General features: G+C 38.7%; 12 protein-coding genes and 2 long non-coding RNA genes across 16 annotated transcripts in view; 6 read left to right on the top strand and 8 right to left on the bottom strand.

Annotated features, from left to right (window-relative positions):
- On the bottom strand, positions 3,897 to 9,552 carry LOC18769368 (5'-adenylylsulfate reductase-like 5). Its single transcript, XM_007202330.2, has 4 exons — positions 9,033 to 9,552; positions 5,410 to 5,591; positions 4,797 to 4,921; positions 3,897 to 4,644 (listed from the first exon to the last, which is right to left on the bottom strand). Exons 1-4 carry the CDS (start codon positions 9,180 to 9,182, stop codon positions 4,217 to 4,219), a joined length of 885 nt encoding a protein of 294 aa, XP_007202392.1. The 5' UTR covers positions 9,183 to 9,552; the 3' UTR covers positions 3,897 to 4,216.
- LOC109950145 lies at positions 13,794 to 15,247 on the top strand. The gene is made up of 3 exons (XR_002272445.1): positions 13,794 to 14,473; positions 14,572 to 14,742; positions 14,846 to 15,247. It is a non-coding gene; the product is annotated as an uncharacterized LOC109950145 (long non-coding RNA).
- LOC18769459 (eukaryotic translation initiation factor NCBP) lies at positions 26,281 to 30,366 on the top strand. Its single transcript, XM_007202454.2, has 6 exons — positions 26,281 to 26,601; positions 27,034 to 27,129; positions 27,216 to 27,320; positions 27,490 to 27,567; positions 29,700 to 29,819; positions 29,980 to 30,366. Exons 1-6 carry the CDS (start codon positions 26,437 to 26,439, stop codon positions 30,109 to 30,111), a joined length of 696 nt encoding a protein of 231 aa, XP_007202516.1. The 5' UTR covers positions 26,281 to 26,436; the 3' UTR covers positions 30,112 to 30,366.
- On the bottom strand, positions 42,084 to 43,720 carry LOC109950152. The gene is made up of 2 exons (XR_002272453.1): positions 42,528 to 43,720; positions 42,084 to 42,451 (listed from the first exon to the last, which is right to left on the bottom strand). It is a non-coding gene; the product is annotated as an uncharacterized LOC109950152 (long non-coding RNA).
- LOC18770634 (40S ribosomal protein S25) lies at positions 59,796 to 60,494 on the top strand. The gene is made up of 2 exons (XM_007202720.2): positions 59,796 to 59,910; positions 59,992 to 60,494. The coding sequence occupies exons 1-2, from the start codon at positions 59,908 to 59,910 to the stop codon at positions 60,313 to 60,315; spliced, it is 327 nt and encodes a 108-aa protein (XP_007202782.1). The 5' UTR covers positions 59,796 to 59,907; the 3' UTR covers positions 60,316 to 60,494.
- On the bottom strand, positions 63,930 to 64,631 carry LOC109950203 (cysteine proteinase inhibitor 1-like). The gene is made up of 2 exons (XM_020568237.1): positions 64,266 to 64,631; positions 63,930 to 63,983 (listed from the first exon to the last, which is right to left on the bottom strand). The coding sequence occupies exons 1-2, from the start codon at positions 64,629 to 64,631 to the stop codon at positions 63,930 to 63,932; spliced, it is 420 nt and encodes a 139-aa protein (XP_020423826.1).
- Positions 65,922 to 67,999, top strand: LOC18769074 (polygalacturonase-like). The gene is made up of 4 exons (XM_007203211.2): positions 65,922 to 66,725; positions 66,899 to 67,188; positions 67,450 to 67,678; positions 67,781 to 67,999. Exons 1-4 carry the CDS (start codon positions 66,117 to 66,119, stop codon positions 67,997 to 67,999), a joined length of 1,347 nt encoding a protein of 448 aa, XP_007203273.2. The 5' UTR covers positions 65,922 to 66,116.
- LOC18770306 (superoxide dismutase [Cu-Zn] 2) lies at positions 68,233 to 72,494 on the bottom strand. The gene is made up of 7 exons (XM_007202643.2): positions 72,342 to 72,494; positions 72,131 to 72,232; positions 71,880 to 71,975; positions 71,743 to 71,774; positions 71,409 to 71,484; positions 68,685 to 68,738; positions 68,233 to 68,542 (listed from the first exon to the last, which is right to left on the bottom strand). The coding sequence occupies exons 1-7, from the start codon at positions 72,421 to 72,423 to the stop codon at positions 68,514 to 68,516; spliced, it is 471 nt and encodes a 156-aa protein (XP_007202705.1). The 5' UTR covers positions 72,424 to 72,494; the 3' UTR covers positions 68,233 to 68,513.
- On the top strand, positions 79,405 to 80,718 carry LOC18769746 (probable protein phosphatase 2C 24). Its single transcript, XM_020568236.1, has 2 exons — positions 79,405 to 79,419; positions 79,469 to 80,718. Exons 1-2 carry the CDS (start codon positions 79,405 to 79,407, stop codon positions 80,039 to 80,041), a joined length of 588 nt encoding a protein of 195 aa, XP_020423825.1. The 3' UTR covers positions 80,042 to 80,718.
- LOC18770552 (tubulin alpha-3 chain) lies at positions 83,047 to 86,892 on the top strand. Of its 2 annotated transcripts, XM_020568486.1 has the most exons (6): positions 83,047 to 83,420; positions 84,644 to 84,858; positions 84,944 to 85,143; positions 85,711 to 86,219; positions 86,421 to 86,543; positions 86,626 to 86,892. In XM_020568486.1, the coding sequence occupies exons 1-6, from the start codon at positions 83,308 to 83,310 to the stop codon at positions 86,738 to 86,740; spliced, it is 1,275 nt and encodes a 424-aa protein (XP_020424075.1). In that variant the 5' UTR covers positions 83,047 to 83,307; the 3' UTR covers positions 86,741 to 86,892. The 2 variants fall into 2 exon arrangements, with proteins under 2 accessions (XP_020424075.1, XP_007204346.1); XM_007204284.2 differs by having other exon boundaries at positions 86,421 to 86,892.
- Positions 90,594 to 92,564, bottom strand: LOC109950201 (zinc finger MYM-type protein 1-like). The gene is made up of 3 exons (XM_020568235.1): positions 92,328 to 92,564; positions 91,033 to 91,656; positions 90,594 to 90,923 (listed from the first exon to the last, which is right to left on the bottom strand). The coding sequence occupies exons 1-3, from the start codon at positions 92,562 to 92,564 to the stop codon at positions 90,594 to 90,596; spliced, it is 1,191 nt and encodes a 396-aa protein (XP_020423824.1).
- Positions 100,929 to 103,952, bottom strand: LOC109950200. Its single transcript, XM_020568234.1, has 2 exons — positions 103,212 to 103,952; positions 100,929 to 102,788 (listed from the first exon to the last, which is right to left on the bottom strand). Exons 1-2 carry the CDS (start codon positions 103,950 to 103,952, stop codon positions 100,929 to 100,931), a joined length of 2,601 nt encoding a protein of 866 aa, XP_020423823.1.
- Positions 120,362 to 133,347, bottom strand: LOC18770234 (transcriptional activator DEMETER). 2 transcript variants are annotated; one of them, XM_020567848.1, is made up of 20 exons: positions 132,900 to 133,347; positions 131,305 to 132,133; positions 128,963 to 130,822; positions 128,512 to 128,868; positions 127,242 to 127,332; positions 125,721 to 127,143; positions 125,512 to 125,591; positions 125,280 to 125,364; positions 125,096 to 125,187; positions 124,953 to 125,021; positions 124,787 to 124,823; positions 124,622 to 124,704; positions 123,810 to 124,307; positions 123,429 to 123,465; positions 123,281 to 123,338; positions 122,851 to 122,990; positions 122,708 to 122,773; positions 122,332 to 122,446; positions 122,205 to 122,243; positions 120,362 to 120,828 (listed from the first exon to the last, which is right to left on the bottom strand). In XM_020567848.1, exons 2-20 carry the CDS (start codon positions 132,038 to 132,040, stop codon positions 120,713 to 120,715), a joined length of 5,982 nt encoding a protein of 1,993 aa, XP_020423437.1. In that variant the 5' UTR covers positions 132,041 to 132,133; positions 132,900 to 133,347; the 3' UTR covers positions 120,362 to 120,712. The 2 variants fall into 2 exon arrangements, with proteins under 2 accessions (XP_020423437.1, XP_007203210.2); XM_007203148.2 differs by having other exon boundaries at positions 120,368 to 120,828; positions 131,305 to 132,244.
- The window catches only part of LOC18769581 (ethylene-responsive transcription factor RAP2-11), a 1,413-nt gene continuing 786 nt past the window's right edge, over positions 142,369 to 142,995 (bottom strand). Inside the window, exon 1 of the mRNA XM_007202846.2 lies at positions 142,369 to 142,995. This exon is cut by the window's right edge and continues 786 nt beyond it. Coding sequence (XP_007202908.1) covers positions 142,626 to 142,995 — 370 coding nt within the window. The 3' untranslated portion in view covers positions 142,369 to 142,625.

Below are 142,995 nucleotides of genomic sequence, written 5' to 3'. Positions count from 1 at the left end.
GTTTATATTCCAGTTTTTACTGAAGGGATGAGGTTAAAATGTGTTTGTGGTTGTGACGAGGCCGAAAACCGTTTTAGATTGATGAATGATTGTGGATTGAATCTTTACAACTACTTATGACTGTGCATGTGGAAGAGGAAAGGTCTTCTCTAATTACTTTTACAATAAGTGCTAAGGGTGTATGGATTTACAATGAGTTCTAAAACAAGAACGTTTTAGGGTAAACCCTATCTATCTATCTATCTATCTATCTATATCTATGTATCTATATCTATCTATCTATCTATCTATCTATCTATCTATCTATCTATTTGTCTATCTGTCTATATCTATCTATGTCTATCTATCTACATATGTCTATCTCTCTATATCTATCTATCTATCTATATGTCTATCTATCTATAAAAGTAGAACAAGGTAATTACCTATAAATATACATATATTATAACCACTATATATATTTACTACTTACCAAGGTAATTACCTATAAATATACATATATAAACTAAGTAAATTGTAAAATGTTTAATTTTCTTTTAAGAATACATACAGGTTCTCACATGACTAGTTAAAGTTTGTTTATCAAAAACACTAGTGTTGGAGAAGAACGTCAAGGTCAAAGTTGAATTTAATCAACTAATGTGGGAAAAGAGTGTACAATAGCACACAAATTGTGTTATGTGCGTATGTTTCTAGTGTGTTCTATATTGGATTGATGTGTGATCATTAATTATTCATTATGTTACTATGAAAATTGTATTGGCATTTTCTAGACTTTGGTATAGGTCGAATATTAGTGTGTGAATATTTTTTACTAGAAGTTTTAGCGCAACACATTCAATCCCGGATTTTCGAAGTATGACTTGATCGATATGAGAAAACTGATTTCAGGTAAACCATGACATAATAATACATTCATGATAGGATTCTTAGTTGGAGTTATTTTCACTCAAGTACTTATGTGTTAATCTTATTTTTAAAAGGATTAGATTTTATCTCTTGAGATTACTTTTCTAGTTGGACCTTATATTTATTCTCATTAAATCATTACTTTTCCTCTTTTGACTTGGAGGGCACATTGCTCTATTAAAGTCCTCTCCTACCTAATTGATCTTATTGATTTTCCTTGGTAGATATTATTTTCTTCTATAACATTTGATTGTAATGAAAGACCTACAAAGAACGACATGATACAATGGTCTCATTAAAACCTTCCTAGGACAACCTCATGGGACAAACCCCAGGGGGGGAAAGAGTACCACACATGTCATGAACTAACAAGAGAGTCCGATTCAGGTCACTTTAGACCATTACAATAAAAGAACAAATAAAAAATGAAACTAACACATAGACCTCCGACTAGAATCGTAACTATAGACCAACACAGTAGACCCACATGAGAGGACAACAGAACATCCCAACTGTCAAAATAAGCCTTCTATGAGCAAAATCATAGTCCTTTGACACCCACACAAATTGCAAGACAAACCATAACAGAAATCATGAGAGAACACGTATGAGGAACATATAAACAACAATAAAAGGACCTATGAGAAGCACTTCACTTCAACTCAAAACCGGACAAAGAAAATCTCCTATGACTAAGCATAGTTCTTTAGTCGGAGTAGAGTAGAGTAGAGAAGAGCACCACATCCCAACAACTACCACCAGCGTCACTGCTGCAATTGCTGTTGAAACAGAGACAAAACATCAGCCACCAGGTATCACAACTCTCCCGAGCAGAGATACAATCCAGCATCACCACATAAACAACAAAAAAAAAGACCCCTGAGAAGCACTCCACTTCAACTCAAAACTGAGCAAAGAAAACCTCCTATGACCAAGCATAATTCTTTGGTCAGCACAGAGTAGAGAATATCACTATATCCCAACAACTACCACTAGCGTTGCTGTTGTCGCCGCCGTTGAAACAGAGACAAAACATTAGCCATCAGTTATCATAACTCTCCCCAAGAGAGACACAATCTAGTGTCACTACTGTCGCTGCTGTCGAGACAAAGAGAACACCAATCACCTAGAACACTGCAAAAACAATCAAACAAAACAAATAGACAAACAAATCTAGATTATCTAGGGAGGGGAAGGGGAGAAGAAGAGGGGATAAGAGGAAGGGAAAAGATGGGAGAAAAAGATGGCGAGATGAGGAGAGGAAGGGGAAGATGGGCGGAGGAGCAGTGGCCACCTCCCCCTTAGCTTCCTTGCGGTTGGTTGTCGGCAAGGAGAAAAGGGCCCAGAGTGCGGCTAGGGTTTTTATTTTTTTATTTTTTATACATTGAACCATTAAACAACCATCGTAGATGCTCTAAGATAGTATGCTATAAAATGAATTTACAAGTAAATATAGATAGAGTTGGAGTAATTTTCAAAAAAAATGAACCGTTTCTTCACCAATGCATGTTTTTCTCTTCACAAAATATGTAAAAAGTTACTCTTTTTTCTACAATCATAAAAAATTACTTGAATATGAACACGTGGGTCACATTTGGTGTATATGATTGGATAATTCCTCATTGGGATGAAATGTGAGATTTGTACCAAATATAAATATTTATTCACATCCATATTATACTTAATTTTATTTTAATCACGTTTATTCTTTTAATGATTTCCTTTTCAACAATATGCATGCATACATACAAATGTGACATATTTAAGATCCGTTTGGTAACGTTTTTGTACAACGCCACCTCATGCCACAAGAAGTCAAACCCCACCATGTCACATTATTCCCTGAACCCACCCACTACCTTTCCATTCCATCGTACTAACTCCATTTACCCAACCCACCCCAAAATCCACGACAATCCCATTAAACTGACTGCGCCATCACCTAATCGGCACTTAACTGAAATGGTTTGAAATTCTCATACATTTAAAACCGATGGATTGATTTGAAGGGTTGTTGATCTCATACCCTCATTCCCTGTCTCCCACAAAGACGAATAACATGTATCCTATGGACCATCCAATTTTCACTCAATGCATCTCAACCATCAGATTTAATTTAACGACTGAAAACGAATCCTCATTCACGGACTTGAGTTGAGTACATAAATGAATATGAAATATCCAGTGACTGGGATTGAATTGCGTTGGACTACATTAAACTGAAAATGATAACATTAATCCAAATGATGTGTTTCATACTACACATGAGTCATTTTATAGTGACGACTCTTAGGTGAGATCATATCTCTTAACTGTTAAATCATAGTAACCAATTTGATCCAATGGCTAATCAACTTGATCCAACAGTTAAGAGATAGGACATCACCTAAAGGTCATAAATAAAGCCCTCACTATAGAATTCTTTTACTACTGCTACACATAATTAAGGTGTTGGATTAATATGCTATTACATGGCTTAATAGGGTTAGATATAATCCAATCCAACTTAATCACAACCCTTTGGTAGAATTCATAATTCCACTACATTTGGCATTAATGAGATTAAACATAATCCAATTCAGGTTTTTTTAAGCCATCAAACATTAGAATTATGAATCATATCCAATTACATAATCCAACTCATCAACAGCACAAGTTTATTAGGATCAAACTTGAAAAGTTATATCAATCAATAGATTAGATATGAATGGTTGAGATGTACAACGCATGTTGGGAGGTAAGATGCATGTCAGCTGTTCATATACAAACTTTAATAACTTGAGATCTTGTTGTATCTTCTTAAGTGTTAATATCAAATACGAAAGAATAAGATGCGCAATGTCCAGTGGGCGAGTGTAGGCATCAGATCCGTTTCAAAAGCATGTGATCAGTGGTTTTGAATAATATTTTTTCTTACAAACCTGTTAGAGAATCATGCACATATCGTTAATGGTGAGAGAGAGAGAGAGAGAGAGAGAGAGAGAGAGTTGTGTTAATAATCTTACATTCCTCTTGTATAAACTAAGAATCTTTACGTCAGATGACAAGTAATTTACAAAAACAAAGCCATTCTCAAATTTACATTGCTGGTTTCCTTTCCCCAAAGAAAAAAATACTCTACTCAAACAAGGACAACAGCTTCAGCTATCATCACTACCAGTAAAGAGATATATATATATATATATGAGAGAGAGAGAGAGAGAGATAATAACTACCTGCCTCAAGAACATCACAGCAGCTGATTATACACTATCAGTTGGAGATTTCTACCCTCAATTTTTCTTGTACAGGATTTTAAGTTCTGCGTTTAAGATGACGATGACGATCTAGCTGATGATTCACCCAGAGAGACAGAAGTCAGTGAAGAAGCCCAAACCCTGGCATTCTTTGCACCCTTGTGGAAGTTTTGGGTCTTGCATAGTCTCAGCTTGTTCCAAATCCTCCTAACATCAACCATGTGGAGGATACGCCCCATAATTTGACTTGTCTCCCCAAATATTCCCAAGTTAAAATGGGGAACATATAGAACCCAGAAAGCTTGGAGGCAGGCCAATACCCTATGAAATATATACAGGAGTGCCCTCAAACAGAGGAACAAAATAGCAAAAACTAAATAGGGTTCGCTCCTTGATATCTCTCTTAGTGACATATTACTCATTGACTGGATTATGGACTTTTCACTACTTTTTAAAATGACGGATTGGTTGCCATCAAAATATTGAACTGGTTCAAGTCCTGAAAGACAAAATTAAATGGCAAGGATGTATATGGTCAAGTCCACAAGATAACTGCTTCATAATTTGTGCAAAACAGATGAAAAGCAAAAGGCAACCTATTGGGCATTCCCCCACATGCATATAATATTCTTCAGTTTAGGAGACTTTTACCTGTGATTGTTTGGTAAAATCGTACAAGCGAGTATAAATCTTTCAGGCCATGATATCGCACCCTTGATGTCTGATTGACTATTAAAATCGAAGGCAAGCTATGGATTCCATATCTTGAGAAAACACTACAGTACAAACACATCAAAGGAAGGTGAGCATGCGTGATGATAGTGGTACTTCAAAGAATAGATAATTATATAACTTTGCGTATCCCATAAATATCTAAGTAAATGCGTCCCCCTTTGATGAAAGCATCCAAGGGTGGAATGCAATTTTATTTAGTAATACTAATAATAGATAATAAAAACTGAACAAATTGCCCCATGGCCATATAAAACTATGCAATTTTACTTGAATTAACAAATCTATAGCATCCTCATTGGCAACTTTAGATCATGCAATGGAAAATATTAAAAACGCACAGAAATATATATATTTTTTAACAACAAACATAATACAGAGCAAATATACTTTTTTTTTTGTCAAATCAATCTTTGGCCTACTATATGTATCTAGCCAGGCTCCAGTATTTGTACCACAGATCCAAAACCAAAAGGAATCTTACATAGAAAAAAGATAAAGGACAGAAGCAGGTCAATTTAAAGCTTCGCACCTTGGCAATGCTGAAGATTGCTCAATTGCCAAATGTTCTACTTGAGGGAACATGAAGCTGAGCATTCCAAATGTAGGATACATACTGCATGAAAATGGGCACCATGAAGCATAAAAGAGCACCGCAGTATAACCAGTCCTCTGTTTCGTTGCCAAAGCTCTCTCAAGGAAGTTTCCATCCACCTGAAGAAGATAAGAAAATAAATAACATTCACAATACTCCATTTTTAACTGACAGAAAGTAGGTCATGCAATTGTTGTATTCTTTAAAAAAAGTTTCATACTACCATCAACTGATTATTGAGTTAAAAGAACAATTATAATGGAAGCTAAGGAAAAGATGAGAAAAAAGATACTAAAAATAAAGGGAAAATTGCGTTAATGGTCGATATTTGGGAAATCACTAGATTCTAACTATATATTTGAATTTTAATAACCATATTTTTCTGGCAAGAAAGTTTAAACTGTGAGATGACACAAAAGCAATCAAACAGACATTCCAGTTGACTTTATTATACACTCCACTCTATACACTTGGACTCAAACCACAAACGCCATGACTTCCAAAGGATCAAACTCCATTTGTGCACCAGGTAAATGAACATTGATTTGAAACATTATAAGAGTCAAAACTTTCACATATAATTATTAGAAAAATATGGCAAAGAAAAAGGTCGCTGTCCTTTTTCTTTTCTTTACAGAATAAAAAAAAATTAAGGCAAAAAAATAAACAAAAAAATGCATAAAATAATCAACTAGCTATTGGTCTAGCGGGAAAAAAAATTGAGGCTCTAAATACAAGGAAAAACAAGAACATTTTTAAATTAATATAAATTGGAAGCCCATTTTGATAAAATAAATGTGAGCAACAAACAAACTATAAACAAAGGCAGAATATCACTTCAATAAACATTATAGGCTGAGGTTAATCATCACCATTTGCCAGCAATTCTTGTGTGCCACGTCAACCCACCTTCACAATCGTCAACACCTCATATCCTCATTTTAAAAATCATTTATAATCACTGCATTTATCTTCATTATAATTATTGCACCCATCACTACAATGTGCCACAAAGGCAATTTTCATCAGCATTAGTGTTTGCCTCCTATTCTGCAGTGGGTATTTAGGATCTAACAATACTCAACAAATGAGTAGTGTTTAAAAGCCATTTCCACTTCATTCTTTCTCCCTTACACTTAAAACTCTAAAACCTCACCTGTAACCAACCCCTAAATTTAACCCTTCACAAGAAGCAAATCCCATTGCATCTGGAAACAATAATAAAAAACTAAAACTAAAAGCTAAAAGGTAGAATCCCATAGCCATCTTGACTACCCTGCTTTTATTGTCTTCCACAATAAAATTTCGTCTATTCTAAAGAAAAAGTAGAATCCCATAAAGCTGGATCCTGTCAAAGAAGCTCGTGTGTGGGAGTGTGTCAATTTCTCTCTCTCTCCGTATGCAGACAAAAAGACACACTATGAACTAACTCCAAATTCTGCAGCGTACTCCTTTCATTCCAATAAAGAACATATTGAAAAGAATATCTGCAATAGCTGAGATGCTTCCTAGGAGAATAGTCGTTCTGACCATAGTTCTGGTAACTATGGAGATCTAGCTTTTGTGCCTATAATTTAATCTCTTTCTTCCATTGATATTCATGCACTGCAGTGACCAGGTGTCCATAACCAACCCTATTTCTACATATCACCACTGCATTACTCTACTTTGACTCCTGAAAAGCCTTTCTATAACAAACCTCTAACCTTAACACTCTAAATCCTTAAGACACCTTATTCTGGACAATCATGCAGCAGTTTTCTGGCTCCTGCTACATCATTCAAGATTTAATCACTTGTAAGCCCTCTTCAACTACCAACTCCTAATCAAGTTTTAGATCTTCTATATCCTAATCTCTTTCATTGTTCCTAAACGTTTCAGCAATAATAAAAACTGTAATGAGGATATTAGTAGATACCGTTAAATAGCATCTTTATTTAATTCAGGACAGTCAATGATTGACAGCCTACTACTTCACAACCTCTCAATGGACTATATAAATGGCTCAATTTAGTGCCAAAATCAAAGAGAAGTGTGCTACAAAGGCATGGAAAATGTACTAAACCCACTGTAAGAGAATGGACTACTCAAGTAACTTATGATCACAAAGTTATTGAGAGATTGTAGAGAAAAAAAAAAGTATTTAATTTCCATAAACAACTTAACAATGACTAAAGAGTTTATTCCATCATTTAAATCAAATGAAATAAGCTATCCAATTTACTTCTTTCTTTTTTTTAACAAAGTAGAAGAAAAAAAAAAAACTGTTCTTTCCATAAAAATATTAACACTAAGAATTGGACCCAAAAAAAAGAATTCATGTTAACTACGAAAATGAGTACAAAACATATTCCAAATCTTCATCTCACATCTCAACCCAGCTGATTTTTTGGTCATCAAGCTTGAGGAGGCTAGAAAGGACATGTCTATAGTATACTATGTTTTCAAATCAATTTGTACCATGATGATTACAAAGATGGACAATGAAGCAGTGTGCATTTGGTAGAAAAATTGAATTGACAAGCTAGTCAACCCATACTATAGACATGTCCTTTCTAGCCTCTTCAAGCTTGATGACCAGAAAAAAAGCTTGGTTGAGATGGGAGATGAAGATTTGGATGATGTTTTGTACTCATTTCCTTAGTTAACAGGAATGCTTCTTTTGTCCAATTCTTTAGTGTTATTAATAGTAATGCTCGTATTATGAAGTAAAATTATTCAAGGCAGCTAAACATCGATGTAAGCACAAAAACGAATACCTTAAATCATACAAATTTTTACTTCATACAATGTTCTTCAGTGGATAACATAGTAACTAACACTAGACACCCCATTGAGTGATTAACCAGAAGTCCTATGTAATGCTTGACCTAGGACTTTGGCAGAGTTATACAACAAGGGTTCAAGACATATTCGTAGGTTCACATGAATAAAATCAAACTCGAAGAGTAAAAGAAAAATGAACAAATCAAGGCCCTTGTCCTTGACCATGCCTCAAACGAACTAATTAAAATGAATAAAATCATACTGAAAGAGTAAAGGGAAGGTTTACCTAAAACAACCACATTCCAGAACACAGCTATCTCAAATTCCAATCTTTCTTCTATTCTGTAATTAGCCAATTGATAACAAATAGGGAAACTTATAGAATTGCAACTGTTATTCTTTCAAAACTTTTATCTTTTCTGTTTTGTTAATCATCTGCCATCATCATTCTAACAGAGACAAAAATGTTATCCAAAAGGCAACCAATACCTCACATTCTAATATTTCAATTTTTGCACCATACAAACTCTACCACCCCGCATGACATACCAGCTACCCTTTTGCAATTAAAACCTCAGAAACTGATATACCCAGAATCCAGAATCACCCATTTTGATTAATTTAAACACAATCCAACAAAACAAAAATCAAGCATCACCAATACACAAATTCGCACCCAATAAAGACAAAATATTTTCAATAAGCAACACAGTCAACAAAAGAATCAGTCAATTCAGATAACAAATAAACGAATAGGTAAGCAGGTATGTGATAAATCGAAGGGTAACACGTACCTTGAGGGGTGGGTAGGGGGAGATCGAGATATGGGATTGAGATTGAAGACTATAACGGAAAAATTCCGATTCGTGGGGGCAGAGAGCGGAGGACGAAGCCAATAGCGAAGCCAAGGTAGTGATATACAAGAATATTAAAGATTTATCCATAGATGAACAATACCCAATCGAATCGAAGAAGGGGAAGATGAACCAGAAAAAAGGTCGGAGAAGAGAATACACAGGTGCAAGAAGGGTAAAATAGGAACAAAAGAAAACAGAAAAACCGAAAGGCTAAATATTTTTTTTCTTCTCAGAATCAAAATGTTGAATATAGAATGGCAAAAGGCTTTGTTTTTGTGTTTTTTTTGTTCAAAACGCTAGGGCAAAAGGCTATTGTTGGATATTTTTGTTTGTGCGCGTGGGAGTGTGATCTAGATGTTCTTTAACAAGGAGTTGGTAGGGAGGTGAGAAGTAGCTCTCTCGGCCGCCGCCTCGTGTGTGAATGAAAATGGATGTTTTATGACCAAAAATAATGGGAAGTGATTTTCGCATTTTTCATTTACATTCTCTTTTTTTAAAAAATAATTTTTACTATAACAAAAAAAGAAATATAAGTAGACAAAAGAAGAGCGAAAAAATCAGTCTCGAAAATAATAATAATATTTGGATGTTCAAAAATTGAGAATACACAATCAAAATAAACTAATTATAGTAATTACATTCACATGAAAATTACAATGTGTTTGGATGAGGAAAATTAAAAGTAGAATTAAAAGTTGGGATTTATGACCTCCAAATTCCATATTTTTTCCCACACAGAATTTCTAAATTTCTATGTTTTTTTTTATCGAAACACGGGAATTGGTTCATGTTAATTTAAAAATTCTGACTTTTATCAAAATCCCAAATTTATTTCCCTCATCCAAACGCACTATTACTAAACCAAATACATGAATTGTTATATCCATGCCCTCTTTTAGCTACCTAATCAGCAATCATGTTAGATTTTCTATAAACAGGGTTGATAGTCACAGAACTGAAATTCCCATGAAGTCGTCAGATATCTTTTGCAAGTGATCGTAAGCTCCATGGTATATTGACTTGCCTAGTGATTATATGTATCAGTGTCTTAGAATCCCCCTCAATTTCTACCTATGAAATCCTTAATCTTGTTGCCAAAATTAGTGCTTGTTTAAAAGCAAAGGCTTCATCTTGTAAAGCTGATGTATAACCCAATGGACATGATCTGGATGAGCTTGTGCATTTCTGATGACAAAGCCTGCAGCTAAGTTTCCAATTGATAAAACAGAGCAATCAAAATTAATTTTATAGCTACCATTGTTAGGAGGGCTCCATCCATAAGATTAAATATGAGTAGCATGCCAGTTGTTAAGGTCCAAAAAATCTCAAGGAATGTCTATGCATATTTTAGGGTCAATGCATTATCGTGTTATAAAAGAAGCCTAATCAAGGTATGCGGAGGCCCATCAAATTCGGCTACAAAGTTCCTAAACAAGCTTTGATATTCCTGCCATGCCAAGCGAGAGTACAATTTGGCATGTGGGGAGGTCAAAATACGGGTTTACCAATTTCACATGCAAACCTATAAAGTTTAACAATATCACATACCCGAGCTCACCTAACCCACTGCTTTGTGAAGCATTATCTAACACAACCCCAAGCCACTGCAATACAATGTAGCCCAAGCATAAGCATGCAAATAACATGTCATGCCTAGTGCCTTCCTTTAGTGCCAACCCACCCGACAAGTTTAAGTGGGCCCAAGCCATGTAAATGCATAGAGCTTGCTGAGCGGATTGTTGATATGGATGGGTACGAAGGTCCAAAGGCCCACGGAAATTAATGGATAATGGAGACTTTGTGCTGCTTGGGAGCACCGAAGTCCAAGCCCATTCCTTTAGTTCTCCTACATGGGTAAGCAAATGGGATGTTCTTCAAGCACTCCCTATTACTCACTGGAAACAAGTTGTCTCTAACACTCTTTTTTACCCATAAGAAATCATCAGTTTCTAGTACCTAGCTTCACATGCTGGAAAATAGCATGCCCTAATGCTCCCTTTTAACCATTAGAAATAGGTTGGTTCTAGCACTTCCCTTTACCTATTGAAAATAAGGGAAAACCTTCACCCTCTATAAATTGGTATTCATGTGGCTTAGGCAAACGAGGACCATTCTTCAACCATCAAGCCTCATCCTTTGGCTGTTGTAAGCATCCCAACAAGCATCAACCCCATTCTTCAATCGTCACACCTCCTTTCTTTGTTACAAGCACCCCATCCATAACCTCCTCTCCTTGAAGCCAGTATTCCATGTAAGGTACAAACACAAACATAACCCCAAGCCTTTACTTCATCCTCTTACCTCTAGAACTCATAAACATCTCTAAGAATCATACTCATAAACATCATAGCCTTCACATTCTCAAGCTATGCATTCCATCACCATAGTTGTTTGTGCAAATTTCTCACTTGAGAATATTCACCTGTAGATTCTTCACCTTTTGAGCTCCATTCTCTCCCTTCTTCTATTCCTGTAAAACAAATAGGATTAAAAGACCACAATCGAGGTGTTGGCCTAAGACCCTCTAATGCCTAAAGATAGTTCAATGGATCTTTAAGAAAAGATGCAACAATAGCTAAAAAAGGCACGAAGCTTTCTCTCACGAGGAGAGCTAGGTGGCTGGAGTTGTGTGTTAAGGCACTTAGCTATGTGGGAGAGACGAGAGTGGAGAAGGCCGGCAGCTAGGGTGGTCATCGACTAAGGGAGAGAAAGAGAGAGAGAGAGCTTTTAGGGGGTTTTAGGGCTAGGTTTTTTATTTACTTTATGTGTTGAATGTAGCCATGTATTTATAGGGTTCTAGCCATCTAGGGTTTTTCAAAGAATATCTTCCTATTTAGAAAGAAGGTACTCTTTCCCCAAAATATAGAGATTGAGTCAAATAGGGATTTTGATTAGGATCAAATCCCTAATTGATGATAATATCTCTAAAATAAAGATAATATCCCTATTTTTTGTATCAATAAATTGGCCAAATAAATGGGCTCAATTATTGACTTAGGAGATATTCTTCTTGTCCACGTGGCACCTTGTGATTGGAAGCCGGAATATTTGCTCCCACACTAGGCAAAGCAAAATTAACCACCAAAATCTCATAAAACCCTTCTTCCCAAGCTCAAGTATAGTCAACACCAAGGGAAATACATGAATTCTCATTTGCCAAACTTGTGGATATTTAACTCCCACACCTCATGTCTCTCATGCCAAGCCCTTTTTTAATTTTGTCTCAAGAATTGAATCTCATTCCAACTCAAGGAGCTAATGAGGAGTCCAAACAAAGAACTCCCTAAAATCCACCATCTTTCGAAATGTTTTTAGGCCACGTAAATGTATGGGACTTGTTGAGCGGGTTGTGCTTTGGATGGGTACAAAGGTCCAAAAGGCCCATGGAAATTATTGGATCATGGAGACTTTGGGCTGCTTGGTAGCATCAAAGTCCAAGCCCATTCTTTTAGTTCTCCCATATGGGTAAGCAAATGAGATGTTCTTCAAGCACACCCATCTGTGTTTACTTAACTTACTTTATTGGTGTAACTATTTACTAAGCACACTTGCTCATGCCTCATTTGTTTTACATTTGTAAATCTAGTGCTTTATCTTGTCCTTATTTTGAGATGTTAGTATGAAATTACATGTAGGATGACTAAGAATGCCTAGAGGGAGGGAGGGAGGGGGGGGGGGGGGGGGGGGGGGATGAATAGGCTAATTTAAAATTATAATTAATAAACAAAAATAAATTTTTGTAGCAGGATTGATATGGCTTATCAATCCTAAAACATGCAGAGAATTATTTTACGTTGTAAAACCCCACCTCTGGGGAAAATTCACAGGACTTTTTAGTCTAACACAAATCCACTATAGAACTATGATTACAGGAAGTATTCACATACTTATCCTAGACACATTTTAAATAATGTTTACCGACTTCTCCATAACTCAACTTCTGTCAAGGAATGATCTTTCGACACTCATTATGTTGAACTCAATACTGGTCACGATTGCTTCAAGCTTGTCGAAGGAAAACCGCCACCACAGTTTTGGTGCCTTCAACCGTATGAGTCACCGAACAATGCAAATGCATGCAATATGAATGATTAAAGTGCTTGATAAATCACCAAGTAAACATGGAACACTTGATGATTTATCTCATATGTATGCACAACAGCTTTCTTAAGAATATGCTTAACAAAATATGGGAAAGTTGTGTGTGCAAAAGAGATACACACAATATTTTATACAGAACCCATTCTCCTCTTTGCAACAAAAGTGCACACAGCCATGTATCAATATCTTGCCATTGATTAGATTTGATACACCTAGACTCCTAATTGATTTCGTCAGTTTATGACTCACTCCAACTAATTATTTATAGAGGGAAACAATCTTAATTAATGAGACAAATTGGCTACTAATTAAAACATGTTCTCCAAGTCAAAGATGATGAAAACATAATATTTTAATTTAAAATCAAAATAAGGTCCAACTAGGAAAGAATCTCAAGAAGAAAAATTAGTGTATGGTGACAAAAAAACTTTAGTAATTAGTATATGATACATTACCTATTTTTGTTTTGGATATGGTGGATGAGTTTTAAATTTTATTTTGTTAAAAGCCAATGGCCCTATCCATGTTCTCTTTAAGCTTGTTTAATTTATATTTGAAATAACATTTTTACCATTTGTATTTTATATGTGAGGCAGATCACGCCTCAATTTTGGATTCATCCCAATGGAGAGCACGAGGTCGCAACCACCACCAACAACGACCATGGCTAAGAAGGTCACTGCAAAGCGCCAGAGAAAGACCTTTTCCTAGGGAGAAGCAATCGATGACGGAGAAGGCATTTTCTGGCGGAGAAGTAATTGATGACGACCATGGCTCGTCTTGGCATCACGAATGGCCGCGGAGAAGGCGTTCTCCGGTCCATGGAGAAGCAATTGGAGAATCGATGCCGGCGGATTCGCAAAGCTTAAAGGCTCTTCCTGTCATTTCGGTGACTCGGCCTAATAGATCTTCGTCTCCTGCAGTAATTCAGAACCTATGTTAATTATTGTGCTGTTTTTTAGGTTATGCGATTGAATTACTTGGAAACGGGTTTTTCTTGAGATTTGTTTGTTTAATTTCATAACCATGCCAGTTTCTTGTCCGTGGAGCTACCCAGAGAGAATAGCAGTTGTGGGGGACCTTAGCTTGACTTACAACACAACTACCACAATTGGTCACTTGACTAGTAACGATCCTGATCTTGTTCTATTGATTGGTGATGTTACTTATGCAAACCTATACCTCACAAATGGAATTGGTTTTGACTGCTATTCTTGCTTATTTCCACACTCTCCGATACACGAGACCTATCAGCCTCGATGGGATTACAGGGGAAGGTAAAATATAAGTATCTTTGTCTCCACCACATGCAATGACTTCCATAAAGTATGACTAATGGAACTTGTTTTCTTATGTTGCCAACTTGCCATTGCAGGGTAATTTGTGTAGGTTTATGGATAATTTAATTTCTAAAGTTCCAATAATGGTGATAGAAGGGAACCGTGAAATAGAAGAACAGGTTGAAAATAAGACATTTGTGGCTTATAGTTCTCGGGGGGGATTTACTTTATTATGCTTGGAGCCTACATTGACTTTACAAGATCGGGTAATAAGAGTCTGCATAACTGTTTAGCTCATGCTTTGCCTAAATATTTATTTCCTCTCCCACCCAAACAGTGATTACTTAACATGTTTTTGGCTAATTATAGGGAAACAATACAAGTGGCTGGAGCAAGATTTGGCTAATGTGGACAGATCCACAACTTCATGGCTGGTAGCTACTTGGCATCCACCCTAGTATAGTACTTTTGAGGCCCATTACAGAGAGGCAGAATGTATGAGGTTGGAAATGGAAGAGTTTCTCTACTCTTATGGAGTTGATATAGTGTTCAATGGACATGTAAGTAATGATAACCGATGATTAGGATAGTCTCTGATATTAGGTAATATGTTTCTTTCTAATAGTCAGAAACTATATGAAGAAGTGGAAATGAGCCCTTTGATTAGGGTTTTCTTGTATGCCAGAGAGTGATAGAGACAACTGCATTTTAATTTTTTTAATTTTGAGGAAACAAAGTATAACGTGAAGTCAATTGATATTGGATTCCAGTGCAGCTAAAACATGCAAGAATTATTTTACATGCTATCAGAAGCAAATAATTGCTGATGGCTTACATGATGAAGTGGAACTCTGCCATTTCTTTTTGGTATCTTGAGCTAATGATATTATCTTGAACCTAGTTTCACCACAGTAGCAATTGGATTTTTGCTCTTTCCTTGGCCTTCAACCTCACCAATTTGAAGAGTAGATGCTACTCATATGAGGAATTGGGTGGGCAAGTGAAAAGTAGAACTACCCTAGTAGGGAACTCAAAATTGGACTTTTAGAAATTGCATTGCAGTTTTCATTTAATTACAATTGGATTTTTGCTCTTTCTTTGGTCTTCAACCTCACAAATTTGAAGAGTAGAGGCTACCCAGATGAGGAATTTAGTGGGCAAGAGAAGGGTAGAACTACCCAAGAGCAAGGGAACTCAAAATTGGACTTTTGAAAACTGCATTGCAATTTTCATTTAATTACAATTAGATTTTTGCTCTTTCCTTGGCCTTCAACCTCACCAATTTGAAGAGTAGAGGCCACCATATGAGGGATTTGGTGGGCAAGAGAAGAGTAGAACTACCCAAGAGCAAGGGAACTCAAAATTGAACTTTGGAAAATTGCATTGCAGTTTTCATTTAATTACAATTGAATTTTTGGTCTTTTCTTGACCTTCAACCTCACCAATTTGAAGAGTAGAGGCTACCCAGATGAGGAATTGGGTGGGCAAAAGAAGAGTATAATTACCCAAGAGCAAGGGAACTCAAAATTGGACTTTTGAAAACTGCAATTTTGTATTGCAGTTTCCTTTTATGCATTGCAGTTTCTGCTTCTACATTGTAGTTTCCGTTTCTGCATCTCAGTTTCCATTTTAGTACTTTCATCTTGGTTCCTCTATTTGCTTCAATAAAATTAATTTTTGTAGCTGTTCTCGTTTTCGTTTTTGTTTTTCTTTTAACTTAATTGATATTTACATTGTATTTTTGTTGCAGTTTCTGTTTTTATTTGCAATTTGTGTGTGAACATGTGTTGAAATGATTGTTTTTTATTAAAAAAAAAACTGTTGATTGTTTATATAAATATTGTATAATTGAATAAATATTCCAAAATCAAGTTTAGTGTAGTGGTTTGTAAGTGAGCCTTCCTCCTTTGAGGGTTAAGGTTCAAGTCCCTTCAAGTGCCCGAGTTCAAAGATCAAGCCCCAAAAATGCTTCGAAAGGACAGAGAAGCCTTAGGAAACACCTTGGTTACCTTCACCAATAAAAATAACAATAGCTTACAGATAAATTCTTAGTGCTTACAGGTAGAATCTTAGCTTGGCATGAGAGGCTTGTGGCATGGGAGCAAAGTTGTCATGAGTTTAGTATTAAAGAGAAAATTAAGTGTTCTTAGGGGAAAGATGGGGTATTAAGGTAGGAGAGAAAGGATTTTGCAGAGAAGTTTGGTTGAGCATGAGGAAAAAGAGAGAAATGGTGGCTTGAGAGTTTTTCCGACAGCTTGACAGAGACTCTATCAAGTGTTAGAACAGCTTGCCAAGAGGGAAAACTAAGGAAAAAGGATGGGGCTGAGCACAAAATTGCTGGGTTTTAGGAGTGAGAGAGGAAGCTTGCTCTCTGATGTGGGTAGTCCTTGGTTGGGTAGAAGAGGCCCCTTGCCATCTTTTTCCAAGAAACCTTAATGGTTTCTATCTATCTAATTTGGCCAAGCTTTTTCCTTCATTCCTCCTCCCTTTCTTTGACTTATCTTATTCTAGCAAAATCTTCTCTGTCAAATCTCACAAAATCAGGGATTTTTGGGAGCTCAATGCTCTTTCCCGCAGCTGCCTCTATTTCCAGCCATCTCTTTCTTTTCTTTTCTTCCTTCTTCCATGGCCAGGTCTGATGAGGAAAGAGAATGGATATGCATGCTGGTTCAAAAGGCGATTCCTCTCCTAGCAGGCTACGCGCCAATATCCTTTGGTCCCTTGGGTGTCTTTTGCTTGAAACTTGCTCCTTTCCCATGTGCTGGAACCTCCCAGCAGCTTTGTATAATAGACCTTCAGACTTCCCCTTCATGGTTTTTATTTTTCCAGCCAAGTGTTGGGGCTTTGCAGCTCTTTATTGTGATTGTATAAGCCAAGTTGATTTACCAAGTAAGTGGGCTATCCTTATCAAGCATTGGGGTTTTTGGTTGGGCTATTTTTCTCTTTGTGCTCACCCACATGTTTGGGCCTATGAAATGGGCTTGAGTCCTGAGGCTTCCAAGCAACTCGGGACTTCCATTTCTCAGCCCATCAATGGGCCTCATGACAATTTATTACTATCCATACCATAACCCACTTAAGCAAGCCTCGGGTATTTGAGTGGCTTGGGGCCCACTTAAGCTTGTGGAGTGATTTTGTGCGGAATAATAATTCCTTGCTTGGCGTGCTTCAATTTTATCGTCCTTGAAGAGGGACACAGTACTTCATTTAGCATGTGCTTGTATTTTATAATATTATCTCAGTCCTTGACATAACAAATTATTTATTTAGCATGACATGTGGACTATGACTTGTATATGACGAGCCTTCGTGTACTTCCGTTATGTGACTTTTCTTAATACAATATCATATTGGCCCAGAAACTTATTTGGGCCTAACTATGGACTTTTTTGGGCCTCAACAATCCTTATTTATATTGTTATACTATATTATGATGTTCCAACGTTTGTGTGCCTTATTTTTTGTGGATCTTGAGATCTAAGTTTGACAACTTGAATTTTTTAGTTTAAGAAAGTTTTGTGTAATTGTTTCATGTATTGATTAGGATTAAACACCCTCTATTTTGACCGAATTTAACTTCCCTTATTATGCCATTATATTAACTCTTACACAAGTAGTATAATATATCAAACTTTTATATAAATACGTAAATTTCTACAAAACATTGCATTGCTAACTCTCAATTAGATTTGTCATGGTATTTAGGGCCAGTTTGGGATTGCTGCTACTTTAAAAAAAAAAAAAAAGGTTGCTTCTATTATGCTTTGAAAATAATTAGCTGTAAAATAATTGGAATATTTTATTTTTACTAAACACTTTAAACTACTTAACTTTAAATTGAATTAGGTTTTTGGCGAAAAAAGCAATTCCAAATAGGGCCTTAGATTGTAATCGTGACTTAAATTTTTAAAAGTACTTTTTAGTGTTTTGTGGAGAAGTATCTTTTCACGAAGCATTTTCAAGTACTTTTTCACAAAATAATTGAACTTTCGTTTGAATTCTTAACATGTTTGTGAGTAGAAGTATTATCTTTTGATTATCAAGTGAGTTGAATAATTGATAATTTTTTTTTTAATACAAGCGCTATTTGGGGAGTGGGAAATTAAATTCAAGACCTCGGGTCAGGTGCAAGGGTAATTCTTTGCAATCACTTGAGCTACAAGTAGGCCTCATCATTTGGCCCGCGGTCTCATGGGCCGATGGGGGCCCGCCCGGCCCATTGAAACAAAAGTCCGGCCCGGCCCATTATGGGCTTTGAGATGGCCTGGCCCACCTTGGGTCGGGTTAAGCTTGGGTGTTTGAAGCCCGGCTGGCTCATAGGCCCGGCCCGATTAAGCCCAAGAAAGCCCGGCCCGTTAGGCCGCATATATATATATATATATATAATTATGCACTAGCCTCTTTGCACGCGCTTCCACGCCTGCGAGATGCTTTTTAAATTTAGATTTAAAAAAGATAATGGGTAGTTGTGTTCTATAAAAATAGGATTCATTATCTGATTTTTCTTTTATTTTTAATTTTTTTAATATGAAAAGGTGTAAATTTACCATATTATCCTCATTTAATTAATAATTTTAATTCTTAATGTTTGGATTAACCAAGGGCATTTTATGGTATTATGAATGTTTCACCATTCTCTGCTTTTGCTTTATATATATAGATAAATAAGAGTTTAGGTTTAGGATTATATAACTTAAATCACATATATAATTTGTTTCATTTCATTTACTTTTCTTTACTCATTCCTAGTTTATAATTGGATGATTAGCACATTAATTTGTATCAATTATTAATTCAACAATTATATATATATATATAAGATGAACTACATATCACATCACCAAATATAATCATATCACGAAACATAATCGTACCACTAAATATAATCATGCTTTTCTTGAACACATCACCAAATATTTGCATATTTATTCATACCATCCTTTAATTTTTTTTTTTTGGATACTTAGTATTTTTTAAAATGATTTCTTAAAACGTATTATGATCTAATTATGTAATAACCTCAAAAATAATACTTGATTTTATTATTTTTGTGGAAAATCTTATAAGTTGTGTGACTTTATTGAGTGTTTTATGAATTTAGTTTGAAGTGAAAATATTGGAATTAAGTGAGTTTAATCTAAAATTTGGACTAAAATGCCTTTATGATTAAGTTTATTATTTATTTTTTTAACGAAATAGGGCCCGTTTAGGCTTTGCCCAATGAGCTTTCTCAAGTCCGGCTCATGAGTCGGCCTTGGGCTTTGAATTTTCTAAAAAAATTCGGCCCAACCCAGCCCAAACCCATTAAATTTAGGCCGGACTAACTCGACTCGGCCCATTGACGAGCCCTAGCTACAAGCTATAAGCCCCTTTACAATAATTGATAAAATTATTAAAAAACTGGAAATATTGATTATGTTGTAAAGAATAAACATGTGGAGCCCACATGTATGGGGCCCACAAAGAAATTAAGCAAAATATTTTGGAAGCTTATCACCTGCACACTCACGGGTACACTCACGGGTATCCTTTCTCAGCCTATAAATAAGACCACATCAGAGAAAGAAGATAGAGATAGAAGAGAAGAGAAAAGAGGAAAGAAAGAAGAGAAAAGAGAAAAGAAGAGAAAGGGAAACGGAAAGAAACAAAGAGAGGAAAGAGAAGAGAGGAAAGAGAGAAGAGAAAAAGAGAAAAGAAGAAAGAGAGAAAAGGAAAGAGACAAGAGGAAGATAAGGAAGAAAGAGGAAAGAGAGAGCAGAGAGAAATTCTCCTAGAGAGAAAATTCAGTGAGCCACACATGTTGTAAACACTAAAGTTGTAGCCATATTATTTTATATAGTAAAAAGTTACTGCTGCTGCTCTCCGAGGACGTAGGCATAGCCGAACCTCGTTAAATACTGTGTCTCATCTACTTTATGTGCATCTCAATATTCGTACATATTCCAGGTTATTTTTATAACACGTTATCAGCACGATAGTCTCTCCTTTTATTTCTGAAATTTTTCCAACTCAACACTATGTGGTTACTTCTCTGTCTCCTCTCTGTCATATGTCTACTCTCACTTTACTACTACAACGACATGCAAACTTTTTTTTTTGTGTTCTCACAATTTCTATGTTGTTTAATCCATGCTTGTTTAATTTACTTCTTTGTAACGTAATTTGTAATTTCTATGTTATTTAATCAGTCCTGTTATTTTATGGTGGTGTAATTTTTACCCATCGCGTTGTAATACAAATTATTGTAATAAAATGATGGTGTGATCTTAAAACCCATCTATTATATCTTGAATAGTGGCGCAGTTATATTGCCCACACTATATAATATATTATACACTTCATATATATTAGGTGGAGGTTTTTATCCCCACATTTATTTTATTTATAGTATGGTGTAGGTTTATTACCCATACGGCAATATTTAAATGGTGGTGCAGGTTTATCTTCCACGCCTTTGCTTTTATGTATGGAGCAGAATTAGTGCCCATACAAGCACGTTCGCAAATTATTACTTTACTGTACATTATTTACTGTATGGTGTAGATTTATTACCCATACAACAGTATCTATTTAAAAAGGGTGGTGCGGGTTTATCGTCCACGCCTTTACTTTTATTTAAATGTATGGAGCAGAATTAGTGCCCATACAAGCACGTTTACTTTACCGCACATTTAATTTTATTTAAGGTATGGTGCGGGATTAACGTCCATACAGCAAGCAATTTAATTTATGAATTTATTTTACCGCACATTTACATTTATTTAAAGTATGGTGCGGGTTTATCGTCCATACCAGTAATTTATTTATCAGCAATTTATTTTATGGATTAATTGTGCTGTATGATGAGTTTTTCCAGTATTCCAGATCAGGACCAGAAGTTCCTTGATCCTCATCATACAATTACATCAGGACTTGAAGATCCTTGATGATGATATTAAAATGAGAGCTGGCAGTCTCTCCGGTACTGTATTTGTAAACATGTGATTGGACTTAAGAGTCCTTGATCCCTGACATGTAAATAAGGACCTAGAGTTCCTTAATGATGTAACAGTACCGTATTGGTTCATAGTGCCGTACACATGGATGATAACTGTACTGGCAGATGTACTATTCACATGAATAGTGACGTATGCATAAATATTAACCATTTTGGGTAAACCGTCACTATATACAAAAGGGAACCTGCAGTTCCTTAAACTCATGGATGAGCAATTAAATGAGATGCCAGAAGTTCCTCAAAATATGGACAATTATGTAAGGGCTTGAAGTCCCGAAATATGTACAGAAAATTGTAAAAATGTCCATACCATGAGAATATGTGGCTTTGGCCTGAAGTTCAAACTTTAACAGTGTTGAGAACCTGAAGTTCCAACAATTAAATGGACAACCCTTGAGGTATTATTGCAAATTGTGGTATGCCACATATTTCTTTGGCATAAGAAGATGATGAATTTAATAAAGTTCGATTTTGTTATAATCGACACCTCAAGGAAGAAATATATTTTGTGAATTCCGGTTGTTAAGAATACACCGCGAAATGGATAATATTAATATAAACCTCAAATAATGAATTGAGGCTCCCCACATATTTTGTTATATCTGGGCCGGAAGCCCATGGATCCAAATATATGAGAGATCCTGAACTTGAAGTTGTGGGTATATAGTAGTTAATGCTCTTCACTACTATATTGTGATATTATCGTGGCTTTTACTCAATTCATATTTCATGTCCATTTGAAAAGGGCAAATAAATTCTGAGTTTGTGTTTAGCTCAGGCCAAAAGTTCCGGGCTACCATGCGATAAAATATGAAATTTGGGAGAGACAATGTGGTTATTTGAACCTATAAGGCACAAGGTTCCAAACCGTCATTTTGAAAAGACGTAAAAACCACAGGTGTAAGTTTAAGAATGTGCGCAATTATTATAATAGGAAAGGAGCATATAACAGATAGATTTTTTCCACCTGCAATGAAGGTGCAGGCCCTGTAAAATCTAAAAAATTACATTATGTTCTGGAAGCCTCTGAAGGAAGAGGACGGCGCCTCTTAAGCTTAGCCATGAGCTTCTCGTGGTCTCCCAAAATTCTTTCATTGGAGACCTGCAGCATGTCTAGCCTTCTCAGTGTATCAACAGAGTACGAACTCACCAGTTTCAACAATGAATTATTCTCTCCTTTAAGTTTCTCAACCTCCTGTTGAGACTCATGAAGCATTCTTTGAAGAGACGAATTTTCAGTTGTTAGCCTCTGAACCTCGTTTGCTCTAGCACGCAAACGATCAGCCATGTTAGAAACAGAAGCAGCACTCTGAATGCTAAAAGCCATTGAGTCATCAATAGCCTCTTCCTCAGACCTCACTGTTAACAGCATTTCATCCATTGGAGTAATGAAATTCCTAACTACTATGACAGCAGTAGCATCATTCATCATCACAGAATCATTAACTGTGAGATGACGATTTTGGGATACAAAGGATGGACGCCAAACTTTGGCGTCACTGGTTGTTGTGGGAGCATCATTTAAATTGAAATAATTTGGGCAGGAAGAAGAGGAAGCCATTTTTAAGAAGGTTTCGAAGAAAGCCTTAGGGAAAACTAAAGTTTCAGAAAATGAAGGAAGTTAAGTTGAAACGCAATTGCTCCAATCAAGTTTTGCAAAGGCAATATCTATGGACGAAAATATGGCAATATCTTCAGGATTCCAATATCTTCTCGAATCCCCATATTATCTTTTTCTTTCCCAGAGTCCAAAACTTCACGTGGCCTCTAATAATGCCTGTCGGCACTTTCGGCGTTTTCAAGTATTATTTTCGTCAAAGCCGATCTTGCTTTACGGATTTCACGGAGCTACTTTTTCAAAAGTATCCCGAGAATCTCGCAATTTTCCTATGGTTAATTTGAAATTCACCGGTTCTACCTATTCATTGTATTTGTGTATAAATGTGTTACTAACGAAATTTTCTTTGCAGAAGACATCCAGTTTACTCCGTACCTAGTGATGCGATATCTACTTACTTTTCTTATCAGTGAGTACTCAATATGCCTGAGAAGCAAGACTATCCCTGATCACGTTTCCGCTACATCAGGAAACTGTGAAGGCGATCTTATGCTCTAATCTCCGGAAGTCCTTCTAGACTAGGAGATATGAGAGCTTATTGTCTGCTCCCACCAGCTTCCTTCCCTGATTGCTTACCTTACCTTGCAATCAATATCACATTTTTTTTTGCATTTTTTCTCTTTTTGTAACTCTCTGTCCATAAGAGATTTTATTTCTTTAGAATGAACATCTGAAGAAAGAATCCATGAAGTGATCCTAACTCTGAGGGTTATTTGTTTTTGACAGAGAAAAGAATTGTGATTTTTGCTCTTGCAGGATATAACTAGATCATCAAGCGCTACATTATATTTACTGGGCCGATATGAGCTTGAATGATACTTGAGAAAAGTTTCTCCCACCTAAGGATGTAAGCAATACTTGTGTTATTTTATGCTTATATACCTATTTGATATTTTATCTTGAAAGGTAACCAAATGGGGAGATAAGTCCGTTCCAAAAGAATAGCTTGTATGTATCCATGAATTATTAACGCAAATTTTACAGATTGCAAGTTGGATACATTGATAATACACTGCACAGATTAAAGTCCCATAAGAACAGAATATGGGTATAGCAGTGATCAATATGATGCACGCCTGTTGCGTAGCAAATGATGTGGATTAAAGTCCCGAAAGGACAATCCTTTGACATGTCAATATTGATATTGTGCACGCCTAATGCGTAGCAAATTGTATGGGTTAAAGCCCCATAAATTAATTGACATGTATGTATTAATCTGTGGCATGCCTGCAGCATGACAGATATATGGGTTCTAAATGTTTCAACTCCCTAAATGGAGATTATCCACGCCCTACTATAAAATAACGCTCCATTGGAGATTATAATCCACATTCTCACATAATAAAAGCCCCCTGCAGTGGCTTGGGTACCCAAAAGCAAAGAAATGCTTATAATTGATGTATGCGCATGCAAATGAGAATGGTGGGATCATAAATTGATGAATGACAAATTTTGATTTTGGAGTAGTCATTGGCCAAAAATGGAATGAGGTAATTCCATTATAGATAAGAATGAACGTGAAGGAACAACCCACAGTACGAACCCCAAAATTTGTTAATACTGAATGTTATACTTGGGTGTTCGAAATAAAAGGGAATATACCTACTTTGTATGACACAATATTTCTGGCAGAAACAAGGAATGTTGGGTTTTCTCCATATTTATAGATTCAATTGTGCCCCTTTATTGCACATTTACGGAGACCAACATGTTATCTTTAAAGGTTATTAAATGCACAGAGCATATCACCTGAAGTGATTCCCTAAAGATGTATAAATAGCTGGGTTAAAGCTATATAATGTGTCATAAAGTTTAATCCCTTTAAACAAAATCCTTGAAAGGATTGAAATTACATGAAGCAAGTCCCTGAATGACATGTGCCTGAAGCATAAAATTTGTACTCAATATTAATGTACATAAATTACATCAGTGAGTATATTGATTATAATGTGTTTGCAACACATTAAAGCTTCTCAAGAGTTCAAGAAATATTTGTCTCGACTTAAGGATCGAGCATTATGCCAACGAGATTCTTGCTTATACTAAGAAAGTATTGAAGCATTTTTATGAGGATTATCCGTTGGACACTTTAATGATTTTCCGGAAGTATATTCGACCGGACATCATATTTTCCAGATAGGGCTCAACTCCATCACCATCATTTTGGAATGATGTGAGGTATATTTGATGCTATCTCCGCATAACACCTTGTACGGGCATATTCTTTCAAGTGAACTTACAAATAGCCCAAGTTTTGTTAGAAACGCGGACTCTGAAAATTTCTATGATTTACATAGAGATAGCTCACTGGAAATATATTTACTTACTCAACTACGAGAATTGTTAATGGCTACATCCTCCACTCACTCCGAAAGATTCTCACTCCAAAAGATAGTCATGAAGACATCAGGGGGAGATATTAATCAGGGGGAGCATCCAGAAGTATGCTATACAGATTGTTGTACTCTTCTTTCTTCCTTCCATCAGTTCTCTACCTTACTAGGTTTTCTCCAAGCAAGATTTTAATGAGGCAACCAATCTAGGGACATGTGGTCTCCAAGGGGGAGTGTTGTAAAGAATAAACATGTGGAGCCCACAAAGAAATTAAGCAAAATATTTTGGAAGCTTATCACCTGCACACTCACGGGTACACTCACGGGTATCCTTTCTCAGCCTATAAATAAGACCACATCAGAGAAAGAAGATAGAGATAGAAGAGAAGAGAAAAGAGGAAAGAAAGAAGAGAAAAGAGAAAAGAAGAGAAAGGGAAACGGAAAGAAACAAAGAGAGGAAAGAGAAGAGAGGAAAGAGAGAAGAGAAAAAGAGAAAAGAGGAAAGAGAGAAAAGGAAAGAGACAAGAGGAAGAGAAGGAAGAAAGAGGAAAGAGAGAGCAGAGAGAAATTCTCCTAGAGAGAAAATTCAGTGAGCCACACATGTTGTAAACACTAAAGTTGTAGCCATATTATTTTATATAGTAAAAAGTTACTGCTGCTGCTCTCCGAGGACATAGGCATAGGCAAACCTCGTTAAATACTGTGTCTCATCTACTTTACATGCAGCTCAATATTCGTACATATTCCAGGTTATTTTTATAACAGATTATTATTTTTTTAACCACTTGGGTCAAAACCGGTTATCTTAGATTTGGGTGGTATAAAGTCCAACCCGAAATCGAATTCCAGGCTAACTGAAATTGAGCCCACGATCATCTCGTAAAGCCGCGTTTCTCTTCCTTCGTTATTCGTTTAATTTGCTTTCCTTTTTTGGGTGGTTGGTTGTGTTGCGTTGCAGAGAGCGAGAGAGATAAAAGAGGGAGGAGAGTAAATTAGGGCTTTTTGTGGGAGGATGGAGTTGGTAGCAGAAAAGGAGTCTGACCAGCAGAACAACAACAACAACAGTGAGAAGAACAACAATACTAGTTATGCACAAGCACTTGTAGATTCTCATGAATCCGATGAATTTCGTGAACGTCAAGCTCGCGACCTCAAAGCTGGCCTCCATCCCCTCAAGGTTTTCTCTCTTCTCTCTGTTTATATTATATATATTTATTGACCTAGATTTGTTCATCTACCCAAAATTGTGGTATTTCATAGGAGAATTCATGCTTGTAGAGCTGATTTTATTTTGATAAATTTTTAATATGTTAGTTTGCGCTCAAATGATTACTGCTTGAATCAGTTGGTTTGCTGTTGAATTACGTATGTAGGTCTAGAACTAGGAGTCCATTAATTTTGATGTCGCCGTTTTATTCTCATTCATTGTATAATGCGGTGAACACCGGTTTCTTTCATTCTACTTTCAGTATCTCGCTTATCAATTTTGTATTCTTCCATTCTCTGTTGGAAATGCTCTCTTTCTTTGTTTAAGTGCATAGGCTGTCTTTTATCCAATTGATAATTTTTATGGTCCTGCAGCACTCATCTTTTATGTTTCTATGATTAGCACAAATTCGTGTTTTGGTACACTCGTCGAACACTAGGAATGCGAAGTCAGACACCGTATGAGGACAATATAAAGAAAATTGTTGACTTCACTACGGTAAAATCTATTTCATTGTCAGAAAGAGAAAATGTGATTGAGTTTAGTACTTTCATTTTTATTAAGTTTTTGCTTCTTGGATTTAGGTTGAAGCCTTTTGGGTGTGCTATTGCCACCTAGCCCGTCCTGCTACTTTGCCTAGCCCAACAGACTTGCATCTTTTCAAGGATGGAATTCGCCCTCTCTGGGAGGTACATATCTGGAGCCTAACTTTCAATTTGCTCTTTCTTATCACTGGCTGCTTCTCTTGTTTTCCATTAACTCCTCCCTACCGAATGTAGTTTTATTAGAATTGTTTCAAAGATATTAATATTTTTGGACAACAGAATGCCAACTTCTGTGGAATTTTTGGTTTTTCAGGACTCTGCTAATTGCCATGGTGGTAAATGGATAATACGATTCAAAAAGGCTGTGTCGGGCCGTTTTTGGGAGGACCTGGTAAGGAGAAAAACTGAAATTTCTTTGTTGTTATTGTGCAGTTTCCAGGCTACTTTCATACTATCAGTTGATAGTACTATTTCATTTTACCAATGCTTTGCTTTGAAGCAATTATCCTACTGAAGCTTAGCGGCTTTCAATAGGAAATTTGCACATTTTCTAAACATTAGTATTTTCTTAAACTGTTGTCTCTTTCGATTAAGTTATGCCTGCAATAAACAGTGATGATGATTATTGACAAATTGTAGTATTCAGCCCTTAGTTCCGGGTGCTACTGGGATTTGTTTGTATTGATACTTTGATGTGTACGAAATTTCTAAAGATGTGAGGGATTTAGTCACAATAGCCTGCATGTATATATATTTGACATGAAGTAATTTTTATAAAAGGGGAGATTTTGGAAAACTCTGATATATAAAGATTTTTGGTGGCAATATAGTTTAATTTTCTACATTGGATTTATGCCTCATGTAGTGCTTTGTTTGGAGAGAGGTTTAATTTTGTCAGAGGAATTCTTGAAATATTGGTGAAAATATAACAATTTTCTTAAAAATATAGATATTTTGAATGAAAATTTGGAGGTGGTAAATGAATAATGAATGCATCAATTCAACATGTAGGCTTTGTATATCCATATACAGATGATATGCAGGGTGATATTAGAGTTCACTGCTGACACATATAACCATGAAAATTGAACATTAGTGTACGAAAATATTATATTTTCTTCTTTTTAAAAACCTTGACGGTATGAGGAAAGTTTAAATGATAAGAAAATCTACACTTAGACAAAGGATGCTGGCTACCATTAGGTTGGAGAGAGAATTAAAGAATTATTCTTCCTCTGAGGACAAGAATCATGATCCATAAAGCAGCTTGATTTGTGCAATCTGCATAAAGGAGATTTCCAATTTTTAAGAACAGGAGACCCATCAATTTTTAAGAACAGAAAATCTACGCTCAGCTTAGTGAGTTGTTTTACTATCCACCTGTGGTCTTAACTTATGCTGAGCCCAACAGAATCAAGAAGCTCACTTGGGTCCAAACCAAGGAGCTCTTGGTTTGTAAATCACACAGGTGCAACGTTTTGGTGGATATTCATCAAAACTACGATCCTCTTTTGATAAGATGCTGGGAAATTGTCTATACATCACTTGCCTATTTCTTGGTGGCATATTGCCAAGATGTCAGTGATACAGGGAAGATTATACAATCCTCCCCTGTATAGTTGTTAGCACCCTAAAAAATCTGAAATTTTGAGCATTGCCTTCACCTAGGTATGGTTAGTCAACTTCTGATCTACAGAGATTATTTTTTGCTGCTCTCTCTCTCTCTCTCTCTCTCTCTCTCTCTCTCTCTCTCTCTCTCCACCGTAGTTCAATTATCACAAATCTGAAATTGGACAGCTTTTCTGTTTTCTGTAATGAAGTTGGGTTTGGTTTTAATTTTGCTTATAATCTATGGTTAGGTAACTCAAAATATTCCATAGTTTTCTCTTTACATTGGTACTGTGTCTACTTGATTTTGTTGAGTGATGAAAATCATTCTCTAATCTGCATGATGCTTTCAATTGTTGGATCAGTTCTGGCAGCTTTATGTGGAGACCCTGTTCTGCAGGATCCCAGGCCTTGTGAACGCGTTTTGCACTTGTCTGATGACGGCCCGATGCCTTTAGGGTGTAAAAACCATTTGAGGTTTTGGTTTTAGCTCTTGGGCCAAAACCTTAGACTTAAACCCTAAACGAGTGCATTTTGGCATCTTCTTAAAGCAACCATTCTTTGGCCTTGGATGCCATTCAAATATATTGATACGCATACATGGGTTTATACATAGGCCTGGACATGCATTACACAATACATATTGATACACATGCATTTATATTGGTGTGCATCTATTATGGGGTTTCACTACTAATTTAATGTGGCTTTCTCAAATGTATTTTGATAAGTTAGTTGAGATATTTGCGGTGGGTACCAGGAGTATTTGAGCATACGATCTCCGCTTTAGAGAGGAGAGCTGTGGCTACCAACTAGTCTATATGTCTACCATGACTGTCTACCAAAGTTAGAGCTTGAGGCTGATTAGAGCTTGAATCTGAATTTAGTATTTCTTACTCTTGCTTATGTTTGCAGGTTCTTGCCTTGGTGGGTGACCAACTTGATTATGGAGAGAACATATGTGGTGCGGTACTAAGCATTAGATTCAATGAGGACATTTTGAGTGTCTGGAATCGCAATGCTTCTGATCATCAGGTTGGTAATTTATGACTAATTGCTACTTCTGTTGATACTCTCTCTCTCTCTCTCTCTCTCTCTCTCTCTCTCTCTCTCTCTCTCTCTCTCTCTCTCTCTCTCTCTCTCTCTCTCATGTGCGTGTGTAGTGTAATATCTTGACCTTGCTTTTCTTCACCAGGCTGTAATGGCTTTAAGAGATGCAATCAAGAGGAACCTGAAGCTTCCACACAGCTATCTCATGGAATACAAGCCACATGATGCTTCACTGCGTGACAATTCATCATACAGAAACACATGGTTGAGGGGTTAGATATTTGCTGTTTATTTCGATGCCACCTGATAAGTAGTAGTTTCAGAAGAATTTCGTGAAGGTGACTGATACACAATTCATGATCAAAATCAGTAAATCTTGCATGATGAAAAAGAGATGTGCAAAGTCTTAGAGACTTCTTAATTGGTGGCAATCTGTTAGGTTGAACTGTAACCGAGTAATGCCTGTACTAAAGTTACTTATGGATTATCAAACAGATTACGGATTCTATATGCTTTTTCTTCATCCTTCCAATTTGCTGTTGTGCATCTGTCACCTTCACAAAAGGATTTAACTTATGACGTTTAATTACAAATCAAACTGAAGACATGGCGTTTGCTAAAGAAACCCCAGACCAAAACAAAACAACTGCTCACCAAGTTGCAGTTTTTGTTTTTTTTTTGAAGTAAAAGTTTATGGAAATAAATTAAAATGAAGAGTGGAAGGGCTTTTTTTGGGTCAAAAGTTTGGACGTATTTTCTTGTTATTTAGTGGAAATGGTGCATAACTGATTCAAATGCGAGTTTTTTCTGATTCAAACGTATGGGTTTTCTAATTTGTAATATGTTGTAATTTTGCTCAAAACCTTTTGATTTAAATGGCTTTTTTTGTTTTAAATTTATGTTCTACTAGCCTCTCCGCACGCTTAGCCCACGCGAGAGGCTTTTTTAAAAAAATTTAAAATTTATTTTAGAATTAAAAAGTTAATGGGTGGTTGTGTTTTATAAACATAAGATCCATTATTTGATTTTTCTTTTCTTTTTAATTTTTTTGAATATAAAAAAGTATGAATTTATCATATTATCCTTATTTAATTAATAATTCCAATTCTTAATGTTTGCATTAACTAATGACATTTTCTGGTATTTTGAATGTTTCACCATTCTCTGCCTTTTGCTTTATATATATAGATTTGTGGGTGAGTATAATAGAGCATTTAAAATACAAGAAGCATGGTACCTCTAGTTTGTTGATGATCATCCACCACAAAACTCATTAGTTTGATAAATGCACAATTTGGGCACATAATATGTCGTTTCGAGGTACAAAATTTTTCTAATTTTATTAAAAACCTTCGGGAAGTTTTCTCATTTCGAGTGGATACCAGATTGTGCTTTAGGTGATCTTAAGCAGGAGAAATACAACTTTCTAGTTGAATAAAATCTTCAAGTACAATGCCTAGAGGCACAACAACAATGGAAATTGCGAATAATCTGATGTTGATCTTTTCGAGAGTTACTCCATCCTGACTAGCCAAGAAGGAAATTAATATGATGATACACAATAATAATAATAGTAATATTTTACAAATACAGTTATAATAAAAACCATTTCTTGGACCATGTTTATAAGTTTACATGTGAAAAGCCCTATTTTATAACAAAGATCCGTCATTTTTCTCATCTTCAAACTTCATCTTAGGGTTGTACTTCATTCACTCAACATTTCTGACTGTTCTTTCTATGTTACTTGGTGGCAACATCGATGAATTGCCCTCATCCTCCATAATTTATAGCTATGTGTGTTTGATTACACCTACTGTTCCCTCACACACAAAAATTTAAGAGTCTGTACCAAAGAAGCTAAAGCAATAGAGATTGGTACTCTTTGCAATTGTCATATATAAATTTGCATACAGTCTTTTTTTTGAGAAATTCTAAGATTGCATTCATAATTCAGCCAAAAAAGTCATTAGCCACAAAGGACCATTACAATAACAGAGCGGTCTAACATCAAAATTAAGACAATCTGGTGCGCATCCACTAACGATCACGCAAGATCGAAAAAACTCTGACATAGGCATTCCAACTGGATTGCAAACTCAGAATAATCAAAAAGAGATAAAGCTTGAAAAAATCAAGCTATAACAATACAAATAAAACTCTTACAAAAGAGAGATGAAAAGCTCTCACAAAGGAGAGGTGAAAACTACACAAAGAACCCAAAGGGTCTTTGTGACTTATTCCGAACATGAAGAAACTGCAAAAAGGATGGTGGTAAAGATCTGACGTCAAAATGCGGATGGAGATCTGACTCCGAGACGCAGCCTCCTATGATGGTTGGAGGAAAATCATAACAAAACAAAGACAAATAAATAAAATTTGCATCCAGTCTAAGTGTAGATGGCACTTAAGTCTCACCTATGTGTATTCGGTCAATTGTGACCCTGTAGTTTCATAATTGTAGCAATTTAGGGACAACGCACGAATTTCATCAATTTCTTTCATGGCGTTAGGGGTATTTTTGTCCATTTCTAGTTTAAAAAAATTAGAAACTTAAAATTAAATTTTTAAAAAAAAAATCCCAAACAAGAAACATACAATTGATTTTTTGTTATTGAAATGAAATTCCCAAGTTACCAAAATAGCAAATAACAATAAAAGCATTCCCAATCTAGCTCGAAATTCATTAGTTAACAAAACCTAATGTCAAAATATCGCTCAAGCATATCATCTTAAAGCTTTCCTTCAATTAACTGAAATACCCCTGACACCGTGAAAGAAATTGACGGAATTTCGTGAGTTGTCCTTGAATTGCTACAATTATGAAACTATAAAGGCATAATTGACCAAATTGAAACTAAAGGGACGAAAAGTGAAAAAGAGGTAAACCACCTGAGTGAGGATCGGTTCAGAACGGTAGAGGGCTCTTCTGTTAACCAAACCAAAGAGTTCGGTAGACCAATTTCTCTTCCATTAACCAACCATTAGGACCTTTAACCGTTCGGATCGGTTAACCTAACATTATATTTGGATTGATTCGGTAGGCCGGTAGTACTATAATAAAAAAAATACTAATAAAAATACAATTTATAATCATTTCTCATAACATAAGTTCTTGAACAAATACAACAAATTATCCGTCTAAAATATAAAAATTCAATAGTCTAATTCATCCAAGAACGAAAATGAAAGAACTTAGTTTTAAAGTTACAAACAAACATGAAAATTACATAATAAAATAGCAAATAACATTACAAACCAAAAAGAAATTAGTTTAAAGGTTTCAAAGAACCAAAAACTGTAGCTATGATAAAATAATAAGTTGATAACTTTCAAAGAACAAAAAAGAAATTAGTTTAGGTTATGTTGTTCCGTGTTCTAGTGTTTCGCAACATATGATTACTTTCAACTCCATCACTAGTAAATTGACATGTGTATATTAGTAGTTAAAGAATAAAATAATTATAAATACCGGATTGGTACGGGTTTCCTTCATGTTAGGGATATTGTTACCCGTTAATCAAACTAAATGTTTTAGTAAAGATCGGATCGAAATTAAATTAAAAAATAAATATTTAACCAAACCAAACTAAATGTCGGTACGGTACGGTCGGTCCATGGATAATTTGGATGAGATGCCCACCCCTGATATGGACCAAAAGTGACTTTTAGCCAAAAATTTATACTACAAAAAAAGAAAAAAGAAAACAAGAGCATTGGATATCTCTGCGAGAAGCAAGAGAGATTGGTACTCTTTGTAGTCTCAACTCTTGTACATATATCTCAAAACTGAACTTCAAGTTCTCAATCCCTTTACTTGTGCTATTACATGTTTCAAACACCTTGAATATCACTTCATATCAATACAAAATCTCTACTGAAATTCCTATCATCTGAACTTCCAATTGCCAAATTCTACACACAATTATAACCCAAATTTGAAGCCCACACTATGTTCCTTTCCAATTGCTGGTAATGTCTTCCTCGAAACTCCCACTTCTCTCATTCCTTTACAATGCAAGGGATTAATATGAGTTAGGGTACTTTGTTGATTGTTATGTGAATATGTAATTGCACCATGCTAAGTACCCTGTTCTGGTTATTGTACCCACATGTGGCGTTGGATTATCCGGTGTGTGATAAAGCAGTCTGCGCGTGTAGGACTTTGTGGTTGGGTTTGGCCACGCGTGGCGTTGGATTTTTCAGCGTGTGTGCTGTATAGTGGTAGTCCCCCGGTTGGACAGCTCATCCCTAGACGCAGGGTAGAAAGTTGAAACCATGCGTGCTAGTCAAACAATCCCCGTGTTGGATTGTTTCCCCCGGTACTCGTGTTGGTGTGATACTATATATATATATATATATTATATTATAATAATCGTATACTTACGGAATTTGGGGTGTATATCTATATAGTTACGAGATTTTTGGTGGTTTCTACGTATATAACTATAAATATGTTTACATATATACACATACGTTTAACTATTTTTAAGCTATCTTTACATATATCGTTCTATGAGCTTATGTTTCGAGAATGGGTTTGGTTGGAGTCAAATGGTTTGACTTGGATGTTATTGTATTATATTGGGGATGTGAGTGTACTTGGATTTCCTATTGATTACGTATGAATAGTTCCAATTGCATATTTTTAGCATTGTTTTCCAAATGGTGGGGTTAGTATGTTATTTTCAAATATAACCAAACTTTGTTTTTGTCCACTCACACATTTTATGTTTTGTAGTCCTCAAGCAGTAGCTAGACTTGAACTGAGCTGTCGAGCCGAGACTTGCTCTACCGAGCCTCGAACTTTTGTAGGGCCACGTTTAATTGTTTTTATTTTTGTTCAACTTTACTTACGTTTATAAACTGAATTTCCTTAGATATGCTCTGTAAATTGTGTGTTACTACATTGTGCACGCTGCTGTATGAGATTTATCGATGTGTTTTGACAGGTTTATAATTTTTGGGAAATCTCCGTTTTTCAAGGGAGACTGCCGAAATTTTGACAGAAAGTCTCAACCCCCTTTTCCTTTGATTTGGAGAAGAGGTTTTGGTTAGTAAGTGGGCCCGGCATTAGTTTGATGTCAGAAATATCACGGGATCTGTCACAGATTCCGAGGAATTCGGGGCGGGTCCTGCCAATATATTCTATTATTGGCGTTGTTTGTTGGTACAAAAGTATGACTTTTAGCAACTCCATGATGAACGCATTGGATTCAAAGAATTGTTCATGTATGGATTTTCTAAACAAATAAATGTATCGAACTATAATGGAAAATAAATTGGCATAATAAGATTGCGATTTTATTCCTTATATAATTAGTGGCTTAAAATTATTGAAGCAATATAACTTAATTTCTAAGTTACCAGTGCTTTCCAAACTGACGATTACATGTAACTTATTTTTCACAAATATATGTGTACATAAGTATAAATCAAATAAATTGTGTACTGATGAAATGATTTTTTTTAAGAGATTAATTTGTTGAACAAAACAGTTATTAAATTGGCATGCTATGTTTCATGCCATAAATTGTAACATCCCTGACCTATTTAATCGATTTAATGTAATTTAATTATTTTGTGAAATTACAATTTTGCCATTGGAAGTAGGGGTACTTTGGTCACTTTTAAATCCAGAAGGATTTTGGGGAAATGAATGGCACCATTACGTAGAGCTCGCTCTCCCGAGTTCGTAGACACGTAGAGGGCCCAAATTAGAGTTTTAACAAAGATGTTGTGGTCAACGAAAGTGCAGTGGTACAATCGTAAATTTTAAAGTTGGATTTTAAAAACTAACCAGCTCTCTCTCTCTCCCCCATGTATTTTCTCTCTCCACGTGCGCGTCTGTCTCCTTCGTGCGACAATCGATTCTTCAAACGGCGTTTTCTCCTTCTTCCAGCGACCAAATCTGAGCCATCTTTGAAACCCCAAGATTTTGGACTGAAACCGAGCCAAAACCCACGTTTGGTCGTATGCAGTGTTTGTGCGATTTTCGTCTTATGTGTTGGGTTTGGGTTAATTTTGAGGTTTTGGAGATTGATTTCTAATCCATAATTATGCCGACGGTTTCGGCTTCATTCCGACTAGTTTCAGTTAGTTTTTGGCCATAGTCTAATAATAAAAATCACTCCCCTTGTTAGTCTGAACATATTGGTACAAGTATTGTAGGGTGTTTCGAGAATTTTCCGTCGTTGGAATTTTCTCAAGACACCCAATATGCGGTAGCCCATTATGTTCTAAAATGTTCCCCTTATCGTCCTAAGCACGATAGTATGCTCGTATTCTAATTTGGTTATCGTATGACAGTCGAACAGATTTACGCCTATTTGGCGATATGTGAGTTCAATATGTTCGGACCGTTGGATCGGCTCCAATTCCAAGTATGTTGTTTTATGTACCTCTAGGATCATGTAGGAACTCATAGATCTAGAATCGGATTCTTGGATACTCCGAATAATTGATTCTAGGGTTGGGCAAAGCGTTCGTCGTCCGATTGTGCGATTGGCTTACATCCGATAGCTCGATCGAGACCAAACTTACAAGACTTGTATAGTGGACATCGTTGATTGCGTAAGAACTTTTGGATCAGAAATCAGAGGTCGTGGGCTCCCTGGGCCCGGCTGATCAAAATGGGAAGTTTGACCCCTCAGTTGACCGTGAGCCTTCTGAGGTAGTTTCACCTTTCGAAAAGTACTAGAATGACCTCATACACCTTCTTAAAGGTTGCGCACACCATGAGACCCGAGAACTTGAGTGTTGAGTTAGAATTCGTTGTTGGGTAAGCTTATTAATTAGATCCGCATATGCTCTCGAGTGACGTACCCATACTTCGCGTACTCCAGAGGGAGATCCCTCTCAGGGTGAGCTTTGTGTTTGTTTTATTGATCGTTTTTATTGTGGATGAAATGTCATGCGTATGTATGTTTGATTATCTTGACTATTGGGATTATGAACTCTTATTGTAGTTTTAATTGTGGTTATTGGATGTTATATTAATATTTGAAGTTGATGAAATATTTGGAGTCATGGGATAATTGATTGGTTGTGAAAGCAAGTCTTAGGACTTGGCTATGATTATTAGGAAGTGAGTGGACTTTGCTTTTAAATGATCATTACTTTTAAAGATGGATTGTCTTGCATTTGTATAAATTTGATTATTTTGACTATTGAGATTATGAAATTATATTGTCTTTTAATATTGGAATATTAAGAATTTGGATTTTGGTTTCGGTTGTGAGTTTTTGGGAAATTGAAGGAAGGGTATATTATATTATATATATATATATATATGGGTTATGAATGTGGAATTCAGATTTTGGCTATGGATTACACGCCATTATATGTACCTCCCCTTGGATACTAGTTACTTCACCCACATGTGGCGTTGGATTTTCTGGCGTGTAAGCACACTTGATTATTGATTTCTGTTACTTTACCTACACGTGGTGTTGGAGGATCGGCTAAGGATTGGTTCAAGTCCTTGAACCCGAACTCCATCAGCTTAAACAGAGTTTCGTCAATCAATTTCTATATGCTTCAAAGAAGAGGTATCCACCCAACTACCTGCTTCACATCAAGCAAGGCTATAACAAAAAGTTACGAGACTACATCAACCGTTTCAATAGAGAAATAATTAGCATCCCAACTTGTTCCAAGGATACGATCTATACTACCATTCTAGCTTGGTTTCGAAGGGGACCTTTCCTTTTTCATGTCAAAAAATTCCCACCTAAGAGTTATGAAGACTTAGTGTATGAGGCATATTGTCATGCCATTGCTGAGGTGATGACGTATGACACACCAGAAGGGAAAGATCCATCATGGTCTAATGTAGGGGATAAACGAAGCGAATGGCGAAATGATGTGTGTGATAGGTTAGATGACAAGAAAAGGAGATTTGAGACTCCTAGGCGAGGTGAGAGAGACAACTATACCACACTGAACACTAATCATGAGGAGGTTTTCCTACATATCCAAGTTGAGCTGCCAAAACCTCGACCTTCGAGGTTTTATACAACGAACTAATGTTTTGAACTCCAAGATGAGATTGAACCACTAATTAAGCAAGGTCATCTGAACCGGTTTGTGGCAGAAAAGAAACAAAGTAGACCAACATGATAACACATCAGACGAGCAACCTCGAGTTAAAAAAGATATCAATGTTATTTCAAGCGAGGCAACCCTAGCTGGGGACTCCAACAAGGCACAGGAGGAGTATGTACGACGTACTCAAGTGGCGCAGGCTATCGTACACCGAAGTCACCCAAGGCCGTACATGTCGACACCTTTAGCCATGAGGAGGAAAGATGTGTAATTCATCCACATGATGACCTATTCATAATCCAAGCTGAAATTGCCAATTGTTCTGTGAAAAATGTCTTCATTGACACAGGCTGCTTGGTCAATATCATCTTTACGCTAGCTTTCAAGTAGATGGAGATATCGCGAAAAGGACTTAAGCCTGCGGCCACTCCATTGCTCGGATTCACTGGAGACATCATTCACTCCATTGGAAGCATCACACTGCCTCTGTCACTTGGAACGACACTTCAACAAACAGCGGTATACATTACATTCCTAATAGTCGAATGTTCATTGGCTTATAATGTTATTTTAGCTCGACTAGCCCTATGTTCTATCCAAGCCTTTATTGCTAGCCACATGCTCTTGTTGAAGTTCCCAATCAAAGCTGGTGTGGGATATGTGAGAGGTGGGCAACAAAAAGCTAGGAAGTACTATGTCATGGTGGCTAAGCAGAAAGGCAAAGAAAGGCTAAGGATGTATGTCATCGAACGAGATAGAACAGACTTTAGTATTAAGCTCAACCAGATGAAGCTTAATCTGGACTTGTTAGATGAATGGCATGATCAAGCTTAGTTGTGTAGCACTTCACATCAACATCATGTTGCTCGCTATTACAAGTCCCAAGTCAAACATCGAGTTTTTCAAGTTGGCGACCATGTACTTCATAAGGTCATGCTTCCTACTTGCAATCCCTCATATGTAAGCATGGGACCAACTTGGGAAGAGCCTTATCGTGTCATCGACATCATGCTTCCAGACACTTATCTTCAAAAGGATCTGAAGGGAAAAAATTTATCTCACGCTTGGAATGATGGGCATTTTAAAAAGTATTACTAGTGACTTCGTCATCCTCTACATGCTATTTGAGTTAGGTTTACAATTTGAGACTTAGGCATTTGTTTTGATTTTCTAGTTGGTGTAGGACTATCTTTTTATGATAGTTCATGAGGTAGTTTTTTCGACTTAGTCAGCGAGCATTCGAGCTATGCTCTTTGTTTCAACTTTTTGATAGTGAATTAAATTTGGATTTTTCCAATGTATTGCCTCTTCAAGCCCTAACGAGGGGACTTAAAGCGCCAAGTACAAGTTAGGGACCAATCCAGCTTCATAGATATGCCAAGCTCATATGGGCAAAAGGTCCACGCTCAATTTATATTGAGCTCTGGTGGAAGCAAGGTCCAAACTCAATTTTTGGCGAGCTTTGATAGACGAAAGGTCCAAGCTCTATTTATATCAAGCTCTAATGGACAACAGGTCCCAACTCAATTTTCGCTGAGCTCTGATGGACGAAATGTTCAAGCTTCATTTTTATTGAGCCTAATTGGAAGAAAGGGCTCGGCTTAATTTTAATATAGCTCTGATAGGTGAAAGGTCGAAGCTTAACCTTTTCCAACTTCATGCTCAGGTTGGTGAAGAACACACCTCAGCATGCCAAGCTTATGCTCAAGTCGGCGAGGGAACCACATGAGCAACCTCAAATTGCCAAGCTTAGACTCTGGTTGGCAGAAGTCCTTGTCGAGCATAGGCCTAGGTTGGCAAGAGAACCAACCCCAAATTGCCAAGCTCAGCCTCATGTTGGTGGAGATAAGACCTCACGATGTGCTGAGCTTAGCCTCATGTTGACAAAGGTCAGACTTTGAGGGTTGATCAATGCATAATTGTATATCAATTTGTAGCACTCTAGCTTATTGTTTGGTTATGTTTTTTTAATTAAAACTTGTGCTTTTAATCTATTTTATGTCTGTCATTTAGTTCATTGAGCTCTAGATACCATTGGAGGCATTTGATACAAAATGATGCAGAAAAATGTGCAAAACTGATCATCGAGCTATCAACCTTATTTTTGACGTGCCATCTTCATGAGATGTTAGATCGAGGCTCACGATATATGGTTGGAAAGCCAACATTCTAGGCTTCAATTTATAGTGCTCGAAAGGCTCATTTGAAGATGTTATGCTCAAGTTGAAAGCCCACAAATTTTCTTGGTCATGCTGGGATAAGCATGAGCTCTTGTTACTGGTGACAAAGTTAGGTCTGCTAATTTATTGTTTACAACTCAAATGGAGCATTAATGAGCAGACATAATGAGAAGGACAGCAAGAGATCACATTCAATTCAATCCATGCATGTTAAGGGCTGAATAGAATGAGAGAAATATGAGCTTAAAGAGAAACCCAATTTGGGCTACACTCCCTTGTCAGCCCGGTTTCGTAGGTCACATTTTAGGCCTTATTTCATCAACTTAGAAAACTCATATGAGGAGACATTCTTGATAGAAGTTGTTCCAATGGGTATCTATTATAGCATATCCAAATTTCAGCCCCACATGGGATAAATCTGGTGTCCTCAGCAATTCAAATACCCAACCAAGTTCACAAAAAGTCCTAGTTGGCTACTATCACATTTAATGTGGCCACATCCCTGTAGCCATATGCTACACATAAGAGCAGCCACATATGGGAGAAAAATTAGCTTGGGAACTCAGAAAGGGGAATAAAAGTCAAGCTTACTATGAGGAGACCAAGAAGAATAGTCCACCAAAAGCATTTATTGGGCAGCTGGAGTAGTTGGCACTTAATGAGGTAGTTGGGCAGCAGCTAAGAAGGCTATTCCACACCAACCAAGGGGTGAACGAATTTGGCACTCTATAAATAGAAAGCTACACACATTCATTCATTTATCTTCCATTCACACCCTCCACACATTCATATGCCATATTATAAAGTGAAATTCGTTGATACCAAGTAGGAGAAGAGGAGAAACCACCAGAAACACAGAAATACCATCTACACTACTCTTGATCTCTGGCTGCAAGCACACATGTTAGAAGCTGTGAGGAGCTCTTCAACATCATAATTCGTTTTCAAGGGTTTTTCTTATACCGTTCATGTTTATTATGATTCAAATGTTGTTGCTTCCATTAATGGGGTGTTACTAATTACCATAGCTAGAGTTTCAATGTAGCATGAGAAGAGAGTTTCATGTTTTCAAGTTAATTTTACTTTTTGTTGATTAGTTCTAGTTTTTGGTCTCACTCATTTGTTCTTAGTTGAATCTTTATGCATGTTTAAATAGTTGGCCATTATTGACACTTGCATGTTGGTTATATAGTTCAAGTTTTCATAGACACCATATTTAGGACAAACACCATGTTTAAATGTTTACTTGGTTCCTTATTGTTCTTCTCTAAGCTTAATGGATTCATATTCATAGTTTAGGCTAAACACCATAGCTAAATTATGTATTATGAATACTTGATTAAAACCAAACACCATATCGATAATCATATTTAAGAAAGAACGAACTCCAGAAACTGAATTGATCAACTTTGATGTTTTTTAACTTGTAACATGGAATTGGATTGTTATGGTGAAGTTGAACCCCTAGTGCTTGTTATCATTGTCTCTAAACTCTTCTAAACATTCACTTGCTAGTCAATTTATTATTTTGCATTCTTTTTAGTAGTTTTCACTCCAAACAAACAAAACTCAACCTCATTGTGAGTTTAAGTAGTAGTAAGTGTCTGTAATTCATTCAGTAGTAGTAAGTGTCTTTCATTCAAATCTCTGTGGAACGACCTTGTTCTTGCATTCCTATACTATAATTGGTTCGTGCACTTGAGAAAAAAAAAATAGAGTAAAATAAATCTAACAAGAAACTTGTGCTTTTAATCTATTTTGTGTTTGTCATTCGGTTCATTGAGTTCTAGTTACCATTGGAGGCATTTGATACAAAATGATGTAGAAAAACGTGCAAAACTGATCACTGGACCAGAAACCTTGTTTTGGACGTACCATCTTCATGAGATGCTAGATTGAGGCTCACGACATATGGTTGGAAAGCTAAAATTATGGGCTTCAATTTATAGTGCTCGAAAGGCTCATTTGGAGATTTTATGCCCAAAGCCCACGAAGTTGCTTGGTCATGCTGGAGACAAAGTTAGGTCTACTAATTTATTATTTACAACTCAAGTGGAGCATTAATGAGTAGACATAATGAAGAGGACAGTAAGAGATCACATTCAATGCAATCCATATGAGCTTAAAGACAAACCCAATTTGGGCTACACTCTCTTGTTAGCCCATTTTCGTAGGTCACATTACAACCTTCTTTCAGCAACCTAGACAGCTCGGATGAGAAGATATTCTTAATAGAAGTTGTTCCAATGGGTATCTATTATAGCATATCCAAATTTCCACCCTATTGGAGATATCTGGAGTCCTTAGCACGTCAAATATTCAACCAAGTTCACAGAAAGTCTTGGTTGGCTGCTATCACATTTAATGTGGCCACATCCCTGTAGCCATGTGCTGCACATAAGAGCAGCCATATATGGGAGACAAATAAGCTTGGGAACTTAGAAAGGAGAACAAAAGTCATGCTTACCATTTGGAGAACAAGAAGACGAGTCTACCAAAGCATTTATGGGGCAGTTGGAGCCGTTGGCAATTAATGAGGCAGTTGGGCAGTTGCTGAGATGGCTGTTTTACACCAACCAAGAGGAAAACGAATTTCACTCTATAGGAGATAAATGAATGAATGTGTATAGCTCTCTATTTATAAAGTGCCAAATTCGTTCTCCCTTTGGTTGTTGTAGAACATCTCTCTCAACAGCTGCCCAACTGCCTTATTAAGTGCCAACTACTCCAGCTGCCCAATAAATGCTTTTGATGGACTATTCTTCCTGGTATTCTCATGGTAAGCTTGACTTTTGTTCCCCTTTCGAAGTTCCCAAGCTAATTTGTCTCCCATATGTGGCTGCTTTTATGTGTAGCACATGGCTACAGGGATGTGGGAACATTAAATGTGATAGCAGCCAACTAGGACTTTCTGTGAACTTGGTTGAGTGTTTGACGTGATGACGACTCTAGATGTATCTGATGGGGATGAAATTTGAATATGCTATAATAGACACTCATTGGAACAACTTCTATCAAGAATGTCTTCTCATCCGAGCTGTCTAGGTTGCTGAAATAAGGCATGCAATGTGACCTGCGAAACTGGGCTGACAAGGGAGTGTAGCCCAAATTGGGTTTGTCTTTAAGCTCATATTCCTCTCATCCCAATCAGCCCTTAACATGCATGGATTGTATTATATGTGATCTCTTGCTATCTTCTTCATTATGAATGCTCATTAATGCTCCACTTGAGCTGTAAACAATAAATTAGCAGACCTAACTTTGTTCCCAGCAACAAGAGCTCATGCTTATCCCAACATGACCAAGAAATTTCGTGGGCTTTCAACTTGGGCATTAAATCTCCAAATGCGACTTTTGAGCACTATCACTTGAAGCCCAAAATTTCAGCTTTCCAACCATATGTTGTGAGCCTCGATCTAACATCTCATGAAGATGGTATGTACAAAACAAGGCTGCTAGCCTAGTGATCAGTTTTGCACATTTTCTGCATCATTTTGTATCAAATGCCTCCAATGATATCTAGAGCTCAATGAACTAAATGACGAACACAAAATAGATTAAATGCACCAGTTTCTTGTTAGATTGATTTTACTCTATCTGTTTCTCGCTAGAGCACGGACCAATTATAGTATAGGAATGCAAGAACGAGGTTGTTCCACAGAGATTTGAAAGAAAGACACTTACTACTACTTAGACTCACTGAAATGTCCAACACACTGGTGTCACCCACTGAAGCTCTTTTTCTTTGCAGGTTCTGGAGGACGACTTTGTTGGTCAAGCTGACCTAGTTCGGAAGAAGTGCCCGACCTCAATCTCGAAAAGGTCATCTTATGTTGAATCAATTTTAGACGTCAACACCATTAATATTATTTAAAAGAATCAGTATATCCCTCAATATAAGGGTCTTTATATAACTAGGGAGGAATTTAAATATATTAAATACATAATTAATTTTGTTTAATTGTCGAGTTGACGAAAAGAGACTAATTTCCAAAGACCTCCCAAAGCTTCTCATAGACATGAAGCTCATAATGGGTATGATTTGTGGTGGAGTTAGGCAACGGTATTCCATCCTTGGCCAAAATGACATTGAAAATATACGTATTAGGGTAGAATAATTCAGAGTGATTTATTCTTCTCTCTAGAAGGGTATTTATATATGTATAAGTATACAACAACAAAAAAAGTAATTACAATCTCATCTAATACGGGATTACAATTCCTAATTTAAATCAATTACATGATTCATGTCAACACTCCCCTCGAGGTGGCGCATATACATCTTTAATGCCCAACTTGACAAGTGAATCATGGAATGCTTCACTAGATACGGTGTTTGTCAGAATATCAGCCAGTTGATTTGTAGTCTTCATATGCGGAATCTGCATAATATTATTTTCCAATTTCTCATACACAAAATTACTATCGATCTTTACATGCTTAGTACGATCATGTTGCACTGGATTCTCTGCAATTTTGATCGTTGACTGATTATCACAATAAAGCTGCATAGCCCCTTTAGATCCGAAACACAGTTATTCCATAAGTCTTTTCAACCACAATAATTCACATATGCATTTAACCATAGTTTTATACTTTGCTTCTGCACTAGACAGAGCAACCACCTTTTGTTTCTTACTACGCCATGTAACCAAATTTCCTCCTACAAAGGTAAAATATCCACAAGTGGATATTCGTTTGAAACAATTGCCACCCCAATAAGAATCTGTATACCTTGTATTTACATTTTTTTTATATTGGAGTCTGTTGAAGACTAAGTAAAATTCCCCAATAATCTTTTAACCATTTAATGGTTTATGGATTAACTTTCTTTATGCAAGCGTGCCACTGTTAGCATGTAATACCCTAACAGATTTGAGTGACTTTATATACTTGCGCCCCAAGGAATTGGACTTTGAACAAACAATTGTGATTTTGGGTGGGAAAACCTCCGGAGAGAGTTCTTTCCTATGCCTTAGACTAGTGAGGACTTCACAATTTATCTAGACAAAAATGATAAGTAAAGCAAAATACACGAATTTATCGATAACATAACAAACAAATCCAAGCAAAATTGCCTGAAGTACAAAGAATCAGATGAATCTCTAAATCTAATAAATTCTTAGAGATGTTGAATTTTGACCTCTGCTTGAAAACATAGTTGCAACAATGATTTATGATCTGGGTGGACTGGATTGAATGTTTATGTACTGGAATTGCACGTTAGCACCTTCAACTACTAGGGATTAGCTGCAAATCGATACGAAGTTTGAAGTCCACAGAGCTCTAAATGAGTTAAGCCTTGGGCAGACTAGGAACCCAATTCTAGTCAATTCTGAGTGATCTAGAAGCTATCTAGACGACTTCAAAACATTAAGATGTCTTTGAAAAATTTATTGAGGTTTTCATATAATGAAATACTTGATTTCTTCTTGTTCTTATCTAGTTTGCTGAACCAAATTTGTAAGAGAAATCAATCTCTTTTGAGTTCTGTCTGATTTACCTTCTCTGGATTGCGAGGGAAATCTTGTTTTCTTCATGATTTTCTGAATTCCTTCTTGAGTTGGATTGCTTCTAAAGGAAGATTACTTGCTTGCTTTTGGTAGTTGCAAGATCGAATGATCTTCGGTTTCTTTTGGTCAATCTGGATTAATTGTTTAGTTTTTGCTTGATTGGTTGGTTGGTTGGGTGTGTTTTCTCCAGTCCAGACACTCTTGTATTTAAAAGAGAAAATGTGATGCTGAAGAAATCTAGATATTTTTAGTTTGGACTATCCTCCATTTAATGCACAAGTGGCAAAAGTTCTGCCAGTTCAATGCATTGATCAATTTTGGCATCTGCTCATTAATGTTCCTGAATGCCTCATGTTCGTTCCTTTTGCAACAACCTAGTTGAAGTGAGCAATAATGCCCAAATTCTTCCAACGTTGGTACCATAAATATCCAAGTATCATGGTGGATAGAAAAATCAACGATTTTGCAATAAATAGCCGTGACTTTTAACTAAAGCAAACCTGACCTCACTTTCCAGCTTTTAATTAATGTCATCAGTTCTCTTTGGATTTTAGCCACCCAAGGTGAGGGTTTACCCTGACAAAACCTTAGCCGCTAAGAAACTATGATCTTTTGGGAAAAAACTATTTCAAACAACTTTTATCTTTTGGTAAACCAAAGCCCAATACAATTTTGGAAAGTGAACCCAATACTTATTTTGGGCTAGCGCGTATATTTTAGGCCTAAACACTCTATAATCTCCAAGTGTCTTAGAAAACATAAGACCATTCCCAGGAGCAGATTTCAGATAACACAAAATTCTCATCACTGCACTCATACGGACTTCACTTGGATTATGCATAAACAGACTCACAACACTTACTGCATATGCAATATCAGGTCTAGCGTGTGACAAATAAATTAATCTAACAACTAAGCTTTGATATATCTCTTTATTGTTTGGTACTTGATCTAGGAGCTCCTCCATACAATAATTCTGCTCAATGGGCGTATCAATAGGTTGACAACCCAATATACCAGCTTCTTCCAATAAATCCAAAATATATTTTCTTTGGTATAGAAATATACATTGCTTTGACTGAGTAACTTCTTTTCCCAAAAAATATTTTAATCCTCCAAGATCCTTCATATCAAACCCAGAAGCTAAATAAGTCTTCAGCTTCTCTATCTCCTCAATGTCATCTCCTGTCACAATCATGTCATCCACATATATAATGAGTGCGGCGACTTTGCCACTTTGTCGCTTAAGAAATGGGTATGATATGCATTACTTTGTACATAACCATATGTCTTCATGGCCTGACGAAACCTCCCGAACCACGCTCTAGGAGACTGCTTTAATTCATATAAGGCCTTTTTTAATTTGCACATAATGGATGTTTGCCTTGTAACACTATAACCAGAAGGCATACTCATATACACTTCTTCACATAAATCACCATGTAAAAAAGCGTTCTTCACATCATATTGCTGCATAAGCCAATCTAAGTTTGCAGTCAAAGACATTAAGAGGCGTATAGTATTGATTTTTGCGACATGTGCAAAAGCCTCTTGATAATCAATACCATAATTCTGGTATATCCCCTTGCAACTAGTCTAACTTTGTACATGTTAATTGTCCCATGTCTGATTTTTCTTAAGCGTTTTCATTTCTTCAATCATTGCATCAGCCCGCTTAGAATAGTACAGAGCCTCGTGTACCTTTGTGGGAATATTTACTGGTGACATCTGACTCACAAAGGCTTGACTAGCAACTGACAACCTGTGAGCTGACATATAGTTCGCAATAGGGCATTTCACCGTCTTAAATGTATTAGGTGAATATTTGTCTGGAGGCTTTCCACGGGTACTCCTTGGTGGTAGCTAAAACCTATCACTGTCACTTGGCACAATAGGCATATTAACATGAGTACTAATAATATGTTTTTCTAGACTTACCTAAGACGTATCAGCAGAAGAGATTTCTTGGTCATGTACAGTTGGAGTAGAAGGGGGAAGAATCGGCTATATCACCACTTGTTGGCTCAGAGTGCAGCATCTCAAGCAGTGTCTCAAGCTCTTCCAGTGGTGGATGATTCAATTCAGTCGGAGTACCACTTGTAAAGACTCCCCTTGAGTGTGATGCTAGGTCTACTGAATCAGAAAATAAAACCATCCAATTCAACTCTTCGACACTGAGACTTTCCCCCTGAAGAGAGAAATTAGAGACATGAGTAGCAAAGTACATCTCTTGTTTAGAAAAAGAAACATCCATGGAGACATAGGTCCTGTGGATGATAACACCGATAGCCTTTTTGGTGAGGAGAATAGCCAAGAAATACACACTTCAAAGCACAATGATCCAACTTAATATGCTAGGTCTTAGGAAGATCAACAAACATAGTGCATCCAAACACGCGGGGTGCCAGAGTCAAAGTAGAAGGAATTTGTAAAATGTCCATAAAGCATTTCCAAAGGTATTTTAAACTGCGACGCACTAGTAGGAACCCTATTAAAAAGATAAACTGTAGACATAATAACATTTTCCCAATAGAGGGGCCGCATACGGGCACCAATGAGGCTAGCACGGGTGATTTCTAGAATATGTCGATTCTTCCATTTCTTAACACCAGTGTCAGACACGTTTTCTCATGCACAATACTATGATCCTGAAAATGAGCCTCTAACAACTGATTGACATATTCCCCGCCATTATCAGGACGAACAACTTTCAAAGTAGTAAAAAATTAAGTCTGAATCATTTTATGAAACATATGACAACAATCATAAACATCACTTTTGTGTTTCATTAGATACAGCCAGGTCATCTGAGTGCAATCACCCACAAAAATGACAAACCACTAATATCAAGAATGAGTAGACACAGGCACATGGCCCCAAACATCACTATGCACCAACATATATGGAACAGAAGTTATATTAGAACTCAAAGGATAAGTAGCACGATGACTTTTAGCTAAAATACAAGTATCACACGTAAAATTAGAAGTCTGATGACCAAAAAATAGTGACGGAAACAAATGTTTCAAATATCCAAAAGAAGAATACCATAGGCGGTGATGCCAGAACCAAATCTGATTCTCCATATCTTAAACACAACCTTTGACATATAAAACCTTCCCGGTGCAAACATCATCCACATAGTAAAGCCATCCTCTTAGTACCACGACCAATAATCTTCTGACTGCTGATATCCTGAAGAAGACAAAAAAATAAATATATTAATACAAGACAATTTAACTGCTTAGTCACTTGAGGGACAAAAAGTAGATTATTGGATGATAAGCACCAAAGTAATATAATTTTTATCCCTAAAGTTATATTTGTTAGTGTTTTCGGTTAGTTTATTTAGACTATTTAAGTTGAAGTTTGATATTCATATCTATTTGTAATAAAAACAATTGAAAATCCAATATCCATTACGTTCAAGGAGATAATTTCAATATTTTTATTGTCAAGTTGAACAATGGATGGTGGCTTGGGAAGATCTGACTTCATTTGGACGATTAAAATTATGGGAATAGCAAAAGTTAATGGATGGGGAACAGCAGCAAAATAAACACTGAAAGCACTCAATGGTAATTGGGTTAGTGGCAAGATGGGAGCAAGAAAGCAATGTAAAAAGCAATGAAAATTGAATAACAAAAGCTGGAAGTGGGGCATAAATTGAAGAAAAGAAGAAATGATGAAGAGATGGGCTACGGTTTTGCATTGAAAGGGATTAGAATTTCAGATTTTAATATTTCCCTAGTGATTGTTGTTGTTGAGATTTAAGGCTATAAATAGAAAGCTCTACAAGCCTTCAAGGACCCCAAGCTTCACAATCTTCTCTTGAGCTCTCTCTCCTTCCTTCAATTATTCTAGTTCTAAATTTCTGTTTTAGTTTTATTTTATGGGGAACTAACTACCTAGCTAAGGCTAGGGAGAAAGCTTTTAATGTGAGTGTAATTTTTATTAGTTTGGTAACTTAAGCTTTAATGTGAATTTGTAGTTTTTGTTCAAATGGAATTTGTAGTTTTCTTTTTAATTAATCGATGAGTGGTTGATAATTTATTTCATGGGTTCAATCATGTTTTTCCCATTGTGTAGTGAAACCTTTCATAATTTTAAAAGAGAAGAGAATTACTAAAGATTAATAGAATTTTCGATGAAGATTATTTTTTGATAGTTTGTTGCCAATGATACAAGTTATGCTTAGAATACTTCTAAAGGAAATTAAATAGAGCTTTAAATATTTCAACTACAATGGAAAATATTTTGTGGATCAAATTAATAAGAGTTGCATGCATATGTTAAAAGTGAAACCCCAATGCCTTAATATTTTAATTAATTAAATTTTCTTTAAATCAAATATTGCTTAAATCTACACCTCTATCTTAATTGTTATGTCTCAGCTCTGTTATTTTCTTCACACCGCTCTCTGTGGATACGACATTCAGACTTCCGAGCTACACTGCTATATGACACCTTCGCTTGAGTTTTGCAAAGTCGTACAAATCATTGGATAGTGCATAAATTAATAAAGTATGCTCCAAAGATACAGAATGAGTCAATTCAACAGTGCCAACGCTAGAAACAGGGTAGGCAACACCATTGACATTAGCCACACTCGAACGGTGGGAGGAATATGACTCCATAAAAGAAAGGGGTCATATGTCATGTGATCTGTGGCACCCGAATCAATAATCTGTTCAAGGTCAGGCTGAGAATTAGTAGCAAGTAATGCAAAACCCGTATTACCTGGGTTCTAAGTAGGAACAGGATCAACAACTAAAATAATAGAAAAAGAAGAAGAAGTAGTAGACTGAGGAGAGATGAGGGTTGAGGACGTCATGGGTAATGCGCCACTCATATCAGCAGCAAGAGGTGGTAGGGCGACATACCTAGTCACCATGGCGAGCCTCACGAGCATCAGTTGTTTTCTTATCTTGGAAAGCTTCCCACTAGTCAGGATAGTCATTCTTCTTAAAACATTATTCCACAACATATATAGAGTTGTGACAGTAAGCGCAACCATCGTCGGTAGGAGGGTGAGTGACAAAGCTTGGCTTTATGGGTGTCCTATTCTAGGTTAAAGAAGACGACCCAATAGCAACAGCTGCCATAGCCATGCTGACATTAGAGCCCGGACTAAGCATATTGTGTCTGCATTACTCCTCAAGGCAAATAGTAGCAAAAGTGGATTCTAGAGTGAGTAATGGCTTGGTCCGAAGGATTTCACTACGAATGCTATTATAAATATCATCAAGCCTAGCCAAAAACATGTAGACACACTCCTCTGTAATCTCCTGTTCTCTGGCAAGAATCACATCTGCTTGGGTAAAAGGAATAGGCTTCCTATAATCCAACTCTTGCTAGAGAGCACTCAAATTAGCATAATAGGCAGCAAGTGATTGTTCGGCTTGTCTCATCTGCATAGCCTTTCGAGACGAGACAAGTCATACACAAGAGATCTATCGACACCCTCAAAATAAGTCTTCGAGACTGCATCCCAGATACCCTTAGCAGTAGGCAGACGGATAAATAAATTCATCACATCAGGTTCCAAGGAAGAAATCAACCATCCTTTAACAATAGCATTATCCATCACCCATTTGTCATAACTGGGGTCTCCAAAAACGGGTTGTTTAGTATTCCCTGTTAGATAACAATATTTTCCACTGCCAGCAACAAACGCCTCCACAAGCTGAGACCACAGGGAGTAGGTGATGCCATTAAGCTTGACATCAAAAGGTATGGCATCAGGTTAAGATGGAAGATTGACTGGTAAAGTCAATGGAGATGGTGTACACGTATTTCGGGATGCACCGCTAACCACAGATTCGTCACTCATGATAACTGTAGGTGAGAGAGAGGAGAAAAATAGGACTGCAAAAGAGGAAACATCGGGATCGAAGCAACACTGGAGTGGGCAGTAGGGTTGGCCCTGCACTATGGCAGCAATGCTGTAGAGGTGTGTTTGGGTTGTAAGATGGTTTACTGTCTTAAACCACTAAAGTGATCTTCTAATCGAATAAGGATTCCTAAGAACTCATGGTTTATCAGAAAGTCTATTCCTATCTGATATGGCAGCCTAATATAAGTGTTCTAGATATATATTAACAGGCTTAAGGATTCCTACTTTGATAAGGATTAAGATTACCTTATCCTATAAGCATTAAGGTTATCTCTAAGAGTTCATTGATGGGCTAAACTCATAGAGATATGCATATAAATAGGAGGCTCCTTCTAGAGCCGAGATACACACAAAAACAAGCATACAGATATTCACCCCATTAGAATTACTGCTGAAAGAGTTCTCGGCTTCTAGGAGAAAGTCTCTGGTTTTCTCAAGTTCAGTTCAGTTTCATCTTGTTCATCATGTCTGAAACAGGTTAGTGTATTTCATGTTATATCTATTTAGACTTACATATGGTATCAGAGCTTTAGTTATATCATGTTTTACCTAACCAATCTGAAACAGGAAATCTATGAAACTATAAACTGAAGGTTGCAAGTTATATAGACAAGAACATGATAACAGTATAAAGAATTGACTTTATCGTGTTCTTGACAGTTTTTGATCAAGTTTGCAGTTGCCATGGGATAATTGAGCAAGCCAAAGCGACTCAATCATTCCGTGATAACTACATTCAAAGTAAGTGATCCAAATTGGCATCATAGTTCAGAACACATTGAAAGGCTCTCCGTCCAAAGATGTGAGCAGTTTGATATAGCTTTGACTATGATGGATCGACATGGAATATGCACAGTTACAAAATAGCAGAAGTTCTCCTCTATCCAAAGATGTGGACAACTTTTGTTCAAAGAATTATATGACTGTTTGTATTTCAGTGTCAATGGACGTACTTAAACTTTCTATCCAAAGATGTGAGTTAAGTATGTTTAAGTTAAAGTCTTTTGGGGAAAATATTTAAGGTATTAATGTTTTAAAAAACCTGTACAGTCAATCACAATTCAATCCAGACCCTCACTGGCTCCAACTATAAGAAATGGAGAGAAGATCTTGAAATAGCTCTTGGCTTATTGGACTATGAAATGGTTCTAACTGAGGAAGCACCAGCCACACCAGCAACTGATGCATCTGTCGAAACTAGGACCAAGTTTGCAAAATGGACTAAGGCTAACAAAATGGCAATCTTAATCATAAGGAGATCAATTTCAGAGGAGGTAAAGGGCAGCATCACAGAATCTGAAAATGCAAAGGCATTTATTGAGGCAATAGCAGAGAATTTCCAAAGCTCCAAAAAGGCTGAGATAGGTACACTAATGAGCAAACTCACAGATTTTAAGTATAATGGAGAAGGATGCATAAGGACTCACATTTTGAACATGGTCGAAATTGGAAACAAACTGAAAGCTCTGAAAGTTATAGTAGATGAAGCCATGATGGTGCACTTTGCTTTTAACTCCCTACCTAGCATTTATAGGCATTTGAAAACTACTTATATTGCTCAAAAAGAAATATGGACAGTGGCTGATCTAATAGGAATATGTGTGCAGGAAGAGCAAAGCATTAGAAATGATAATGCAAAGGAACATGTGAATCTGGTGCAGGATTTTAAAGGCAAGCCAAAGGAAGGATATAAATCCAAATATGCAGACAAGAAGCAGAAGAAGGATGAAATTACCAAAGGGACAGGTCCAGTAGGTCTGAAATGTTTTTGCTGCAAAAAGTTTGGTCACATGAAGAGGGATTGTAGAAGGTACAAGCGTTGGTTGGACAAGCAAAAGGCTAAAGGGGTTCAAAACAAAGAGAGTGCCAAATAAGGATGACTTGAAGGTGTTCGTGGGAAATGGAGAAAGAGTTAAAGTAGATTTTATTGGTTTAGTTAATCTAGAGTTGCAATCTGGTTTTTGTTTGGAATTAGTTGATGTTGTTTATGTTCCTACTATGACAAGGAACCTTTTATCAATTAGTAGGCTTGTAAAATCAAACTTACAGTTTGAGTTTGATGAATTTGGTTTCTCCATTTCAAGAAATAAAAGAGTTGTTGGTAATGGCATGATTGTTGATGGAATGTTTCGTTTGAATTGCAAACTACCAAAACAAGGCACTGAAATGTTAAATGTCATAAGCACAATACAGTTAAGCAATTCAGAATCATATACTCTTTGGCATAAGAGACTAGGACATATCTCAAAAGAAAGGATGAATCTCTTAAGCAAGCAATCTATGTTGCCATCACTTGACCACCATGAAAGGGATAAAACATGTATTGAATGTACAAAAGGAAAGATGACAAACCTCAGAAAGAAAGGAGCTGTAAGGAGTGAAAAATTACTTGAGTTGATACACACTGATATTTGTGGCCCTTTTCCAGTCAACACTCATGATGGCTACAGATATTTTATAACCTTTACTGATGACTTTTCCAGATATGGTTATGTGTATTTAATAGCAGAAAAATCGAAAGCATTGGACATGTTTAAAATTTACAAAGCAGAGGTTGAGAACCAACTAGATTCGAAAATCAAAGTAGTGAGGTCTGATAGAGGTGGAGAGTTCTATGGAAAATTCACTGAGAAAGGAAGAAATCCAGGACCTTTTGCCATTTTCTTGCAACAAGAAGGTATTGTGGCTCAGTATACGAATCCTGGAACTCCACAGCAAAATGGTGTTTCAGAGAGACGAAATAGAACTTTGATAGAGATGGTGAGAAGCATGATGTGTTGCACAACACTACCAAATTTCTTATGGGGAGAAGCCTTGAAGACAGCAAATTACTTGCTTAATAGAACACCTACTAAAAGTGTTGACAGAACCCCCTATGAAATCTGGTGCAATAGAAAACCAAGTTTCAATCACTTGAGAACTTGGGGATGTAGAGCAGAAGCAAAAATCTATAATCCAATGCAAAAGAAGCTTGACTCAAAGACAATTAGTTGTTATGTTGTGGGCTATCCAGACAGGACAAAAGGCTACAGATTTTACTGCCCAAATCACACCACCAGATTTGTAGAGACACAAATGGCTGTTTTCATTGAAGAAGAGAAGGAAGAAATAGATACAGCAGATTTTGAGTTTGAAGAAATAATAGAAAGCAAAGTAAATGCAGAAGCTGGAAATAAAGAAAAGGGAGTGACTATCTTGAGTTTCGACAACTTGAATAAAGAAATCTCACCTGCACATGAAGACTTAAACGATCATCAAAATGCAGAAGTTGAAATACATCAAAATGCAGAAGTTGAAATACATCAAAATGCAGAAGTTGAAATGCAGTTAAATCTGCTAGAACAACCTCAGACCATGGAATTAAGGAGATCCCAAAGAACTAGAAGACCAGCTCTACCAAATGACTATTTTGTCTATATTGCAAGAATCTGAGTTTGACATCAACACCATAGAAGATCCTGCCACTTATAAACAAGCCATGGAAAGTGAGAAAAATCAACATTGGTTTGCAGCCATGGAGTCTGAACTTGAATCGATGAGCAAGAATGGTGTATGGAGTTTAGATGAATTACCATCAGGTTCTAAACCTATTGGCTGCAAGTGGGTCTACAAAACTAAAAGGAATGCACAAGGGAAAATAGACAGATACAAAGCCAGATTAGTGGCAAAAGGGTTCACGCAACAAAAAGGAGTGGATTATAATGAAACTTTTTCTCCTGTGTCAACAAAAGACTTATTCAGAGTTATCATGGCTTTGGTTGCACATTTTGATCTACACTTGCATCAAATGGATGTCAAGACAGCCTTTCTAAATGGAAATCTACTTGAAGAGATTTACATGAAACAGCCAGATGGTTTCGTCTTAAAAGGGGGAGAGAATTTAGTATGCAAACTGCAGAAATCAATTTATGGTTTAAAACAGGCTTCAAGACAGTGGTATCTTAAATTTGATGAGGTAATAAAATCTCAAGGTTTCATTGACAATCCAGTGGATGAATGCATTTACATGAGGTTCAATGGAAAGGATTTTATTATTCTACTCTTATATGTAGACGACATCCTCTTAGCAAGCGGTAATTTGTCCTTGTTACATGACACCCAAAGAATGTTGTCTACTTATTTTGATATGAGTGATCTAGGAGAAGCCAACTATGTACTAGGAATCGAAATTCGCAGAGATAGACACAGAAAGTTGATAGGTTTATCTCAGAAGGCTTATATTGAGAAGATACTTAAGAGGTTTAATATGGAAAATTGCACAGGCTGTGATGTTCCATTCTCAAAGGGTGATAAGCTTAGTAGTGAACAGTCTCCCAAGACTGAACAAGAAAGGATAGAGATGCAGGACAAGCCTTATGCCTTACTGGTAGGAAGCCTCAGGTATGCTCAGGTTTGTACTCGACCTGACCTTGCATTCTATATCAGTGTTCTTGGCAGATTTCAATCCAATCCAGGCCAGGCACATTGGGTTGCTGGGAAAAAGGTGTTAAGGTACCTACAGAGGACTAAGGAGTATAAACTGGTTTATAGAAGAGTTGAAGAATTAAAGCTAGAAGGCTACGCAGATGCTGACTTTGCAGGCTGCTTGGATACTCAAAAATGCACATCAGGGGTTGTTTTTCCTTTTGCAGGAGGTGCAGTCGCATGAAAGAGTGTAAAACAACAATATGTGTCAACCTCTACAATGCAAGCTGAGTTCTTGGCAGTTTATGAAGCCACTTCCATGGCAATATGGCTCAAGAATTTTATGTCAATGCTAAATATAGTGGAGTCAATACAGAGGCCTATTCAACTATGGAATGATAACAGTGCAGCTGTATACTTTGCAAATGGGAATAAAAGGTCATCTGGTATGAAGCATCTACATTTAAAGTTCTTATCAGCAAAGGAGAAAATTCGAGATGGTGAGACTGCCTTAAGTCATATAGGTACAGAACTGATGATAGCAGATCCCTTAAACAAAGGCTTGCCTAATCATGTTTTTCATAGGCACGTTGTAAGTATGGGGTTGCTGATAAGTTTTGATGCTTAAAGTCAGTGGGAGTTAGTGGGAGTTAAAGTGATTACAGTTTTATTTTGTTTTGTTAACTAGTTTATCTAGACAGTTTTGATTCAGTTATGTTAATGTTTTGAAGTCTTATATTACTAGCATATACTGGTTCATTAAATGACAAATAGATTAAGGCCAAACTGTGACTGTGCTAGCAATTTGTTCACAGTTTGAATCTATGAATGGGTCATTGATTGATTTTGTTTTTAAGACCTTGGCAGTCATTAAGAGTGAGCTAAACCAGTTATGATTGATTACACTTGACAGTATAATCATAACTGTTTCAATCTTAATCCAGTTGGAAGCCTTATGTGTTGTTGTTAGTTCATATGTGTGGTTGTAAAAGTCTTAGATGTTATATATCTAAGGAGCTTCGACAGTCCCTTGTGAACTATCAATTCTGACAGTGGCTTGATAAAGGAATAAAGATAGAAGTAGATTTTCACATGGCCATTAAGTGATGACAATGAGCTTCGATCGATTATTTGATCAAGTGGGAGAATGTAAGATGGTTTACTGTCTTAAACCACTAAAGTGATCTTCTAATCGAATAAGGATTCCTAAGAACTCATGGTTTATCAGAAAGTCTATTCCTATCTGATATGGCAGCCTAATATAAGTGTTCTAGATATATATTAAACAGGCTTAAGGATTCCTACTTTGATAAGGATTAAGATTACCTTATCCTATAAGCATTAAGGTTATCTCTAAGAGTTCATTGATGGGCTAAACTCATAGAGATATGCATATAAATAGGAGGCTCCTTCTAGAGCCGAGATACACACAAAAACAAGCATACAGATATTCACCCCATTAGAATTACTGCTGAAAGAGTTCTCGGCTTCTAGGAGAAAGTCTCTGGTTTTCTCAAGTTCAGTTCAGTTTCATCTTGTTCATCATGTCTGAAACAGGTTAGTGTATTTCATGTTATATCTATTCAAACTTACATGGGTAGGCGCTGCACTATGGTTGTAGCGATGTGGTAGTCGTCGGGTTGTGAGAGAGCTGTCGCAATCCTAGGATCGCGGCTCTGATACAAAGTTAAAATATGCGTACTAGGGTAGAATAATTTGGAGTGATTTATTCTTCTCTCTAGGAGGGTATTTATATGTGTACAAGTATACAATGAAAAGGAAAGTAATTACAATCCCATCTAATATGGGAATCCTATAATTATACATGATTCATGCCAACAATGACAAACTGATAGTTCTGGCCCACGACGATCTGGTGTCTCCACAGACGACTCTCTCAACAATCAACTTCTTGTGGGATCATATGTTGTACATGGACATCTCGAAGTCTGCCATCAACTTGAGACTAGGGTCGTTGATGTTCTCTTTGGCTATGGGCTGCCAACCGCCAGCAAGAGGCAGCGGCGGAGCAGCAGCCGCCACCAGCATCAGAGGAAGGAGAAGGCCAATCATTGCTAGGAGGAGCCATTGAGGGCACATCTTCAATAAGTCCATGGGGAAAAGCTAAATTTACTAATTTTACAGTCGAGCAATGGACAAGTTACATTGGTCCAATCCGTTATATATATTGGTGGATGGACAAAATTGGTTACATAAAATTATGGCATAATTTGGAGATGAACTCAGAAATTTGAGGTCCAAAAATTGTGGAAATTGGATGCATAAATTTTAAGGCAATTTACCATACTCTAGTAAATTTAGGCCTAGTCCTCACTACCAAAGCATTCATTGTACATTGTAGAGGGGAAGTCTTTTGATAAATTGATTAAGGGCTCGTTTGGGAGTGACTTTAGATAGGCCATAATCACTTTTGCCCATATGCTTCTTCATATAATCACTTTTAGTAATTTTAAGTGATTCTGCGGAAACACCTCTCATGTGATTTTTCATAATCACTTAATCAATTAAAGTGATTATTTGGAGAAGTGATTCTCCATAAAAGTGATTATTGGCCTCTCAGGAATTACTTCCAAATGAGCCCTAACATTATATTGAAATAACAAATATGATTTGCAATGGTGAGATAGTAACTAAAATTTTACAACAATAAATAAATAAGTAGCTTATTAAAGAGACCACATTTATGTACGAACATCACATATTATGAACATTAGCCCTTTGGATTACATATTATGACACACGCATGTGCCAATTGGATTTTTTTGGTTCTTACTAATTTTTTTTAGGGGTAATTACATTTTTTATCACTGGTGTTATGGTCAAATTTAAATTTGGTTACCTAAATTTCAATTTTTCCTATTTTGGTTAATGGGTTAGCGTCATCAGCAAATGAAGTGCAATTGACCTATGTCATCAGTTAAGACACACGTGGTTCATGCGTGCAGGGGCAAAATTGAAACTCCACCGTTTAAACAATTATTAAATTTTTAAAAAATAAATAAAGAACAATTAAATGGCCTAGGTTTGTTCGAACCCAAAACCCCTCTCTCTCTTCCCTTTCTGTCTCTTCCCTCTTTCTCTGTCTTCCATTTAAAAGGGGTTTGTTTGAACCCAAAACCCACACCCACCTACACTCCCCACCACCTATCCTTGATTTTTTGCCGGAACCGCCAATTGATCGGACTTGCCCATCCTAACCGGAATCCGTTCTCCTCTGAATTCACACACCCACTCAACATCACCACATATTTAAATATCTAATTCCAGAGCTTTTCCCTGATGGGTTTGTGAAAATTTTCAATTTTGCTTCCTGGGTTTTGTTGAATCATCGTATTGCTTCATGGGTTCAAATGGAATTTATGGGTTTGATATTGCTTGAGAAACACAGAGGATTTTCATCGTATTACTTCATGGATTTTTAGTATCAAACCATACCGTTTGACTTTTTCTTGGTCAAAATCAACCTAAACTAGTAACTACGGTTTGATTGACCAATTTCATTGGTTCAGTCGGATTGATGCCCACCCCTATCCAAAACTAGCAAACACATCAACTATAGAATTAGCTTAACGAACGACATGCTAAAGCTTCATATATGCTCAATGCCCCTCCAATTAAGCTTGAGGCCCTAGAAATCACGACCAAGCCACAAGCATGTGAGATGTGAGCAGAATCAAAAGAGCCCTAGAATAATTGAATTTACGATTTTGATAATTATTCAATTGCATATATTTTACAATGGGATTTTTTTATTTATTGTCTGACCCGAAAAAAAAATTGCATTTTATTGGAGTTATGGGCCTAAATATCTGGATCTTTCAGAAATGGGCCAGTTAAACAAATTTAGGTAGCCGAAACGACGTCGTTACTATGTAACCCGAGGAAACCCTAAGTCAATAAATCTCTACCCCTCACATATCTTCCTCGTTCACTCGCACTGCCTCCAGCCGCCAACCCTCCCGTCTCTCTCTCTCCCTCGCTCCTCTCTTTGTGAGTCGCTGTAATCCGATCTAATGGTACGTACAATATTCGCTTCCAGATTGATCGCCATCTGTTTGTGTAAATGTTTGTTACCAATCTAGAGTTTTTAATTTCAGGCACCGAAGAAGGATAAGGCACCGCCGCCGTCTTCGAAGCCGGCGAAGTCAGGAGGAGGCAAGCAGAAGAAGAAGAAGTGGAGCAAAGGAAAGCAAAAGGAGAAGGTCAACAACATGGTGCTCTTCGACCAGGGCACGTACGACAAGCTCATCGCTGAGGCCCCCAAGTATAAGCTCATCACACCCTCCATTCTCTCCGACCGTCTCAGGATCAATGGATCGCTGGCGAGGAAGGCCATAAGGGACTTGATGGCCAGAGGGGCGATTAGGATGGTTTCTGCTCATGCCAGCCAGCAGATTTACACCAGGGCCACCAACACTTAGGTCTTCTTGTTTTCTGTGTTTAAATGTCGTTTTGATGGTTATTATGTCGTTTTAGACTATTTAGCATCCTCTTTTGGATTTACAATGCTACGGAAACCTAGAGATTTTCTCGGCTTTGTTTTTATGCGATGAAATTACTTTCTGCTTATATATGTGCATCAATCATTGCTTGGTTCTTATTTGTTGGAATTGATTTTTACTTGGATATCGTTTCATCACTGGACTGATCATGAATTGTCTGCATTTTCGGGGCAGTCCAGTTTTACAGATAATGCTACACATCCTAGAGGTCTTGGGCATCTTTCGTTAGTAGGCTTAACCCATAATTGCAATGTTCTTCGCCACAATTGTTGTGATTTTGAGTTATATTTGTTGTGTTGTAGTGTTTAGGGTTTGAGGCTTGAAATAGCATTGCTTTTGTTTTGAGTGACAATTGGATGTCAGCACAATTGTCATATCTGTAAAACGAGTGACAATCCTCCCATGTGCATTGACATTGTAGTGGATCTTCTAGGCTCAGTTTTTGTGCAGATGCTATTGTTTTTCTGTGCTAGAGTGCCTTAGCTGGGCGTATTGCTTATGCTGGATGTTCTGCCTAGGAAGTCCTATAAGTTGAAATTTTGAATGTAGACGGTAGTAAAAGAGCGTAGAGTGGTGCTTAAAGTACAGGTGGGGCTCATAAGGAATTGGATTGGCAAAGAGAGGAACCCTAGTGTTAGGGCTAGTTTGGTATTACTGTGCTTTAACAAAAAACTGTTTCTGCTGTGTTGCGAAAATAAACAGCTGTGAAGTGAAGCAGCTAAGTGTTTAATTACCAAAAGGGTTAACAAAAAAGGGTTAACAAAAAATATTATATATTTATGTTAATTTTTTCAGAAGTTAAGAAATTTCAATACATTTTTTTTCTTTATTTTTTTTCCCTCCCTTTCTCTCTTCTCATTTCTTTTTCTTGTTGGACAGAGACCGTTCTCCCTTCTTCTTCGTCTCCCTTCTCTGCAAGTCCTTTATGTTTTTGGTCGAACTCTGCAAGTCCTTTTTTATCAAAGTTTTTGGTCAAAAGTGTAAGCTTTTCCATCTCACACCTTTCTCTCTTTCTCTCCATCCCTCCATCTCTTAAATTTCATCGAGATCTGGGGCCTTGGGATGTCCGCGGCCTTGAGTTGGCATTTGGGCTCAGCAATGAGGCTTGGGAGGTCGATGATACATCCACACCTCTCTTTCTTTGCTATATGGATGTGAATAGTGGGATTGTAATATTGGGTTGTGTTTTGTTTGGGGTTTGGTTTTCTTTTGTGGAGATACTTGGTGGGGAATATGGGTGTTGGATTTTTTGTGGCTGTGGAGATGACAAAGTGTGAAGCTAGGGTTGGGGGTATTTTGGTTGGAGCGCAAGAAGATCTTCTGGGTCTGTAAAATAGGGAGCTGGGTTTGTGGGGTTTTGGGTTGAGATGGTAGCTTTGAGGGATGAGGAAGGCGAACAACTTGCAGAGAGGATGAGGCGAGCAAGTTGCAGAGAGAGAACGACTCTAGAAAATCCATGAGGAACGACACTTTGGGAGGCTCGAACTCGGGATGATGAGGATAGAGCATGTAATTGTTTGAAACAAATAAGAGCAATATGGGCAATTTGAAAGGTTCATTAAATTCCTCTGCATGCTTCTCTGTGCATCAGATTTTAGCAGCAGGTTGCGAGCTGCTTCGTGTTTTCGGCTGTGGATGACAACAGATTTTAAAATAAGCAGCTTGGATTGGTTTTACCAAAGGCTCAAATCTCCAAAACTTCTTTTCAAAGCAGCTTATTTTTTAAGCACAGTAACCCCAAACCAAGCCCTAGTGTTGGATGTTTAGTTGCACCACAACAGTCTGTTATTAATAGCACTTCAGCATAGCGTTTTTCCAGGAGTGCTATAAAAGATAGGGATTTGACCCCCCAAAAAAAAATTGCAAAACGCTAAATAAAACTAATCCTATCTGTTACAGAAGTGCTATAAAAGACGGGATTTATACAAGACTACAGGGCACTGAGCATGGAACAAAATGCCATACAAAACAGAAGCATTGAGCAAGTTGTATTTGTACTAGTAAAAGTTGTCGATTCAAAAAATTCCAACCCTTTTCTGTGCAACTTTGAAAAAATGAAATATGAAACCTTTTTTCTGCACAAGATGATCAAAAGTTGTGTAATTTTTGTTCTTCACTCTGACGAAGGTATGACGAGAGTCGAACTCTAAGCCCAGTATAGGGTAAAAGTGCCCTACCACTGAACCTGCTGTGCCAACATGTGTGTAACTTTGTTTGTGGCTTACAAGGGAAAATTGGTCCATGAGCAAATTGTAATTTGGGTGTCAGTGCATAATTTTCTTACCTGTAGTCTTGAAATCTCTTGAGATTTGAATTGATTCTGAGTTATCATTTTCTTTTTTGTTCTCTCTTTAAATTTGAGCAGTGACGAATCTTGTGCTCTTCGATGGAAAGTTTAAGTAGAGTTTGAAACTTCCTTTGTTCTTATTTTGCCCGCCCCTTCTCTCTCTCTCCCCTCTCTGGTTTTTGTCTGTTTTTTTTCTTTCTAACTTTAGCTATTTGGTTATCAGTCACTTCAGGAAATCCCAAGTTTTTCTAAAGGGACATGTATCATGCAATATTGCAGTAGTAAAAGAAAAATATTATGCTAGCTTGATGCTATCAAACGAGACAGAGCCAGATAGAAATGTTAAAGAGTAAGCTTAAACCAAAGCGGGAAACTTTTGAGAGACTGGTTGATTGTCTCTCCCAAGGAGATAGGATGGTAGATTCTTTGCTTGTGTTTAGACTTTATGTTTAGGACAGGTTATGCACTGGAAAAAGGCATTTGAAGTTCTCTGGTCAATAAGCTTTTGGGGGGGGGGGGGGGGTAACCATTTGGCTGATACATGTCTAGGGGAGATCTTAGAAGGAAAGTGATGTTTCAACTCTTGTTGACAAAGTTGTGCAATTTACTTCTTTTTCACCGGAAAGATCTACAAGTTACCAATCATTCCACAAAGTTTTTGCTTCTTGTACAGCTAATAATCATTAGCTTAAGACGAAGTGATGTTGAATACTTGCTAATGGGGTCATACCATAGTGGGAAAGTATGTTTGGCTTAAGACGAGTGGTCTCGGGTTCGAAACCCCTCCTAGGCAATTGGAGGGCTGTGTTGTACATAAAAACGAAAAACAAAAGTCAAGAACATCACACGGATAATAGGAATAGGAAATGAACTTCAATTGCAAAGCAGGATCATCAGACTATGCTTTCCAACTATTAAACAATACCAACATCAATTAATGACCAAACCTTTTAATCTAAGATCAAATTGCAAGAAGAGGAAACATAAAGAGTCAACTTTCTGAACATATCTCATACATGGACATTCGCCTTTGCCCCCAGGACTTGAACAAAAAATAAGCAATATGTACAACTACTTGAATAAAGAGAACATTCTCCGTTGCCTTAAGCAAACTATCGATTCAACACCTCTTATTCTTATACTCAATTTCTTATAAAACGGTAATTCTCATTTTAAATTCCCTTCACTTTCTCAGCAACCAAGCACACCCATACAAACTAATCCCACAACAATTCAAACCAAAAAATCAATCAAACCTCACAACCACACTAAGCTCAAAAAGCACAAACCACAGAGTTTGCTGACGTGGATTTATTAAAATCATTAGATTAATCTAATAGTTTGTATTCTTTTAAAAGCGTTTAAATACACCGATTCTAAATGCAGAGGCTCGGGATCCATATGAAAAAATAAGGTGAGTGGAAAAATAAGACGGGGTAGGAAATTTACCATTAATTTAATATTATTCAGAAGAATCACTATATCCCTCAATACAATGGGTCTTTATTATAACTAGGGAGGAATTTAAAGATATCAAATACGTTATTAATTTTGTTTAATTTTCGAGTTGACGAAAAGAGACCAATTTCCAAAGATCCTCCCAAAGCTTCTCATAGACACGAAGCTCATAATGGGCATGATCTGCGGTGGAGTTAGGCAACGATAGTCCATCCTTGGCCAAAACGACAAGCCGATAGTTCTGGCCCGCCACGATCTGAGTGTCGCCGCGGACGACTCTCACAACGAACAACTTCTTATGGGTTCGCAAGTTGTACATGGACACCGCGAAGTCTGCCATCAACTTCAGACGAGGGTCGCTGATGTTCTCTTTGGCTATGGGCTTCCAACCGCCGGCAAGAGGCCGCGGCGAAGTAACAGCAGCCACCAGCATCAGAGGAAGGAGAAGGCCAATTAGTGCCAAGAGGAGCCACTGAGGTTGAGGACGCATCTTCTTCGGTAAGTCAGCGGGGAAAAGCCAAATTTACTATTTTCTCAGTCGAGGGATGGACAAGTTACGTTCGCCCATTCCCTTATATATATTGGCGGATAGACAAAAATGTGTGTGGAAGGTTACAGAAAATTATGGCAAAATTTGGAGATGAACTCAGAAATTTGAGGTCCAAAAATTATGGAAATTGGATGTATAAAATTTTATGAGTTACGGCAGGGAGTAATCAGTTTCTTCTTTAGTTATTTCAGAGTTTAATTAGCTTTCCTCTTTAATCTTTCTTAATTGATTGCACTATGTGCATGCATCTGCATGGTAGCTCTGAGTTTTTGCTGAGGCACAGCAAGCTTTGGAATGATGATCTGATCTTGATCTTGATCTTCGTAGCCATGAAGGAATTTAAGTACAAATTAGTGCATCCATGTGAGATGAATTGATTCATTAACAAGTCAGTGACCAATTGATATCGAAACTACACTTCACATATAAACCCTTTGCCAATTTATTAATAATATTGGGTCTGACTAAAATAGCCCCATACAACTAAAATACTCTAGACAATAACCCACCTATTTTATTACATTTAAATAAAACTCAATTTTTAATTGGATGCCAAAGTGTTCATGTATTTTGACATATTTACAAATCATGCCATCAACCCTTCTTTGTTGCTGAACATTTTTCTCCTTAAAAAAATCCCTTAAGTTCAGGATTTCAATAATGTTTTTTACTAGGCATTCGAACGTGGTTTCTATTTTTTTAATCCCTAAATTTCCACTAGGTTTTGGAACCAATCAATTTCAAAAACATACGACACTAATTACAACCAAGTTTTAATTATATATAAAATAAATAAATAAAACTGACCCACAAAACTTATGCAAAATTGAAACACCATTATGACATTGAATAGCAAATAATTTGTTAGAAAAAAAAAAAGGTTAAAAATGCAATTAGGGGTACTTTAGGAATTCAAAAAATATAACATTTAATATGTTAAATTTGATTAGGTAACTTGCTTATGTGGATTCTTGTAACCGGATTTTACTTATAAAAATTAAGTGTAATTTATAGAAAAATAAAAGGATGGGCTGTAGGTAAGAAAAAATGAATTTGAATGGGAAAATTCAAATTTTATAAAGCACGGGTACCAAAGAGTGGATGACAAATTATTTGGGGCGCAGTTTTCTTAGAGAGCTGATTTTCCCACTCCTCTTTTATTTACTTACACTCCTTTTGTTTGAAATTGTATGTTCCCACTCCTCTTTTATCCACTTACACTCTCTTTTTTGTTATAATAAAAACTATTAGAAAACAAAAGGAAGTGTAAGTTGACAAAAAAGGAGTGGAAAAATCATCACCCTTTTCTTTATATGATACATTAATTTCTTAGAACCCACACCATCCTCTATACAAATATAAATATATAATACAAACATCCCTTATATATCAACCTAGCTAGTTAGCTAATTATTGCATATATGCATGTACCATATAGACTATAAATACCCCAACACTCTTCATTCCTTCCACCAAAATTTGACTTTTCATTCATTTCCATCAAACATCAGTATTTTAATTTCTCTCTTACTCCCTCTCACACAGGAAAAAAAAAAAAGAAAAAAAAGAAGAAGAGAAGGAAAAATGGTGAATGTTACAAATTGTCTTTACAGAGTTGTAGTATTGATGATTCTACAATCATTGGTTGTTGAGAGTGCATTCATTTACAATGTCCTAAGTTTTGGAGCTAAGCCTAATGGTGCAACGGATTCCACCCAAGCTTTTGTTGATGCATGGTCTGCAGCTTGTGCCTCTAACGATTCCACTACCATAAGTGTACCAAAAGGGAGGTATTTGCTTCCCTCTGCTATCAAGTTTAGAGGTGACAAATGCAAAACCCTAGATATTACTTTCCAGATCGACGGAACGTTGATTGCTTCATCTGATTACCGTATTCTAGGCCAAGCTAACAACTGGCTCAGCTTCGAACGAGTTACCGGTGTTTCCATCGTTGGAGGCACACTTGATGCCAAAGGTACTGCCTTGTGGGCTTGCAAGTTAGCTGCAAGCACTGGCTGTCCCAACGGAGCCACGGTCAGTAATTTGCTTCTTCTTTTCATTTGTTATTGTGAACCAACATAGCAACAATTAGTAATTTATCTTTTTCTTGCAATGATAATGCTTGTGTAAGCTTGTGGTCTAAGTTACCCTACAAGTATATTCATCATGTTCTCTTTCTCATTTCTTTTAAGTTTCTTCCAATGCAGAGTCTGAGATTTACAAACTCCAAAAACATTAGCATCAATGGACTAACGTCGTTGAACAGCCAAATGTTCCACATTGTGGTAAACGGTTGCCAAGATGTTTACATTCGAGGAGTCAAAGTCAATGCGGCTGGCAATAGCCCAAACACTGATGGCATCCATGTCCAATTGTCAAGAAATGTTGCAATTTTCAACACATCCATCAAAACTGGTGATGATTGCGTCTCTATTGGCCCTGGCATGAAGGACTTGTGGGTCGAACAAATATCATGTGGACCTGGCCATGGCATTAGGTTAGATTTTAGCTCTTGCTTTGCATAGCTATATATATTAAGGTTGCAATTAAACCCCTTAATTATTGTTAGTATTAGCATTGCCATTGTGGTCTAGCCCCGTGGAAAGGGCCTTGACTTGCAGACCAATGCTCTCAAGTTCAAACTCCGTGGCACATTAACAATGTATGCGTGTGAGAAAATCCCATCCCCAAATCTCTTCTATGAAAAAATAGTTGGCATTAGCATTGGCTTATGCATGCATGGGTGTGGTGATTGCAGCATAGGGAGTTTGGCCAAAGACCTGGAAGAGGAAGGAGTTCAAAATGTGACGGTTAGAAACGCAATTTTCAAGGGTACTCAAAATGGGCTGAGGATTAAGTCTTGGCCTAGACCTAGCAGCGGCTTTGTCCAAGGTGTTCAATTTATTGATGCTGTAATGCTTAATGTCCAAAATCCCATTGTAATTGATCAAAAATACTGCCCACGCAATATCAACTGCCCTGCTCAGGTAATAAAACTAAGTAATTTGTACTATTTTGATGTTATATTATCATATCAAATGGAAACTCTCTGTCTGATGCACATATTTCCATCTTTGTTCAATCTACAGGCATCAGGTGTGAAAATCAGTGACGTATTGTACCGAAACATTCAAGGAACATCAGGAAGAGCAGTAGCAATAAAATTCGATTGCAGCGCAACAAATCCATGCAGTGGGATACGACTCGAAAACGTGAGTTTGACCTACCGGAATCAAGTGGTTCAATCACATTGTACCAATGTAAATGGAAATACTTCTGGCATTGTTCAACCAAATAGTTGTGTGTAATACTGAAGAACAGATAACGCGTGAAGTACTTGTACATATGATATACACACATTTTGCAAGTGAGTAGTGAGTATCGGTGCATTAATATAATTTTTTTTTTCCAAAGCATTAATATTCTTTCATTGTATTGTTAATATAAAAGCATGAGAATATCCTGTGGATTTCAATATTGCTAGAGATAGCATGTACATAAATATCATTTCACGTGATATATAGTCTTACTGAACTTGCAATTTACTTTTCTAAGTTACTTGTATAACAAACAGAACTTTCAAGTTGGTCTACATTGATAGTTTTGCCAGTTTACTAAGCAAAAAAGCGCACTCAAGAGGGAAAGAATGGTTTTCTCAAAACCGAACTTAACGAAGAAGCAAGCATTAATTTTCCAAGTAAAGCATTCCTATACCAATATAATAGTATTATTACAAGATTATAGAACACTGAACACATATGGAAAGAGAGAGGACTAAACCACATTTATTAGGTTGTGTAACTGCCCAATAAGCAATTCTCTCTAAACAGATGACTTAAGGCCAATGATACCTGCCAAAAAGTCAATGTAACAAATATAGGAAAGAGTTTGGGGGATGAAAAGGGAAAAGGGGGAGAAACAATAACCCTACTACTGACTTTTAAAGAACAATTTTCTTGCATCAACAAAAGGCTAGAGAAGTGAAATACATACCACATCCAACTCTTGCTCCTGCATTCCCAGTAGTCTTGCTGAGTTCATGTCCACCTGTTGCATTAACAATAACAGACATCAGGGAACAGCTTCAATGGTGGACATGAATCAGAAGATAAATCCACAGTACTGCAATTTGTACTAGAAAACAGAAATTTGAAATAACTGAAGATGGCAGAGCAAGTTATTACAGAAAAGGCAGAAGCCAATTTGGCAGTGTTTTTTTAATTTCTCAGCACCATTGTGCCAAGTATAAATCATCGTTCTGTATGTCATAAGAGGAGACACTAAACAAATTACAAAAAAATTTCACCAGTTTCTCCACTTCAAGCTTTCAGTGAATCCTTTCACTCCTAAAGGGAGTTCATATTCAAGATAGCGCATATTTTTCCCCGACTCTTAGAGCATTCCAGTTCCAAATATCACATATTCAAAACTTTCCAAATTTCATATCTGCAGCCATGCGGGGAGCCAGGGACCAAGGCAATTGATCCAAAAAAATCCTTAACTAAAATAAAAGCTGCAGTTTCTCAACAGAAACTTAGCATGCAAATTATATGTATATACCTTCCTCTCTCTCATCTCTCAATCTCTCTTCATTTGGTTAGTAAGAAATCTACAATTTATGTAGCTTAATAGTAAGAAATTAATTTCACTTTTGGATGAAAACCTTCACATCAATTATCAGGACATTACCCCAGGGATTGATCGCAGACAACAAAACTTAAAGGAGTATCTATATCACAGTTCCAACAATTTGAACTCTCCGGATCTATAAAGTAATATGGTACTGTAGTATCATAACATCATGGAAACATTCAAACAAAAACATACCAGCATAAAGAATGCACAAAACTCCAATCTGCATTCATATGATATTAACTATCACAGGACAAATGGAAAAGTATTGCAAAAAAACATATGATTTTAAACATGATGAGAGAAACAAGTAAATTCACTCACTTCTAAAACTCTTGAATTCAAAACAAAGTGCCAAGAGATGTGCAAGAGAAATTATTTCTCACGTGCAAAGACCTAAGTAATTGGACTCAACTAGGTGGATGAGCACTTCATAAAATGTTGTGTGATTGACACAAACCTGGCACAAGTGAAATAAAATTACACGGCATGATAATAAGAATGAAAATAATTTAGACTTTAACTCTGAGGACATTGACATCTTTGTGATATAAGCTCAAAAAGATGCTTCACAAAATCACAGAACATTCATCAATTGTATTACAGTATGTAATTAGCCTTACAGGATTAATGACTTCCAAAAGAAAATATTTTGAATGTCACTAAAGAAGGTTTCAATCCCCATGGAAAGAAAAACAATCGCTACCAAATGGGTAACCCAACCTCTCCTCTACCCCTGGCCCTCCCTCCTCTCCCATCCCTGCATATGTGCATCATGTTGCCTTTTCATGTGCCCAATTTGGGCAGAGATCTTGTGCTTAACAATAATACTCACACCCAATGAGCAAAAATATCTGAATGATATTTTGTTGTATATCAGAGTCGAAGCTTCCTGTTGCTGCTTGTTTGGTTTGCAATTGGTATGGTTTACTCTGTGTGTGTGTGTGTGTGTGTGTGAGAAAGAGAGAGAGAGAGAGAGAGAGAGAGATGGAATGGGGCGAGGGAGACGGAGGTGGGCAGTGTGGGGCTAGGGGAGGACGGAGGTGACATGAAATTTATAGTTAAGACCCACACCACAGGTCTCAGCATATTTTGAAGCATGTGAAAATCCATAGCGGCAAGATATATTTCATGATTCTGTTTGTCATGAAGAGGATGTTACTAAACAAAGTATTAAAAAATTTCCAAGGAAAATAATTTTACAGTTCCTCCCCTTCAAGCTTTCAATGAATCAGTTCACTCCTAAAGGGAGTTCATCCTCAAGATGGCTCATAGTTTTTCCCTCCTATTATAGCATTTCCACCAGTTCCAAAGTATTACAGATTCAAAATCTTCCAATGCTTTCAGATATGCAGCCATGCAGGGAGCCAGGGACCAAGAAATTGTTCCAAAACGAGCTCCTCAACAAAAATAAACGCAGCCGTTTCTCAACAGAAATATAGATGCAGATTAACCCTCTCTCTACTCTATTCATCTCTCTCAATATCAATCCATCTTTATTGGGTAAGTAAGAAATATATAATTAATGTTAGAATAATGGTAAGGAATCAAGTTAGAAGCTATGGACATCACAGCAATCTGATAAAACCATATGATACTGCAGTACGAGTCTCATGGAATCATTCAAACGAAAAAACACCAGCACCAAAATCCGATCCGTATCCATGGTATTAACAATAGCAGCACAAACAGGAAAAGAATGCATAGAATTTATTATAAAAACACATGATTTCAGACACACTGAGAAGGGCAACACACAACAGGTAAATTCACCCGCTCTTCTAAAACTCCTGAAGTCAAAATGAAGTGATAAGAGATATGCTAGTGAAATTATTTCTAAAGTATGAAGAGCTAAGGAGACAAGTTTTTGAATCAAAAGGGTGAACGAATGGTTCTTAGATGTTGTGTGATTGACACAAACCGGACAAAGTGAAGGAAAAATTTTCATCGCATGATGATAAGAACGACCATAATTAAGTCTAAATGCAATGAGATTGACACCTTTGCAATATAAGCTCCAGAAGATGCTATGAAAGTGCAAATGTATTAAGCAAACAATCATCCAATCAAATTGTACATTCTTACCTTTGCCAAGATCATCAGGATCAGCATGCACTACAACTGCCCTCCCAAGAATGGAATGAGGTCCGCTTAGTGGAATCTAAGATTGATATCGAGAACTTAGATTATAGAAAAAGGGGAACGCTCCAAACAATGGCAATAATATGCTAGCATTGTAGATAACCTATGACACACACACACACACACACACACACACACACACACGCACATCCACATTTATATATATATATATATATATATATATATATATATATGCATGTTTCAATTAAAAGACATCAGCTAGACGCAATGTTACCATTTTAGAGGATTTGAGTGAACAGAGAATGAATCAAATTACCTGCCAGTCCTTAAGAGAAACCTCAGCAACTCCTGCAGAGTGCAAATTTAGTAAAATACTGAGCTATATGTATCTGAGGAACCATTCCATCTGGTGTACAATACTACATTACACACAGAAACCAATACTTTTCATACCATCTGGGCCTGCAACAACGTTACCCAAATCACCTGCGTGACGCTCCTTATCTGAAGGAGCTCCATGGTCCTTCTTCAATGGATTAAAATGAGGTCCTAATAAAAAACAACATCAAAATATAAAACTTTACTAGTTTACCAACAGTGAACCAAGAAAAACAAATGAGAAAATTAAAGCCCATTAAAGAAAAAGCCAACATTGAAAATTGAGAATTAAAGCTGAAAATTATAGAGAGATAGAAATCTTTTACCAGTGGAATTGCAACCATTGGAGGTATCACCAAGAGCGTGAATATGGAAACCATGAAGGCCCGGAGAGAGCCCAGTAATTCTCCCTTTTACTTGTGTAGGCCCTGTTTATATTTAAATTACCAACAATTAACACCAAAACCCAGAAAAGCACACACGCCGCAGAGAGAGAGAAAGAGAGAGAGAGAGAGAGAGAGAGAGAGAGTGAGAGACCGCTGGTATCCTGAACGAAATGAAGAGAGCCTCGGACTTTGGAATCTCCGGTGATAAGAGCAACTGCTTTCACACTACCCATGTCCTCTGCCTCCTATTTCACGAGTTTCCTGTCTTCTCGACTCGACTCCTGCGTAATCTATATGTCTAGAGTTTTTCTTATTTAGATTATCTATTTAAATTTCACACTTCTTTTTGTTGACCATAATACTTAAATCATTAAGTTGTAAGTTTTATTATTATGTAAAAAGATAAAAAAGGTCATCCAACTTAATAATTAACCTTAATACATCTATACACACACCACACACACATCCCAGAGTGCTGCTATTTCCACCCTTTTATTTCCCCACCCACCTTATCTTTTCACCTACCCTATAAACTTGAATAAACACAAATCTATCTTTCCAACCCACAATTATTTCTAAAATACCCTTTAATTGTATTTCCATATTTGCTATTACAATTTTTTATAAAAAATATATATATATAAAACAATAAAAAAATTTCTTCAATTAGCCTATCCCCACCGCAACCTTCTCCTCTGGCGAAAACCCAACAGTCAACAACACCATGACCTTACAAATATTTAACTCTCCTTCTTCAACCAAAGAAAAACTCTCCTTCTACTGCCAACGAAAAAAAACACTCACCTTCTTATCACCTACAAAAAAAAAACTCACATTGATTACTTTGTTTGTTCCAGAAAATAAAAATAAATTTGCTTTATTTTATTTTTAATTTCAGAAACTGCAATAGAGGTGTTATTTGAGTTTGAAATTTAAAGGACAGAAAGAGACAAAGGAAGAAAAGAAAATGACCATGAGTTTCTGTTAGTTTTAGAGTTGCCCAAAAGCTCAAAGTTGATGTAATTATGGGACTACTTGAGCTTTAGAGTTAGAGAAGAAAGAAAAACAATTGGATTATGTGTGACTAAAAATAAAATTGGGGTTATGATAGTTTGCAAGTTTAGATTTTCTTATGGTTCCTAATTTTTGAAGAACGCAGGGAGAGAAAGATGTTGATTTCATTTTGTTTGGTGGGTTGGGTATGAAGATGGGTGTGAATTTTGAACAAAAATAAAAAGAAAAATAAAATATGGTGTGGGTGGTGTGAGAGAGATTGAGAGAGTTGTCCTCATAAGTCATTTTACAAAGAAGTAAATTTATCTTTAAAATTTTGAAAATAAGGTGGGTGGGAAAATAGGACAAGTGGATGGAAATAGCAACACTCTACACCCCACCACTCTTCATATTAAGTTTTAGAAACCTCCTTCCAAATTCATGTTTACAAACTCACTCACTCACTCACTCACTCACTCTCTCTCTCTCTCTCTCTCTCTCTCTCTCAACAATACCCAAGTGTTAGAATTCCAGTTAAAGTTCTTGAAGAGAGGTAAAGCTGTTCTCTTTCTCTAGAAAGTATTAAATTTCGGATTTGGGGTTTCGTTTGTTTGTGTTTTTTTTTTTTTGGCTAGGAACAAAGAAAATTGTGGGGTTTAAACAGAAAATCTCTTTTAGTTCTTATTTTTTCAGTTTGGTGTGTATTTAAAGGTAGTTTGGGAAGATAGTGGGGTTTTCTTAGAAATTGTGAAAATTTAAATTAAAAGTTGGGTTGAACTAAGAGAAGTGTGGGGTTTAAATAGAAAATCTCTTTCTATTTAAACCATGCACTTCTTTTGTTCACCCCACATTCTAAGTTTACCTCAATATTTTTCCAAACTATCCCCTAAATACATACCCAGCAGAAGAAAAAAAAAATTAAAAAACTCATCAACCTCACACAACCCACACCCTGCTATCTTGCCACTTACTACTCTAAGTTCACCTCAACCTCACATTACTTAAAGAGATAAAAATACTATTGTCAAATATGTAGCAGCATTGAGAATGAACTAGGAGGTTTTGTGAAGAGAAGATGAGAGTTCAGTAGGTTTTTTGGATTGAAAGAGAAGAGTAATCTTAGAGAAATTTGTGTTTTTCCAAAACTTAATATGAAGAATGGTGGGGTGTATGTATAAATGTACTAGGGTTAAGTATTAAGTTGGATGACCTTTTTTGTCTTTTTACACAAAATAAAACTTAAGAGCTTAATGATAAGTTTTTGGGTGAACAAAGAAAAGTGTGGGATTTAAATAGAAAAACTCTATGTTTATCCAATTCGCCAATTATTTTGTTGGTTTTTTAATTGCCACTTGTTGAGGCCCAAGAAAGTTCGATTTACATTTTGTTGAGAATAAAGATTGTATATACTGTTATAAAACTAGAGAGAAATTAGAGAGAAGGAATAGAAGAGAATGTTTTCTCTCATCTGTATATTCGCTAAGTAGAGGGGGAGGGGGATGCCATATATATAGGCAAGTAGAAGTGGGCTCCACATTATAATTTACAACACTCCCCCTTGGAGACCACAAGTGATACGGAATATGTCTCGTTAAAAACCTTGCCAGTAAAAACCTAGTGGGACAAAAACTGGTCAAAGGAAAAAAGAGTACATAATCATGTGTAACATAAAATTCTATGTATATTGACGCGCGTGCGACACTGCCTTGTTAAAACCTTGCCAGGAAAAACCCAGTGGGATAAAAACCTGGACGAAGGGAAAAAGAGTACAGTGTTTGAAGATCTTTATTGATAGCACGCTTCCCCTGATGCTTGGCAAGATATCTTTAAGTCATACTGTTGATCACCTTTCTGAATATCGTAGTTGACACTGCTTCTGTGAGTCAATCTTTGAGCGACACTGCCTCGTTAAAACCTTACCAGGAAAAATCCAGTGGGATAAAAAAACCTGGATGAAGGAAAAAGAGTACAGTGTATGAAGGTCTTTATTAAAACCACGCTCCCCCTGATGAATATCTCCCCCTGAAAAATTTATGACTAGCCATCCCAAAGTGGTGGTGATGGAGCTGAGCTCTATCTGGTCTAGTATACTTCCGGAAAAACATTTAAGGACCAATGAATAAGACTCATAAAAATGCTTCAATACTTTCTTAGTATAAGCAAGAATCTCGTTGGCATAATGCTCGATCGAGACAAATATTTCATGAATTCTGCAGAAGCTTTAATGTGTTGCAATCACATTATAATCAATGTACTCGCTGAGGTAATTTATGCATATTAATATTGAGTACAAATTTTGTGCTTCAAGCACATGTCCTTTAGGGACTTGCTTTATGCAATGTCAATCCTCTCAACGGATTTTGTCTAAAAGGGATTAAACTTTATGACACATTATATAGCTTTTACCCAGCTATTTATACATCTTTAGGAAATCGCTTCTGGCGATATGCTCTGTGCATTTAATAACCCTTAAAGATAATATGTTGGTTTCCGTAATTGTGTAATAAGCGGGGCACAATTGAATCTGTAAATATGGAGATAACCCAACATTCCTTGTTTCTGCCAGAAAACAGTGTGTCATACAAAGTAGGTATATTCCCTTTTATTTCGAACACCCAAGTATAACTTTCAGTATTAACAAATTTTGGGGTTCGTATTGTGGGTTTGTTCTTTCACGTTCATTCTCATCTATAATGGAATTACCTCATTCCATTTTGGCCAATGATATTGTCGACATTTAATAATTGAACGTGGTTCCAATCAACACAGCCCATTGATGATTTGAGTAGCTACTCCAAAACCAAAAATTGTCATTCATCAATTCATGATCTCACCATTCTCATGTGCATGCGCATGCATCAATTATAAGCATTTCTTTGCTTTTGGGTACCCAAGCCACTTCATGGGGCTTTTATTATGTGAGAATGTGGATTATAACCTCCAATGGAGCGTTATTTTACAGTAGGGCGTGGATAATCTCTATTTAGAGAGTTGGAACATTTAGAACCCATATATCTGTCATGCTGCAGGCATGCCACAGATTAATACATACATGTCAATTAATTTCTGGGACTTTAACCCATACAATTTGCTATGCATTAGGCGTGCACAATATCAATATTGACATGTCAAAGGATTGTCCTTTCGGGACTTCAATCCACATCATTTGCTACGCAACAGGCGTGCATCATATTGATCACTGCTATACCCATATTCTGTTCTTATGGGACTTTAATCTGTGCAGTGTATTATCAATGTATCCATCTTACAATCTGTAAAATTTGCATTAATAATTCATGGATACATACAAGCCATTCTTTTGGAACGGACTTATCTTCCCATTTGGTTACCTTTAAAGATAAAATATCAAATAAGTATATAAGCATAAAATAACACAAGTATTGCTTACGTCCTTAGGTGGGAGAAACTTTTCTCAAGTATCATTCAAGCTCGTATCGGCCCAGTAACGCTTGATGATCTAGTTATATCCTGCAAGAGCAAAAAGTCAAAATTCTTCTCTCTGTCAAAAATAAATAAATAACCCTCCAAGTTAGGATCACTTCATGGATTCATTCTTCAGATGTTCATTCTAAAGAAATAAAATCTCTTATGAACAGAGAGTTATAAAAAGAAAGAAAAAATACAAAGATTGTGATATTGATTGCAAGGTAAGGTAAGCAATCAAGGAAGGAAGCTGGTGGGAGCAAACAACAAGCTCTCATTTCTCCTAGTCTAGAAGGACCTCAGGAGATTAAAGCATAAGATCGCCTTCACAGTTTCCTGATGTAGCGGAAACGTGATCAGGGATAGTCTTGCTTCCTGAATGGATGATCAGAGATAGTCTTGCTTCTCGGGCATATTGAGTGCTCACTGATAAGAAAAATAAGTAGATATCGCATCACTAGGTATGGAGAAAACTGGATGTCTTCTGCAAAGAAAATTTCGTTAGTAACACATTTATACACAAATAAGAGGAATAGGTAGGACCGGTGAATTTCAAATTAACCATAAGAAAATTGCAAGATTTTCGGGGTGCTTTTGAAAAAATAGCTCCGTGAAATCCGCAAAGCAAGATCGGCTTTTGACGAAAATAATACTTTGAAAACGCCGAAAGTGCCGACAGGCATTATCAGAGGCCACGTGAAGTTTTGGACTCTGGGAAAGAAAAATATAATATGGGGATCTGAGATAATATTGGGATCCTGGAAACTGTAGCCATATTTCCTCCTATAGATATGGCCTTTGCAAAACTTGATTGGAGCAACTGCGTTTCAACTTGCTCCTTTCCTATTATAATGATTGCGCACATTCTTAAAATTTGCACCTGTGGTTTTTTACGTCTTTTCAAAATGACGGTTTGGAACCTTGTGCCTTATAGGTTCAAATAACCACATCGACTCTCCCAAATTTCATAGTTCAACGTATGGAACTTTGGCCTGTGATAAACACAAACTCAGAATTCATTTGCCCTTTTCAAATGAACATGAAATATGGATTGAGTAAAAGCCACGCTAATATCTCATATATTTGGGTTCATGAGCTTCCGGCCCAGATATAACAAAATATGTGGGGAGCCTCAATTCATCATTTGAGGTTTATATTGATATTATCCATTTCACGGTGTATTCTTAACAACCGGAATTCACAAAATATATTTCTTCCTTGAGGTGTCGATTATAACAAAATCGAACTTTATTAAATTCATCATTCTCTTATGCCAAAGAAATATGTGGCGTATCACAATTTGCAATAATACCTCAAGGGTTGTCCATTTAATTGTTGGAACTTCAGGTTCTCAACACTGTTAGATTTTGAACCTCAAGCCAAAATCACATGTTCTCATGGTATGGACATTCAATCCCCTTAGATTTTGAATTTCGGGCCAAAATCACATATTCTCATGGTATAGACATTTTTACAATTTTCTGTACATATTTCCGGGCTTTAAGCCCTTACATAATTGTCCATGTTTTGAGGAACTTCTGGCATCTCATTTAATTGCTCATCCATGAGTTTAAGGAACTGCAGGTTCCCTTTTTGAATAGTGATGGTTTACCCAAAATGGTTAATATTTATGTATACGTCACTATTCATATATCCGGTACTATTTATCAAGTCATGAATACGTATCTATTCATATGTACAGTACATTTGCCAGTACAGTTATCATCCATGTGTACGGCATTATGAACCAATTCGGTACTGTTACATCATTAAGGAACCCCAGGTCCTTATTTACATGTCAGGGATCAAGGACCCTCAAGTCCAATCACATGTTTACAAAAATAGTACCAGAGAGACTGCCAGCTTTCATATTAATATCATCATCAAGGATCTTCAAGTCCTGATGTAATTGTATGATGAGGATCAAGGAACTTCTGGTCCTGATCTGCATACTGTAAAAACTCATCATACAGCACATTTAATCCATAAAATAAATTACTGGTAAATAAATTACTGGTATGGACGATAAACCCGCACCATACTTTAAATAAATGTAAATGTGCGGTAAAATAAATTCATAAATTAAATTGCTTGCTGTATGGACGTTAATCCCGCACCATACCTTAAATAAAATTAAATGTGCGGTAAATTAAATTCATAAAGTAAACGTGCTTGTATGGGCACTAATTCTGCTCCATACATTTAAATAAAAGTAAAGGCGTGGACAATAAACCCGCACCACCCTTTTAAATAAATACTGTTGTATAGGTAATAAACCTACACCATACAGTAAATATAATATATTATATTACTTTAAGTAAAAGTAAATTTGCGGTAAAGTAAAGGCAATTATTGGTGGGTTCTCATCAACACCACGATCAAATAGTATAGCAGATAATATTATTATCGTTTGTGGAAGGCATCATGTTTGTCTCTCAAATCAAATGCTTTCCACCTGTAATCTGCACACCTGCACCAATTGATTTATTAAATACTGTAGAGAAATAATAAAGTAATAGAAAGCATAAAAAAAAAAAAATTTCTTTATTATTGTTTATTTTTCTTTCTTTCGGTGGGTCGGTGGGTTTTGCAGTGCTGAAGCATCTTTTTATTTTATTTTATTTTTCTTTTGCTTTCATCATTGCTGCTGATAATTGCTTTTGTTGAGCACTGAGAAGCAAGAGGTGGATTCTCTCATCAGATCTACCATCGACAAAGTCCTCGTCCTCCGCTTCGGCCGAGTTTCCGATTCCGTCTGCCTTCTCCACCATCAAATTATGAAAGGTACAGTGGTAGCTGAGGTACAGTGGTAGCTGAGGTAGCTGAGGACTTCATTCTTAGCTCCGGCCCGGTCCTCCACCATCACCTCCACCATCACCTGCTCATCTTCGCTTCCATAACATTGTCAATGGTGGCGATTCTAGGGCCGTGCTCTGCCGAAATGGCAAGGCGTTTCCTCTTTCGGTTGATCACAAGCCGGATCGTCCAGACGAGTTGAAGCGGATCGAGGAGGCGGGTGGCCGGGTCATATACTGGGATGGTCCACGGGTTCTTGGAGTTCTCGCCATGTCAAGAGCCATAGGTGACAATTATTTGAAGCCGTACGTGAGTTGCGAGCCAGAGGTGACGATCACGGATCGGACGGCGGAGGACGAGTGTTTGATATTAGTGAGCGATGGCCTGTGGGACGTGGTGTCGAACGACACGGCGTGTGGGGTGGCGAGAATGTGCCTGAGGGGGAAACGACTCGCGGCAGCGGAGGCGGAGACCGATGGGTCGTCGTCGTCGTCGTCGGACAGGGCGTGCTTCGACGCTTCGATGCTGCTGACGAAGCTGGCATTGGCCAGGCACAGCACTGACAACGTGAGCGTGGTGGTCGTCGCCAGGAAGAAGGAGTGCTTGCTCTGGAATTGAAGGCTAGGGAAATGAAATTGGGTTTCTGTTGATGTGCCTGCTTGGTTGAACAGATAGATATACTGAGTTTGTGTGTCGTTTAGATTAGATCTGTTTTATAATCTTCAACAGTGGCTAAAGGCTGAAGAGTGGAGGAGACAGAGAGACAGAGACCGAAGGGAGATAAAGATAAAAGGGCCGATCGGAATCTTTTTCTCTTTTTGGGTTCTGGGCTTTTTTTTTTTTTCTGTGGGATTTATTTTGAAGCAGTGGAGCAGCAGAGATGGATGGAAGGAGGGAGGGATGAGAGATCTGGGTTTCATCATAAAATTCAGCTGGTATTGTTTGAAAGCGATTCGTGCTGATAACGTGTTATAAAACTAGAGAGAAATTGGAGAGAAGGAATAGAAGAGAATGTTTTCTCTCATCTGTATATTCGCTAAGTAGAGGGGGAAGGGGATGCCATATTTATAGGCAAGTAGAAGTAGGCTCCACATTATAATTTACAACATATACCATAATTATTGTAATCCCATCATATATGGGTCACCCTTAATTCTAGCATAGCAGTAACTTATTTCCTAGGATAGCACTTTGTTGTAGCCATATGTACATATGTATCTATACATTGAATCAATTATCAAATAAACAATTCATTCTCCAATTTTATTACATTTTAGTCCTTGAATTCGCAAAATGACTAATGTAGTTCCTTAACTCTACTTTAGTTAGCAGTGATGGTCCGGCCATCACATCTGCTACTTTTTCGTCTACCAAATAGATATGGAGGACATTTTCGTCCCCAAAAAGATACGGAGGAAATGACAAAAAGGATATGGTTTTGCTTTATACAAGTGATAATCTACTTTAAACTCATTTAAATTATGGGAAGGGGAATTCGAATTCTAATGCAAAATGGAGAGCACATCTAATCTAGGCAAATTAACTAAGCACATATCTAATATTGTTTGTTGCTGTTAAAATAACATGAGAATATGCACAGTATGAGGCGACAAGAGGATCCGAACATCTGTTAACATAGCCCAGCAACAGTTGGCTTTGGGTGTGGAGGATCCAAACTATTAAAAGGGGCGGATCCATGGCACCACAAATTTGACACGAGTTTTGACACAATTTTATAGCCTTTAGATGCAAGCACTTTCAAGGGCTAAGATTATATCTGATTTTATTATTTATTTATTTTATTTCGATAACATAACAAATAAAATAAAATATTAAACTCACCACTTTTTAGGTAGCATAAATGTAGGCTAAAATCTCTCCATCTCCTCTAATCTCATTTATTCTCACGTTTTGAGTTTGAACTTTTTTTTTTTTTCAATTTTTTTCCTATATCTGGAAACAAAGTTTTGAGTTGATCTCCAAACACGCAAGGATCTATTCCAGATTTTTCCACTCCAACACTTCATGCAATTTTAGCTAAATATTCTGGAGATTGTTTGAAAATCTTAATTGTTAGATGCTAAACTGTTCGAGAATGAACTCGAACTTCTCATGGTAAAAGACATTAAGAAATCCACAAATGTAAGAGGAAAAAGAAATTTGAATAGAAAGTAATCCAATGATTTAGAGACTCAAAGCTCAAGAAAATAACAAAAGAACCAACATACAAGACTGCAAGATAAACCTTTCCAAATTTTGCTGCAAGATAGAGAGAAACAGTAGTTGAACCGAACCCCAAACGAATAAAAAAAAGGATCAGAAAAAAAAAATTCATATTAAGAGATTTAGATCATACCATTTATTTATTATATTGATTGAAATCTTGGGGGGGAGGGGGAGGGGGGGTGTGTTGAGGGGAGGGAGAGAGAAATTAATGGCTAACATGTGAAATATGGGAGGGAGAAGAGCTACTTCTTGTTTAGTGCTGGTAGTGATAGGGAAATTGTCAAAGGCAGAAAGAAGATTTGGAAGAAGAAAAAACAAAAATAAAGGCATGAAGAAGAAGATGACGTGAGAGAAATAAAACATAAATGAAGAGAGATAAAATATTATAGCAAGTTAATAAAAATTAATTTAAACAAATAATTATTCAAAGAAAAATAATTAATTTGTTTAATCTTAACCATTCATTGTAGTCTAATCTAATGGTTAAAAAATTGTGTCAAAACTTGTATCAAATTTGCGGTGCCACGGATCCGGCCCTATATATATATATATATATATTCATTTTTGTTTAATACTTAATTGAATGGATGGTTCTAGACTAGAACTACTAATTTTATATTTTCATATTTACCCACCAGAAGAAAAAAAAACCAATAGTTAATAGTTATATATTTGATAAGGCTAAATTGTAGCAATGACCCTCGATTATGACCCAACTTTACTTTTTGTCCCTCATATTGCAAAATTGTTATGGTTGTCCTTCAATTAGATCTCGCGTTGCACCATTAGTCATTTCTGTCAATTCTATTTGTTTTTCCTTCAAAATTGATTACATGTCAAGCACATGATAGATATTTTAGGGGTAACTAAGATTTTTATCAGCCACCACCTCCTTCTACCTAAACCCAACCGCACACCATCCTCTTCCCCACAAAGCTGCCCATCCATCTACCTCACCGACCTAGCAACCTAAACCATCCCAGATGGCTCAAAGCCTCCAGCACCTTTTGGTGATAAAATCCAAGTCTCCTCTGGTATGTCAACCACTTCTCCTCCAAATCATGATGGATTTTATCTGAACATAGTAAAATGCATCAGCATGGTTTTCTTTGCCTCCAACTAATGAGGTGTAGCTCAACTTTGAGTGACTCAAGAGCTCCTTATCCTCTCCAAAAGTCAACTTGATGTTAAAATCAACTTCCCCAATCATTAAACCCTCCTTCCCCACATGTTGGGCTGATTTTTTTAATGAGTTTATCTAATAAATATTTTATATAGAATTTCTCAATTTACCTTTAATTTTAACAAAAAATTTAACTTTGTTGACGAAAAAATTGATAATGCAACACGTGCAATTGAAGGACGGCCATAATAATTTTACGACACGAGGGACGAAAAGTAAAATTGGGTATTATTTGAGGATCATTGTTACAATTTAGCCATTTGATAACAACTATTAATATTTATTTCGTTAATTTTGTTTTGTTTTTGAGCGAACTCTCTGTTCTGGTCCGTCGTCATTGATTGAGATTTGAGATCGTTTCCTTGGCAATTGCCATTGAAGAGCAGAAACGTCGATCCCTTGAAATTGTATTTGTTGATTGTTTCTTGCTTTATCTTTCATTGGCATTTGTAATTGTAATTGATCCGATAGAGAAATGAGGGAGATAATAAGCGTACACATAGGACAAGCAGGGATCCAAGTTGGGAATGCCTGCTGGGAGCTCTACTGCCTTGAACATGGAATTCAACCTGATGGCATGATGCCGAGGTATATTATATATATTAATCATTGATTTGGTTTTTTTTGTTTTTATTTTTATTTCAGTTTTCGTAATTGTCGCTTTCAATTGGGGTGCTGTTTATAGAACTTCAATATATTCTTCTGAAAATGATTCTTTTATCTTTTCTAATTGTAATAGTTTTGGGTTTTTGGATTAAAATTCCCCTAGTGTTTGAGATATTGTTTGTACAATTGGGAATTGGGAATTGGCTTATATTTGGCCAATTAATTGAAACAATCCAGTATATCACAATTTGATTAACCCGAATTCACCATTGTTTCATTTATTTAGTTGTTTGTTTCCCCTTTTTTTATCGTGAAAAAGAAAATAAAGGAAACAAACATGGCTTGAATCGAAAGGTATTCATGAAAAAGGAAATGTGAAGAATCTTATAGTGTGATCAAGAAACTTATGCCCATTCATTTTACTTCTTGATCATTATTGTTATTGTAATTCCAATTCAGAGGATAAGACTCACTTTGTTAATCTCCGCGTTTTGTTAATCTTGAATGGAATCATGAAATATATATATATTTTTGGGAAAACAGTTGGAATCTATTAAGATTGAACTAGTAATGTGTTGTCTTGTTGAGACTTTTGCCACTAAATCTACTCTTTCAATATAAGTGTCAGTTTCGCAATTTCCTTTTTTCTTGCATAATTGATCAGGCTCTCATCTGTTGCTAATCTATCATAAGGTAATATCCAAAGATAAAAAATTAAGACACAATCTGGAATCATCTATTTATATCGATACCTTCCTACCCAATTTTCTAACCATTGATTGGTGAATGCCTGTTTATGAGTTTGCCTGTGACCCAAGGTGGTTTGTAAGTGGTCTGGGTATGCATGTTATTTTCCATTCTTCTGCTGATTTGTATGAGCTTGTTCACTCAAGATATCTTTCTTTAGTGGTTTCGTGTGTTATATATTCATAACTGGTATTTGGTGCAGTCTTCAGTAGTAATATTGTTCTGATCTCTCGAACAATGCATTTAATTTTGTTTTGTTTTATCTTTTTTTCTTTGATTTGTGATCTAGTTCTTGAGTAATTATTATAAAGTCATCTTTCAATTCCTTATTTGCAGGTGTACTTTAATATTTATGGATTTTAATGTTACAATTTATTTTCGTGATTGAGAAAAAACTCACCATGAGATTCATTGAATGGATCGTTTCTGGTCTTAAGAAGATTTATATGTGAATGCAGTGACACCTCTGTTGGTGCGGCACATGATGCTTTTAACACCTTCTTCAGCGAAACCGGTTCTGGCAATCATGTGCCTAGAGCTATATTTGTTGATTTGGAACCCACGGTTATTGATGAAGTCAGAACTGGGACTTATAGACAACTGTTTCATCCTGAACAACTTATTTCTGGCAAAGAAGATGCTGCTAACAATTTTGCCAGAGGACACTATACAGGTATATGAATTTCTATTGCACTGTCAAACTGGCATTTCCTTCTATTATTTTAGTTATAACTGGTTTTCTCTGTTGAATGCTGCAGTGGGGAGGGAAATTGTGGACCTATGCCTTGACAGGGTGAGAAAATTAGCTGATAATTGCACTGGTTTGCAAGGGTTTTTGGTCTTTAACGCTGTTGGTGGTGGCACTGGTTCTGGTTTGGGGTCACTACTTCTGGAACGATTGTCTGTCGATTATGGGAAGAAGTCAAAACTTGGTTTCACCATTTATCCTTCTCCTCAGGTACATACTTGAAAAACTTGCAGGTTATTATTTGGATGGAATCACGGAACTTTTACTGCTAAAACTAGTATTTATGAACACAACACAACTTGTCTTTTTCTTATAAATTTTGTAAGCAATATCAGTTTCAATGTTTTATTTTAACGAATTAGTTCTTCTAGCATGGGAATAAATCTTTACAAAAAGATAGGTCTTAAATTTTGTATGCAATATCAGTTTCAATGTTTATTATACTGCAGGTTTATTCTCATCCGTAGAGACAATATAAATGGTTGGTAGAAACTTAGGAAAGATGACTACTTTGAGAATCACAATTCTTATAAGCTTTTCATTCGGTTAATTTTCACATCTTCTCACTTTTTTCATCTGGTTCCACTTAATGGGTTTTCAGTTCTTAATATTACACTATGCATACCAAATCTGAAACTAGAGAGTTTATACTTCACCGTTATTCTCATCTGGAGAGACAACATAAGTGATGGGCAGAAACTTAGGAAAGATTACTTCTTAATACTGTTGAACTATGCATGTGTGGCTTTCTCCAACAATTAATCTCAAAATGTCCAGGTCTCCACTGCTGTCGTAGAACCTTACAATAGCGTGCTCTCCACGCATTCTCTCCTTGAACATACAGACGTGGCTGTGCTTCTGGACAATGAAGCCATTTATGATATCTGTAGGAGATCTTTAGACATTGAAAGACCAACATACACCAACTTGAATAGATTAATATCCCAAATAATCTCTTCTTTGACCACTTCTTTGAGGTTTGATGGTGCCATTAATGTGGACATTACGGAGTTTCAAACTAACCTTGTCCCATATCCTCGTATCCACTTTATGCTCTCATCTTATGCCCCTGTAATCTCCGCCGCAAAGGCTTACCATGAGCAACTGTCAGTTCCTGAGATCACAAGTGCTGTATTTGAGCCCTCAAGTATGATGGCCAAGTGTGATCCAAGGCATGGGAAGTACATGGCATGCTGCTTGATGTACCGTGGCGACGTTGTACCAAAGGATGTAAATGCTTCTGTAGCTACCATTAAGACAAAGCGAACAGTTCAATTTGTAGACTGGTGAGTAGAGTTTCCGTACATCTAGTTTCTTTAAAATATAAGCCTAAATAATACTTGCACCAAAATTGATGAATTGGGACTTGCTTTATTATTGGTTTTATAATTTCAGTTCTTGCAGTTCTGACACAGGCTCTTTTAAAAATTAAGCTTGCATGATAAACGTTTATTTGATGAATGAGTTCTCCATGTTGATACTTTCAGGTGCCCAACTGGTTTCAAATGCGGTATTAACTACGAGCCCCCTTCAGTGGTGCCAGGTGGTGATCTTGCCAAGGTGCAACGAGCAGTTTGCATGATAAGCAACAACACTGCCGTCGCTGAGGTGTTCTCCCGAATTGACCATAAATTCGACCTTATGTATTCCAAGCGGGCGTTTGTGCATTGGTATGTAGGTGAAGGAATGGAGGAAGGTGAATTCTCAGAAGCCCGTGAGGATCTTGCTGCTCTTGAAAAAGACTATGAGGAAGTTGGAGCAGAAGGTGCTGATGACGAGGGTGAAGGGGAAGGTTACTAAAACTTAATACTTTGGGATTCAGAAGCTCTGTCTCTTCCTTATTTTGTTTCTCTAGCTGCATGTTTTTATGTTCTTCATCTTTTGAATGACATGTACGTTGTGTTATGGAAAAATGCATGATAAGCAAAAGACTCGAAACAAGTTTTACCTTTATTGACATCCCTTATCCCTACTCCATCCACGATGTCCTTGCATAAGAGGAAGGTTTCTACACCGTCCTGGGACCAACCAATTATGTTCTCTAGCTTCTGGTTGTCCCTTGTTGTATGCTCATGGAAAACTACAACAGCGGATCAATCACAAATTTAATTAAGATGTGACTCAATGCACTCGGGACATCTCCGAAGAAACTTGCAAGGAGTGCCTTGGTGCAATGAGTGAACTTCTAGATCAAAGTCGTGGAAGGTGAGATTTTATTATGCGTTTATTTATGGTGAGTTTTTTATAAATTAAAAAAATCGGGAGATTTTATTCAAAGACGTAAATCAAGCTAGTACATAAACATCTAATGTGGCCAAATCACATCCCACATATGGGACCCTCCATAACGAGTAACGAAGCCCGCAACCTCATGTGCTGCTTTATTCCCTCTATGAGATGATGTAAACGAAAAGTTCACCGTCTCCAGTTGTTGAGCAAGCTTTCGAATGTCAAAGGACAATGCCCTCCAAGGTGACATCAAGTGCCATATCCCCGTTGATCATGCGAATAAGTTCCCAATTCCAGTTCCACTTTCCTGTACTGTCCACGATGGGAGTCCAGCAACCATATATGGTGAGAGTTAAACCATATATTATAGAACGACGATTTAGCTGCATTTATCCAACCAAGAAGTTTAGGAGTTCTCAAAGGCTTAATATCACAAAACGTCCATAAGCTTTACGAAAACTATTAGATTGCATCCTTAATGTTTTTTTTGTGTCATTCGTGGTTTTCAAGGTTAGTATGTATGATCACAAATAGTCCCTGTTGTTAGGTTCCGTCAAAAACTCCGTTAGTTTGCTGACGTGGAATATATATATATATATATATATATATATCACAAAACATCCCAGAGGTTCACGCACCTATCACAAATGGTCTATACGAAATTTTTTTATTTTTTCAATTAAAATTCATAAAATTTTGGCTTTCTTTTTTAAATTATTTAAAAATATATATTATATCTTAAATACACGTGACACTATATTATTGAAGATGTGGGGTATATGTCACATTAACAAACTAATGAAGTTTTTAACAAATAATTTAAAATTCATAAAATTTAAAAATGAGAAAACCATTTATAGAGGGATTTTAACCTTGAGGACCATTTATGAACCCTAAACCCTTGGTTTTTTTCATTTTTAAATTTTATGACTTTTAAATTATTTTTAAAAATTCCATTAGTTTGTTGATGTGGCATACATGTGGAGCCCACATCTTCAATAATATAGTGTCATGTGTATTTAAAATACAATATATTTTTTTAATAATTTAAAATTCATAAAATTTAAAAAAGAAAACTAAAATTTTATGAATTTTAAATTAAAAAATTAAAAAAATTTGCAAAGACCATTTGTGATAGGTGCGTGAACCTCAGAGATGTTTTGTGATATATATATATATATATATGCCACGTCAGCAAACTAACAGAGTTTTTTAAGGAACCTAACGGCAGGGACCATTTGTAATCACACATATTAACCTTGAGGATCACGAATGACCAAAAAAAAAAAAAACATTAAGGATGCAATCTGATAATTTCATAAACCTTAGGGACGTTTTATGATATGAAGCCAATATTCAAAACAAGTAACATCAGTAATGCTTTTTAATTGCATAATTACTTCACGTTTACAAATTAAAGATGCACAATTATTGGTTGCCTAGGAATCTAGAGGCCTAAATTAAACAAATTATTGGTTTATGCATGATGCTCTCTTTTTTTTGGGTCGAAAATGATATTTCATTAATGGGGGACAAACCCCCGGAAACAAGAACAAAGCACAGGGAAAGTCCCAACCAGTAGGCAGGACAATCAGAAACAACCAACTACATAAACAAAGTAAGTTGCAAAAAAGCAAATAAACAAAGACGTCACCCACACTAAGGCTACATCGTCCAACCTTGCAGATTGCAAGCAAGCAACTAAGAAAGGGGGGCAAGGGAGACCATCATTGTTGAGAACACGCACCAGCGAAGATGGTGGTTTGTTGACCCAGGTGACAGGGTTCATCCTGGCACTTGCCAGAGTCGCAGTGTGATCTGCTACCACATTAGCTGTTATTGGACACCAAGCCCAGCTAGTATCAACAAAATTTGGATGGCCAAGGTGCTCCTTAATCTTACAGAGGAAAGGATACAACTCTCACTGTCCTCTCGAAATGTTTCCTTGCACTCCACGAATCACTTCTCTACAATCCATCTCAAGCTGAACCTGACGAAATTGATGCTCAATAGCAAAGAAACACGCTTCTACAGCAGCTAACGCTTCCAACGCGTAATTTGCCGAACAAGGACACGCCTTAGCTGCAATAAAAGATCCAAGATAATTTCTAGCAATTAAACCAATGCCACCTTGTTGAGAATTTGCATACCAGGCTGCATCAATGTTTATTTTAATTTTCGGGGGAAAAGGGGGGCACCAAGTATGAATTCTTTGCTCTAGAGGGGCGGAAGGCCCTCTAGTTTCTACCATGTGAGCTTTTGCTCTCAAAAAATCAGAGATAGCATAAGAGGATGCAATCACAGTCGCCCTCGGAGATGGACCACAGCTTTCCATAACCGTCTTACAGCGCGACTTCCATATATTCCAGCAGGTGATGGCCAAAGATGATGCTCTCTATTCTTGCTTATTTTTCATTTGGAAAAGATTAACGTCAAACAACCAACAATTTCTTCACCATCACTACATAGAGCTAGTGCTCAATTACCTGCTAATGATCTGTCGCACACTTTTGTGTAGATAAAATATGTGTATTAATTTTGCTATATAATTTTTTTTTTTTTTCATTTTGTATTGTTTTGTTTCTACGTTGGGCCCTCATGGATGATTAATTCTGGTCGATTATAAAGAAATTGTCCAATTTTGTTAAGAGATTTGACGGACACCTTGTATGGAATTTTTCAACGAAGGTGCAATTTTTAAAAGCTAAGAGCTCAACCAAAAAAAAAAAAAAAAGAAGAAGAAGAAGAAGAAAGAAAGGAAGACAACTGAACATCATTATCATTTAAAAAATACTAATGTTATTCATAATTAATTAAAAAAATAACATTACAATTAACCTACAATTATTGCCGACGAGGTTTCATATCATGAAAACGTCGCATTATATTTTCATTACTAATACAAGAAAAAACATCTTTCTCAATGTAAACAACCAAGCTATCACTCAACCATTGATTCCCCATTTTGTTACGCAATGGTGTTTTCACAATATTCATAGCTGAAAAAGCTCTCTCAACCAAAGCAGTTGAACGAGTAAAACTGAAGCCAATGTAAGAAGTAAATACACATAGTTGTATATTCTACTCCTTCCTGTATTCATCAATATTTCTGCCAGATCAGTAATTCCGTTCAATGATGAAAACTCTGTGCTGCTTTGCATATCAACAATATAAAGTCCAAGTTGATCTTCAAGCTTCATGAAGTCTTGGTCATTAAATTTTTAAGGGAAAAATTTAGCAAAACGAAGTATTTTTTGTTTGTCAAAAGCTGCAAAATTATAAGCCGGACTCAAACATGCCATGCAAAGAAGCAATTTAGTATTTACCTTAGTGAAGCGATTATTCAATTCCACTAGTTGCTTATCAATGATAGTAAGAAATAGGTCCACGTGATAATAATGGTGGTTTGTGATTTTCTGAGCTTTACGTCCTTATCTCCCTTGTGGTACAAATAAATCATCCATGTTAGGAACGTCAATATCATTGTTGCCACAAAATATTGATACTTCAAGAAGCAAATCATCAAAATCATCATCCCTCACGGATTGTAGCTTTTGCTTACATCTTTGGACTAACATCATCGCATTCACAATATCTTGATATTTCTTTTGTAATGCCTTTGAAAAATCATTTGTGACTCCCAATATAAATCTCATCAAATATAGGTGAAACACAAAGTCAAAAGTTTGCATTTCTTTCAACAACCTATTTGCTTCACCTAAATTATCTTGGTTGACATCATCAACAATCCATTCAAGCACCTTCACCACGGGATGAAACATAGTATTAATACTAAGTAAAGTATCATAATGTGAGTTCCAACATGTATCAAAAGGATGTTTGAGAGTAGTTTCTTGAGTTAACCCTCACCCCCGTTTCAAGATCATCAATTTCAAGAGCTTTCATAATATCTTTTTGTTGTTGCTCTCTAAGTGCAGCACGACGCTTACACGATGCTCCAATAATATTAATGACACTACTAGCCGTTGTGAAGAAAGTAGCAATGTTTTCATTTTCCCTTGCCACGGCTACAAGAGCTAGTTGTAGTTGATGTGCAAAACAATGGACATAATATGCTTGAGGATATTCTCTCAAAATTTGTGTTTTAAGACCATTGAGCTCATCTCTCATATTACTACCGCCATCATACCCCTGTACTCGTAGCCTGGACATGCTAAAATTTGTTGAAGAAATCAACTGCTCAATTGCCTCTTTCAATTTCCTACTAGTCGTATCAGAGATATATTGGACACCCACAAACCTTTCAATTACTTGCCTTTTTTTATTCACATAACGTAACACCACCACCATTTGCTCTCTTATTGAAACATCACATGATTCATCTACTAATATAAAAAAGAATGCATCGTCCATATCACTAATAATTGCACCAATGGTTTCAGCGGCACAAGAATTGACAAGTTCTTTTTGAATGTTAGGAGCAATATGCTTGAGATTCCTTGGAGTGTTCTCAAACACAACGGCACGAACTTTCTCATCATGATTGGCAAGAAATTACAAAAGCTCCACATAATTACCCTTATTACTAGATGTTTCGCTTTCACCATGACCACAAAAAGGAAGACATTGTCGCAATAAATATCTAATCAAGTGTAGCAGTTAATAGAATGCGATAATTACTATGAGCTTGGTCTGTCTGCTTGATCACAATGGTTTCAACGTGTTGCTTCTGATTCATTAAATATGTACAATGCTGTGTAGCTTTATTGTGAAGACTTCCAACTTGTCCAACATGGTCCCTAAAATTCTCGGGTTCCTTCCTCTAATTTTTAAACCCTTTCTCAGTGAAGACATCGCTTCCAGCCTTTCCTTGTTTATCAAAGTCGCATTTAAAAAGATAACAATGAAGACAAAATGCAACATCTTACTCCAACCAAATAAATGGATCAAACCATTTCACAAGAAAACGTCGATTACTCTCCCCCATAAGTGTTTGAGGCATGTAATTTTGGCTTTTAGGCTGACAAGGACCCCTTTGCAGATAGGCTCTTCAGATTTGTTTTCGAAAATTGGGATTATAATAAGTCATTGGAGGTCTAAGTCCAGGGTTTGCAGGAAGATTAGCCAGTATTTCATCCAACTCTGTGACCTCCGATCGTTTTGGACTACTCGAATTAGCAGTTTGTCAAGACGACTTCTCTTACGTTGTTTCTTAGCATCCGAGCTAGCTGGTTTTTCTCCTCCTTGGTCATGTGGACTTCCGTGGTTTTCCCTTTGCTTTGACAGTTCGCCGCTCTATGACCATGCTTGTTGCAGTTAAAGCCCTTACCCTTGAACCTTTTGTTCTTCTTTGAGTTCCCTTGGCTAGAGCCTTCCCTTGAGTGCTTCCTCTTTTTCTTATTCTTTGGCCCATCCTCCACTACATGTGCTTTAGCCACCATGGAGTTACCACCAGATTTCTTTTCAAAACCACGGTTGTCTTCCTCAATCCTTAGCCTCACGATCAGATCTTCAACTCCTATCTCTTAGCTCTTATGCTTGAGATAATTCTTGAAATCTTTCCAAGATGGTGGCAATTTTTCAATGATTGCAGCCACTTGGAAAGTTTCATTCAAAACCATGTTTTCTGCTTCAATCTCATGCAAAATAACTTGAAGTCTTAGCCTTGGTTGATGACCGTTTTGGAGTCCACCATCTTGAAATCAAGAAATTGACCAACCATGAATTTCTTCATGCCAACATCTTCATTCTTGTATTTCTTGTCAAGTGACTCCCACAGGGCATTGGCAGTTTTGATTCGATTGTATACATTGTACAAAGTATTGTCCAATCTATTAAGGATATAGTTCTTGCAAAGGAAGTCCAAGTGATACCATGCGTTTGTAGCAGCCACCGCTTATGTAGTAGTACCAGTAGCAAGAGCATCTTCCTTCAAGAACTTGGCCAAATTGAGTGTGGTTAAATAAACCAGTATCTTTTGTTGCCACCTCTTCAAATTAGTTCCATTGAATTTCTCGGGTTTCTTTAAAAACCAATAAATATAGCAATTACCACCAAACAGTAAAAAATAAAAAAATCGTCTTAAGATTGTTCTGTAAATATAGCAATTATCCTTATATTTTTACCAACATAAGTATCGCCGCATGGCTAGACTATTTAATATATAAAAAAATTAAGAAAAAAGGACCTCCTAGTTGCATTAGTTTATACTTTATAGATATTAATTTGCTATTTCAACTCTACAAACTAGTAAAACTTAGTTGCATAATAAATGTTTAGTAATAATTAACAATTTTGGTAAGTTACAACTGAAAAGTTCAGTCACTAAATAATATTTAAATATTTAAATATATATTATTTTTATTCAATAATATGTGAAAATTATGTGTGTAATATGTGAATTTTGTGTGTATAACGGAAAATTTTGTTAAAAAAAAATACGTGTATTAAACATGAAAGTGGTAAATTATTTATATGGGTAATAACTCTGAAAAAGTAAAAATAAAAAGAGGACAATAGAGACTCGGGTAATGGCCTAATAGTAATGTATAATGCTCTAAACTACTTTTATCGATAAACGAAAATCGGGAAAAAAATTTAAAAGAAAAAAAGGATCCCAGTATATATATAAAGAGTATAGCGGATTGATTATACTCTTTTTTTTTAAAATAAAAAATCTAGAAAGAAAAAAAAATCAGAAAAACAGAGTATAGCCGACCGGCTATACTATTGAACCCCAAAAAAAAATTTAAAAAGCGTAAAGCCGCGCGGCTATACTATTTAAAAAAAGAAAAGGACCAAAGTGGTTGTCAAAATACGTACAGCCACACGGCTATAATATTTTTTTAAAAAAAAATATTTAAAAACCTGGTATGTTACAACTGAAAAGTTTGGTCACTATATAATATTTTAATATTTTAATATATATTATTTTTATTCAATAATATGTGAAAATTATGTGTATAATACGTAAATCTTGTGTGTATTATTGAAAAAACATGATATAACTTAATATCCAGTGCACCGATCTAAATAGAAAACATAACATAATTTCCCCATCCAAACCCCCACAGTGATAACTAATCAAAATCAATATATATAAAAATTGAAAAACAAACCCAAATTTCAAAGAGAGAGATGGAGAGATTGGTGGGTGTTGACGCACGGTTTTACCTCACTTGGGTGGGCCTCTAATGGGCTACCACGTCGGCAGGCCCAAAGAAAGAAACATGTTGTTCTCCTACAAAAGGGACTCTCTCCTCTTGCTGAAGGGGGACCCCAAAAAGAAAGACAAGGAGCAAAGAGAAGAGAGTGCTCTCGGCAACTCTCTCTCCAATCCTCCAGACCTCTCTCCTCTCCCATTTGTAAAGGCTCTCAAGCCTATCCCAATGTAATCTCTACACATATAAACAAATACAACAACCAATGGATGTAGCCCAAGTTCATGGGTGAACCACTCAATCCCTTCATTTTACTCGTATGATTGTGATTATACGGTGTTTGTGCAAATAATCTCACGGGAGAATATTCGCTTCTAGATCCTTCAACCTTCGATCTTCCTAAATAGACCACACCCGGGGGGTGTTGGCCAAAGGCCCTCCGATGCCTAAGTTAGTTCGAGTGTTTGTAGGAAAACAATAGCTAAGCAAAGGGTACGGAGTTTTATGTATGGTGTAAACCGGGTGGCCGGAGCCGTGTGTGGTGGCCGGAGCCGTGGGAAGAAAATATGGAGAGTGGAGAGGGAGAGAGAGCTCCGAGTATTTTTCTCGGGTATCAGGAGTAGGTTTAGATGTACCTTGAATGATGAATGAGGTCGTCTATTTATAGGAGCCTCGGGGCTAGGGTTTCGTAGGAATCGAGTTGGGCCTGATAATATCTGAATTAAATAGATATTATCTCTTAAGAAGATAATATCTGATTTAAATGATATTATCTTCTCTTTATTAGGATAATATCTTAATTAATGATATTATCTCTTTAAACAAAGATAATATCATATTAATTAAGATATTTATCCCAATTAATTAATTAGCCAGATAAACTGATTTAATTAATTAATTAAAGAGATAATCTTCTTTTTCACGTGGCGTGCCCTGATTGGAGACGAAAATATATGCTCCCACAAATGCCCCCAGCTTCTGCATGGCACTTGTGTGGCATGTAGGAGATGAAATTATTTTTTTCGGGCTCTCCAACTGTGTCTGGGCTTCCTTATTTGAATTGGGCTCCTGCATGGAGGAGGCTTTTTACTCGGGCTGTCCAGCTGTAACTGGGCTGGAGGTGCGCGATCTGCTGCTGGAGCAGGTGGCAGTTTAGGTCATCTTTTTTGTGGATGATCCAAATTGCTTCAATTCCTTCTTATTTTTGTGCCACGAACTAGGATCAGTATGAGTCAAGGCGATCATGTGCGGAGCACGAACGTGCTGAAAGTCAGCGGCAGATAGGAAGAGGAGGTTGGCGATGATCCGCTCGTTCCTCTCACCTACTGCGATGGTAAGTTGCATCCCTCTGATCTGCTACTGTTGCCATGGAACTCTTTGCTGTGTCTGACTAACTTTTGTCTTATGCTTGCAGATGATGCCATCCGAAAGAAGCTCGTTCTCGACCCGGACATGACGAAGGTTCGACAAGCTTTGAGCATCCCCGCCAAGTTTCGTGAATGGCGCTGGCTGCTGAGCGAACATCGGAAGGAAGTCGGTGGCCTGCCCCTGCTGAAGATATTGAAAGGTGGAAGTCGCACTGCTTGGAGCTAAGTGACTTGCCAGTTGAGCGGGATGAGTCATCGACTGAGTCCCCTGAGGGTGGGAAAGCGTGTAGTAGCTCTGCTCGAGATGAAGCTGCAGTTTCACGATCAGTGGGTATGTCTCCACAGCGAAGGCAGCCGAGATCTTCTCTTGCCACGAACAAGTCTTCTACAAAGGAGGTCTTGCCTGCTCAGAAGGCCCATATGGGAGTTGCTCCTGCCTCGTTTGCCGGGATCAAACGCCTCGTCAGCGCGAACAACAAGAAGGCCAACGACATGCAGAAGGTTCGGGAAATTCTGCTCAACTCTTTTCCCGTACTGCCTAAGACCCATGATCTGCCATGCAAGGAAGCAAGGTTTGGGTCGTCCGTGCCGATCTGGGAACCAAGCTGAGATGACTGTACCTCTGTCTAGCAACCACGACTCATCTGCGGGGCCACGAACAGTCAAGCGCAGGGCTGACTCAATGTTGCAAGTTGCAGCCAAAAGAGCTAAAGAGTCGTCTGCTAGAGCGAAGAGTCCTCCAATTGCACGAACTGCCGGTCCGGGAACTGGTGATAGCTCTGCTGGGGGCGAGCCAGTGTCTGATCTGCTGAAAACAGGCTTTCTGTCAAGTCCATCTGCTTGCGCTAAGCTAGTTGATCACGTGTATCGAGCTGGTGACCTTTGTGCTTTCTCGAGCCTTCCCTTGGATAAGCAAGAAGAAACTGCCATGTATCACCTTCAAAAGGGAATGGTTTTTGTTGTTGGGGCCATGCGGAACTCGCGTAATATTGCCCCCTTTTCTGCCCTGCTCGACGAACTGGTGAAGAAGAATTCCGACCTGACTGACAAGCTCTCGAACGAGCGGATTCGCCATGATGCGAGGATTTCCGAGATGAAGGAGAGTATGTCCGTGCTCAAGAGTTCAGTTGGCCAAAAGGATGGTGAACTCAAGTCTCTTATGGCTACACTGCTCGAACGCAAGGAACCCTTCTTCTGCCTCGAACGTAAGCATGCCACTTTGGCCCAGGATCATGACAAACTGCTGGTCAAGTTTGATACCCATGTGGAAGCCACGGAGGCATCCAAGCACGAGATGGCTGCTAATGCGTACAAGCTGGGATACCTGGATTGCCAGAATGGTGCTTCTCCTTGCTGCCCTCTCGAAGATGATGACGGTGAGCAGTCTGGTCTTGACCTGCCCCCCGCTCAGAGTGGGCAGGTAGATGCTATGGATGCAGAAACAGTTGAAGAGCAGATAGCAGATGAAGCTGCAATTGAGGAAGACAAACGCCAAGGTGGGTCAACTGATGAGGCTAAAGCGGATGCGAAGGAGCAAGCAGCCGAGGCGGTTGAGCAGGTTGTGCTGGCTGGGCAGAATGAGGCTGTTGCCAGTGCAGTTGAGGATGTGACCGGCTAAGGGTCACCTGCTGAAGTTCCCTAGTAGTTGTAGTTCATTTTTGCTATTTTTGAACTTTGTTATTTTCTTTCAATAAGCGGTCTTTGTTTGACCATCTTACTTCTTGTTGAACTTGGCTGATTGGCCGCTTTGCTATGGAATTTTCAGTTGTCTTTCGAACTTCAATTCTCATTGTATCTTGTAAGTGTGTGTCCGGAGACATAGCACTTGGAAGACATAGCGCTTGAAAAAGACTCCATTGAGTTTGTGCTCCAGAGAGCAGCTTGTCTGCAATGGAGGTAAGGCTTGTCGCCTGTGTGCGCATGTCGGGGACATAACGCTTGAAAAAGACTTCATTGAGTTTGTGCTCCGGGGAGCAGCTTGTCTGCAATGGAGGTAAGGCTTGTCGCCTGTGTGCGTATGTCAGGGACATAGCGCTTGAAAAAAACTCCATTGAGTTTGTGCTCCAGGGAGCAGCTTGTCTGCAATGGAGGTAAGGCTTGTCGCCTGTGTGCGTATGTCAGGGACATAGCGCTTGAAAAAGACCCCATTGAGTTTGTGCTCCGGGGAGCAGCTTATCTGCAATGGAGGTAAGGCTTGTCGCCTGTGTGCACATGTCAGGGACATAGCGCTTGAAAAAGACCCCATCGAGTTTGTGCTCCGGGGAGCAGCTTGTCTGCAATGGAGGTAAGGCTTGTCGCCTATGTGCGTATGTCAGGGACATAGCGCTTGAAAAAGACTCCATCGAGTTTGTGCTCCGGGGAGCAGCTTGTCTGCAATGGAGGTAAGGCTTGTTGCTATACTTCGCAAGGAATGCAGTGATCTGCCTGCCCACGAACTGTGTACCATTGTCGGTAACTATCGATTGTGGGCAACCGAATCTGCAAATGATGTTCTTCCAGATGAATCGTTCAACGTCAGCTTCCTTGGTAGAAGATAAAGCCTCGGCCTCGATCCATTTGGTGAAGTAATCAGTGGCAACGATCATCATCTCCTTATTGGCAGGTGCTGTCGGCATAGGTCCCCCCAAGTCAATGGCCCACTGCATGAACGGCCATGGACTGTTCTGCGGATGGTATTCCTCAGCTGGCAAGCCAGGGATCGGCTTGTATCGTTGGCATCGATCACATCTTCGAGCATACTTCGTAGAGTCTTTGCGCATGGTAGGCCAGAAATAGCCGATGCTAAGAGCCTTCTGAGCAAGCGACTTGCCTCCAGCGTGATTTCCACACTCGCCGTCGTGTATTTTGCAGAGAACCTCGAGCGTTTGTGGGTACTTGATGCAAGTGAGATGAGGCCCGTAGTATGATCTGCGGATAAGCGTGTCGCCTTTCATGTAATATCTTGCAGCCTTCTGCTTGATTTTCCTGGCCTTGGACTTGTCATCGGGCAAGTTTTCATTCACTAGGTAGTCAATGATGGGTTCTTGCCAGCTAGGATCCTCGTCGATCTGCATTAGGTCCGGTTGTTCTGCCTCTTCTACGCTAGGCTGGTCAAGGTGCTCGACTGGGATGGAGCGTCTGAACTGGGTATCCAGTGCTGATCCTAAGCTTGCCAGTGCATCTGCGTGCGCGTTCTCTGCACGGGGCACCTGCTGGATGGTGAAGGTGGGAAACACCTTCAACAGCTCTTGGACTTTGTCAAGGTACAAGATCATCCTTGGGTGTTTTGCCATGTACTCTCCTGAGGCTTGACTTGTAATTAGCTGGGAATCCGAGTAGATGGCCAGCTTCTTGATTGATAGCTCCTTTGCCAAGCGCAAGCCAGCGAGCAATGCCTCGTACTCTGCCTCGTTATTTGAAGCCGGGAAACCAAGTGTGATAGCTTGCTCTAACAGGGTTCCATCAGGGGTGACAATGACGACGCCTGCTCCAGCTCCTTTCTGGTTTGACGCTCCATCTACGCGTAGCTGCCACATGTCTCTGGGTTGGTCAGGTTCCACGGAGGTCTTGTTTGCTCTCGAACTTTCCTTCTTTTGCTGACCAGCTTCTCTTCTTCGGCTGATGGTGTGAACTCTGCAACAAAGTCTGCTAAGGCTTGGGCTTTTATCGCAGTCTTTGGCCGGTAGAGGAGGTCGTATTGGCTTAGCTCTATCGCCCACTTCATGAGCCGCTGAGAAGCATCAGGGCTATGGAGGATTGATCTCAAAGGAAAGTCAGTCATTACGATGGCTCGGTGAGCTTGGTAATAAGGTCGCAGCTTTCTCGCAGAAACGACAAGGGCCAAAATGAGCTTCTCCAATTTTGGGTAGCGAGTCTCTGCATCGAGGAGAGCTTTTGACGTATAGAATATCGGATGTTGGGCCCTAAGTTCTTCTCGGATGAGAGCTGAGCTGACGGCCGAGTTGGACACTGCCAGGTACACGAACAAGTCTTCACCAGGAACTGGTTTCGAGAGCAGGGGAGGTGAAGTAAGGTAGGTCTTTAGACTCTGGAAAGCTACTTCGCACTCCTCGTCCCACTTGTCTTTTTGCCCCTTCTTCAAAGCTTTGAAGAATGGCCTGCACTTGTCGGTAGACTTCGAGAGGAATCGGTTGAGGGCTGCTGCTCTGCCCGTCAGACTTTGTATTTCCTTCACTGTGGAAGGTGACTTCATCTCGAGAATAGCTTTAATTTGGCGTGGATGTGCCTCTATACCTCGTTGTGTGACTAAGTACCCCAAGAATCGGCCGGATGATACGCCGAACGTGCATTTACTTGGATTCAGCTTCATGCGGTATTGGCGGAGCAGGCTGAATGCCTCGGCGAGGTTTTTGAGGTGGTCTCCACGCTTGGGGGCTTTGACCAGCATATCATCCACGTAGACTTCCATGGTTCTACCGATCTGCTCCTTGAAAATCTTATTCACGAGCCTTTGATAGGTTGCTCCAGCGTTCTTCAACCCAAAGGGCATGACCTTGTAACAGTAGGTCCCTCTCTCGATGATGAAAGAGGTCTTCGCCTTGTCATCGTCGTACATCATAATTTGATTATAGCCAGAGTAGGCATCCATGAAGCTGAGCAGCTGGTTTTCGGAAGTCGAATCCACGAGCTAGTCGATCCTCAGCAATGGGAAGTTGTCTTTAGGGCATGCTTTGTTGAGGTCGGTGTAATCGACGCACACTCTCCATTTGCCCTTTTCTTGTTTTGCCACTAGAACAACGTTGGCCAGCCATTCTGAGTAGGAGACCTCTTCAATAAATCAAGCGGTTAGAAGCTTGTCGATCTCGGCTTCAATGATCGCGACTCGCTCGGGAGCGAAGTTGCGTCTCTTCTGCACCACGGGCTTGCTGGCTGGGTTGACATGGAGGCGGTGGCAGATGATATTTGGGTCGATGCCGGGAATGTCAGACGGTGACCATGCGAACATGTCTTTGTTGTTTTGGAGGAAGGTGGTAAGCTCCACCTTCTCGTCTGGGCTTAGGCGCGAGCCGATCCGCGCTTTCTTGTCTGGCTGGTCAGGATCGAGGGGTACTAACTCAACGTCTTCCTCAGGCTTCCAACCTTCTTCAAGGGAGCCTTCCGGGCGGATTCCCTCCTCTCGATCCTTCTTGTTTGGATTCTGGCGCGAGCCGATCTGCGCTTCTTTGCCTGGCTGGCCAAGACCAGGGGGTACTAACTCAACGTCATCCTCAGACTTCCAACCCTTTTCAAGGGAGTCTTCCGGTCGGATTCCCTCGCCTTGATCCTGGCTCATTAATTGCTATTGTGGGGTAACAGCTCCCTTCTCGTTCGAGCTGGCTTGTCTGCTGGGAGCGCTTCGTGCCTCGTTGGCAGCTTGCATTACTGGTGTGAACTGCAACTGCTTGCTCTTCTTGAGTCCGTGAGCTGTGCATCTTCTTGCCATGGCTTGGTCACTATTGATCTGCCCGATTCCGCCTCCAGGGATGGGGTAGCGAATCTTCTGGTGTAGAGCAGATGTGATGGCCTCGATCTTGCTGATCCACGGTCGGCCCAAGATTCCGTTGTACGGGGAGATCTCGTCGATGACCATGAAGGTTTGCGAGCAGACTACTGGGGGTGAGTGGATGTCAAGGTCGATCAGTCCAACAGTGATTGATGTGGCCCCATTGAAGCCAGTGAGCGACCTGGCTAGTTTGCTAATCTTGGGCTCCAATCCCATCTGTTGGATGACAGATAGTTGCAGGATGTTGGCTGCGCTGCCCTCATCCACATGAACTCGCTCGATCACAGCTTGTTCAATTTGAATGCAGATGACTAGGGCGTCATTATGAGGCAGGTCAAGCCCGATCAAGTCTTTCTTCTGGAAACCAATGATGGGTGCATCCACGATAACTGGTACTCCTGTTGTGACTTGGGAGACATAAGTCGCATGCGCGATCTTCCTCTTGCGCTCCTTGGTGGTCAGCCCGGACTCCTGAGAGTCAGCTAGAATGGTGTTGATTCGAATGACCTTTTGGGGAGGTTCCTTGGCAGCCGCATCACGATCCTCGATCTGTTGGATGGCCTTCTTTGCGACGAATTCTGTGCAATGACCTTCTCTGACCAGCTCTTTAAGATGCCTTTTCCAAGCATTGCAATTGTTGGTGTAATGACCGTGCTCTCCGTGGAATGCGCAGTATTTACTGGTGTCCCTCTTAGAGGGGTCTCCTTTCATGGGTGGCGGTCTCCTCACCCACTGCTTGTCCTTTACTTGAGCCAGGATCTGATGAATTGGGATAGTGAACTCAGTGAAGGTCCCAATTTTTGAGCTTCCCTCTCGGGGCCGCGATCTGCGCTTATCTCGGGCTTTTTGCTCGAACTGGTTGCTCTTTTGGCTTGCCTGCTTCGTCGGGTGATCAACTTGCTTGTTGGCTTTCTTTGCAGCGATTCGATCATCGTCCCAAAGTGCGTAGCGTTCTGCCGTCGCGAACACTTCTGCCAAGGTTTGACTTAGTGTTATGGCCAGTTCCCGGTATAGCTCGTGCTCGGTTGGCAAGCCATTCTTGAAAGCTGAGGATGCAACTTGGTCATTGCATCCTATGATGTTAGCCTTTTCAGCCTTAAACCGTCTCAGGTAGTCTCGTAGAGACTCGTCTGGCTTCTTGCGCAGGTTGAACAGATGGTCTGCATGCTTTCTGACCGTCTTGTAGGAGGTGTACTCCTTTGTGAAGATGAAGGCCAACTCCTTGAAGTTTCCTATCGACGCGGACGGTAGAGTGTGGAACCAGTCTTGAGCTGCTCCTCGCAGGGTCATCGCGAACACTTTGCACATCAGGGCATCGTCTGCCTTGTACAGGATCATGGTGCTCTTGAAGTGCCTCAAATGGCTCTCAGGGTCAGAGTCCCCCTTGAATGGAGTGATGGATGGCGCTATGAACCGCTTTGGTGGAGGAGCTCGTTCCACTTTGTCGGTAAAGGGCGAGCAGTCAACTCGATCAATTTCCTTATGCAGGGCCTCCTCCGCGCTTCCTTTAAGTTGAAGAGCTTGGAGTCGGTCATTTACTAGCTTCTCGACGTCCTCTGCTCGCAGGACTGGAGTCTCGGGCCGGCGTCTTCGGTGCCTCGAGCGCGACCGGCTAACTTTTTCCTCGGTTCCCAAGGGTCGATCTCCTTGGGTGTTCTGCCCGTGGGGCAGATTAGGAGATTGAGCTTGTGAGGATTCCTCTACATCTTGTCGCCGCGTGTTGGTCCTCGAGCAGGTTGGTGGGTGTCAATCATCATCCTCTGCCTGCAAGGAGGGTCGCTCAGGTCGACGTCTTTGGTGTCTCGGACGTGACTGGCTAACTCCTTCCTCGGTTCCCAAGGGTCGATCCCCTTGGGTGCCCTACCCGTGGGGCAGATTAGGAGATTGAGCTTGGAAGGATCCCTCTACAGCTTGCTGTCGCGTGTTGGCCCTCGAGCGGGTTGGTGGGCGTCGGTCGTTGCGCTCGTCATGCGACTGCTCACGAACTCGAGCTCCTTGTGGGCCCAAGCGGGCGTGGACATTAGTCTGTGGGCCTAAGCGGGCGTGGACATTAGTCTATGGGCCTAGCCTCTCGAGCACATTGGTCCTTGGTTCTAGCCCCGAAAGGCTCAGAGTACGGCTCGCGGCTGTCTGCGTCTCATCTACTCGATCTCGATCTCTCCTCTGTCGATTTGCCCTTGTCTGACCAGCTTGGGACCTCTCGAACTGCTCGCCGACATGCTGGTGTGCCCTCATCTCCTCGTCACGGGGTCCAAGGTTAGGGCCTTGATTCAAGTTGATCTGCCTGAGCAGCTGGCCAATCAGGTTGTTCTGATCATCGACCTTCTGTGTGAGTTGATCAACCCGTGAGTTAAGGTCCACCTGACTGCGCGGGTCAAGTAGAGCGTTGTGCATCGGGCCTAACGGCATATGGGCTAGGGCTCCATTAGACGCGTACACAGGTGCATATGTCGAGTGTGATCGTAGAGGAGGGAGAGAATGGATCTGCTCCAAGACTGGGATGACGTCGGAGTAGCCATGGGGCTGAGCAGCAAATCCGGTAGTTGAGTGGTGTGGCTGCTGCTGTGCTACGACTGCAGGACAGCGGGGCAGAGTAGCTCCTGTAATCGGCACCGGCAACTGCAAGGCTGTGGAGGTCCCGGGGTCATGTGGCGGCTGTTCTGCCCTTCCTGCAGCTGAATGCGGCTGCAAAGCACTGGAGGACGACTGCAGGGCGTTGGCAGCCACGATTCCGTGCGGTTGCATTGAGGTTTCCACCACGAAACCATAAGATGGGCCCGTCGTGGTGGCGTTACTCTTCGTACGCCTTGTATCAACCATGGTTGTCCGAAAAAATGTGTGAAAGATGGATTTAGAGCACGCTTTGAATATATCTCGTGCTCTCAATGAAAGCACCAAATGTTTGTGCAAATAATCTCACGGGAGAATATTCGCTTCTAGATCCTTCAACCTTCGATCTTCCTTCTCTCTCTTCCTCGATTCCTGTAAAAAAGACTGGAATAAATAGACCACACCCGGGGGGTGTTGGCCAAAGGCCCTCCGATGCCTAAGTTAGTTCGAGTGTTTGTAGGAAAACAATCGCTAAGCAAAGGGTACGGAGTTTTATGTATGGTGTAAACCGGGTGGCCGGAGCCGTGTGTGGTGGCCGGAGCCGTGGGGAGAAAATATGGAGAGTGGAGAGGGAGAGAGAGCTTCGAGTATTTTTCTCGGGTATCAGGAGTAGGTTTAGATGTACTTTGAATGATGAATGAGGTCGTCTATTTATAGGAGCCTCGGGGCTAGGGTTTCGTAGGAATCGAGTTGGGCCTGATAATATCTGAATTAAATAGATATTATATCTTAAGAAGATAATATCTGATTTAAATGATATTATCTTCTCTTTATTAGGATAATATCTTAATTAATGATATTATCTCTTTAAATAAAGATAATATCATATTAATTAAGATATTTATCCCAATTAATTAATTAGCCAGATAAACTGATTTAATTAATTAATTAAAGAGATAATCTTCTTTTCCACGTGGCGTGCCCTGATTGGAGACGAAAATATATGCTCCCACATACGGCTATCCCAAAATTACGGGTTTACAGTGGGTATGAAAAAAGAAAGAAAGAAAAATGGAGGAAGAGAGCAAGTGGTGGCTGGGGAGGGTGGCGAAGGCACAGGTTGGGTACAACACAGGAGGGGCTGGGTTTTTTTTATATATTTTGTTTTCTCTTTTTCATTTTGATTAATTTTGAAAATTGAAGGGAAAAAAAAGAAGAAACAATATCAAAGTGAAGTAAAAAAGAAAATAATGTAGAGTAAGGGTAGCATAGGAAAGGGAAAGAACAAAATTAATTAAAAAATATTAAAAAAATAAAAGGGAGTGTAAGTGGAGAAAATGGAAGTGGGGAAATCAGCTCCCTTTATTTAACATATATATAAAGCAAAAGGCAGAGAATGGTGAAACATTCAAAATACCAAAAAATGCCCTTAGTTAATGCAAACATTAAGAATTGAAATTATTAATTAAATGAGGATAATATGGTAAATTCACAATTTTTCGTATTAAAAAAATTAAAATTAAAAGAAAATTCAGATAATTGATCCTATTTTTATGGAAGACAACTATCTATTATCTTTTTTAATTCTAAAATAAATTTAAATTTTTTTAAAAAAAAGCCTCTCGCAAGCGCGGAAGCGCGTGCATAGAGGCTAGTTTAACATAAAAAATTTAGACTTGAGTCCTAATTACAGACCAATCAACGATGCATGATCACCATTACATTTTTCTTCCTCTTGACTTGAGCACCTTCTCAGCCTATTCGGTCATCAAAGCCATATCAAACCTTATCTTGTAATAAGAGTTATAAAAATTTTAATTTTGTTTACACCATAGTGAACCGATCAGACCCAGCATCAAAGCGATTAGCACCAAGGCAGCCACGCCTTCTCCCCTGCCGAAGGAAGACACACTTCTGAGGTGCCAGACACTTGCCGAAGCTCCCAACTGCCAAACCTAATCCCCAGGACACGTGTCACCACCACGACGACTTGCACAAAGTCCCACATTGGAACTTTGTGCAAACCTCCTACTTTCACCTCCCTATAAATAGGGAACAGTACCCAAGTAAAAAGGGTAACTACTCTCTCGCCTTTACTGTTACTCTGCCAAAGTTACCAACTGTAACTGACTTAGGCATCGGAGAGCCTTCGGCCGGCACCACACAGGTGTCCGAAGCTTAACGATTGCTTCTACCACTTTATCTTCTGCAGGTCTCCCACCAGCCTAGGTCACCAAGGGCCTCAGCCCTCTTCCCTGCTGAAGACACCGCATATCTCATCACTAAGTTGGACTCAATATTGGCCGGGCCATTTTGAGCATCAACAGTTTGGCGCCGTCTGTGGGAATCGACACGAGAATCCCCACTGTCTCTATCAGTCCAGCTGGCTCCTTCACCCATCAAGCCTCGTCACCTCTTCTTCACCCCACACTCTGCTATGCCGACCGAGGATAGCCATGATACCCAGCATCATACCCCCCACGATGGTACTTCTAGAAGGAAATCTTCGGGAGATGCCACTCTCCAGGCAGAAGTGGAGCGCCTCCGCGACAGTATCACTAAAATGTCGGAGAAATACGAGCACCTTCATTGCAGGAATGTTAAGCTAGAACATGACTACCGTGCTTTAAAGCGGAACTGGGAGAGGACTCACACCCAGGATGCCCAGCAAGACCTCACCCAGAACGTTGGGCATACTCAGCCGAACCAGCCAGTACATTCCAGCCACAGTGTCCCGGCCCAAGCTAGGCTTCGCAAGGGTAAAGACCACCTTCATCCGGAGCTAACCCAATCACGACTCCTTTGCGTTCCCCCACCGAAGGACCGGCCCCATGAACCAGTCAGGATCTACCAAGATTGCAGGGATCGCATCTCGGACCTTCAACCAGGACCGATCCCTATCCCTGTCAACCTCGAAGACCCACGGGTGACACACCTGGGCCCTTCCCTAGGCCCCGCCCGCGTACCCGACGAGGAAGGTGTCGGGGACTTGGATGGTTGGGAATTCTATAATTCGGAGGCCTGGCCAACTTACCACACCGAGGCGCTAGAAGATTGGGAACATTCTCCAACCGCTGTCTGCCCCGTCCCGAGGCCTCTGGCACCCGAAACTCTTCCTCATGCCGACCCGACCATGAGGCTACTCTTCGAAAAGGTCCGGCACCTGGAGAGCGAACAACATCGCAGCCATCAACCCCTCTGGGCAAAACCACGACCGGGGCCCTTTACTGAACGTATCCTCCACTACCACCAGGAGAAAGATATCCAGCCCCTCCGCATCGCTTTCTACACTGGCACGGAGGACCCTCTCACCCACATCCACTCCTTCCAGTCTGCCCTTGGGTGCAAAGGCCTCACTGATGAAGGCATGTGCCTCCTTTTCCCTTCCACCCTCAGCGGCGCGGCCTTGAACTGGTTCTACAGACTTCACCCCCGTACCATCAACTCATTCGGTAGTCTCAAGCAGACCTTCCTGGATCATTTTATGATCCAAACTGACCGCCTATACTCCGCCGACGACTTGTATATGCTTCGGCAGGCTGAGGACGAACCCCTTCGGGAATATGCAGCCCAGTTCAGTCACGAATACTCCCGCTGCCCGGATACTGACGATCGCGCTGCCTTCGGCGCTTTTAAGAGCGGCCTCCGCGAGTCCAACTTCCGCTACCTGGTTCATAGCAACAGTTGGAACACATATATAGAGCTCATAAAACAGGCAGCGATCCATGCTAAGGCTGAATACTTCAATTCCAAGCGTGGCCCAGCCAACCTGGTGCGCAACACTTTCGCTGATCCTCCACCTGCTTCAGCACCCGCTTCAGCCCTGCCTCAGCATTCCACTCCAGCCCCGAATACCCAGGGTAACCAACAACCAAAACGGAAGGATAGCTACCAGCATCCCTTCAGCAATAACAAACGTGGCAGACATTTGCAACCACCATCAATCTAGTGGAAGCAACCCTCCCAAGACAGCTGATCGGGCCCCACTTCCATTCACACCCAGGCCCAGGTTCGAGGTTTTTACCACCCTCAACACCACCTATGAGAATGTCCTGGTGCGTGAAGCTCCTATCATCCCCAAGCCACCCCCCCGAAGACCATCCAGCAAGCCCATGCCAAACACGGGTGTCTTCTGCCGCTTTCATCAATTCAGCGGCCATGACACCGAATCTTGTGTTGCGTTGCGCAACATAATTGAAGGGCTCGTTCGCGAGGGAAAGTTGGACAACTATGTGCACAACCTAGCACCCCCGCCTAACCCTCACCAGCGACAGATCAACATGATCTCCACCATCAGTGGTGGCCCTACCCTGGCTAGCACCTCCAACAACTCCATCAAACATTATGTTCGCTCCACCTATGCGCACCAGGTCTTCAGCACCGAGCAGGGACGCTTGCCGAAGACCCAAAGGTCTGGCTGGGCCCCCATTACCTTCTGCGAGGAGGAAGAGCGTGGTGTTATCCTCCCCCATGATGATCCACTCATTATCCATGCTGACATTTCTAACTTCGACGTTGGGCGTATCCTGGTGGACACTGGCAGCTCGGTCAGTGTGATGTTTGCTAACGCCTTCAATGAACTCCAGGTCCCGTCTCACCTACTCGACCGAAGCATCACACCCCTTGTGAGCTTCTCGGGTGATGTGGTCCAGCCCATTGGCAGCATTCATCTCCCTATATCAATTGGGGCCGCACCCCAGTGGACGACGATCACTACCCCCTTCCTTATCGTTGATTGTCCCACGGCCTACAATGTCATCCTCGGCCGCCCAGCCTTGGCCCAAATGAGGGCTTTTATTTCCACGCATATGCTGCTGTTGAAGTTCTCTATGCCCAATGGCCCAGGCACGGTGCGCGGCAACCAACTCGGGGCCCGAAGCTGCTATGCTTCAGCAGTCAAAACCATCAATCACCAACCTAGGAGTGAGGCCCTTGCGGTAACCATGGGGCCCGCCCCTCCTCAAGCTGGCACCGACCCACCTGAGGACCCGAGGGAGGAGTCTATCACACCGCAGGCCGAACCCGTGGAAGACCTGGAGATGGTTACCCTCCATAACGATATCCCGGATCGACAAGTCCGGATCGGCACCTCCATCTCGCCAGAGCTTCGCTCTGACCTGGTCGCATTCCTCCGCCTCAACTTCGAAGTCTTCGCCTGGTCCTACAATGACATGCCTGGCATATCACCAGATATCATATCCCATAGGCTTAGCGTTAATCTTGCCGTCCGACAGAAGCGTCGCGCTTATGATCCCGAGCGCTATGAGGCCATGAGGGCGGAGGTGGATTGATTGAGTAGTATCGGATTCATCAGGGAGGTTGACTATCCTATATGGCTGGCCAATGTCGTGATGGTCCGTAAACCAAGAAAGGGCTGGCTCATGTGTGTCGATTACACCAACCTTAATCGGGCTTGCCTAAAGGACAGCTTCCCCCTACCCCGCATTAACCAGCTGGTCGACGCCACAGCTGGCCACGCCCTCCTTAGCTTCATGGATGCTTACTCAGGATACAACCAGATTTTCATGCACCCCGAAGATCAGGCCCACACCTCCTTTATTACGGACCGAGACCTCTATTGCTATAAGGTGATGCCCTTTGGCCTCAAGAACGCCGGGGCAACTTATCAGCGTCTGGTGAACCACTTCTTCGCCCCACTGATTGGCAATACCATGGAGGTATATGTCGATGACATGCTAGTCAAGAGTCGCACAGCTGACCAACACATCCCTAACCTCTCTGCCATGTTCACCATCCTGAAGCAGTACAAAATGAGGCTCAACCCCACCAAATGTGCATTCGGGGTGGCTTCCGGCAAATTCCTTGGCTTCATGATCAGCCAGAGAGGTATTGAGGCCAATCCAGAAAAGATCTAGGCCATCTTAGACATGACAATACCTAAGACGGTCAAAGATATCCAAAGCCTTACAGGGCGTGTCGCAGCCCTGACCAGATTTATCTCCAAAGCCACTGACCGCTGCGCCCCATTCTTCAAGGCCCTTAAAGGCACCAAGAGAAACATCACCTGGACTGCTGAATGCGACACGGCATTCAGCGAGCTCAAGGAGTATATGGGCCGGGCCCCTTTATTGTCAACCCCTGAGCACGGAGACATCCTCGTGATTTATCTCTCCGTCTCAGCTTTGGCTGTTAGCTCTGTGCTCATCCGATCAAAAGATAACGCGGAACACCCAGTGCATTATGTCAGTAAAGCGTTGCAAGATGCCGAAGTTCGGTACCCAGACATCGAAAAATTGGCGTTCGCCCTGGTCATCTCGGCAAGACGCCTCCGACCATATTTCCAAGCTCACACCATCCATGTCTTAACCAACCAATCGCTCCGACAAGTGTTGCAGAAACCAGAAACTTCTGGGAGGCAAGTGGGCCATTGAACTGGGCGAGTTCGATATTCATTACAAACCCTGCCCGGCTATAAGGGGGCAGGCCGTTGCTGACTTCCTATCCGAATTCACGGAGCCCCAAGCTTCGGCAGCTACCCAGCTCATAACCGAACCCAATTTCCCTCCGAGCCAGGACCAAACCGCCAACAAAAGCACATTCGACCCGACCCAGCCCCTATGGACCTTATTTGTGGACAGCTCTTCTAATGCCCAGGGGTGTGGGGCCGGCCTCGTTCTCGTCTCCCCAGACAAGGTTGCCCTCGAGTACGCCCTCTGCTTCAAATTCCAAGCCTCCAACAATGAGGCCGAATATGAAGCACTCTTAGCTGGTCTTCGACTAGCCAAAGAGATGGACGCTAAACAAATTCAGATATTCAGCGACTCACAGCTCGTTGTCCACCAGGTCAACCAGGACTTCACGGCCAAGGATGCCTCCATGACGGCCTACCTCCAGCACGCTCGGCACTTGCTGGCAACCTTCCACACCCACTCTATAAACCAAGTGCCACGCTCTGAGAATAGCCACACTGATGCATTGGCGAGGTTGGCATCAGCCTTGGAGCAAGGAATAGGTCTCCACATCCACATCGAGTTTTTGGACCAGCCCAGCACACAAGCCCTACTCATCTGCACCATTGATCACAGCCGTACATGGATGGACCCCATCCTCCAGTTTTTGCAGAACCAAACACTACCGGCTAATTCGACCGAGGCACGACGCGTTCGCCATCGCTCTGCCCGATACCTGATCATTAATAGCTCCTTATACAAGCGGGGTTTCAGCCTTCCTTACCTCCGATGCCTGACTCCAAAAGAGGGTCACTATGTCCTCCGTGAAATCCATGAAGGCATCTGCGGCAACCACTCGGGCGCACGCTCGTTGGCTCATAAGGCAATCCGCCAAGGATACTTCTGGCCTTCACTCCATACTAACGCCCAGGCCTTCACCCAGAAATGCGACAAATGTCAGAGATTCGCCAACATTCCACAACTCCCGGCAGAACCATTGACGGCCATGGTAAGTCCTTGGCCATTTGGCCAATGGGGACTGGATCTCATTGGACCGATGCCAGAGGGCAAGGGCCAAGTCAAATATGCGGTTGTGGCTGTAGACTACTTCACCAAGTGGGCTGAGGCCGAGGCCTTGGCCACCATCACTGCGGCCTGCATCGAAACCTTTGTGTGGCAAAGTATTGTATGTCGCTTCGGCATCCTCAACTCCATCGTCACAGACAATGGCCAGCAATTTGACAACGCAAAATTCAAACAATTTTGTTCTAACCTCAAGATTCGTCTGTGTTTCGCCTCCCCAGCCCATCCTCAGTCCAATGGCCAGGTCGAAGCCGTGAACAAAATTATCAAGAAGACCCTCAAGACAAAACTTGACAAAGCCAAGGGCTGCTGGCCAGAACTACTCCTGGAAGTACTCTGGTCCTACCGCACCACCTTCCGCACATCCACCGGTGAAACGCCGTTCTCCCTATCATTTGGAATCGAGGTCGTGGCACCGGTAGAGATTGGCCAGCCCACATACCGAACCTCCACTTACGATGCCAAGGCCAATGACGAGCAGTTAGCACTCAACCTCGACTTCATTGACGAGCTCCGTGACCAGTCCAGCATGCGCAATGTCGCGTACAAACAACGCATCGCCAAATACTACGACTCCCGTGTCAAGCCCCGCGCTTTCAAAATGGGGGACTGGGTCATGCGCAAAGTCTCCTTGGCTACCAAAAATCCAACCGAAGGTACCCTTGGCCCGACATGGGAGGGTCCTTATGAGATTATCAAAATCTGCTGCCCCGGCACTTATCAGCTTTGCGATCCCGCAGGCAAGACGCTGTCTCATCCCTGGAACGCTGATCACCTCAAGTACTACTACAAGTAAACATACCTAGACCCTAGGACAATACTTTGGTCCTGAGCATTTACTCTAAGGTAGAAGTAAACATATCTAGACCCTAGAACTCTTGTACCTTCTGCCTTTCGGCACCTATTTAAATGAAACGCCTGACTCCGGCTCATTTTCATGCATTTACATGGCTATTACTTTACTAGCACAATTGATATCACATAACAAGTCTCATATCATAAATCAAAACCACCTTGCTCTACGCAAGGCATATTGTTCATACACAACAAAAATAAACAACCTTGCTCCGCGCAAGGCAAAGTGTTCTAATCCAACGGCTACAAGTACATCAGCTATAATACAAAGAAGGCAACGCCTTCAAGACTCGGTGGAAGGGGCCTCCTCAGTGGCTGGCTCTGCCTCTGGTGTCGGGACACTGGCATCAGCAGGAGGACTCTGTGCAGGAGGCTCGCCACTCGTATCAAAGTTAATCTTAACTGAGGGGTTGAACCTAACCAGCCTATCTTCCCAGCGAAGCTGCTCATCCACTAGTCGGTCCATGATGTAGCTCTTCAGCTCCTCTGAGGTTCGAAAGGACTCGATCGCCTCGACCCGGGCAGCAGCCACCTCCTCGACCTTCGACCTCTTCAGCTCTTCCACCTCCTTGGCCAGGGCCGCCTTTTGCAACAGCATGGCGTTCTTCTCTCGGATGGCCTCCTGCGCCTCCGCCATCTTGCTCTTGGCCAGCTCATCACGCCTCTTCAGCCTCTGGATCTCTTTATCCGCCTTGGCCATGCTGACATACATCTCGCCAAAGGCCTGCAAAGCAAAGCAACATCAGTCAATCCAAACAAGAATAATCCAAAAACATTTTTCACAAAAGAAGGCCAAAACTTACATAGGCAGAGGTGAGGATCGTCTTTTGGGCCCGGTCGATGAAGGAAGAGGCTGGGGTCCTCGCCAGAGCCTCAGGATCACTCTTCATGCCTTCCAGGAAGACGTTAACCAAGGGCACCTCTTGCCGGTGCATAGCTAGGTTCACCTCCTTCTTCTGCTGGCGTAGCCTGCCGAAGTCCACCTTCTCCACCCCTTTAGCAAACACGTCCTCCATGCCGAAAGGGAGCTTCGGCGGCGCCTGCAGCTCAAAAGGCAGAAGTCTCGGCCCCGACCCCATCACCTGCTGATGAGCCTCCTCCAAGGCTTTCCTTTTCCCCAGCACATCAGCAACCCGACCCTCATCATCATCTCTGGGGCGTTTTCCAGCACCCTTCTCTGCCTTCTTGGCCCGAGACTCCCTGAGCCGCTTCTGCATCTCAGCCTCATCAATGTCCACTGCCACTTTGGTGCTTCCCCTTATAATGCCAGCCACTGTCAAAACAAATAAAATAATTACATTAGTCACAACCACAAAAGGCTCAGCACACAATTCATAAATGTGACCCAGGTACTTACTTCCTTGAAGGAGTCCGGACTCAAACAAATTCTTCTGAGTGACTAGGTTCTCGCACTCCCGCTCGGTCTTCGACAGCTGCGTCCTCACCCACTCAACCTCGTCTTCCTGCTCCTTGGAGATAGGGCCCCACTTCACTGAACCTGCACCAAAGGTTAGAAAATACTTAGCCATTTACACTGGCACAGACAAAATAGAAAACCAAGAATAAGGCCTAAAGCAAAACACTATCAAACATCAAACAGTCTTAAGGGATGGGGCCAAGGACCTATAGACTGGAAGTGGGTAGGAATGTGTTGGACAACGCTCTTCCCTGGCGGACTCTCCCAGTCCCCATAAGCCATGCACCACCTGTTCCTCCAGGACTTTTGTGTAGTTGGCTTATGACTAATAAAGTAGCCTCTCTCCTTCGCCTTTCGGCAATTAGCTTGTACCCAGCCAAAATTCCCCTGCTGCTTCGAAACCGAGTACAAATACATAAACTACTCAAACGTTGGCTCCCCCAACCCAGCCAACCACCAAGCGATGTACACCCCATGAAGAAGAATCCAAAAGTTGGGATTATACTGCCCCGGCGCATACCCCAACTTAGCTAGCATCATCTGCACCCACGGATGAAAGGGTAGTCTAAAGCCGTGTCGATACATATCCGTGAAAATCATCACAGAGCCATCCGCGGGATATCTAACCACATCAGCCGCAGTAGGTAACCTCAAGCCCACATAGGTTGGCACACTGACGTCTGTCCGAAGCTGAGCCAACTTCGCTTCTGTAAGCGTATTCCGCCTCGGCAATGGGACACCAACCCAAATGTCTACTCCCTCTGAAATTGAAGCCCCGGCTATACCCACGGACCCCGATGGTGATGCCTGGTTGCTCGAACCCACCTCTTGCATGTGAGGCAAGGCTAGAACCCGGTTCGCTATGGCCTCTAACTCTATATAATTCCTCTGCATCTCCCTATATGCAGCCGACCCAGAGTCTACCGACGGCTCACCCCTCTCACCCCCATGCCCTATCATCCTACTTTCTATAATGCCTTCTACCATACCCTCTGTCTCTGAACTCTCCTCTTCAGAACAAACATATTGGCTGGGCTCTTCACTCTCAGTGTTATCCCCACCAAAGGCAGGGGGGTCAAGACTTTCTCTATCAGAACTTTCGGACATCTACAATTTGCAAAAACAAGAAAAAGGAACTAATGCACATGCAAGGAGGATCGAACCACAACAACAGAAAAATTTGCCAAATCTTCATGTTTGTTCATACCAAGCAAGAATTCAACATGTTCATACAAATGTTCAACGTGTTCATCATGTTCATGCTCATGTTCAATGTGCTCTTCCTAGCCTTCAACATGTTCATGCAAAGCAAGACATTTCAATTCAAAAGTTCAAGCGAAATGAGGTCTAACCTTGTTCGCACCACCACGAAGGAGTCACCGGAAATCACCTCAGCCACAAACACCACCACAAAACCTTCGCTGGAAATCTCTTCTCCTCTTCCTCAAGTTCTCACAATTTCTCTCCTCAACTCAAGTGTGGTGCCTTCACCACTCCAAGTTCCTATTTATAGCCAACCAAGAGTACCCACGCCTCGATTCACGAGCAAACCCTAGCACCCTTTCATCTTCCCTCTTAAATCTCTTGTACCTACACACAATTTGAAATTCAATTTTCAAATATACAACAAAAACAACAAACAAAAATCGAGAGAAAGTTATGGGCCTTGCCGAACGGCAAGGCTTGTGCGAAAACAAACGAAAGGGTCACCAAAATTCCAAGCTTGCTAGATTACTTCCTAAGCCTAGCCCCAGCACAAGGCTAGGACCCAAACTTGTCCTGGCCACATTGACAAGTGAAAGAACATGAAAGCTCAACACCAAAAAAACAAAAAAAAACCCTTGCCGAACGGCAAGGCTCGCGCAGACCCATTTGGGGGACTCACCAACTTCTCAACTTGCCCAAGCAAGCCCAACACCAAGAAGCCCCCGAACGGCAGACTCACGCCAAGGCCCCTGCCAAAACCTTCAGCCAAGGACCACGGCTCTAAGACCTAGCGCTCAGTGTCCTATTGGTAGACCCTACCGAAAGCCACAACAACCAAGGCACATCAAGATCATCACATTCAAACCCGGATTGGCCTTGCTGAACGGCAAGGCCCATGTGAAAAAAAAAAAAGAGGACATACAAAGCTCACCAAGGTTAGGAAGTCAATCAGACTCGATAATGCTGGTGAATTTACATCTCAGACTTTTGATGACTATTGCATGTCATTAGGCATTGATATTGAACATCCTGTTCCCCATGTGCATACTCAAAATGGCTTGGCAGAAGCTTTAATTAAACGCCTTCAATTGATAGCACGCACTTTGCTAATGAAAACAAAGTTGCCAGTTTCTGCTTGGGGATATGCCATTTTACATGCAGCATCGCTTGTGCGATTGAGGCCAGTGGCCAATAATCAAGGTTCTCTAATACAACTCGTATTGGGAAATCAAGCAAACATTTCACATTTAAGAATTTTTGGGTGTGCGGTATATGTGCCTATTGCACCATCGCAACGTACTAAGATGGGCCCTCAACGCAGATTGGGAATTTATGTTGGTGTTGATTCACCATCTATCATCAGATACTTGGAACCCCTGACGGGTGATATTTTTACCGCACGATTTGCGGATTGTGATTTTAATGAGACAATCTTCCCACCTTTAGGTGGAGAAAAATCTGTGTCTAAAGAACAAGGCAAACTCATTCCTGAAAAACGACATGAATTATCCTGGAATGTATCCACATTGTCTCATCTCGATCCTCATACTGCTCAACGCGAAAACGAAGTGAGAAGGATCGTTCACCTCCAAAGTATTGCAAATCAGATGCCAGATGCATTTAATGATGCAGCAAAGGTGACAAAATCTCATATCCCAGCTGCAAATGCACCCGCACGGATTGATGTCCGTAATGGACAAAGCAATGTGCCAGCAAATGGTTCATCTGCTGCACACCTAAAACGTGGCAGACCACTAGGCTCAAAGGATTCAGTTCCTCGAAAGAGGAAGTTGATGGACAAAATGAATCCAAATGAAATAAATAGAGAGCCCACAATTCATAATTCAAATGCCCCCAAAGAGGGACAGGTACTTCTTGACAAGGAAAACGTCATTGGTGAAACAAGTGCCCCTGGAGTGGCAACCGTACCTGAAAGTCAAGAAATCTCCATAAATTATACGTCCACTAATGAATTGTGGAGTAGAAATGAGATGATCATCGATGATATATTTGCATTCTCAGTGGTTGCTGAAATCATAAAAGATGATGATATTGAACCGCGCTCTATTAATGAATGTACACAGAGGCAAGATTGGCCCAAGTGGAAGGATGCAATCCAGGCAGAATTAAATTCTTTGGAAAAGAGAAGTGTTTTTGGACATATTAGTCCAACTCCACCCAATGTGAACCCTGTAGGTTACAAGTGGGTATTTACAAGAAAGCACAATGAGAAAAATGAGATCTCAAGGTATAAAGCGCGACTCGTTGCGCAAGGTTTTTCACAAAGGCCTGGAATTGATTATGTGGAAACGTACTCTCCAGTAATGGACACAATTACATTCCGTTACCTAATAAGTTTGGCAGTTTCAGAAAAACTTGAAATGAGACTCATGGATGTCATTACCGCATATTTGTATGGAGAATTGGATACATATATATACATGAAAGTTCCAGAAGGATTCAGGTTGCCTGAAGCTGCCAGAAACAAACCACGGGGCATGTTCTCGGTTAAATTGAGAAGATCATTATATGGGCTAAAACAATCTGGACGAATGTGGTACAATCGTCTCAGTAAGTATTTACTGAAGGAAGGATACACAAATGATCCTGTTTGCCCATGTGTGTTTATTAAGAAATCAAAGTCTGGATTTGCGATAGTGGCAGTATATGTCGACGGCATGAATCTAATTGGAACTTCTGCAGAGCTTCAAAAGACTGTTGATTATCTCAAACGTGAGTTTGAGATGAAGGATCTTGGAAAGACAAAATATTGTCTTGGCTTGCAGATTGAGCACAGTGCTAATGGAATTTTGGTGCATCAATCAACTTATACTGAGAAAGTATTGAAACGGTTTGGCATGGATAAAGCCCATCCACTTAGCACTCCAATGGTCGTTCGATCGCTTGACACTAAGAAAGACCCATATCGTCCAAAAGGGAATGATGAAATGGTCCTTGGTCCAGAAGTACCATATCTTAGTGCAATAGGAGCTTTATTATACCTAGCACAATGTACCAGACCAGACATATCATTCTCAGTAAATCTGTTAGCAAGGTACAGTTCTGCTCCAACAAGGCGACACTGGACCGGCATCAAACATGTTCTACGATACCTTCGTGGGACAACAAACATGGGGTTATTCTATTCCAGTAAATCGACCAACGCCCAGAGTATTATTGGTTATGCTGATGCAGGATATCTCTCTGATCCACATCAAGGACGATCACAGACTGGGTATGTATTTACATGTGGAGGAACTGCGATCTCATGGCGCTCAACAAAACAAACATTAGTGGCCACATCTTCCAATCACTCAGAAATACTTGCCCTCCATGAAGCCAGTCGTGAATGCGTTTGGTTAAGATCGGTAATCCATCACATCCGAAGCACATGTGCCCTACCCTCAACAACAGACACTCCAACAATTCTGAATGAGGACAATGCAGCTTGTATTGCTCAGATCACAGGAGGATATATCAAGGGTGACAGGACCAAACACATATCACCAAAGTTTTTCTATACACATGAGCTCTAGAAGAGTCAAGAAATCAAAGTCAGACAAATCCGCTCAAGTGATAACCTGGCAAATCTCTTCACTAAATCATTGCCGAAATATACATTCCAAAAGTTAGTACATGGCATCGGATTACGACAACTCTGCAAGCAATCAAGTTGGAGCATGCAAAATCAGGGGGAGCATTCAAGAGTCCTCTAACATAGGACATATGCACGTTGTACTCTTTTTCCTTCGCTTAGATTTTCCCACTGGGTTTTTCCAAGCAAGGTTTTAATGAGGCAACCAATCTAGGGACATGTGGTCTCCAATGGGGAGTGTTGTAAAAAGTCTTGATATGGAGCCCACACACTATTCATTACTGTTCATTACTGTTCATTTGGCGGCTTTGATAGAGTTTGTCTGTCACGGGTGAACAGTGATGAATAGTGATTATTTCAGCCTATAAATAAGAAGAGAAACGGAAAGAAGAAGGAAGAAGAAAAAGAGAAAGGAAGAGAAAGAAAGAAAAGAGAGAAGAGAAAGCAGAGAGAAATTCTCCTAGAGAGAAAATTCAGTGAGCCACATATGTTGTAAACACTAAAGTTGTAACCATATTATTTTTATAGTGAAAGGTTACTGCTGCTGCTCTCCGAGGACGTAGGCATAGCCGAACCTCGTTAAAAGCTGTGTCTTATCTATTCTACGTGCAGCTCAATATCCGCATATATTCCAGGTTATTTTATAACAAATTTCACTAATAAATCCATTTTAACATGTAGAATCCCTCCCATCCCTCTTTGTCACCCCATTTTCCTCTCCCTCTGTTCTCTCACCCCTCTGTCCTATCTCCCTCTCTACTCTCTCTCTATCCCCTCTCCCTCTATTCCATTTCTCCCCCACCTATAACCCATCCCGATCCTAGCCCCGCCCACAACCCCACCCCGAACCCCACCCACCCCACATCTCTGAGGCTTACCCGCGACCCAACACCCAGCCCCTTCCCCGACCCATTCTCTGCCTCTCTTGCTCCCCATTCTTCCTCTCTCTCCATTTCTTTTTCTCTTTCTCTCTCTCCATCCCTCTTGTTTCTTACTTTTTTTTTTTTAATAAATGTTTTTTTCAAATTTAAAATATTTTTAAGGATTTTAAGTAGGGGTAGTTGTGGTTCGAAAACCGCAAATTTTCAGAGAAACCGCAATCCGACCGAGGCTTTCTGGTATTGGAAATTTTTATACCGGTACTGTCCGAGAAGATGCCATTAACCGCAGATGTCGGTTGGTGTCCACAAAACCGCAATCCACCGATTAGCCCAAGCCTACTAACCAAGAACCACAGTTAACCATCAGACATCAACCATCGAACCCCAAATTCAAAACGTTTCAACTATCAAACATCAACAATCGAACCCCTGTTAATAATCGAAGCGCAAATTCATCAACCCATTAACCACCACCCAACCAACAAAAAAAGAGCAACCTTGTTTTTTTTTAAAAAGGTCGGAAAAGAAGTGAGAGAGGAAGATGATGAGAGAGAGAGAGGAGGAAGAAAAAAAAAAAAAAAAAAAAAGGAAGAATAACAAGAGGAGGAGCGTGAGAGAAGGAAGAAGAAATGAAGGAAAAAAAAAAAAAAAATCGTCCCCATTATCTACTGATTTGATTTCTGAATTTGTGATCAACGGTGAAGATCAAACTTTGAGCCCTTTGGAAAAGATCCAGAAGCTGAGTAACAATTAAGCTAATTAAAACTGGCTTTTTGAGATTAAATTACCACTAATGGTAATTAACCTTTAACCTATGGAATTTTATTTTGCAATTGGTTTTGATTCCAATCTCTCTTTTTCAAAATGGTCTGGGCTTCTTTAAAACATCATGGGCTGACTGCAAAATCTGGTAAAACCAAGCCCAAACCCCTGTCGTCAATATGGGCCAATAGCTAGATGGGCTGGTGTGCGGAAATTAGGCGCAAACAGATGCATATACCTGAAATTTTAGATGGTATTTATGCAAATTTATCTTTGTTTTAGAGACTTATTCGAGTGTCATAGTTGCAATGCAACAGTTAAAGTAACATATCCTTGGCAATCGCAATATTGGTTGTTAGACTCAAATGAATCAAAGCCTTTTTCAGCAGTATAATAATATTTGATGAAAGTCTTCAATTGTGTTTCTTGGTGCTGTGATTTAAATATTAGCTGTGACTTCGTTAAGACACTTGACAAACTGGGACATCTAAGATGTGTTTAGAATGAATGAAAGCAAAGCATTCTTAGCATTTTGACATTGACAGTTTTACAAGGATTATTCCTTTCTGGGCATTTATTGAAAGAATAGAAAGAAGCGATTATAATTATGTACAGACTACCAATCAACTCGTCACGAGACCTCACATTTTTGTGTATGAAAATTGCTTTCTGCTGCCCGTCTGTCATATAATGAATGAATCTCATGCCAGAGGAAGAATAATTGAATTGAATGTGCTAGAATTTGTTAGTCACTCTTCTTCTCATACCGTCAGTAATCTTCGGTATTTCTAATCAATATCTAATCTGCATCATGGTATTTTTTATCTTTTCTCCTCATTTTTGGTCTTGGTCAACCTACTTGCAGGAAAGTGTAATCTGGCAATTAAGGGTCGTGGTGCTCTTGTTTTCCGGTCAAATCCCCTCACACAAACATATCCTGCCAATAAATCAATAAGTCAACAAATAGATTCGGAACTGAACCAAATTCCTAACCAAGTGGAACACAAGTATCTATCGTGAGTTTGCCTAAGTTCTAAAAACAATTTACAGGTCAACAAGCATAGTACTGCCAATCTTAATTGTTAGTATGTAATGCAAGTTAGTAGCACTAGATTCCTGTTGGTGAATATTTAAACGTCTTAAGGATTACTATTCTGCCAACTACAACAGTTACTACTATTAGTAATCTGCAAACTGGAAATGGTGTACCTAGCTACACTATCAAAGTTTATGAAACATAATGTTAACAGTAAATGCTGCGGTCCAATGGTAAACTGTTTTGTGAAAGAGTGACTTATGTATGAAGAAAGGCACAAGTTCATTCTGGATAGTTGGCCTCAAACTATTCCTTTTGCTTTAGAGACATTTGTCTGCCCAGTGAGCAGATAAATAAATTTCAAATTTTCAGATAAGTTTGTTTGTCATTTTGTCAGTTGTCTGCTAAGTCACAGGCATCGGTTCTTTAATAGTATTCTTTTTCTTTCTAACAATAACACCAAAAATGACAAGGTTACCAATGGGCACTGAGTTAAAGGTTATGATCTACATTTATTTTAATTAAAAATCAGTCCATTTTTAGTTATAATCTAGTAGTATAAATAATCTCTAGTCTTATAGATTCATGTATTAAACTAAACTTCCTCATGTGCATCAGTTGTGCATATGGATAATGATCTAATGATCTAATAGCTATTAGCCCATATGCGCATTTAATGTGCATAGGAGGAAAGCCCAAACTTGTAATATCATGAAATATGCAGAGATATATGATAGCTATTGATGATTGTGATCATAAACAACGGTAAATAATGTAGTTTTTCAATTAGTAGAAACAAGCGGAGCGTGACACAGCTGTAATCCTTGGTCTCTGGAATATCCAATGCCTATTGCTGTGCATTTTAATTTCTAAATGCTGTTTTCAAGTGTAATTACCTTATTGTGGAAAGTAGTATCATTCATCATTCCCACTGCTGACAATATTCATGATTAGACCAGAATGTTTGCAGTAGGATTGTGTAATTAACAATCTCTTTCACCATGTCTGAACTTCACAGGTGCTTAATCATTTCAGTGTTATGGTGAAATTATTTAGTTACTCAAATGATCAAATCCATTGGTTTTCCATTTTGACTCACTCTAATGATCAACCTACTAGACTAAGCGCTGGAACAAGATATAATTACAAACATTAAGTAGTTTGTGTTGGAAGTTAAATTCATGATGTTGTGTTATCTTATTTCTGCACTATGTGCCTAAAGAGTTATCATCAAACTAAGCAGACAAATTAATGTGAACGGGAAGTTTATCACATACCTCTCCAAAAGCAGTATTGAATTCCCTCTGTCGATAGACCTGGTAGACAGGTATTTCATTGTAAGTAAACTTTACATCTTTAATTATTAACATTATGTAGTAACCCTAGTATCTGGATTTCTCTTACCCTTGAAAATTGTTGATACAGAAGTTCCAAAGTATACGGTCCGTCTTGGCAAATTCCATATCCACCCCCTTGGAACATCAATTGGGCTGTGACTAGAATCATGATCTGCGAACATCTGCATCGTGATAGAAGTTTGTTTATAAATCTGGAAATTAATGCCTCTTAACATTCTGGCTTACAGAAGTTGAAGAAGTAGTTAATAGCTTTTCTCATGAGGGCAGGCAGATTGGAGACTCTTTTTGACCAATTGGGTTGCATGAGTGCAGGATTGTGGCTAATCTAACTTGCACAAAAGGGTACTTTCTTGGCTGCTAATAACTTAATCCAGACTGCACAGTAGATAAACTTCGTGGTGATTATTTTGAATAAGACTTACCTCATTAACTTGAAAGTATGTGCCATTCAGTGGAAAGCTCCCTCTCATTGCTGTTCTACAAGGTATCTGTTGCAAGTTGAATAATTTTACAGTAAACAACTGCAGGTGGTCTTCTAACTAAAATCACAATTAATTTTCCTCACCAAAATTGTCCCTCTGACTGTTTGTGCATTTTCTTCCCTTATGCTATTGCATGAAAAGCATGTCTTCTCATTGCACATTTTGTTTTGGTCTTGGGAGCCACACCTGCTTTCTGGTGGTTGAATTGAATATGCAGTTTCACCTAGTATACAGTGGTGCAAAATAAATTTATTACATAGCAAAATCTATCAAATTAAACTTCATATCTCTGATAGGAAATTAGCTAGCCCTAGGTCATCCCTTTATCCGTATTCTGAGTTCTAACTTGGTCAATATAATCAAATGCATTAAAATGGCATGCCCTCAAGATTCTCAACAATGCATCTCAGTTCTCTAAGTGCTGTGAGTTCATGTATTTTAGTTACTGTTGGAGATTATTTGAAATTCTATTATAAGACAAACAATTTCAGGAAGGTTCTGTTTTGAGCGTACCTGGTGTCCATATAGCAAGAAGGTATGGGCTAGGATCATCTGGCTCCCGTTTGTCCATCTGTAAAATTTAATTGTGCATAATTGAGAACAAGAATGCTTCATGTGGGTCACAAAATATTTTCAATATTAATTTAATATTTTAACCTACCCCTTCCAAGAGTGGATGTGAATCTGGTAGTTCATACCTGCATCATATCACCATGGGATGTATAAGTATGTCATAGAGAATTTATTGCCATGTCCATGTACATATGTTTGTATATAGGTATGTATGCCAAAACTCAGAACATACTGGCTCCAAGGCAATAAGTTCTTTAAATCCAATACAAGAATTCTGATGGTGGCGAATTCAATATTTAGACACCAGGATGTGTTTTTAGATTGACATGTTATGGTTTTGTTCAAATTAATCCAATCATAGATATTCTGCGAACCTTCAAAGTAGAATTTGGTCCTACTTTAGCTGAATTTGTGTCCAGTGTATAGACAAGCATATGTGGTTTTGTGACTAAGGGAAGACAACACTTACACTTGGTGCTCTGTCCGGAGTCGACTGACATTCTTTAGCTTGGGTGTAGGGATAGAAGCAGCTTCTCGATTCAAGGAAACTAAGGCCTTGGACATGTCACCTTCTTGGAGCTCCATATTTTCTTGCATATAATTTTGTAAAGTCGCTGTGAACTCTTCCATGTTGAGTTTGATGGTAGGAATCTCGTCAGGATCCTCGTAGAATAAGTCCTCAATGTCACTTTGCGAAAGCTCTGTGAACTCTTGTTCTGGCGTTGCTGGTTCTTCAATGATTGGTTCACACTTGTTAGTTTCAGTACTTGCTTTCTGGAGTGAGTTGTTTTCAGGTGGAGGCAGTGACATGGGAGTGACAGCTATAGTAGGATTTATCTCAGCAATTGAAACAGGTGGAGGCAATGACATGGGAGTGACAGCTACAGTAGGATTTATCTCGGCCTCAACTGAAACACTTGAACTCACAATGCTTTTCTCTTCTGGCCCTGGCAGGGCAAGTCGTGCACTGCAGCAGACATGGTTAGTATTAGTTTTATTGGAACTTTCTTTTTTCTGAGATTTCATTATAATATGTATTTCTTTTATTTCTCTTAATTGCTCCATGTGATTAGTGAAACATACAGTACTTAATACAACTATGGGTTCTCCATGAAATTATCTACTACTCTAAGTTCTTTAAAGACTTGCTGATGGCTAATTAATTAGGCCTGGATCCCATGCTTCGAAATATCTGAAGATCATCATGACTTGCTTATGTGTTTATTTGCCTGCAGAGTAGCAGCAGTATACATGTAATTTTGCAGAGACTATAGCTCGAACCTTGCAAAAGCACTTGCGAAGTGTCTGCATTCTCCTCTCATTGGACATGCATTGCAGTTCGGTTTACTCTTTGTGCAGAAAACCTGCATATGAATCAAAACATGAGGACTTTATTTTTTGATTAATTATAGATAATTTTTGCATCGAATGAAACGGCACGCATACCTTTCCAAATGTAATCATCTGGTAGTGCAGCTCATAGCTGTATTTCAATAGTCAACTAATCAGTAAAACCACAAGTTGAAAGAAAATCAAAATTCTGCATGAACTTAGGACATGAAAGTAATGCTCTCAAATTAACATGAATGGTTTTAGGGAGCCATGAGGTTACAGGGTTAGTTGATCAAGTTTGCATAATCTTGGCCATAGATACTTTTGAATTGACTCCAGCATTGGGTACCTAGAAAGGAATATGGTTAGCATTTGCAAGTGCTGGAAAAGTTAAGCATTCAAATATTGAAACATAATTCTTACATTTCTAGGAGGTGTAACTGAAGAGATTCGGGTAGTGGTTGGAGAGGGACCCATCCCAGTCGTACTGCTATCCTTCCGACATTTGTGTCAACCTTTATGTTGCAAAGAAGAAACATAGTTTCATTGAATATAAGATGTCCTCAATAATAACATAGTAACTAATTAGCAGCCACACAATTGTTACCGGGAAAGCAAGGTGGTGAAGCGTTAGAAGCCGGACACACTCCACACTTTTCAAGCCCAATCCCCGTATACTTAATAGATAATCCCTGCAGAAAAATCATTTGTGGTAACTATATACAAAATCTTGCTGATGCATTGCAGTGCATTATTCTCCAATTTGGATAGCCTTGTTACTGGCAAAACGGGGCAGTTATAACGATTTAGAAGAAAATAAATTATTTGGAAAGGCTTACTTTGCTTTATCTGGGGGAACATCTCTTAACCATTCCAGATCAATGCTTCCATGTTCTCTAACCAGTCGGTTTAGGAATTCCTACAAAAATTTTGCAACAATGGTTATCATGAATGACGTCTTAACCCATTCAGTGATGTAATCATGAAGCAAAAGATGATGCTCTTAACAAACATGTGGTCTTTCAACTGAACGCTAATAGAAGATAACCTGGATTCGCTCAGCTAGCATGTTGTTCATCCCTCGCTCCTTGATTGCATCAGAAATATCTTTAACATTAGCATTTATAAGTGCTTCATAGTCCAGTGAGTCCATTGTTTCTTTATTTCTTTCCTTTTTCCTACCATTGGCCTGTGCCTGCTTTCTCAACATGTCCCAGTCAACTGCATTCTTTTTATCACTCCCAGCCCTTCCTTTTCTTCCTTTAGAAATATTTGTATTTGCCTCATTATGTGACTGCCCATAGGAATATAATTGCTCCTGTAAATTTGAATCAACTGACTGATTTTCCATGTGTATTTGCTTATTCACTACAGAGAAACTATCAACGACACTGCAAGAATTTTTTTTGAGCTCATTGACATTTTGGACATGCTGCATGCTACCACTTTTCTTTCCCAGAAGTGGTTCGGTATGTTTTACAGGCTCACTGACTGACGTTTTTTCTAATTGGAAGTTTTGGTTCCCCTCACATTGATGACTGTAGTAGGAAGGTTGATTGCATCCATTGCTTGACCTTGGTTGAGAATTATTTTGCTGGTCTGTTGACTGCTGTCTGAACGATGCATGTGGGTCCATCATTGGCGTTTCTTGAGAAGTCCACAAAATATTCTGTTGCACAGAGGAATTAACAACACTTCCTGACAGCTCTTCATTTCTGCTTTTGTTCTTTTCGTCTTTTTTGACATTGAACCTGGAAGCAGTTGAAGGCCAAGAAGATCTGATTTCCTCACTGAAATTTGCAAATCTCCATGGCTCTAGTTCTCCAAAATCTGGGTACATGTGCAACTGATTGCTCTTGGAAGGAGCAACTGGTACTTGAACCTTTTCATTGTAAAGATTGAGTAGATTTGTGAACGAAGAAATGCCATTGAGATCATCGATTCTGTCTGATCTTGTCTTTAGCTGTCCACATTCTATATACCCATTCTTGGATCCATCATATAATATTGAACTTCCATTTACTTGATGGTACAAGTCCTGAAACTTGGTCACTTTCTCCATCTGTTGATTTGTTGAAATGGACATATGAATCTTGTTGGATTGGCACCCAGTGATAGGATCTTCTGCTTCTGAGTTGGAAACCGAGTACGATCTGATTCCTACAGCGCCTTGTGTGACTGAGGATTCGAAAGAATCTTGAGATGATACAAATTCTTCCTCCAAACATTGACTATGTGCCTCCACCAAGCTCCTTTCCGTCCCTATGGTCTCACTGTCTCTCTGAATTTCTGCAGATTCATTGAGTGCCATAGGCATTTGGTTAAAGATTGGTTGACTTGATATTTCTTCATGCCATTTGGTGGCATCATCTGGACTTTTCATTTGAACTTCTGGTTCTTCAACCAATATGTTTGTGACAGCATTGCTTGACTTAGGTGGAAATCGGGCTGCCAAAGACATGAAGGCAGAGCTACAAAAAGCGAAAGAACCAAAACAAATACTGTTCACTTCAAGACATTCATTTATGTGCAATGTGGTTGAATAATCATGCTAAAATTGTGAATGTACCTTGATAGATGGTCTGAAACATTCTGAGTAAGGAAAACTCCAATCACCGAGTCAACAACTGATCCTTTCCATTTTGAAAAACGTCTGTCTCCTGTGCAGAATAATATTAGATCACGGGATTTATGTGCATGTTATCTATTAACTGCCTATCCACTAACTGAAGAAAATTATAATGAATTTATGTTTTTCTGGAACATGAGCAGAAAAAGTAATATTGTTAACTGTTGTCTAATCAAGTGAGCTACAAATCATGCAAACTTTCACACTTAAAAAATCCTTTTGCCAAAATAGGATTGGCCTGGTTGATATGTTTCTCATGCAGTCAAAGTTAGAGTTTTCTTGGCTGAGTTTACATCTTTGATATTGACTATCAAATTGAAAACTCTGCACTTTCTTGTTTGACGATGCAGATTGCTGTTAAATTAGGTAGTTTAACCAGAAAAATTGGTTAAACTAGCAACTGTTCTCCAATTTAAGATGCTCATATATTTGTTAACCATATCCGTATCCATTCACATTTCTCGTCATTGTTCAAGTGTTCGGATTTCATGCCCGAAAGAACCTCACTGCATAGTTATCAAAATCATACTGGACATCAGCTCGGACAAATAAGCCATGGTTCACTGGTTTAACAATTTGGTCATGGCCAGACTGCAGGTCTTTTACATAATTAACTAAACCTTTTTTTGTCGGGTGGGTTGTAAACTTTTTTTTTATATATTTATTTAAAGTCTTCCTAGTTAATCATGTTTTAGGTAATGATAAGGCTCGTGTATCAATCACTTTTCCAATCAGACTATATATTAAGATGGGACTAAATGAGATCAGAAGTGAAATGCTTCTGAAGCTGATTAATGTACTGTCTATATATTTACTCAATTACAAAATAACAGCCTAATTCTATATAACTGTTTGTTAATATGGCATTGAAGAAGAAAAAAACTTGAGTGAAGCTATTGTTTCTATAATGATTAGATATCTAAATTATCAAAAAAAATATTTGTTTTCTGGGGCTTACACTGTAAATGGTCCAGTTAACTTACTAGATTAGGTGGCTTAACTTGCAGTTCAGTTTCTCAGTTGGACAGGCAGGACAGGATGATCATGATAAGTGCCCTCTCCAGTTTAGAGCTTCGTTATTTTGTAAAAGATTGCATTTAAATTATTTAAAGAGCTCATAAAAGTGTAGATGGCCATGTCAAAGTTATAACACATACAACATGTAAGTTCATGACAATCCAATTTAAGACTAAAATATAAGATATTGTACCTTGAACAAGGTGCATGCGTGCAATGAATGACTCAACTCGTCCTTGGAAAACCTTTCTTTCCTCTTCCCAATACTTCTCCTTTTCTTTATGATTTCCTTCAATCCCTCCACTTCCTTCCTTGCCCATCAAAAGATTCCATATCCTATTTGTTTCTGGGTCAAGCTCTACTTTAGGCAGTGGCTTACGTTTCTTAATAAACCTCTCATAGGGAACAACTGCACCATCTCCCTTGTATGGGACAAGTGCATTTCGCTCATGCTTTAGAAATTTGCTGCAGCTTCCATTGAGATTCAGACCATTAAACTGATTTATGATGACGTCTACTGGTATACTACATCTAGTTCTTCCTGGAAACCCTGCATCAAAATAAAGAGGTTGCCATCATTAAGGGAGTTCAAAGTAATTATTGAGATGATTCATTTTTCAGAGGTTTCTTAAGATGGAAAGTACCTATCACTTTTGCAGAAGGTTGCTGATAATCATATGAGGCATCCTGTTCTTGCTGGACTTTATCTGTACCTGATGAAACAGATCTCGATATATTGGATCCCAAGGTCTTCCTCTTTGCTGACATATTATTTTTGCGAGTTTGAAATACCTGCCCATTTCCCGGTTGAAAGGATTTTCTGGGAGGTGATGAGGTAAGCTGGTCACATGTTTCAATTGTGGAATGGGTAGAAAAGCTATGCACTAGAGTGAATCCTTGGCAGGAATGTGATTTGGATGAGGTCTGCTGATTCAAAAAATTATTCCCAGAAGCAATGGAGTGAGTGTACCCGTCACTGGTAAACTTGTTGATTCCTTTGTTCTGTCTCTCTATCATTCTGCTACTTTCAATGTAAGAACTCAATAAGGTATTGTTCTGTCTCTCTATCACTTTTCCAATTGATTTGACATTATTTTCCCCCTTTCTTTCAACTTTTCCCAGACACTCCTCAACTGGTGTACATTTTCTAGGCATGTCACGGATACTCAAACATCCATTCTCAAATTTCTGTTTCTTATGACTTTCTGAAAATTCTTTGCTGAGAGTGCAACTATTTCTCTGATGGCCATTAAACTGAAATATATCATGGCACAACAATGAACTAGGTGGATGATTGGTAGAAAGATGTGTGTGTTCAATAGTACGGAAGTAATCCCTCTTGGATCCCCTTCCTTCACTTGGAAGGGAGAGAGCGGTTAGTACTGATTGTGAGCCGCCCTGGTTGATATAATCTTTAGTCTTCTGAAGGTTTTCACCGTTGGTTTTTGCTCGAATGACATCTTGGTCTATTCCTTCAGCATGGCTATGTTGCTGGATGGGAATGTATCCATCTCTACATCTTCTCTGGCATAAATCTGAAATATCGTTTTCTACATGTCTCCTTGTGACATTCAAATTTTTCATATGCATGTCTTTTGTTGTAGCAAATGGGGCTGCAGATGGTTTCCTTTCTGGTAGGAATGCATAGTTATTTGAAATATGGCTCATGAAAGGGGTAGGGTTACTCATAGTTCCTGGCATCTGGTTTTCTACCATCAATTCATTCTGTAGGCCCATTGGCTCAGATGGCTTTGTTTTAAAAACCTGGTTAGTTCCAGTGCCCATATGCGTCCCTTGAGTCTCAAAAGTCAAATCAATAGTTCTCTTGTTCCCTTTTTGCAACTCCTCTTGCTGACCAACTGTGTTGCATTGGTTTTCATCCACGGTGCTTTCCAAACCAAAATCTAGAACTCTCCTGCATGATTTTGCAGCTTTTCCAGAATTAGGGTCTGCTGTTTCCCTTGTAACATCTGACATTTGACTTGGGGATTCCTTTGGGACATTCTTTCTTACATATTTCCTCTTTGCTGGCCGGCTCTCCTTAGATTCTGTATTCTTTGGAATTGCAGGCTTTGGAGTCCTTTTGGGCTTGCCTTCTCTGATTACCTTGGGCCTGTGTTTTCTTCGCTTAGGTGGTTTCTGCTGTGGTGTCTTGTTTAGATCAATCCCTCTGTCACCTTCCCAGTCAGAATCTTTGTTTTTTTTGTACGGTGTAGAAATGGCTGCGGATGATGATTCCACAATGTTCTGCAAGAGTTCGTCACCATGTTTTTGAATTGCTTCATCTCCTATAGACATAACTAATTTCACTTCCTTGTCCTTTTCCACGCTAGCACTTTCATCTGTCAAGGATTTCAGTATTGCAAAAAGCTCGTTGTTCTCCACATTGTTGGCCTGATCTGTTGTGAATGGGTGTTGGCTGGCAATACATGAGGCAGCATCTGCTTCTGTTCTTGGAGAGGAGTTTAGATCATGGCTTGGTAGGAATTGTACAGGGAAACCATCTGTGCAGAACAGCAATTTTTTCTGTCAAGTAGTTTTAACAATAAAGGGATTTTTGTAATTGTATGTTCATTAAGATATTCCGTCGCTTGGAGTTAAGTATGATTTCAAGACAATTTACAATGTAGTATGGCACACCCAAGTGATGAATATTTCACCTTCATTAATTTATCATTTTCAAATGAATTCAATAAGATTGAAATATTTCAGACATTGCTTATTGCTATCTATCTATTGACTTTGGCCGTTGTTTGGTGCAAGGGTAAAAGTTTTAGGCTTTCAAGTGCAACTAACCACATTAGAAGACATATATCATAAACAAATTACAGTGCATACAGATCATTGCCTCAAACTATAGTTTTTATCAATGAAATTTTAGAAGAATAGATAATAACATTTATTCTTTCGAACAATTTTTTTATGGAAAATCTTAGTTGCATTTGCATATATAATAGAAATATCATAACCGAGTTAAAGTACTTACCCTGGCATATCAAGGATGAGCTGTCACCATTGCTCAATGGGTTTGGACTTGAGCAGTGATTTTGGTTGCTAAATAACCAATGAACTGAGTTGGAATCTCTCTGACTTGCGTCAACTTGAGAAGGAAAATCCATAACCAAGGACCTGCTCATCACTGAACTTGAAGAATATGAACCATTGCTGCAATTTTGGTTGGTTAGCAAGGAACAGCCTGAGTTGTTTCCTTGGTTGCCCAATTGAGGATGCAACTTGGGAATTAAAGGTGTGTTCACTGCTATGTCCACACTTCTGCTCAGATTCCTGTTTGCAGAGGCAACAAAAGCTGCCTTATCATGCAGCAGTTGGGTAATTGGATTATTGTTCCAACTTGCGTTGTCAGGGCGGAGCAACTGTGTGAAGGAGCCTGTACTGTAGGAGCACGCAACGTGATTGATCATTTGATTTTTCTCAGCCAGACTTCCATCATAACCATTATACCCTCCATTTCTCTGTAGTTGTCCATTTGGGCTAACCGTTTGAGTCATGTCATTGTAGCTAGCCCCCATTTGTACATGCTCCCTTGAAATTCCAGTTTGTTGCCAATTTGCTCCTTGCAGGTGGTTCCCAAGGGGGTTGACTGGGATCGGAATCGGATGACGCTTCAACGGAATTGGCTTCTCCGGAGTCGCCGGTACCCAAGAATCCATGAAGCGTAAATCCTCATCCTGGGGAAGCAAAAATCCCCCTCCAAACTTCATCCTTGAGCCCTTACAATTTACAAACTATCTAAGTCTCTTTTTCACTTCTCTGTTTCATTAATCTTTATTGCTGACTGTAACACTCTGGTCTCCCTGTAGCAGCGGAAAAACAGGAATCAGAAAACCCCTCTGTTGATTATCCCCATTGCAAGAACTCACCGTGCCCAAACGAACAAATACTTTCCTCACAATGACAACTCCGACCTAACATGTAATGCATAAATTAATGTAAATTGAAGAAAAAATATTTCCTTTCAGATAGGAAAAATCAGAATAACATCTCTGTAATTAATGCTCAAAATCATCTACAGCAGATATTTCTCAACAACTAAAGGCCAGCCATATTTTGTGCTCTGGAGAACATGGAAAACATGAATGACAATAGAAGCGAAATTAAAGCAGGAATATCCACAGTAACTACTGAGAAATAAAAACATCTTCTGAATCTGTGTAAATTGACTTATTTAACTTTTGGGTTTAATGGCAAAGATTATGGGAGAGCAAATAATAATATCTTGAGAGAATCTTCTTCTGCTATAAATGAAATGTAACAACTAATAACAGGGTTTGGTCAATGCATGAGTTAAGTGAAAGGCCAACAGAAATGGTAAAATGCATTCAACCGCAGGCAGCTCAGCTCGCCGATCCGGCTGTGACCAGAAATTGACATGAAAAAAAAAAAAAAGATGAAGAAGAAGAAGAAACCCTCGTAAATCCTAATTAAATTGTTACCCAAAACCAAGCCCTGATTGCAATTAGCTAGAGAATTGAGCTCAACTGATGATAAGGAAGGAACCTAAAACAATCAGTGAGAAGGGAGAGAGAGAAACAAAAATACTCTAAGTCACCCCCTACCTACCTCCATTTCAGACCCTTATCAGTGCATTTGCAGACCAGTGAGCCATTGGTGAAAGCATTCAATTCCTCCATCATTTGGTAGGTGACCATTCAGAGCCCCAACCCCACCAGAGGCCTTCCACAGAAAGACCCACAAGCGAATTTGCAGAGCAAACAATTTCTTCTCACCATCATCAACTTGTCTTCTCCACAAGTTGAGAGCTTGAGATTGAGATTGAGATTGGTGGAGAATCTGTTAGACTCTCTCTCTCTCTCTCTCTCTCAATCACTCTCTCTCTCTCTCTCTCTCCCTCTCTCTCTCTCTCTCTCTCACTAGAGAGCTAGCTCGGCTTTGGTCGACCCCGTCCTCCCTCTCTCTCTCTTTGGCTCTATTTCTTTGGACAAAACTACCCTCAAACGAAAAATGAAGCAAGGCACAGAGGAAGAATTGAAAAGGGTTAGTATTGTCAAAACAGCAAAAGAAAGAAAGAATAAGCTCCAGCTAACCCACCCACGGGTTCTGAAGAAGTCTTCGTCTTCGTCTTCGTCGTCGTCGTCTTCTTCTTCACTCTCATTCATTCATCTCGCATTTCGCAAAAGTCACTGTGTGTTTCAGTTACAGGCTTACATTTACAACCGGCCATTGGCTTTGGCAATGAATATACGAAAATTTATTTTAATTCTTTTTTTCTTTAATTTTCATTGGTTTCTCAACCTGATTTAATTCTGGAATATATATATATATATATATACACACACACGCAAATGAAATGAACACAATTGGCAGCAATTAATTATTTAATTTAAATTTAAATTTAGAAATTCTGAAATTTTAATGTTAAGGTTAGCTTTCATTTTTGTGCATAATTGTTGGGGACCAGGTTGGAAATTAATGCTGCGTGTTTGGGTCCTGGGAAGATTTTGACTGTTTCCAGATTTTAATTCTATTTACTCTTAACTTCAGTTTTGAAATTCATCAATTCTTCTATTTCAACTTTAATAAAGTGGTAGCCCCCTACGCCCTACTTCCGGAGGTAGCTAGCTTTTGAGATCAAACGGTTTCTAATTCTTATCTTTAGAAAACCTTCTAACATAATTTAAAACTCGAGTTCGGATTAAATTCGATTAGGTCATAGTTCGGGTTATAACAACTGAAAATCCTTACAAAAATGGTAAAATTTATTTGAGCACATGCAGCTCAGCTCACTGGTCCAATTGTCAAACTTAGATTTGGAGTTGCATGACTCATGGGTCAGTGAGTTCCCCAAAAAATAAGTAAGAGTTGGTTTGGGCACCTCTTGAATTATAGAAAGTGGGCACACTCCCTATGGTTGGTGAATTTACAAAGCTTTTGGTAGTTTGTTGCTTCAACATAGTACATTGCCTTGAATGAAAAAGTGGGCCTAAAGTGGTGGTTGGCTGTAATGTAACCATAGTTATCATTTTAGCTTTTTGCATCATCAAGTGTACTAGAGGACCTTCTGGAAAGAAAAAATATAATACTAAATTATCCAAAAGTTTTACCAAATTTTAGTCATATTGATCAAATGTTGATAAGAAAAATTAAATTAAATTAAAAGTTACAAGTGTTATAAACAAATAAAACACTGTTACGTCAAACTAACATCGAAGAACGATGACTTGTGTTATTAGTGGTAGTATTGTTTTTGTATATGCTTAATTTATTACAGTTATATCTTGTTCCGACAATTATATTTTTTTTGGGTCTCACATGATTTGGTGGTATGAAGTTCATTTTATATATAGAAATAGTTTTCTAAAAATACTTCATGATTGCATTTTAAAAATACTTATCTTATATGTCTTGCCGGATAATAGAAATTGATAATCTTAGAATGTATATCGTTTTGTATCCTACACAAAAAGCAAATTACCATTTATAACGTGTGTTTTTTTGGGCCTCACATGATTTGGTGGTATAAAATTCATTTTATACATAGAAATAGTTTTCAAAACACAATTAATTATTGCATTTTTAAAATACTTATCTTATATGTCTGCCAGATAATAGGAATCGATAATCTTAGAATGTATATCCTTTTGTATCCTACACAAAAAGAAAATTACCATTTCTAACGTGTTTTTTTTTTTTTTTGGTCTCACATGATTTGGTGGTATAAAATTCATTTTATACATAGAAATAGTTTTCAAAACACAATTAATTATTGCATTTTTAAAATACTTATCTTATATGTCTTACTAGATAATAGAAATTGATAATCTTAGAATGTATATCATTTTGTATCCTGCACAAAAAGCAAATTACCATTTATAACGTGTGCTATGATATTATCTATTTGAATAATGCTACTCTCACCACATTCCCATACCACCTTATGTGGCAGATAAGGTGGACAACGACATCAATTAAAATTTATTCAACATTTTCTTTTCTTTTATGATTTATTGACACTTTTTAATTGACGTAGTTGTCTATCTCATCTACCACATGAGGTGGTATGGGAATGTGGTATACAAATGTGGTAAGAATAGCATTATTCGAAGATCACAAAAAAAAAAATTAATAAATAAAAATTAGTATGATGTTCATGTCTACTATTGTATTAAAGACTTGATAACAATAGTATTGTCTAGAAAGTAAGTTGTGTACGGACATGAAAATATTTGTTGGTTTAATATTTATTACAAAATGTGTTATTTCACATTATAAATGTTAATGCTTTATGTTTAAGTTGTCTAGAAAATAAGTCCAATAGTTTAGGATTGTTGTTTATGATTTGAGAAAAGGGTGCTCGAATCCTAATTAAAATGGAGCGCTTGAATAACTTGGCACAATAAATTTGGTATGCCAATCAAGTAACATCCTTTTCCTTGTCTCCCAACTTATTAAGAAGTGAGTTTTGAGAAACAAATCTTCTTAAATAACAAAATAACATCTTATTAAGAAGTGTTTGAGAAACAATAATCTTTCTAAATAAGTCAAGTAAATGTGAGTTAATTATTGTGAGAATTAAAACACACAAGTAAAATATATATTTTCCTTTATACTTATTTATTTCAGCATTAATTAGCCAGGGATAAACTTAAATGAGCATTGTTATCTCCATTGCTGCCTTCTTCTTTCTTTTCTTTTTCTTCTTTTTTAATAGAAAGCGATAGTTTCAATTCCATTCAACTAAAAAGAGTGTGCACAAAAAGGCATGGAAAAAGTGGCTTCGTTAAAACCTTCCATTCAATCTCTGTTGCTACCTTTGGATGAATGAAATGGATCCTGCTTTTTATCTTAGGGGTGTATTCACTTTAGATTTTAAATGATTTTAAAAGAGTTATAAAGTTGATGGAGTTTAATTGAATTTAATTGATGGCAGTGATGGTGATGATGCTAGCGGTGGTGACGGTAGAGCTGATAGTGGTGGTGGTAGTGGTGGTGGCAGTGGCGGTCGTGACGGTAGAACTTGTAAGTTTTTCTTTCTTTTTCTAGTAAATAATAAAGATCATGGAGGCTTTTTCTTTTGTGCTTAATTGCTACAGTGCACCTTAAAACATTGGTCAAATCCCACTTTACCTCCTCAAAGTTAAAGTGACCCACTTTGCCCCCTTGACCAAGATTTCATGTGTCACTTAACCACTTTCCATCAACTCCATCACAAGTTCTGTTAAAATGATGACGTGACAGGGGTAAATTATTCAATTCATCTGAGCTGGCATATTTCTCACCAATCTGAGTTGGTGATGTGGATTTGTGGACCCTACCTCAAACAAAAGTCATTTGACTGCTAATGTTGCGGTGCATATCCCATCTCGAATAAAAGATTCCTAAGAGCCCACATTACTAAACCCCAATTGAGCTTCATCCCCATAAAAGACGATAAAACCCTAGAAATCAGAGGTTGGGTTTCCACGAAAACTGAAGATGAAGCCTGAAATAATTGAAGGAGGGGAAGAGCTGAATGTGGCGGCACCGCGTTGCTTTTGTGGGAAGATAGCTCACTTACAAACTTCGTGGACTGAGGCCAACCCACTTCGAAGATTCCATGTTTGTCCAAAATCTTCAGGGGTAAGTTTTGTTGTTTAAAATCTCTAAATTTTGTTCTAATTTTTTTTTAATTGCTATTAATGGTTGATGCAGAGGAAAAAAGGATGTGATTTTTTTTGTTTGGGTGGATGTTGAATTTCCACCTAGAGAGAAGGTTATGGCGGCTTGACTACTTAGAAGATTGAAGGAATTGGAAAAAGATGTTGGGCATCGTCAATCAAGAGAAAGAAATTTAATGGGTTGCCTTCTTCTTTTGTTCAAAGTGGGGTCTACACCACCACATTAGCAGTCAAAGCGACTTTTGTTCGAGGTAGGATTCACAAATCCACATCACCGACTCAGATTGGTGAGAAATATGCCAACTCAAATGAATTGATCAATATACCCCTGCCACGTCATCACTTTAATTAAGCTTGGGATGGAGTTGACGGAAAGTCGTTAAGTAACACATGAAACTAGTCAAGGGGGCAAAGTGAGTCACTTTAACTTTAAGGGATAAAATGGGATTTAACCAATATTTTCAGGGTGCACTGTAGTAATTAAGCCTTTCTTTTATGCTAAAGAAAAGTATCCAACTAAAAATAGGAGTGTCTAGGAACTCCATCACCTATCAAATCTATATGGACTACTGACATAGCCTGCAAAGGAATACAATACAATGCACTCAAAATGTTGTCGCCCAAGATGATGACTCATATTCGCAAGAGTCTGAGCTATGAAGTTAGCCTCTCATGGAATGTGTTGAAATATGATATCCTCCAAATTGTTGCTTCAAATGACTAATGTGAGACAAATATTTCCTGGTCGTTTGAAAAGGCTGCTATGCCTTGAAACTAAGAGGAGAACAACATGTTCAATTCTTCATACACACTGGTGCGGTGTGATCCAAAGCGTCTGCAAAGCATAAGTTAGACTTAGGGAATAGATTTAATCTAGATATAGTTCTTAGTTCTAGGGTTTATGTGGCGGGGATTATTCTTCTCCGTTAAGGTTTCTGTTAACTCAAAGGGCACTTCTGTAGCACAAAGTTTAGTGGTATTTATCCAAATTTCCTTTTATTTATTAAAAGAGGAAATTATATCCAACTATATTTGTTCTTAATTTATTAATATTCAACTAGGGAAATATGCACCAATACCACCTATACTACTAGGATTGTGTCCATTTACGTTCCAATAAAAAAAAAAGTTAGGTAAATACTACCCAAACTTTACATTTAGTGCTAACCTACCACCTCTAACTCTGTTAAATTTTATGTTAAACATAGGCTTGTTTTTAATATTTTAATATTTAACCTATTTAAAATTTAAATAAGTAAGAAAACTGAGGGGAAAAATCCATGTTGACAAAAAAAGTCAACCTTGGCTCAAAAACCGAACTAGATTATTTTGAATATGCTCCCATCTCGGTTCTTATCTTGAAAAAACCACTTTGGACTGGTTATGTTAAGTTTACTTATTCATTTATATCCACAATTATTAGTCAACCTAATTAATGTTCAAATCAGATTAGTAACTCCAAGTAATATCTAGATATTTTAGCCAAATTAATACCTAAATGCCTTAGTTCCAATATATACCTAACTAAATAACAACTCTAACCCAACTTCTTTTTCTTTTCGTTAAACCATAACCATTCTTGTTGCACTTCTGTGGATCCCGAGCCTCTGCATTTACTCGCATTTGAGAGAATCTTGAACATCCATTAAATCTAATGGGTAAAAAGCAAGCCACGTCTCATGTTATCTTTTCTCCCCAAAACGCAGAATTTAAAGCTTACTCACGCCCAGTGGCGGACCTGTGCAGGCGCAAGGAGGTGCATCTGCACCTCCGGTCGTCGAAAAAGTCCATTAGAGCAGCTAGAGTTGCACCTCTGCTTCATACCAGAGATGCACGCAACATGCTCGACAAAATGCCCAAACCAAATTGGGCGCGTGCGCTTGTTTTTTTTTCAACACAGCCTGGCCAAAACGACGTCATTTTGGACCAGGCTTTCAAAAAGGCGCTGTTTTTTTTTACTTTTTTATTTTTTTAACCTGGCCAAAACGACGTCGTTTTGGACCAAGGTATATATATTTTTTTAAAGGGAAAAAAATAGGAAAGCTGCTGGGCCATTTCTCTTGGGCTTTCCAATTTCTATAATTCCTTACTTAATTGGGTTTTAAGTGAAAGTTATCTTTATTCAATTGGGTTTTGGGAATTCCTTATTTAAGTGGGATTGAAATTCTCTTTATAAAGGACCAATTTAACATTTCTCAATTTCATCAAAGTGTGTGTGCATGACAAGAATCCTACGTTTTTTTATCCTTCTTGAGTACGCCAATCCAAAGTAAGTCGAATGCATTTATTTTTTCTTGAGCAAACGCCAATTTTTTTTTAGCTCTCTCTGTATTAGTAAGATCAATATGATATGAAACCTCGTCGACAACAATTGTAGGTTAATTGTAATGTCATTTTTTTAAGTTATTATGAATAACATTAGTATTGTTTAAATTATACGGATGTTAAGTTGTCTTTTTCTTTTTTTTGAAAATTGCACCTCTGCTGAAAAATTCCTGGGTCCGCTGCTGCTCATGCCGTCAATTTTCTGGATCAAGTTTCATTCATCAGATAATGAACAAAATTGAACATCATAAATTCCATTTTATTGGTCAATTTATAGATCCATGAAAGGACATTCCAAATTTCTTCATAACATATTTTCTAATTCTGTAATCTAGGTTTCACCATTAGTGTTTCGTGTCTCAGTCGCTAGATCAAGGACACCTCATAAAACGAAGGACCAAAGGCATTGGCTCAACATAATCTGATACTCAACCAAAATTAATTTGGTTCAAATACCTAATCTTCCTGAAAAACTCACATTTTCTTTCATCAACTATACTCTGATGCCCAACTCACTGGAGGTTTGTTCTTTCATATTGAATAACTCATAAATATGGGTAACAATTGTGCCAATGCTTCTCTGTGGTTGAAGAAAAATTGTTCTCTAAAATTATTGTAAATGCTGCTATAAAAAAAATATTTTAAATAAACAAAGGAACAAAGAATGAAAAAAGGGAAAAGTTAGGGAAAGTTAGAAATGGTGTGTTACGAGAGGGAAGAATAAGAAACAAAATCCAGTGTTGATGCCACTTGGTGAACAATTTTGGATTACTTGGTTGTTTAAGATTTTTCCGAATGCATATAAATGTACAATATTTTACAGTACATACTCGATTTTGTTCATCAGAGGAAGAATGAAAAATTTATCCAAAAAAGAAGATGGAAAACTGACACCATCACTTATCTGCAACAGTGTGTTTTGCAAATATATATATATATATATATGTGAGGTGGCTTGCTTTTACCCATTAGATTTAATGAATGTTCAAGATTCTCTCAAATGCGGGTAAATGCACAGTCCCTAAATACAGAGGCTCGGGATCCCACTTTTGTCTTTCTTTCTTTTCCACCTTTTTTTTTCTTTCTATTTCTCTTCATCTTTGTCTCTTCACCTTTCTTCTTTTATCTCTTCTACCTCTTTCTCTTTCTTCCTATTTCTCTTTTTTATCACATCTTCATATGTTTCTTTCCAAAATGGAAACCAGCGGAACCAAACCAGAATCGTATAGGTCCGGTTTAGTTTGGTTCTTCTAGAATCTAGATATTTTTAATGAAAATTAAATCGAATCGAACCATGTTAAAGTTTCGATTTTGATTTTTAATTTGAGGGGACAATCAGACCGTACCCACTTCTACCCTCCACCCATGATAGCCCCTTCAATTTTCCCTTTTCTCAAATTTTTATTTTTATTTTTATTTTTTCGCTATTACTTTAATTAAATTTTTAGATGAATTAAAAATTAAAAATAGGCCCACATTTAATACAAAACTTAATAGAAGTTGATGGAGGTGGTAACTAGTTATTTTTTCAATTAAGTGGTAAATGTGCACATATCTAATAGTTTATATGATATTTGTGCAAATTTGCGTTATATATCTTTATTGCATATGATAGACTAGAGGTCCAAAAACTATAGGCAACTTTGGGTTTAATCCATCTCTATTTTCCTTGTTTATTGAGGTCCATTGACTATTTACACATGGATTTTCTTAACTTTATGGGATGATGAGTCAACATGATTTGGTGAAGTGTATAAAATGTTGTGTAAAAGCATAGGAAAATGTTTCCTCGCTCACGGACGATTGAGAAACAAGTACAATGATTTCTAATTTTCGCAACACAACATGCATGTTGCAACTTAACAAAATTCAATCACTTTCTCATGTATATTGTTCTTTTAAGCTCAACTTAGCCACTTCTTATTATTTTGGTATTTTCTAGTTAGTTAGTTATCTTGCATATAATTTTTTCCAACATAATTTTATGAATAGATAGTTTAGAATAGTGTCTTCTTAACAATTTAGTAATCAAATCAGTTTCCATCTCATTCTTAACAATTTAGTAAACATTTAATGAGAATCTGCTACATTTTAATTTTGATTCGAGACAATTAGTAAATAATTGAATGAAAATGCTTAGGAGTAGGAGTGGCTCATACTCACTTCGATGCATGTTCACTCTCATTTCAAGTTAGCAAACGTGCCATAAGTATATTTTGAGAAGGAGAATCAAACACATTATGCATGGATAACCTATTTTTCATGTACTTGTACACTTAAATCCTTTTGCGTCACACACACAAACTAACATCAAAACTCCATTTTAAGTAGTGAAGGACATAAAATAAACCAACAACATACTTTAAATACTATAGGGGTTGCATTTTTATGGTTCAACATCTTTTCTTTATCAATTTGGGAACTGTTTTCAAAACCATCAACATCTAGCAAGGTAAGGAAAGGAGCAAGGATTATAGAGAAGAGTTATCTGATGTTGGAGTAGGATTTCTCACAAGAAGAAATGCTTTCACATATTCCTGACTAGAGGCTTAATGTAATATTCCATGTTTGCAAGAATTGCTTTAGCCAATGAATGGAAATGATTGCATACCTCCGCTCAAGCCAATGTTGAGTTTATATAAATTATAATGACAGGTTTCTTCGGGATCAAGCTCCACTTCCCTAAACCAAATCTAGTTTCAACATTTTGTCTGGCTCAACAAAATTAACCATGCTACTATAGCTGCCCTTAACATATGCTATCGTTTTCGTTTTATTCTTTTATTTTTTTTTGCTTGAATAGGTTGATCATGGACCTTAAAATGCTATTTCAGGTAAAGACTGTCCTTACTGCAGCAAGTTCTCCAACCGGTTGAAAGGTGAAATCGCGAATCGGCAGTAAAGGATCGGTCCTCGGAGTTTCTTATTTTTAGCTGTAAGAGGAAGGGTGCATTTTGTTTCTTAATTGTTACCTGTAACATATCAAGTACATATATTTTTATCCCAAAGTAAGATAGTTGATTTGGACAATAGGGGACATGGGTATATTTAAATCAACATGATTGCTGGGATTCTGGGAAAGAAAGACATTTTATGATTGAGGAAAGCTTTAAATAACATTAAGTGTAACTTCTCCATGTATGTATGTTCTGCAGACATCTTTAAATCAACAAGAATAAGTTATACAAATAAGTATCCATCTTTATCTCTAACAGTTTCTCAGTTATTATAATCCGGTCGTATACCATAAACCCCTTTTGAGAGTTTAAAGCGAAAGAAAAAAAGAAAGATGACAAGAATGAAAGAGAGATGAAAATTCCTTGATCACTAAAAAAAACCTTCATATTCAGCAGAACAAAGGGCACAATGGTGGAAGATCCCAAGAGGGTTCGTTAGGATCATAAACTGTATCCATATACTCTTGCACTCCATTCATTGCATAGAGGGAAGCTGATATCTGCCTTTCAACTTTCATCCTTTCGAATTCCAGAAACTCCGAATCAGCTTCAGCTGCTGTAGTAATAGTAGTAGTAGTAGTAGTAGAAGAAGAAGCAGCAGTAGCTGCCTGATGTTTCGGCAAATCAAACACTTGTTGGGCAAATGAGAACCCGTCAACCCCGGTTTGAAATCCATCCCATGAAAGATTGGATTGAGAAGCAGAAGAGCTCAACTCAAATTCCTCATTGCAGTGTCTCAAATCTGGTCTGTAGACATCA

This window comes from Prunus persica, chromosome G7 (genome assembly GCF_000346465.2).
Source record: "Prunus persica cultivar Lovell chromosome G7, Prunus_persica_NCBIv2, whole genome shotgun sequence".
NCBI classification, from domain to species: domain Eukaryota; kingdom Viridiplantae; phylum Streptophyta; class Magnoliopsida; order Rosales; family Rosaceae; genus Prunus; species Prunus persica.
Note: the sequence above shows the minus strand (reverse complement) of the source record. Positions and strands in the feature narration are given on the sequence as shown.

What these genes read in the sequence shown, in the direction of transcription:
- LOC109950203 (XM_020568237.1), bottom strand. Translation starts at nt 64,631, where the DNA reads ATGCGTCCTCAACCTCAGTGGCTCCTCTTGGCACTAATTGGCCTTCTC. An exon ending in GGGAGGATCTTTGGAAATTG is followed by an intron (nt 63,984 to 64,265) that starts GTCTCTTTTCGT and finishes AATCCACGTCAG; the next exon opens with CAAACTCTGTGGTTTGTGCT.
- LOC18769074 (XM_007203211.2), top strand. Translation starts at nt 66,117, where the DNA reads ATGTACCATATAGACTATAAATACCCCAACACTCTTCATTCCTTCCAC. An exon ending in GCTGTCCCAACGGAGCCACG is followed by an intron (nt 66,726 to 66,898) that starts GTCAGTAATTTG and finishes CTTCCAATGCAG; the next exon opens with AGTCTGAGATTTACAAACTC. An exon ending in ATATCAACTGCCCTGCTCAG is followed by an intron (nt 67,679 to 67,780) that starts GTAATAAAACTA and finishes TTCAATCTACAG; the next exon opens with GCATCAGGTGTGAAAATCAG.
- LOC18770552 (XM_007204284.2), top strand. Translation starts at nt 83,308, where the DNA reads ATGAGGGAGATAATAAGCGTACACATAGGACAAGCAGGGATCCAAGTT. An exon ending in CCTGATGGCATGATGCCGAG is followed by an intron (nt 83,421 to 84,643) that starts GTATATTATATA and finishes ATGTGAATGCAG; the next exon opens with TGACACCTCTGTTGGTGCGG. An exon ending in TGCCAGAGGACACTATACAG is followed by an intron (nt 84,859 to 84,943) that starts GTATATGAATTT and finishes TGAATGCTGCAG; the next exon opens with TGGGGAGGGAAATTGTGGAC.
- LOC18770306 (XM_007202643.2), bottom strand. Translation starts at nt 72,423, where the DNA reads ATGGGTAGTGTGAAAGCAGTTGCTCTTATCACCGGAGATTCCAAAGTC. An exon ending in CAATGGTTGCAATTCCACTG is followed by an intron (nt 71,976 to 72,130) that starts GTAAAAGATTTC and finishes GTTTTTTATTAG; the next exon opens with GACCTCATTTTAATCCATTG. An exon ending in CGTTGTTGCAGGCCCAGATG is followed by an intron (nt 71,775 to 71,879) that starts GTATGAAAAGTA and finishes TGCACTCTGCAG; the next exon opens with GAGTTGCTGAGGTTTCTCTT.
- LOC109950201 (XM_020568235.1), bottom strand. Translation starts at nt 92,564, where the DNA reads ATGGTGGCTAAAGCACATGTAGTGGAGGATGGGCCAAAGAATAAGAAA. An exon ending in CTCGGATGCTAAGAAACAAC is followed by an intron (nt 91,657 to 92,327) that starts GTAAGAGAAGTC and finishes AATCATGATGAG; the next exon opens with AAAGTTCGTGCCGTTGTGTT. An exon ending in TTGATGATCTTGAAACGGGG is followed by an intron (nt 90,924 to 91,032) that starts GTGAGGGTTAAC and finishes CCCGTGGTGAAG; the next exon opens with GTGCTTGAATGGATTGTTGA.
- LOC18769368 (XM_007202330.2), bottom strand. Translation starts at nt 9,182, where the DNA reads ATGGATAAATCTTTAATATTCTTGTATATCACTACCTTGGCTTCGCTA. An exon ending in CCCCCTACCCACCCCTCAAG is followed by an intron (nt 5,592 to 9,032) that starts GTACGTGTTACC and finishes TATCTTCTTCAG; the next exon opens with GTGGATGGAAACTTCCTTGA. An exon ending in CAATCTTCAGCATTGCCAAG is followed by an intron (nt 4,922 to 5,409) that starts GTGCGAAGCTTT and finishes TTTGTACTGTAG; the next exon opens with TGTTTTCTCAAGATATGGAA.
- LOC109950200 (XM_020568234.1), bottom strand. Translation starts at nt 103,952, where the DNA reads ATGGTTGATACAAGGCGTACGAAGAGTAACGCCACCACGACGGGCCCA. An exon ending in GGCTAGAACCAAGGACCAAT is followed by an intron (nt 102,789 to 103,211) that starts GTGCTCGAGAGG and finishes CCCCACGGGCAG; the next exon opens with AACACCCAAGGAGATCGACC.
- LOC18769459 (XM_007202454.2), top strand. Translation starts at nt 26,437, where the DNA reads ATGGAGTTGGTAGCAGAAAAGGAGTCTGACCAGCAGAACAACAACAAC. An exon ending in CTGGCCTCCATCCCCTCAAG is followed by an intron (nt 26,602 to 27,033) that starts GTTTTCTCTCTT and finishes TTCTATGATTAG; the next exon opens with CACAAATTCGTGTTTTGGTA. An exon ending in AAATTGTTGACTTCACTACG is followed by an intron (nt 27,130 to 27,215) that starts GTAAAATCTATT and finishes TCTTGGATTTAG; the next exon opens with GTTGAAGCCTTTTGGGTGTG.
- LOC18770234 (XM_020567848.1), bottom strand. Translation starts at nt 132,040, where the DNA reads ATGAAGTTTGGAGGGGGATTTTTGCTTCCCCAGGATGAGGATTTACGC. An exon ending in GTTCCCCCAGATAAAGCAAA is followed by an intron (nt 125,365 to 125,511) that starts GTAAGCCTTTCC and finishes ATTTTTCTGCAG; the next exon opens with GGATTATCTATTAAGTATAC. An exon ending in CAGTTACACCTCCTAGAAAT is followed by an intron (nt 125,022 to 125,095) that starts GTAAGAATTATG and finishes ATTCCTTTCTAG; the next exon opens with GTACCCAATGCTGGAGTCAA.